At 41.1% G+C, this 144,179-nt stretch overlaps 4 protein-coding genes across 8 annotated transcripts; 3 read left to right on the top strand and 1 right to left on the bottom strand.

Annotated features, from left to right (window-relative positions):
• Window positions 1–53,417: 53,417 nt before the first annotated feature.
• Window positions 53,418–95,038, top strand: dmxl2 (Dmx-like 2). Of its 5 annotated transcripts, XM_012916968.3 has the most exons (56): window positions 53,418–53,799; window positions 62,281–62,406; window positions 62,671–62,742; window positions 62,864–62,942; window positions 63,119–63,263; window positions 65,201–65,267; window positions 65,368–65,540; window positions 65,913–66,093; window positions 66,216–66,396; window positions 66,514–66,732; window positions 66,833–67,104; window positions 67,852–68,115; window positions 68,318–68,547; window positions 68,645–68,847; window positions 69,369–69,490; window positions 71,263–71,352; window positions 71,486–71,594; window positions 71,693–71,812; window positions 71,931–72,158; window positions 72,623–72,909; window positions 73,374–73,546; window positions 73,633–74,284; window positions 74,422–74,751; window positions 74,841–74,960; window positions 75,073–75,208; window positions 75,790–75,900; window positions 76,038–76,207; window positions 76,563–76,660; window positions 76,788–76,953; window positions 77,353–77,617; window positions 77,737–77,939; window positions 78,938–79,330; window positions 79,878–80,060; window positions 80,197–80,493; window positions 80,597–80,788; window positions 80,900–80,976; window positions 81,248–81,378; window positions 81,864–82,109; window positions 82,832–82,909; window positions 84,785–84,811; window positions 85,153–85,343; window positions 85,466–85,599; window positions 85,690–85,775; window positions 85,964–86,165; window positions 86,633–86,750; window positions 87,749–87,814; window positions 88,503–88,589; window positions 88,827–88,948; window positions 89,068–89,206; window positions 90,643–90,703; window positions 90,855–90,982; window positions 91,058–91,135; window positions 91,245–91,336; window positions 91,427–91,479; window positions 91,579–91,796; window positions 93,244–95,038. In XM_012916968.3, the coding sequence occupies exons 1-56, from the start codon at window positions 53,713–53,715 to the stop codon at window positions 93,451–93,453; spliced, it is 9,288 nt and encodes a 3,095-aa protein (XP_012772422.2). In that variant the 5' UTR covers window positions 53,418–53,712; the 3' UTR covers window positions 93,454–95,038. The 5 variants fall into 5 exon arrangements, with proteins under 5 accessions (XP_012772422.2, XP_012772423.2, XP_004543533.2 ...); XM_012916969.3 differs by lacking the exon at window positions 84,785–84,811; XM_004543476.3 differs by lacking the exon at window positions 87,749–87,814 and having other exon boundaries at window positions 53,419–53,799.
• Window positions 95,039–95,229: 191 nt separating this feature from the next.
• On the bottom strand, window positions 95,230–100,985 carry gldn (gliomedin). Its single transcript, XM_004543475.5, has 10 exons — window positions 100,204–100,985; window positions 98,594–98,645; window positions 98,489–98,506; window positions 98,239–98,337; window positions 97,633–97,734; window positions 97,418–97,534; window positions 97,104–97,184; window positions 96,894–97,019; window positions 96,647–96,797; window positions 95,230–96,555 (listed from the first exon to the last, which is right to left on the bottom strand). The coding sequence occupies exons 1-10, from the start codon at window positions 100,744–100,746 to the stop codon at window positions 96,090–96,092; spliced, it is 1,755 nt and encodes a 584-aa protein (XP_004543532.2). The 5' UTR covers window positions 100,747–100,985; the 3' UTR covers window positions 95,230–96,089.
• Window positions 100,986–104,502: 3,517 nt separating this feature from the next.
• Window positions 104,503–107,521, top strand: cyp19a1a (cytochrome P450, family 19, subfamily A, polypeptide 1a). Its single transcript, XM_024802810.2, has 9 exons — window positions 104,503–104,731; window positions 104,826–104,976; window positions 105,091–105,245; window positions 105,358–105,522; window positions 105,660–105,774; window positions 105,851–105,962; window positions 106,152–106,314; window positions 106,585–106,826; window positions 107,089–107,521. The coding sequence occupies exons 1-9, from the start codon at window positions 104,575–104,577 to the stop codon at window positions 107,347–107,349; spliced, it is 1,521 nt and encodes a 506-aa protein (XP_024658578.2). The 5' UTR covers window positions 104,503–104,574; the 3' UTR covers window positions 107,350–107,521.
• Window positions 107,522–120,699: 13,178 nt separating this feature from the next.
• Window positions 120,700–140,721, top strand: tnfaip8l3 (tumor necrosis factor, alpha-induced protein 8-like 3). Its single transcript, XM_004543470.3, has 2 exons — window positions 120,700–121,050; window positions 139,617–140,721. Exons 1-2 carry the CDS (start codon window positions 121,005–121,007, stop codon window positions 140,177–140,179), a joined length of 609 nt encoding a protein of 202 aa, XP_004543527.1. The 5' UTR covers window positions 120,700–121,004; the 3' UTR covers window positions 140,180–140,721.
• Window positions 140,722–144,179: the final 3,458 nt, after the last annotated feature.

The following is a 144,179-nucleotide window of genomic DNA, read 5'->3' as shown; positions in this document are numbered from 1 at the left end:
GCTTCTATCACTTCGATATGTATGGCACGAGTGCTCATACACGTAAAGATCACTGCCCATCTCTTGGCCTCTGCTTGACCTCCTCGTGTCTTTCTGACTGTAACAGGCCACGGACCAAAAACATCTAGGCCCACACACGTGAAAGGAGGGTCTGTACACATTCTGTCTTCTGGTAGATCTGACATGATCTGCTCTTGTTGCTTGCCCCTTAATCTGCGGCATATGACACAGTTGAAGATGACACTACTGACGGCTCTTTTCCCACCCACAATCCAAAAACCTGCAGCTCTGATTGCACCTTCGGTGAAGTGTCTGCCCTGATGACATACTTGTGCGTGAAAGTGTCTGATTATGAGCTGGGTTATGTGGTGTTTACTGGGAATGAGCATGGGGTGTGTCTCATCTGTTGACAGTTGAGCTCTTGCGAGCCGGCCACCGACCCTAAGGACTGCATCAGCGTCTATGTAAGGACTCAGCTTGCTAAGTGGACTTTGTGTGCGAATGGACTCACTCTGCTCCATGCGCTTGATGTCATCCGCATACACCTCTTTTTGAACTGCACGAATGATAGTAACCTTGGCCTGCTGGAGCTGTTCTTCTGTAGCATAGTTGTTGCACTTGTGCCATCCACGACATGTGCTCTCTGTTTCACCTTTAAACGACTCGGCAATGTGCAGCAGTCTGGCAATAGTTTTTAGCAGACGACTCCAATTTGAGAATCTCTCGAACCTTGTGGTCCCGAGCTCTTTTTTTGACAGAAAGGTGGCACAGGATACGATATCTGGGCGCAGCTCAGTGTCGTTTTCAGGGCAAACAAGGTCAAAAGGTTCTTTCTGTATTTGTCGTTGGCCTGAATCTGTAAGGAAGGCAGGTCCGCTAAGCCATGTAGAGTGAGACAGATGCTCAGCGGGCAGTGCTCGTGTGGCATGGTCAGCTGGGTTTAGCTGTGTGGGTACGTAATGCCATTGGTGGGTCTGGGTAGAACGCCTAATGCGCTCCACACGGTTATGCACATACACATAAAAGCGTCTTTTTTCATTGAAAATATATCCAAGGACCACCTTCGAGTCGGTGTAGAAGTTCACCTCATCGATAGTAGTGTGAAGCTCCTGCTGGACCATTTCCGCCACTTCTACAGCCAGCACAGCAGCACAAAGTTCCAGTCTTGGAATTGTGATGTCTGGTTTTGGAGCCAGCCTGGCCTTTCCAAGAAGAAACCCAACTTCACTGAGCCCATTGCCTGCTGTGAGTTTCAGGTAAGCGACGGCTCCAACAGCTTTTGTGGATGCATGATGCTTGAAATGACAATTGGTCTGTCGACAGGTCCCAGCCTAACCCAAGGCTGCGTTGCATGAGTGGGGCGTGTTGTCCACGTTGGAGTTCCTGCGGGCCTGTGGCTAGATCTTCACTTGGGAAGGCACTGACGACTACAGGGCTGTTGGATGAGATCTTGTGAAGGCGGATGTTAGACTGAGCCAGCATCCTTTGTGTTCTGTGAAGGACGTCAATCGCCTGGGTCTCAGAGGGAAATGACTTTAGCCCATCATCTACATAAAAATGGCGCTCAATAAATTCCCTTACATCACTGCCATATTCTTTCTCTCCTTCCACAGCAGTCTTCTTGAGTCCATAGATGGCAACTGAGGGGGACGGGCAATTCCCAAAAACATAGACTGTCATGTGAAACTCGTCCACTTCTCCATCGAGGTCGTGATCGCGGAACCACAGGAAACGCAGATAATCACGATGGTCCTCTCTGACCGTGAAGTTGTGAAACATCTGCTCCACGTCAGCCATCACAGCATGTGGGTCACCTCGGAATCTGAGAAGCACGCCCACAAGGCTGTTATTGAGATCTGGGCCTTTACACAGTACTTGATTCAGAGACACATTTTCGAACTGGGCGCTTGAATCGAAGACTATTCTGATTTTTGCTGGCTTTTGGGGGTGGTAAACACCAAAGTGTGGGAGATACCAGCATTCTTGGTGGGGTTTGAGAGGGGGTGCCCTTTCTGCATGACCTTTGTCGAAGATCCTTTTCATAAACTCCACATAATGATCTTTCATCTCCGTCTTTCTCTTTAATGTCTTCCGTAGGGACATGAGGCGGTTGAGAGCCTGCTCTCTGTTGTTGGGTAAGCGACGTCGGGGATGACGAAAGGGCAGGGGGGCGACCCAGTTATTTGCATCATCTTTAGCAAACTCTTTGTGCATAATGTTCAGAAACGTCTTATCTTCTGCAGAGAGTGCCATTTTGTCATCATCAGTAGTTTGTTGAAAGATGTGTTTGCCCAGTTCATCTTTGACCTGTGTGCTCTCAAAAAGGGGGCATTCTTCTGTGATCTTCACTTTTGTGTAGATTCTGTTGCCACAGGGAGAGAGAAAACTGGGGCGGCCATTATCCAGTATGTTAGTCTTGTAGGAGTTCAATGTGGGTCTGTGAGCTCCCGAGAGGCAAACATCCCCAACAATTACCCATCCAAGATCAAGCTTTTGGGCATAAGGTGCTTCATTGGGCCCATTTGCCTGGCGTCGAACCTTGTGAGCCTGAATTACATCACGGCCTAAGAGGAGGAGAATATCTGCCTCTGGATCAAGAGGGGGTATTTGTGCAGCTATGTGAGCTAGGTGATGATGAGCAGCTGCAGCTTCTGGGGTGGGTATCTCACTCCTGTTGTCAGGAATCTGATTACACTCTGTCAGTGTTGGTAGTGGTATGGACACTTTTCCGTCCACACCCTCAATGACAAAGCCGTGAGCTCTACGGCCTGTTTTGTTCGTTGTGCCAGAGCATGTTTTCATTGTGTATGGAAAGGCTTCACCATGTACATTAAACATGTCAAAGAAGGGAGAACGAGCCAGTGACACATTACTTTGGTCGTCTAAAATTGCGTACATTTTCGTTTTCATTTGAGGGGCTGTGCTGTGATATACTTTCACCATGCAAATTTTAGAACAAGACCGTCCTTGTTGTCCCTGTCCACATACCTCAGTGCAGTTAGATGTAGTCACTGTGGAGCTCGGGATGTCTGGCTCCCCGCCGTGTGCCTCTGGTGTAGAATCAAAGCTTCCACTTCTCCAAGGGGGTGGCCCGGCATGCATGGCGGAGATGTGGGTATCGCTTTTGCACTCCAGACAACGAATATCAGCTTTACAGTCTTTGGCCCTGTGTTCTGTTGATGAGAGACACTTGTAACAGATCGAAAGCCCTTTGAGCAGACTTTTCCGCTCATCCAGTGTTTTCATCCTAAACCCTCTACATTTTGCAAGTGAATGGGGCTTCATGTGTACTGGACACCGTTTGTCGGGATCAAGAGAGTGAGTGTTAGATTTGTTGCTGGGTGTGCCAACCTGTGTTTTGTTTGCTGTTAGCGGGGCTCTAAAATGTGATTGTCTCACCAGCGGCCTTTCTATCCTCATGTGCCCAGTGCTGTAATTTTGTAGGATAAAGCTGGGGTCAGTTTTCATTTCAGCATTGCTATTTACGAACTGGACAAAGTAGGAGAAAGGCGGATAGTGCACTCTGTGTTCTTTCTTATACTTGGACCCCTGTTTGATCCATGACTCTTGCAGGGTATGTGGGAGTTTTTCCACAATTGGGTTTATGCCTCTTGGAGTGTCAAGAAAGCTGAGGCCTGGCAGATATCCTTCGTTTTTTGCTGCTTCAAGTTCCAGGAGGAGATCTGCAAGTTCCTGTAGAAGGTGATTGTCTCTCGGAGTAACTCTGGGAAAGCTCTCTAGGCGTTTGAACAGAGAAGCTTCAATAACTTCTGATGAGCCATAAATCCTGTCTAGCCTTTGCCATAAACGCTGAAGACCTGTTTCTGGATTGTTAACATGGACAGCCCTGATTCTCAGAGCATGCTGGAGAGACTCCCCACTAAGCCACTTAGTGAGCAGATCGAGTTCTTCACTGCACTTTAGGTTTAAATCTTCAGTGGCATTGTGAAACGTAGATCTCCATGCTAGATAAGTCTCTGGCTTGTTATCAAACACTGTCAGTCCTGCTGTCAGTAGGTCACGACGCGAGAGGAGGGCAGCGAGGTCTGATACATCTGCTTGTCGTTGTGGTTTGGCTGCTCCAACATAGTTGGACCAATGGGGAGGTGGAAGTTTGGGCTGCCAAACAGGTGGAGAGCTGGGGGGGTACCCACGCGCAGCTGCTGCTGATATGTCCGGCCCTGTAGTGTGGGTGTTGTCTAAGTCACATTTTTGCTCTCTACTGTGTTTTGACTCACCTTCCATATTAGTGTTATTGTGGAAGTGGGTATCTACATACTCTTGAGTGCGGCTGACAGCCGCAGCTATTGTGGCAGGAATGTCTGGTGGCTTCACAGACTCTGCTTGGTCCAGAACTGCAGCCTCTAGGACCCTTGCAGCTGCAAGTGCTGCTTCTGCTTCTCCCTCCTGCTTCAGAGCATTTAGCGCTGCCTCCATCCGGGCCTTTTCGACCTCCATGTCTATTTGGCGTTTGGCATATTCTGCTCTTGCTCGAGCAGCTTCGGCTTCAGCTCGTGCTCGTGCTGCAGCAAGGCTTGCTGCTGAGCTGTTTGACCGGCGTGAAGCTGCTGAGCTGTTTGACCGGCGTGAAGCTGCTGATCTGCATTCCGACCTGACTTCCAGCTGTGAAAGCTGCGAGGTGTCCCCGTGGTTGGACATGATTGCTGTCGCTGGAGTGTCTCAGGATCCTGGCAGTGCACTTGATGCGTGGACAATCTTTTTACTCTTCTGCCCTCAGCTGAATGTCTCTATCCAGCTTATGCAGTGAGCTAAACATAAAATGGCTTCAGTAAACACTCAGGAGACCGCATGCCATTCTTCGGAGCTTTACTGATCCTTATTTTCCTTTTTTGTAAAACTGTAATAACAGAAACAGAATACAGTGTATTCACTCTCCATACAAATACACAAAGATTACATTAAATATTGTTGACTTATGTAAACAGTCACTACACAATCAAGAGATACAGAGATGGTAAGAGATACAGCTAACACCACATGCTGGTATGCTTCATGTTAGCAGGCTAAACAAAGGGCTAACAGCTAGCTTGTGCTAGTAATGTAACAAACTCGCTAAACACACAAGAAGCTCATTACTTTGCTGAACAAGGTACTAATAAGTGGGAACAATAAACCGTTTTGCCACACTTACAGATTATGCCTTTTCAAGGGCGTCAGATGCAGGAATTTACAGAGACACAGCCAAATGGACCTTCCCTGTCGAGCGCTGGGAGAAAACCACTGCTTGCGCTCTAACATGGTGCTACCCTGTCAACCCACTAGATGGCAGGCTTTGCCCAGACAAGATCAGGAATAAACATATTTTCTGACATGTTGCAACAGTTAATTACAGAACGAATGATTATGACCCGCCATATAACAAACTTATAAAAAACATGCCTTAGAAATAACAGGAGGGACAGAATAAAGACAAATCCTAATGCTGATTAGCTCTTTTCAATGTCTATATTTTACAGACATGTTGTCATTTAGCCAGAGGTGGGAAGTAACAAAGTACAAATACCTTGTTACAGTACTTAAGTAGAAATTTCAGGTATCTGTACTTTACTTGAGTAATTTATTTTTCTGACTGCTTTTTGCTTTCACTCCCTGCATGTTTGAACAAATTTCTCTATTTTCTTCTCCTTACATTTTTAAAACAGACTCATTACTTTTGGTTTGATACATTTGAAAGAAGTTGTTATTTCATGTCACTGCTAACCTCCAAACATCAAACCGACTTGAAGCTGTAACTCATGAAAGGCATTTTTGTTCATGTATTAATGAGCAGGAGATGAGAAAAGGAGATGCAAGAGGCAAAACTGTAAGGGGTTAAAATTATTTGTTCCTATTTTTTGTTTTCTTTTTCTTGCATAACATCGGAACAACTTCAAATGTCCATAAATTGTGGTTGTGGAACTTATCTAAAATCTAGCTAGCCCTACAGAAGACAAGCGGAGTAACGTGTTGTGGCAGGTAATTTCAAATGCAACGTTTCTATCAGCTTAATAAACATTAGCAATCACACAAATTGTTTGTGTGCAGTTTGTGTGATTCTAACTGAAGGTCCCGCTGCTGTATTTGACAGGGAGAGAAAAGAAAGCGAGTTAACTTCACTTCATAAACACGGGACAGGCGGGGAAGAAGAGAGGTCATATTTAAAGATAATAACTTTAAAGCATACATGTAAGTCCTTGTGTTTTTAAATCAGATATTGAGTCTGTAGATGTGACACTTTATATTTTCATATTGTGAAAAGTCCTGCAAATCAAACTGAGGTACACTAACTGTGTTATTTAGAGGCTGCATGAAAATTATCTGCAGGTTAGTGCAGGATAAACAGGTTAGTTTGCTGCACTGTGATGGATTTAAAGCAAAGAACAGTGTGTGACTGGTTCAGAGCGGCTGTGGTTTCATGGTCAGTGTGTAGCAGAGATTCATATGAAGTTAAACTAATAATGCTGAGATACATTCGCTGAATTCAACCTTCATACCAACTTTATACTATCTAGAAAATAAGACAGCATAAACAGTGTGTACTGTCAGTGTAGAGGATGGAAATCAGCCAGGACAACTCATTAAACATCTGCTGACATCTGGTTAAATTCAGGTGTGCAAATCCACAAAGAGCAGCAGGTCAGCTGATCACAGCCTGTACACTAAGGAAATCTATCGGAGCTCTCGATAGAAATTATTGTTGTCATTCTTTTCCCCACACTGAGCCACTACAAGTGATTTCCCCACCTGCTGAATCCCACTTCAACCATTCATTCATTTTCCTGTTTAGAGACAAAGCCACCCTCTACAATGTAGGCAACAGAAACAAGCTATTTTTCATTTTCCTATTTTTCATTTTATATTTTGCTTAACTAGTTCAAGCTGAGTACGTTTATTAGAATTAACATTTACACAAAAATAAAGTTTGTATTTCTGTCTACTAATATTATTTTATTATTACATTAATGTAGCACAAGCTTTAGTTAGCTTTGCACAAAATTAGGTGTTAGAAATGTTCTTTAAGGAGTTCAGAGCCGGTACTTTTTCACTTTTACTTGAGTAAATTGGTTGACTCAGTACTTCAACTTTTATCTGAGTATTTTTAATACTAGTATGTTTACTTCTACCAAAGTACAGCATGTCTGTACTTTTGTCACCTTTGCATTTAACATTGATTGATTTCTTCACTCAATTGCAGCTGCCGATACTTGCTCATCAGCCACTGAATTTTTTGATAGTAACAATTTTATTCAACTTCACTGAATCCACGATTAGATTGGGTTTTGCTTTAATTCAAAATGTTTTTACCGCTGCTTGTATGCATAAAGGCAGTGTTGGCGTTTTTAAGTTCAACTGAACTGAAGTGTACAGTTGACACTACAGCACAGCCTCATGGGAGTGAATGAAAAATGAATCTATTTTTTTGTGTCAGTGAACATGAATTTTCAAGCAAAGCATTTCAGTAGAAAACATATTTCATGTCAGAAGCACATAAATTATTTATAGAGAAAATGTGTCACCATGGCAAACGAATATAAAAAAAACAACTTGTATCGGTTGTATTTTAACCTAAATTATTATATTTTCTAAACCTAATTGATTCATTTTTAAAGGCCTACATTAAACTAAAGCTAACCAAGCAACATATTTGTAATTAATATAATATTAATATAATCAAACAGTGTGTGAAAAAATTGCAATGTGTATCACACTAGCTTGTTTTTTTAGGAAAGTGAGGACAACTTAAAAATGCTGTCTTTTTTTTACCATTTTATCAGCACACATGCGAGCAGACTGATGAAAAGTCATGCTGAGGAACATAAAACCTGAAAATTCATGTCCATCATTGATAATGGGCTGGTACTTATGTACTGCTTTTCTACTCTATTTAAACACTCAGAACACTTTTCATACTACAAGCCTCATTTTAACCCAACAGACTCACACTCACTCGCACTCCAATGGATGCATCTGGGGCAACTCAGGGTTCGGTATCTTGCCTAAGGTCTCAAACCACCAACCATTGATTAGTAGATGACAGAGTATAAGAGTATAATACAAACTGGGATGAAGACTATTAGAACTCCCATTCACAAGCATTTTGTCACTGATTAAGTTATTTTGCAGTGTTAAATGTTCTTGTGACGATGGCAATAGATGAAAAATTCATCGCTACGTTGATGCCATAAACTTTCAACCTATCCAATATATTTCCATAATAGAGATATTTCTTTCACCACCAATGTGAACCTAAATGTGATAATGAATGAAAAACAATAGAATTACTAAAATCATTTGATTTGTCCTGGAACTAGAAATGTGTTTACGAAGTTTTGTGGCAATTTTTATGGAACATGGAATACAATTTTAGACGTCAAAGCAAAAACCCTCTGGTGGTACCAGAGTTAATGGGGATCACCAACATCAATAGGATTCATCATTTTGGTGAGTAAAGACATCTGTACCAAACTTAATGGGTATCCATTAGTTAGTTACGATATTTCACTCTGAAGCGAAGCGATGGACCAACTGTCAGATGGCCCAAATGAGAAACATTGTTATCCACAAAGCTTTGGAACTTCCATGGCTGAAAATAAACCAGTTTTAAACCCTCACAACAACAAAAAATGTTTGTTTGCTTTATAGTCCAGGTTCGTATCCTCTTCTGTAGATTATTTAAATTGTTAATTTTCCCCATTTCAGAGCTGCATATATTTCATTTCATTACTTTTTGCCAGGAAAAGTCACATGTCCATTCAGTGAAACCAATCAGACCATTTGATGCAATTAATGAAGTAAGACTTTCACTGATGTCTCACAATTGTTACTATTTTTTTTTTCTTTTTTAAACCTTCTGGTCTCCAGCCAATCTCAGCCACACAATACTTGCATATTAACACACACTGTTTGGATAAGGAATTGATTCTTTTGGGTCTGGCAAACAATATTTTTTTACATCCCGATCATTGAGTGATCTGCTCAGGATATTAGAAAGTCTCTTTTCAGCAGTGAATAGAGAGAGAGAGAGAGAGGACGGGTGGCCTTTTACTGGACTCCAATTGTCTAGACTTCACACACCAAAACCAGGTAAATGTCAGGTATTTCTGAAGAACGTCAGAAGCTACATTTCACTCCTCTTTATTCCATCTTTTTCCCGTCCTCCTTCTCCTTTCATGGACTTCACCTCTTTTCGATGCTTGTGTCTCCCAGATAATGTCAGCACCTCTGGGGTGAGCTGCAAAGTGTGATCCTCCCACCTTTTTCTGTGCCTCCACCCCTTCTTCCACTTCATGTCTCTTCTCATCCTCTCCCCTGCACCTCGTTTCTCAGATGTGCTTCTCCTTCCTTTTGATAAGCCCAACAGTGCCTCCTTTCTCTCTCTCTCTGGCTCTCTCTTAGAATTTAGAGGGGGATAAAAATCTCTAAGCTCTGAATTATCTGACTCTGCTAAAGGTCACAGTCCTAATCACCCCAGATGATTGTGAATGGAACCAGCAGCAGTCATTAGCAGCTTTCTGTCTGGAACCAAACTAAAAAAAAAAAAAAAAAGTATGACAAGAACACAGTTTTTACTCCAATTCAAAAAGCGACAGCTAGGGTGTCTGCTAAAAGGCAAGAGTGTGTATATTTTAAAAATACCACCCCTACCAATATATTCTAGGTGCATAGTTAATATCCCCTCTAACACATCTTTGTTTTGTGAAAATAACAAGGGGTGTAAAAATATGACTGAACAGATAGAAATTGTAAATAACAGTGACAGGAAAGGGTGTAAACAATGAGTGAGCAGTAGACAAAAACACAAAGGGTGCCTAAACACATCTCACCAGAAACAGCAGTCAGACAACACAACAACAAGGCAACAAGCTGAGACACACCTGCAAGTATAATACCATTCACACCATAACTGGAATCAGCATGATGAAAAACTCGGTAACAACTATGAGATATTAAAAATTATCACAGGAAATAAAGTCAAACAGTTCTAATGCTAAAAAGACAAAGCATTGGACTCTGTGTGTGCGGACGTCAGAGAAAAAGGTTCATGAAACAAAAGATAAACGTGTTCAAAGGACAAAGGCTATAAAGGTTGTAAAGAATGCAGATTTACTGTTTTATCTACCCCAGGTTTAGGTTTTTCTGGTTACCAACTTAATTTTAACTGCCAGTAAGAACTTGCATATCATAAGAGATAAGAGATTTCTGCTGAAATTCCTATTCAGGCGTCTACTTGCACCCTTAGATTCATTGCTGTTTTGCTTCTGATTTTCCACAGTAGTCTTTGCAGTGTCTCAGTACTGAATGACACCATAGAAATTTACCACACCTGAACAATTGGGTTTAGGCATATATGCAAATCCACAGACTCGGTAACAACTATTAATTATTTAACAAAAACTAAAATGTAGAAGCAGTGTGTGGAAAACTAAGCACACCCCTACTGCTTCCATAGGAATTCATAGGGTAAGAAGCAGCCAGGTGTTGGAAATCAATGCAAACATTTTAGCAGTTTGCTGATCTGGAGCATTCGGTTGGGTGTTGACATAATGTCAAAGAGGAAAAATATCAGTCTGGGAAGATTCGGAGACCCTTTCCAAACAGTTTAGGGTTCATCATTCTTCAGTGAGAAAGATTATTCACAAGTGGAAGACATTTATGTCACTCAGCACATGACGGTCATCAATCTTCCCTGGACTGGCCGCCCCAGCAAATTCCCAGCAAGGTCATACTGTTCAGTGCTCAAAAAACACTGGCGCCACCGGGCCCTCTGACCACCACAAGTAGGCAACGGGTGAAGTGTCTTGCCCAAGGACACAACAACCGATACTGTCGGAGCCAGGGCTCGAACCGGCAACCTTCCAATTACAAGACAAACGCCCAACTCTTGAGGCACGATCGCCCCAAGGAGAAAGCCTTGTCCTTCTAAAAGAACAAGACAGCATGGCTTGTGTTTGCAAAAGTGCATTTTAAAGAAACACAAGAACAATTTCCTTTGGAAAAAGAGACCAAATAGAGACGTTTGGAAAAACAACACAGCCCCAAATGCCTCATGTCAACTGTCAAACAGTGGAGTTGGAGGAGTGATGATTTGGGGGATTTTGCAGTCAGAGGACCTGGGCACCTTACAGTCATTGTGTTGACCATGTGCTCTTCTGCCTACTGCCCCAGGCACCAGGCAGTTCTCTGGTGTCAAGAACAGGGCCCTTGGGGATGGCTGAGGTTTGCAGTGCATTGTTATGGTTCTCTGGGGCTCTTGCCCTTTGGCCTTGATGCGCCATCTGGGGCCTTCTTTCTCCTGCTGCTGGGGTTGGCATGCAGTTGTCATTGAGATGTGTGGCACTGAAGCTTCAGTACACATAGGGAGCTATGCAGAGTCTGGGTCTCCTGGGTCTTTCGCTCTCTGCCTCTTGGGGGGGCTTCTTTCAGTGTCAAAGGCACACACACACAGACAGTCATGCAAGACTGTAGTTGTGTATCTGATTTTTTGTTTCGTTTTTTTTGAGGGGGGGGGGGGGGGATGCATTGTACTTTTTACATTTACATTTTCTTACACAGGCTTTTGGCTTAATTTTTGCTGACATTGTGAAATATGTTGCATTTTGTTTATCCTCAGAATTGGTAATTGATTGTGTTCTTGTTTTTTTCTTGTTTTCTTTTCTGTATTTGAACCATTGAGGAACAAAAAGGAGGGCAGACGATGGTTATATGTTTAAATTGGCCACACATGGAAATCAAGGCAAAAACAGTCTTGTTTTTGTGTCAGTGAAAATCAACAATTCAATTCAAAACTGTTTGCAATAAACAGGCAAATGAGCAAAGGATGACTGAAGAACAGTACAGCAAACCATGTAAATGTCATAGGGTGGAAGTAATTTTTATGTTTTATTCTCTGTGTGTGTGTGTTTTTTTAAAAGTTTGTTTTCATAGTTAGCATGTTTTTTATTTGTTGTTTCGTATGCTTTTATTTTAAAAAGTCTGTTTTAATTTCCTACCCACAGCTTCCCAATCAAGGAAATGATCAACACCTGTTCAGTCATCTGCTATAAAAGATGGGAGGTCAACACAGTCAGGAGAGCCGACACACAGCAGGGTTGCAAAAGACATGCCACATGGGTATCAAGGAAACCTGGGCCTCCACTGTCTGTGGAGGCGGAGGTGGACCCAGTAAAAGGCAGTTTCCAGTGGGACACTGAGTTTGTTCTAGAACATTTGTAACTGTTGCACCCATGCACATAATATACAACAGGACTGCTATGTTGCTCTGATTTAGTTTTTTGTTTGGTTTGCTTTTAAATGCCCTGCACCCTTTATTGTAAATAAAATAATTGTTGGGTTTTTTACTACTTGGTTGTCATCCCTGTTTTTGCTGCTCACTGCCTGATGGAAAAGGGGCCTCTCTTTTTCCTTTTTTACAAAAATACTAACAGTTTTAAAAGATTTTAAAAATGGAATTATGATGACATTATACCACATGACAGAACAGAGCCGACTCCATCTAGGCATCGAGATTGTATCTCAGTGGTATCTCATTTCAAATGGCTTGTGTGGCACTTCCAAATAGACCTGTGTTCAGACTGTCATTATGTATTATAGCAGTATTTTGAAAGAGTAGTGTTTCATTTAAAAAAAACAAAAAACAAAACTTAAGTTGTTTTATATGAGCAGAAATGATGAGTCAGCTATATTTGTAACTCTAGTTTCTGCATTTTTGAGTATTTACAAATGAAGTTTCTGATAACACATATATTTCCACCAGTGGTGTGGGGTGAGTTTTACAGATAGTCAATCAGAGGGACACAAAAAAGTTTTGTTCTAATGTTTAACAAGGCAAATCAAACCAGATTTAAAAACCATTTGTGCTGCCTATCTTTTACCTTTAAATATGCTGATTGCAAAGAATTATTTACTATTATTTGATAATGAGGAGTGGTGGAGGATTTTTAGAAACATTCTTGTAGTAAAAGAAGCAATAAAATACCATGAAAACACCTAATGACGACAAAACTGTGTTATCGACAAATCATAAAAGTAAAAGTAATTATTCTGCAGAAAAATGTTCTCTATCAGTATTTTATGGATTAATATTTCTGATGATGAGATTTAAGGCTGAGCTAATTTCAAACATTGTATTTTCTGTTCATTTACAGTAATGCAACATATTCTATATCTATCTATCTATCTGGAGAGAGAGAGAGAGAGAGAGAGAGAGAGAGAGAGATGTTATGTATATTTATATGTGCATGTGCAAACTGTCAGTTTTTGCAGGAGTTCTTAAAAATAAGGTGCCGTTTTGGCAAAACAGTTGGTTAAATATAGTAGGGATTTCTCAGAGATACTAAGTGCTGGCTGAGCCTGAGCCTCTTTTTTTATTTGCCTTTTTTAATAAACCAGATAAGATGTCATCTCTCCATCATCAAAGGCTTCCCTTGCTAATGTGCTAAAGGAGTTATTTCAAACTTTTTAAACTGCACTCTGTGATGGCATGCCACACATGGTAAGCTCCACACCTCATCACCCGTTGATTCACTTTAGTTTAATTTACAGTCACTACTTTAAAATATTCTATTTATTGTTCAATATCGTTTCTTTATTAAATGTATTCATTTTTCCATCACACCTTCCAATGTTTATATGGCGTGCACACATATTAACCTTGCAAGGTCAAAGTTCTGTTTTATGTTATATTAATACATCTTTCTTTGTTTGAGTTACCTGGGGGTTGGTGTCTCCTCCTGTCTGGCAAAAGGTGTGGCAAAGGGCTGGGAGACCTGAAGTACTGCTGACAGCCTAATTGGATTGCACCACATGCTTCATTGCCTGGGGGGTGTTTCATGTTTGTTTAAATGTTTTGTATTAGTTGGTTATATGGCAGCCATCTTGTTTTCCCCCGTGTGTGTCATTTGGTTTAGCTAAACCAGTATTTAAGTCCCCCTGTGTGTCATTTCAGCAGGTCAGTTTACCATATGTTTGTTTGAGGTTTTGTTAATTATTAGCTTGAGTTTAGTCTATTGAGTTGACCTCTTTTATTGGTCTGCCTGTTTAAGTTTTGGCTTTGTTAAATATATTTTCATATTTTTGGGTCAATAAAACCCGTTTTTTGAATTAAAACCACCTGTGTCCTTTATGCTTTACTGCTTGGTCCCTGACAATTGGTGGCAGCAGTGGGATCATCCAGTATTGGACACAGGTCTTTTTTCTTTTTCTTTTTTTTCTTTCTTCTGTTTTTCCCCATGAGGAGGAAGAATGCATCGTGGTGGCAAGAATGAAAAGAAAAAGGGATCTGCTCAGCAAACCTGCGAAGAGGAGGAAAATGGAGCCTCAGGAGTCACTGAAGTTGTGGAGAGAGTTGAAAAGGAGCCTACTTTGTCTGATCTAGTCAATATGCTACATGCTCACATGGAACAACAGGACATCCGGGATGCAAAACAGAGTGAGTTAAATGCACGACAAGAACAGCGATTTAAAGCCTTTCAACATCAGTTTAGACTTTTGCAGTCAGGAATCCAAGTCAGAACATCACCATCAGATTCTGCAGAAGCTCGCTCTGAATCATTAGAGTTTGATATTCATCCTTCTTCCTCTGTTCAGCAGGCCCAGGCTGAACCAGTTATGACTAATTCCAATCCAGCCATTTCACCAGCATTTCAGTTTCCCCTACAAATAGAGGGCAGATTGGAAAGATTAACTGAAGCTGATGATATTGAACATTTCCTGATCACATTTGAACGTATGGCTACAGCTTATCGACGGCAGAAGTCAGATTGGGTTTTTCATTTGATACCCTTGCTTACTGGTAAAGCTAGAGGTGCCTATGTTCACATGGACATTGATGATTCATTAGACTATGATAAAGTGAAATCAGCTATTCTGTCAAAATATGACATTAACCCTGAAACATATAGGCAAAGATTCAGATCCCTGGACGTTCAACCAGATGAAAGCCCTCGTGAGCTATATGCGAGACTGAAGGAGCTTTATGGGAAATGGATCCAGCCAAAGGGTAAAACTATTCATGACATTGGTGAAACTATAATCTTGGAGCAGTTTCTCAGAATGTTATCTCCTGAGCTTCAGGTTTGGATCAGAGAACACAACCCTGGTTCAGCAATGGAAGCGGCTCGGTTAGCTGATGTTTTTGTTGCTGCCAGAAAGAAGGGGCAAGCATGGAGCCATAATGCATGGAAGGTATCGAGGGACACCCGGAAGATACCTCAGCAAAACCATCTGGATTCAGCAAATACAAGCACCAGTAAGAGCTCTCAGTCTACCACTAGACCACCAAAGGCCTCTGGTAAGAAGCTCATTTGTTATCTTTGTGGATTAGAGGGCCATACAAAACCTATGTGCCCAAGAAATTCTGCTAAAATGGTGCAAATGTGTTTTGCTCCTCGTTCTAATGCTGATCCTGAGCAGGAGAGTGACAAATCCATCAAAATGAGCCAGATTGAAGTGAATGGGGTTCTACTCAATGCCCTTCTTGACTCTGGCAGTTCTCGGTCTCTTATTCACTCAGATTTTGCCCCACCTAATATTGTTCGCACCAGTGATACAATTTCAATCTGTGTCCATGGAGATGAGAAAAGATATCTGACAGCTGACATCTACATTAAAGTTCAGGACCAGATGTATCTGCTGAATGTGGGTGTTGTGAACAGTTTGCCTTACTCTGCCGTGTTAGGGCGTGACCTTCCTGTGCTTTTTGATTTGTTGGAGTCTGAGCAGACTGAGGAGTGCAATGTAGCTGTTACCAGAGCTCAGGCTAAGCAAGTCAGTACCCACTCTGAGACCCTGAGTGCCCTGCCTTTTTTTTTAATGAGGAGTTTGAGACAACTGTGGTGAAGCCACGGAAGACCCGCAGACAAAGAAGGCAGGAGAAATTCAAATTTTCACCTGTGGATACACTAACAGACGCTGAGCCAACACCGTCACCCCTAGGGTTTAATATTCCAACTGAAATTGATCAGATTTTTGGAGTTCAGCAATCTTTAATATCTCTTTTCTGGAAGGCCAAAGAAAAGGAACCTGGAGTGGAGCAGGTTAACAGTGAGTACATCTTGCAAAATGACATTCTCTATCGTCAGCAGGGGTCGGTGCTGCAGCTGGTGGTTCCCCAGAAGGTTAGAAACGCCATTCTCACCTTAGGGCATTCTATTCCGTGGGCTGGCCACCTTGGTAAACACAAGACCACAGCTCGCATCAAACATCATTTCTACTGGCCTGGTCTTAGCAAAGATGTGGCTCAGTTTTGTAAAAGTTGCCCACAGTGTCAGATAACATCTGCTAAAATCCCCCATAGAGCTCCACTCCAACCTCTCCCTGTCATCGGCACTCCTTTTGAGCATCTTGGAATGGATATTGTAGGGCCTGTTGAGAGGAGCAAAGCAGGAAATCGTTACATGCTTGTTGTAACAGATTATGCCACAAAATATCCTGAGGTGTTCCCTTTAAAATCTATAAAGGCCAAGCCCATTGCATTTTGTTTAGTGAAGTTCTTTGCAAGAGTTGGGTTTCCACGAGAAATACTAACTGATCAAGGCACTAACTTCATGTCTACTCTGTTAAAGCAAGTTTATCAGTTGTTGGGCATCCGGAGTCTGAGAACTTCACCATACCACCCTCAAACTGATGGGCTGACAGAACGGTTTAACCAGACATTGAAACAGATGCTCAGGAAGTTTGTCAATGACAGTGGTAACGATTGGGATCAATGGCTGCCATATCTACTCTTTGCTTATAGAGAAGTCCCCCAAGCCTCCACAGGTTTTTCACCTTTTGAGCTGTTGTATGGTTATGAGGTTCGTGGCCCTCTAACTCTGTTAAAGGAGATTTGGGAGGGAGACAAGGTGGAGGGGGGATCCAAGAACATTTTGTCTTATGTCATTCAGATGAGAGAACGGTTGGAGAAAATGGGTGAACTTGCTCAATCACATATGGTGGAGGCCCAGCAGCAGCAGAAGTCTTGGTATGATAAATCTGCTCGTCAGCGTGCGTTTGAGCCAGGACAAAAGGTGCTCGTGCTCCTCCCCAGTGACAACAACAAATTGTTGGCAAAGTGGCAGGGGCCATTTGAAGTCATGAGGAAGCTGGGACCCACCACATATGAGGTGTCCACCCCAGGGCAGTTGCGCTCCAGCAAGGTCTTGCATATAAACCTTCTGAAGGAGTGGGTAGAGCGTATTGAACACAAGGCGGATGCAATGCTCATACGGCGAGTGCCTGAAGAAGATGAAGCAGATGAGCAATATCTACCACCTGCTGGCTCTCTAGATTATGATCTCAGCCATCTCCCAGAGGACAAGCAGCAGCAGGTGAGAGAAATGTGTAAATCAGCAGTCTTTCAAGAGAATCCAGGGAGAACTGATATTGTCGAACATGATATTGTGGTACGAGAAGGTGCCTCTGTGAGACGATTAAGTTACAGGATCCCAGAACGTCTGCTGCCTTCATTGAAGAAGGAAATCGATTTGATGCTATCTCTAGGGATCATTGAAAGATCTAAGAGTGAATGGTGCAACCCTGTGGTCTTGGTACCCAAAAAGGATGAGAGTATGAGGTTCTGCATTGATTTCAGGTACCTGAACTCCATATCCATGTTTGACTCCTACCCGACACCAAGAATTGATGATCTACTTGAACGTCTGGGAAAAGCAAGGTACCTGACCACAATAGATCTGTGTAAGGGTTACTGGCAGGTCCCACTCACTCAACGGTCCATGTCATCGGCAAGGGGGTTATCAGGCCACAAGTCAGCAAAATCGAGGCCATGGAATCATCCCTCCTGCCCCAAACAAGGAAGCAGCTGAGATCCTTTTTGGGCATGGCAGGTTTCTACCGTCGTTTCATCCCTCAGTTCTCCAACAGGGCAGCTCTGCTCACAGACCTGACGGGATCACGTTCCCCCAATTACATCCAGTGGACAGAGGAGGCAGTGGCAGCGTTTCATGACATACAACAGTCACTAAGTAAGCAACCGGTTTTGTACAGTCCCAACTTTGATGAACCATTCATATTACAGACTGATGCTTCAGATCGGGGCCTGGGAGCTGTCCTCCTTCAGGAAACCATGGAAGGCCGCCATCCAGTGGCTTACATCAGCCGGAAACTGTTTCCACGGGAAGTTCGGTATTCCACAGTAGAGAAGGAGACCTTAGCGATCAAGTGGGCCCTGGACTCCTTCCGCTACTATCTACTGGGAAGAGACTTCACCTTGGAAACTGATCACAAAGCACTACAGTGGCTTGAGCAGATGAAGGACACAAATGGGCGAATTACCCGCTGGTACCTGGCCTTACAGCCATTCCGATTCACTGTCCACCACGTACCAGGCAAGGAGAACCTTACTGCTGACTATCTCTCTCGCTGTTCCAGCGGGAGCTCTGAAGAGGGGAGGTGTGTGATGGCATGCCACACATGGTAAGCTCCACACCTCATCACCCGTTGATTCACTTTAGTTTAATTTACAGTCACTACTTTAAAATATTCTATTTATTGTTCAATATCGTTTCTTTATTAAATGTATTCATTTTTCCATCACACCTTTCAATGTTTATATGGCGTGCACACATATTAACCTTGCAAGGTCAAAGTTCTGTTTTATGTTATATTAATACATCTATCTTTGTTTGAGTTACCTGGGGGTTGGTGTCTCCTCCTGTCTGGCAAAAGGTGTGGCAAAGGGCTGGGAGACCTGAAGTACTGCTGACAGCCTAATTGGATTGCACCACATGCTTCATTGCCTGGGGGGTGTTTCATGTTTGTTTAAATGTTTTGTATTAGTTGGTTATATGGCAGCCATCTTGTTTTCCCCCGTGTGTGTCATTTGGTTTAGCTAAACCAGTATTTAAGTCCCCCTGTGTGTCATTTCAGCAGGTCAGTTTACCATATGTTTGTTTGAGGTTTTGTTAATTATTATCTTGAGTTTAGTCTATTGAGTTGACCTCTTTTATTGGTCTGCCTGTTTAAGTTTTGGCTTTGTTAAATATATTTTCATATTTTTGGGTCAATAAAACCCGTTTTTTGAATTAAAACCACCTGTGTCCTTTATGCTTTACTGCTTGGTCCCTGACACACTCTAACTTGCACGTTACCGAAGGTGGTTTATAAAAGAAAACTTATCTTGTTAAGTCAGCAGCAGCTTGTCTTGTCATTGTTGCCATTGTTTATGGGAGACTGACACACTGCTGAAATGGAGACACACTAGTTTCCTATGGCATCCAAGCCAAGCGACGCTTCAGCGTCAATAGCCAGTTGCAGTCACAAACTGACAGTGTCAAGGACGGATACAACCAGGTGAAAAGCTTTATGACAGAATGCTGCAGCACTGACATTGCCATCAGTATTGATAATATATCTTTAAAATTCCACCATGCAGCTAAGATGGTAACCACTGTAGGTGACAAATACACACCTTCAGCAATATAATTTAGTCCATTACAAGTACCTACATCTCATGTAGTCAAATTTTGTCATTATGAATGCACTTCTCTCAAATCAGCATTTGTAAATGTGCACGTAAAGGATTTGAGACACTGCATGTAGTTCCTGGCGTCCAAATACTGAAGAATGTACAGTGTTCATTTTACTCAGAAATACTCTCTGTATAAACAAAGCTAAGCTTCTTTACAACCTTCACATTTCAAATCCTATTCAGTCTAACTTAGACAGCACCTCAGAGATTTGCATGCCAACACACAGTGCAGACCAAAGACAAAAGGCATCACCAAGATTTGAAACCAAACCATTTCAGAGTATCCAGTAGTTCTCAGTACTCCAATAAACTGTGGGTTCAGAGCTGACAGAGTTTCTGTCAGCCCAGTGGCAGGATATCCCACTTTCATCAGTCTATCAGTCAGCTTTCCAGCACCTCTTACCCCCTACTCTATTTCTGAGCTCTTTATCAACTGATGCTATCTATTGCGACAACTAGATATCATTCCATCAACCCTGCCCTGTATCCTCTCCCTCCTCCACAAGCTCCTCAGCTTCTCTCCCTTCACCCCAAGTCTCTCTCTCTCTCTCTCTCTCTCTCTCTCTCTCCCCCTCTCTCTCTCTCTCTCCGGTTGTATGTGGATCAATGACTTACTGCTGTGCTGAATGTCAGGCTGTCCGGCTCCAGAAGCCAGTGAGGACACACCAGCTTCTGGAGGTACGCCAGAGGATAAGGGCTGACTTCATGTCCCCTTGACATCAGGATGATGATCATGGCAGCAAGTGTGTGCGTGCAGGCTTCTCTGTCAATGTGTGTCTGTGCGCGCTGAGAGGACACCATTGATTCTCACCAGTCACTCTTACTCTACAACAGCAGACTGGGCCAAGTAAAGGTTAGGGGAGAGTCAGCTCCAGCTGCAGCAGCACAGATACTGTATTTAGACATGCTATCAGAGGCCATTCATGGTAAAAATACAATAGAGACTGCAAATCATCTCGCAAACAAACAAGGGATCTGAGTGAACTTCCAAAGTGTCTCTAAAGGTGTGTGTGCATTTGACTGCCTGTGTGTTATTGTTCAGAGGAGAACCTAGGGGAGCATTTACAGCAAAGTTACTGTACCTTACTAAAAATCACCCTGTAGAGAAACTGATCTTCCATTTGTGTCTTTTTTCCTTTCTTCCTATTCCCTCTATTTCTACAAGCACAACATAATGACCACCCTTTTCCACCCCCCTCAACAGTCTCAGACACACATAGAGACTCCTTGATTACGTGAGAGCCATTTCTGGCCCAGACGCAGCGTGTTCAAAGTACTTTCTCTCTGATGGAAAAGAATGTCATTCAGACATTCTCCGAGTGGGATCCAAGCCGAAACTCCATTACCTGTTCCCAAAATAGACTCACTTTCTCCATCGTCTGTGGTGTTTATGGAGAAAAGTGGAAAAGGTAGAAAAATCAATTTAAAAGTAAAGTAGTGAAGGTGGCAACCAGTGTAATAACGACACGAACGCAGTGTTTCTCACAGAGGCTAACACAAATGATGACTATGTCTTCCATTACTTCATTATTTGTTCAAAGCTGTTTAAAACAGGCTGTTTACAGTAGAGAGGAGGACATGCTTTAAGTTGATTCCATAGAAAATTAACAACTTTTAGCTTTTAGCTATTTTTATGTAGAGGCACACGCACATGTGCACACACAAGTTTGGTTCCAGCTTTTCTGGACACATGTTTTCACATCAATAAAATAGCTTCGACAAATCCTCTGTTTTGCTTTTGCCATTTGGAGGCTTTTCCTGTTTAGTTTTGTTTGGTTTTGATAGATAAAACAGAGCAGGATTTTGTCCTATTCAGGTAAAATTTAGGTAACTAGCCTAAATCAGGATATTTGTATCCTTAGATGATAATCAGACTAAGCATTCCCACAATGGTGTATCATCAGCTTGATATAACAAGCTGATCTAGCAACAGTTGTGTTAACATGAAAGAGGTGGTATTTGCAGCATATGGCCAATCACAAATATGGACTTGTCTACCCTCTTTTACATTTCTGAAACCCTTTTTTTCAGTTTCCATCTTGTTATTGTCTTTTTTCTCCCCAACATCAGTGTCAACATAAAATCTTCATCTACCCTGCATCTGTCTCACACATACCCACAAACACTCACAAACACACATGCACACTCACAAACCCATGCTCCACTTGAAGTCACCAAAGGTCAATCTCTTTAATCTCAACTGACACAACCGTTATTGGATTCTCTTCAGCACTTCTAATGAATATGGATACACATAAGCTAGCTTGTCCACACTTGCATACACCCACACGCGCTCGCACGCACACATCGACTCAGCCGTCATTTCTTTCTGTCGACATCGCCTACAGTACACGTAGATGCATCTTGTTGCCATTACAGTACCCTTGTGACTTGCAGGCCATCAAACAAGAAAATGTGTCCTCACTGATACTTCTGCGGCTAAAATGTTTTATCAAGAGAAATAGCATTCTCAGTCAGATGTAAGGTCGGGATAGGTTTAATTTCACACATGTGTGGGCACAGTGGATGTGAGCGTGGTGGTGTGCACCACTGGGAATATGAAATGTATTTGTTTCTTTCTTTCTGAGCAGAGCAGAGCAGAGCAGAGCAGAACCTCGAGAGCTACATATCACTCATAGTCTTCTGTGAGTGATTGTGGTCATAATACCAGTCCCGTGAGATGCTAACAAAGCTGAGGAACATTTTTCCTGCTAATTACTCATGTTTAGTGATTAAACAACACAAGTTGTACATCTAATGGAAAAATAACAGCATGTGCAGTGTGCTCAGGAGTTTGGTATATCCATTTTGTGATGTCTTTTTGGGGGGGCAAAAAAGTCTGCTCTCGTTAAGCAGCAGAAGTTTAAGTGTCACAGTGTTATTATACCACCGTGTCTTTAAGCTGTCTTATGAACTGATGGTATGTAACATTATGAATACAGGCAAGCCAAAAAATGGAATTGAGTTTGGATAGTCTTGTACTCCTAATTTCCCTGGTGGTAAGGTAGGAACATAAAATGCCCACTTTAGAAAAAGTATGATGGTGGATTGGTTTAAAATCAAGATTTTCTCTGAGGGGACTGAAATTCATCTGAGACCTGACTCATTTTTATTACTGTTGCTTTGAGTTGTTTTACATTTAGGTTTACGTTACTAAAAATGTTTGTAAAATCAGCATGCATGAATGGGTGCTAGATTGTACAGGATGGGCCATTTATATGGATACACCATAATAACATGGGAATGGTTGGTGATATTAAAGTCCTGTTTGTGGCACATTAGTATATGTGAGGGGGCAAACTCCTCAAGATGGGTGGTGACCATGGTGGCCATTTAGAAGTCGGCCATCTTGGATACAACTTTTGTTTTTTCAATCAGAAGAGGGCCATGTGACACATCAAACTTATTGGTAATGTCACAAGAAAAACAATGGTGTGCTTGGTTTCAACGTAACTTTATTCGTTCATGAGTTATTTACAAGTTTCTGACCACTTATAAAATGTGTTCAATGTGCTGCTCATTGTGTTGGATTATCAATGCAACCCTCTTCTCCCACTCTTCACACACTGATAGCAACACCGCAGGAGAAATGCCAGCACAGGCATCCAGTATCCGTAGTTTCAGGTGCTGCACAGCTCGTATCTTCACACCATAGACAATTGCCTTCAGATGACTCCAAAGGTAAAAGTCTAAGGGGGTCAGATCGGGAGACCTTGGGGCCCATTCAACTGGCCCACGATGACCAATCCACTTTCCAGGAAACTCTTCATCTAGGAATGCTCAGACCTGGCACCCATAATGTGGCGGTGCACCATCTTGCTGGAAAAACTCAGGGAACGTGCCAGCTTCAGTGCACAAAGAGGGAAACACATCATCATGTAGCAATTTCAAATATCCAGTGGCCTTGAGGTTTCCATTGATGAAGAATGGACCCACTATCGTTGTATCCCATATACCACACCAAACCATCACTTTTGTTGTTCCAACAGTCTTGGAGGGATCCATGTGGGTTAGTGTCAGACCAATAGCGCTGGTTTTGTTTGTTAACTTCACCATTCACATAAAAGTTTGCCTCATCACTGAACAAAATCTTCTGGGTGAACTGAGGATCCTGTTCCAATTTTTGTTTTGCCTACTCTGCAAATTCTGTGCATCGATCTGGGTCATCCTCGCTGAGATGCTGCAGTAGCTGGAGTTTGTAAGGGTGCCATTTGTTAGTAGCTAATATCAGCCGAAGGGATGTTCGACTAATGCCACTCTCCAGTGACATGCGGCGAGTGCTACGCTGTGGGCTCTTGCTGAATGAAGCTAGGACAGCCACTGATTTTTCTTCATCAGTGACAGTTTTCTTGCGTCCACATTTTGGCAAATCCAACACTGAACCAGTTTCACGAAACTTAGCAAGCACTTTGCTGACTGTAGCATGGGAGATGGGTGGTCTCGTAGGGTGTCTTGCATTGGAATCTGCTGCAATGACCCGGTTGCTGCGTTCACTAGATATCAACACAATTTCGATCTGCTCCTCACGTGTTAACCTCTTCGACATGTCAATGGCTGTGAACCAAGAGAAACTTGTAAATAACTCATGAAAGAATAAAGTTACGTTGAAACCAAGCACACCATTGTTTTTCTTGTGACGTTACCAATAAGTTTGATGTGTCACATGGCCCTCTTCCTATTGAAAAAACAAAAGTTGATACAACTGACAAGATGGCCGACTTCTAAATGGCCACCATAAATAATAATAATGATAATATAAAATGCACATTATTTTATCAGTGAGGGTAGATGAGGTGCTTTCTGTAATCAGACTCACATATATATAAAGTAACGTAACTAACTACCTTGTGACCCTCAAGAATTTTTAGAACTGGGATTTGTTTCTACTTTGATTTGAAAATATTCAATAACTTATTACTGAGTTAAAACTGATCTTTAAAAGAATCTGCAAAATCTAATGAACCTACAGTTAAAACCTTTCTTAGATTCTTAGAGATCACTCTCTGCACTAAACGGTTGTTAGCTTGATTCCTAAAACTGCATCACAACATTTGTATCAATGCTTCTGCGTTTCTAAGATGCGGTTCAGAAGTGAAGGCAGATCTTAATTTCCATCAAAGTGTAATACTCCAGCTCTCATGGGCATATTGTTATGGACGGTTCTTTAAATAAAAGAAGCCTGAAAAAATACGACTAAAAGTTTCTTTGCAGCAGACGCAGTAACGGCAGCCAAATCATAGGATACCACCATCTTTATCTGCCTTTCGCTTTCTTTTTCCACAGTGAGTCATGATGGCGTTTCCTAATGAGGTTTGGCTGTTTAGAAACATCCCATTTACAGTGCAAATTATAGGGAGCTAAAATTAAACCTCTGCATCATCAGCCCCATTTTCAAGACACTCAGCCTGGTAAATAATTGAGTTTGATGCTTACGCCATCACATGTCTTATTTATGATGCAGCCTATTGTAAAATGAAGGCCTTATTAGTGTTTTACTGACAACGCAAGCCTTTTTACCTGTGCTTTCTTTCCATCACTATGTAAACACACATGCATGTGTTTCATTTGGAAAGGCAGAGTAGAAAACTTTCATATGTCTTTACCATACTTTGTAAGCTTAAAAGGGGTTGAGTCCAGTTTTTATAAAGATAGTACAGTTTTAGAAAGCAGACTTCTGTTTTCCACAGAGACAGAGTGAAATTTGTGCCATTCGTCCTCACGTAGTGCATCTGGAGGGAAAAGACCTTTAAGATATATGACTCTGCATTTAGCCTGTCAGCACACAGCTGGGAGCACATCTCAGCAGGACAAAAAATGCTCTCGGCACATGGCAGAAGAACCAGGTAACTATTAGAATCCAAGATAATAAAGAAATAAGCCAAAAGGCTTATATGCAGCTGTAAGTCTCTCCCCCTTTACATGTACAAGACACGTTAAGGATTTCTCCAAAACAGTTGAAACTCTTATGAGGAGGGCGAAAAAGAAACAGTTCCTTACATTGCAAATGCTACAACTTTTATCAGCACAAGCTGTGATGAAACAAGTGATTTTCCTTGAATGTGGGAAAAAAGTGCAAACGCAGTGTGATATTTCACATTTAAATATTTTGAAATAAGTCTGCTAAGTGTGAGTACAAGATAAAATATCTTCTAAAGCTTATCTCTCTTTAGATGTGTCCACGACGTCGGGGGAAATAAAACAAGGTTGTGTAGATATTTTATCCTGTATTCTCGCGGCTTAATTTTGGCTGATTAAACAGTTCTCGACTCTCTCTGTGAAACTACTTGCAATATTTTGCTCTGAGTTCTGATTGCATCAAAATTTATGTTAAGGCCGGGTCGACTCGTTTTTATTAGCGAAGAGGGAAGAAGGGTTAAGGGGCAATAGATAATGTGTTGAGGAAAATAATTGGAATGTGTGTGTGTGTGTGTGTGTACCTGTACAGTGAACACAGAGCACATGAGCTACTGCATTAACATGTTCACACTCTTGGCAAAGACTAATTGAGACAAATACACCAACTAAATGCTGATCTTCATAACCATCTCCCCCAGATATCATCTGCTCCACAGAAACTTCAAAGTATTTGGGAAAAATTGAAGATGCAGAGATACTGACCGAAGGCAAAGACAGTATTTATTTATTTTTTTACTCTTTCATAAATCTAAAATCCCCCCTGGGGATTTTATAATGTAATATCCAGAGTGACTGTGATAAACAGGCAGAAGGTAAGTTAGTAAACATCTAAAAATACTCTTAATACATCCATGGATTAGGGGTGTAGAGGAAAAGCCAAAGGAGCCCCTTAGAAATTAACTCGGAGTTCTCCTAAATTGGTGGTTTTATGGTTTCCTATTTGTAGCCAGGGAGGTTATGCTCCCTGCTCTGTTTCTTTTCTCTCGCTCCTCCTCTGTCTTGTTGTTGTGCAGAGTGGAAGCACACCTGCAATTTAATTGCGGGGTTGTGTCTCCGTCAGCATAAATTCACCCGGGCTTCACGTCTCGCTCAAAACTCCTTCGCCTTCTCCACGCCATGATTTTGGCTCTCCGCAATTTGTGAGGTTAATCCAGATAGTTCGGTCGTGTTGTACAACAGCTAAAGTGTGGCCGCCCATTTATTTCCAGCCATCGTGGACGGAACAGCAATAACTGCCACTAGTTGCTGGGATCTGCTGCTCTCTGGAATCTGTCTCCAGCCTTTGTTGATGCCTTCTGCCATTCTGGTCACACTTAAAATTATGACAACTTAATCTTCCGCCACCACTGTCATGGCAGCCTATTCTGAGAACGGCTGCCTTGCCTGTGTTTCGCCTGCGTCTTTCCTGCCGTGCCAATAAAATAACTCAAAGAGTGTTGTTTGTGGGGTTTCTCTGGATTATCTTACAATGTTTTCTTCACACTGGTTGCCAGCAGTGGTGTGGAAGCTGGTAAACTGTTGCCCAAATCAGGAGTCACTGATTTGGGTCACTGTATTAGAGCACAGTGTTGTTTTGTTTTTTGTTGTTGTTTTATTTATTTTCTGTATCAGTAACTGGATTATAAGATATAAGATTATAAGATTTCAGCTGGCACTGAAAAATAACAAAACCAAAACAGTGCTATTGTATACTAAAATTTTGCAGTTTCCATAGTTTACAGTGCAATTAAACAAATCTATACAGATGTTCAAAGGTACGCTCTCTGATTGCCTCCTGTGAGTCTTTAAAGCTGGATTTTGCTTCTGTTCTGTTGTGTCATACTGTGTTCCAGACTCGTTTGCTTGCAGTGTGTTTCCGTGCAGTGTTCTCTTGTTGTTTTGGACTTGCCTTTTGTTCGTTTCAAGTCTGTCTCGGCAGGCTGCATTTGGTTCTTCTTCTATTGCATTTCAAGACAGTGTTGTTAAAATAATGGAAAATGAACTTGGACAGGATTCTGGATCCAGAAGTCAGTAAATTCATGGTCACACAATCAGACAAAGTTGGTCTCTGAACCTGAGCACATATATACAGGGTGGGCCATTTATATGGATACACCATAATAACATGGGAATGGTTGGTGATATTAAAGTCCTGTTTGTGGCACATTAGTATATGTGAGGGGGCAAACTCCTCAAGATGGGTGGTGACCATGGTGGCTGCACATCTCGTATCTTCACACCATAGACAATTGCCTTCAGATGATCCCAAAGATAAAAGTCTAAGGGGGTCAGATCGGGAGACCTTGGGGGCCATTCAATTGGCCCACGATGACCAATCCACTTTCCAGGAAACTCTTCATCTAGGAATGCTCGGACCTGGAACCCATAATGTGGTGGTGCACCATCTTGCTGGAAAAACTCAGGGAACGTGCAGCTTCAGTGCACAAAGAGGGAAACACATCATCATGTAGCAATTTCAAATATCCAGTGGCCTTGAGGTTTCCATTGATGAAGAATGGACCCTCTATCGCTGTACCCCATATACCACACCAAACCATCACTTTTGTTGTTCCAACAGTCTTGGAGGGATCCATCCAATGTGGGTTAGTGTCAGACCAATAGCGGTGGTTTTGTTTGTTAACGTCATCATTCACATAAAAGTTTGCCTCATCACTGAACAAAATCTTCTGGGTGAACTGAGGATCCTGTTCCAATTTTTGTTTTGCCTACTCTGCAAATTCTGTGCACCGATCTGGGTCATCCTCGCTGAGATGCTGCAGTAGCTGGAGTTTGTAAGGGTGCCATTTGTTAGTAGCTAATATCCGCCGAAGGGATGTTCGACTAATGCCACTCTCCAGTGACATGCGGCGAGTGCTACGCTGTGGGCTCTTGCTGAATGAAGCCAGGACAGCCACTGATTTTTCTTCATTAGTGACAGTTTTCTTGCGTCCACATTTTGGCAAATCCAACACTGAACCAGTTTCACGAAACTTAGCAAGCACTTTGCTGACTGTAGCATGGGAGATGGGTCTCATAGGGTGTCTTGCATTGAAATCTGCTGCAATGACCCGGTTACTGCGTTCACCAGAAATCAACACAATTTCGATCCGCTCCTCACATGTTAACCTCTTCGACATGTCAATTGCTGTGAACATAGAGAAACTTGTAAATAACTCATGAAAGAATAAAGTTACGTTGAAACCAAGCACACCATTGTTTTTCTTGTGACATTACCAATAAGTTTGATGTGTCACATGGCCCTCTTCTGATTGAAAAAACAAAAGTTGTATCCAAGATGGCCGACTTCTAAATGGCCACCATGGTCACCACCTATCTTGAGGAGTTTGCCCCCTCACATATACTAATGTGCCACAAACAGGACTTTAATATCACCAACCATTCCCATGTTATTATGATGTATCCATATAAATGGCCCACCCTGTAGAATGCTCTGGGGATTATTATATCTCCACCCTCTCAACTACAATTAACATCAAAGTGTCTAGACTAACACCAAACAGGATTCCTTCTTATGGTCTGGGGGCTGTTTTGTTATTGGAGGAAATTGTACAGTGGGTTGATATCCCCCCTGTCAGGTCTGAGGCTGACTCAGAGCATGATAATACCAGTCCAACTTGGACAGCAGCCATGTTGAATAAGAAAACAGGCCTCTCCTTGCACCAGCTGATGGCACACTATGTTAACTAGGGGTAGACACATAGATATCTTGGTAGTGCCCTTCTAATATCTTTACTGTTGCTGCTATTTATATTACTGTCAGTATTTCCTTGATATGGGGGTTTGTGTATGTACTGTAATGGTTTTTCCTTTTTTCTAAACCACTCTTCCAACATGTTCCTTGTTCTTCACAAATCCATCACTCCTGCACAAACATATTATGCACAAGAAGAAATGTACACTTAATTTAATATTTAAGAGTTGCTCTTGTAGTTCAAAACTAAGTTTCAAACCTGCTTTTTCATTTAATATATTTATGATTAGCATATGAAATAGAAGCCATTTGTTTTTGATCTAGGATTCCTAAATTAAGGCACAGTGGTTAGCACTGTTGCCAGGGTTGGACTCAGCCCCTGCATTTTTGGTCCAGGCATCCCACTATGATCGCTCAAAAAAATAAAATAAAATAAAATAAATGGTTTCTTTTCATTGTTTTCTATCAGCTTTTCAGCTCCACCTTTTTCACCACTTTTTCTATGCTAAACTTTTTCTACAAGCTGCGTGTTTTGCAGAGCAAAGGTAGGGGAGGGGCCAGTCGTATTAAGACATTTGATTGGGAAATCTAGTGTCTGTAATGAAAATGAACCAATCGATTGCCGTCAGTGCTTGTACGCCTGGTGTGCAGCAGGCTTCAAGCCGGTCCATCAGCCCAACAGGAAAATGCCCAGTATGCCATATTACCAGTCCACTCGTGACTGTTGCCTCACAGGAAGAATGTACTGGGCTTACATACACCATCTGGCTGTATGGAGTTTTCATGTTATCACCATGTCTGTGTTTGTTCTTTCTGGGTACTCCGACTTCTTCTCACAGCTAGTGGGGTTACATTAATTGGTGATTTTAAATTGTACATGTAAATGTGAATGGTTGTCTATCTTTCTGTGTTAGCCCTGCGACAGACTGGTGACCTGTCCAGGACTTGTCCAGGCCCCATGCAACCCTGAACAGAATAAGAGATTATTAATTAATTTTTTTATTTATTTATTTTTTGCTTTTAGTACCTGTTTTTTTTTTTCAGTAGAAGATATCTGATCTTGTTATGTCAATTTTTTTTAGATTGATCTAATATTTATTAAGTACACATTTTAATGCAGTCCAAAAAAGCTGAACTTTAAACACACTTGCTAATGAAGTCTAAGCATTTGCTATAATATTATTACCTCTTTCAATTACTGTATTCTCCATACTGTATATTCAAATGCTATCTCCAACTGCGAGTTCATTTTCCAGTCTATTAAAGCTGCTATAATATGAGGAACAAAATGTAATAGCAAACTCTTTGGTAAGGGTAAGGCATACACAAGCAAATAACAATGGAAAACGGATGTCTGATCTTTAATGTGTGGACTACACTGATGTCCATTCTCCCTTTGACAGGGGTCACTCCTTCCCCATTTCCATTGTGCCCATTTCCCAGTAGTATCAGTGTAGTGTTTCATTATTGATTACATGACTTTCTGTTTAATTTAGTTGCTGACTTGGTCAGTTCAATTTCAGTGTTTTGCAATCCAGTTGTTCAGGGATGACACGACGAATCCTACTTCCGGGTCTAAAGTAGTCTGCGTTTAATATGGCTTTTGTGTTGTTAGCATGTTTAATGTTATGTATTTTCTTCTATTTGATCTCAAAAAGCTCCTAAAACAGTCAGTGATCACTGTTGACCTCCCTCGGCTTTTATTACCACTAATCATTTATTTAAGGTCAGTTTTTAAAACCTTAGGATGTAACTACAGCCCAGCCCATGCAGCAGTATATGAATGACTAACCTCGTATTGTGGATGGATTATCTCAGTTGTTCTCCTGGCTGAAGTTTGGTCCTTTTACAGCATCCTGCCATACGATTACATTTGTTCCTGACCACCGAGAACACTCACGTTAACGTTTATCGAGTGGAAAAAAAGTTAGCTTGTTTATATTATGCTAACATAGCTGTGTTGCTAGTGGTCACGTAGCACATCATTATATACCAGCTAGCCAAACTTCAGTAACCCTACAAACGGCACTGCTGTTTAGCTTTCTGTCTTCATTTATGTTGGAAGTGATAACAGAGCTGTACGTTTTAATTTGTTTCCAAAACCCCACAGTCAGGACATGCTATATTGTATTTAGATAGAAGCTAGCGAGCTAACTCCCTGCTAACTTCTAACTCCGTTAAATGTCATAAATTCCGTTTTCATGGATGCCTGGATGTTAAACTCAATTGTTACACCTGGTAGAGCAGAACGCTGATCATTTTATTAAAGATGAAAGACTTTAGACAGTTTTTCAACTCTCAGTAATGCCATAGTGATCGTTTGATATATGGACCTGCAGCGGAGTTTAGGTCCAGACACGGCTAGTGACGACAGACTGAACAACCAGATTTTTCACAATTGTTTATGGGTCATCTGTATTCCTGGGAATCAAGTGGGTGGGTCCTATTCCAAAAAACATGTTCAACAACATCTGAGATTTTAGCTAAAAGAAGCATGTGGAGTGTTTATGTAGCTGACATTCCTTTAACATATATACGTGCATTAGAATATCTAATATATCTATCAGTACTCATATGTAAAGGTGTTAGCAGAAACCAGGATTATTGCTAGTAATATGTGTATGTATACTTTGGTTCTTTGTTTTTATGGCACCTTCCTTACCTTGATAAGTGGTACGGTCCATACAGGTGAGGCTGGAAATGCCTAATTACAGGAGAAGAGAGAATGAGACTGAATTTTCATTTATCCATCCATCCATTCGCTTCCGCTTATCCTTTTCAGGGTCGCGGGGGGCGCTGGAGCCTATCCCAGCTGTCATAGGGCGAAAGGCGGGGTACACCCTGGACAGGTCGCCAGTCTGTCGCAGGGCCAACACATAGGGACAGACAACCATTCACACTCACATTCACACCTAGTGGCAATTTGGATTATCCAATTAACCTATCCCCACAAGAATTTTCATTTAGTTATATATATATATATATCCTTGAATTTGGCCAAAATGTTGAAACTAGGGTCCTGCAGTGTTTCCAGCCATCCAAGAATATTAGCAAGCAGTAAGCCACTCACATCCAGACTGTGGAGTATTTAACCATATCTGATGCATAAAGCTTTAAATTTTCTCCAAGCAACTTCTCTATGTTACAATTATGGCCTGTGTAGATTACAGAGAAAAACACAACAGAATCCTTGTGTGTTTTCCAGTTGAAGATAAGGATGTATGGCAGAGAGGATAGTAAAGAAGAATAAATGGATGGTGTAATAAAAAAGGTCCTTACACTTAATGTTGCACAGTGTTTAGATGCTCATGAGACATTAAAAATGAAACAAAACAGGACACAATAGTCTCACAGATTCAGGGGTGGGCAATTAATTTTCCCAAGGGGCCACATACTTAACAGCGACTCTTGTAGAGGGCAGCACCAGTAAGTTTAACTCAGTTTATTAATCTTGTGTCTTTACGAGCTTTTTGGTGCAGCCTTCCATGGCACTCCCAGTTTCTCATGTGGCCTCTTGGGAAAATTAATTGGCCATCCTTGTTTAGAACCTCTTCCATCTATAATCGGTGGAAGGTGAGAGCCATATAGCAGTGAAATTGCAGAATAAAGCCAAATAGTTCTTAGAATGGGCCAGTCAGTAACTGGAATAGATGTTTGGCTAATGAGGCAAAACACCAGGGACATGCTATGGTACCAAGTGAAGAATGGAGCCCTTGTGGTCACTGTGATTATGCAGGTTTGACTCACCGCTCATTAATAGCTTTGCTAAAAAAGAAAAAAGGTTTAAATGCATATGTTTAAAACAGCTCATACAGTAGAGCCCCGGGTCCTTGTATTGCTAAAAGTGAGTTTAAAAACAAAATGTCATCTATAATTCACATGTGGTGTGTGGGTGTATTTGAAGTGAAAACATGTAAATGGAGCATTGCAGTAAACAAATTGTAAATAATGGTTTTTAAGTACTTTTGCCAAAAGCGAATGTGTATGAAGCAATTCAAACAATGCAAATGATTGAAAATTGCATAAATTACTCTCACTTTTTGCCAAAGGGCAGCTCATAAACATCATTTAGAATCAGAAAAAGGGGGTCTAGAAGGTTTCTTTCCTTTATGTTTTCCTCTGTTTATCATTGCACTCACACATTCCATTATCCTTATACCCCCCCCCCCCCCCCCCCCCCCCCCCCTTTCAAATCATAGTTTAAAGAATATGAATTGTAAACTAAAGTGAGGTCATGGGTTATACAGGAGAAAGGAAAAAGAGCTGATTAGTTAGGAAAAGCTCCTAAATCTGTCATGACACCAAATCTTAATGAGCCAGGGGTTCCTCAAATCCAAAGTGTTTGTCCTGTCTTGCATCACGTTGTACCCACATGGAGTGTGTGTTGTAATTACGGCTTTAACAATGACTTCTCTTCCCTTCGTTTTCCCCCTGACACCACATCAAAGACAATGTCACTGCAGAAACAATACATGAATCAATATGAATGAAGGGAGTGTGACAGGAGTTCTGTGGCAAAGACTCATTATACTCATTAGAGGGCCTTGGTGGCTGTTGAGCCAGCAGATGCCAAGGGGACCTCTCCGGCCCTTCTGTGCTCTTTAGACTCTCCTGAACACTCACATACACATACAGAGAGAAAGAGAGAGATTACAGGAATTTGCCTGCCTCACCTCAAGCTGTCAGCTTGATGTGTCAAACACCAATTCACTCCCCTTTATTTGGAGGAGAGCTACTAGCAGCACTTTGCGATGCAAATTCCTCCATGTCCTTTTATGTGGAACCTTGCTAACATGCCAGTCATGCCATGCTTTCCTGAAGGGCTGCTTTAAATGCTGCACACTCAAAGCTGTGGTCAGAATCAATGGTTTTGCTGCTGTTAACCTGGAGTTAATATTTCATCAGTGGAGAAGCTCTAAGATGATTAAGATGGGTTCTCCCAAAGCAACCCATCCTCACCCAGGTGCACTCATGATAGAGAATTATTTAGATCTGAATAGAAAGTAATGTCAGCGTGCGAGAAGGAGGAGGATCTAGTACCTCTGCTCCTTTGTTTGGTTTTGTTGCTGAGTTATGGTCAGATATTTCATCATGTGTTTTCTCTCGAGTCTTATAATTTTACGTGAAGTTCAGCAAGTGCCAGACGAAGAACATTTAGCTTTTGGCCTGTTTTCCGTGCATATTACTCTTGTCTTGTGCAATCCAGTTTATGCAAGGCTGGTTTATACGCAGCCATCTCGCACCTTTATTATTTATGATAAGAGAAACAGCTCGTGTTGGTAGATGGTGGCAATTTTGTTACTGCACTCTTCACTTAGAATGAAACATTGCACGATGATAAGGGTCTGCGAGAACGCTGTGATGTCCTCTGATGTCCTTTACGTTCTCCCGGCTCTGAGAACACAAGTATATCTCCTCATCACACGCAATTAGAGCAGAGCCCGAGTATAAGCGTAGGAATATAAGCTCATGCACCCACACAAATACACACACCAGGAATTGTTCCAACATCAAATCAATAAGCCCATCCAGCTATGATTACAACACCAAGAAAGCACTTATTCTTTTTTTTTTCCTTTTTTTTTACTGGTTGGGTGCTTCTGTTTTGTGTACATTACTTTCAGACCTCACAGGTTGTAATGAAAAACCACATCTTTGTGCCCAGTGTATGAGTGTCAGATTACAGCCATCACCTTAGGAAATATGTAAGTTGTCCAGCACATTCTCCAGAGTCTTTTACTTTACTTTTTTCTAAGTGATGCATCTGAATATCTTTCAGAGCAATTTCAATTTTAGATGTTTTTCCATCATATTGACAAGGGGGACAATCATAATCTTATATTTCTCACTTGAACCTTTGTTACCCACACTTTGCTATCATTATGGTTTGTTTTGTTTTTGTTTTTTTTATCTTTAAATCAAAGTAAACACACAACAGAATGTGGGATGTACGTAGTGTGAATGACATGACTGATGAAAGCAAAGATACAGTTCTGTATTAAGTTGTTGTATGATGAATGTTTTATATTGACTACTGAGGTAGAGCTTGGTGTGATGCTTGTGAGTTATAAGTTTACTTTTGTAACATCCAGTCAGGTTGGGGGGGTATTTATGCATCAGTCACCTTCTTATGAACTTTAGATAGACTCCTAGATTTTTACTTTATTATACCCAGGACCAGCCTCACAGCCTACAGTCATATCTTTTATCACTGTGATATATGTAGGCTATTCTGCACTCATGTTATCCAGAAGAATGCGACAGAATGTGAAATACATATTTAATCTTCTATAATTTTCAGCTTCAGTAGTTTGTCATCGTGTACTGTGAAATGAACTGGGGACAAACTGTTCAGATATTCTTTTTTTGTACCTTGTCCTTGAGTCCTTTCCAGATGGGAAATAGTGCACAAGCTCTGCTTACAATGCATCCAGGTGATTGCTTGTGAGAGGTAACAGGTGTTTGCACTCCACTCTAACCTCATCTGTACTATGCTTGACCTGCAGACACCTAGACCTTTTCTAAGACTGGCATAATTTTAGTGGTTACTCTTTAAAAGACCAGAAACAGTGCCAGCTGATTATTTGGATGGCAAAAATGATTTTGTAAAAAACCTTTTTGGTGTACTTTGAAAAGATTAATTTGACATCTCAGCTCACGAGAGTGTGTATGCCATTTTATACAGTACTCTGCAAATGACTTATGTGAACCCTAATTTCTTTATATTTTGCTGGGAAAAGTTGTAGCAATTGATTAAAACATGAAAACATAAATGGAAATGCAGTATATAATTCAAATACTGAGTTTATACAATTCTAACAACCTATTTTGGTATGACCACCTATATCCTTCAACACAGCCTGAGCTCTCTTAACTGAACTAACTTAAACTAAGTTTTCTTGGCATTTCTTTAAGTAGTCTTCAGAATAGCTTTTATGTGGATGTTGGCTGCTTTTTCTTCTATTCTCTGTAAAGATGATCCCACACTGCTTCTATAATGTTGAGGTCCAGGTCATCCATGACTGATAGTTTCCTATTATGTGTTTTTCAATCCAGGTATGGTTTTTAGTGCATTGATTGTGTGTTTGGGGCAACTGTTATGCTGGAAAATTAAGTTGTTGCCAATCATGAAGGTACTTTTGTGCATTCATAATTCCATCAGTTTTGTCAAAACCTCCAACACCCCGTCCTTGAAATCAGTGGCGACTCGTCAGTAGAGGGTGCTAGGGTGCCGCCCTCATAAAAATATGGGAAGAGAAAAATCCATCATAAACAATTAATTACAGAAATATGGCATACATTAAAATTATACATTACATTACAAGTACAGTTTGCTCATACACTATGTGTGATTGCCAGAACCCACCTGCCAGAATGCATTTTGTGTTCGAACTTTACGTTACATTATCCATGAGGTCCTTGTGAAATATATAATTATTTTTCGACTTCCTTATATGGACACTGGCCAAATAGTAGTGTATGGAAAGTTTTTTTTTTAACTCATGAGGGTCTGAGGCTGAGTTTCAATTGGATCTTGGAATTCGCCTCTTGGGGCACAATTTTGTTCCCTGACCAATTAGCATAGATTACCTGGCTTGTTTAAAAAATTGATTGGACAATTTTATGTCATTCACACATTCACATTTATTTAGACTTTCCTCAAAAAAAATTCTTTTGTATTTTTCTTGTTCAGTTTCTGTAAAGATACTATTTTATGGCTCTCAAATTTTTCATAGTTTCAACTAAAGAAATGGGAACAAATATATGTTTTTATGACAGGCTGCTAGTAATAAACCACCAAAAGATAAAATTTTAAATTGTCTGTTTATTATTATTAATTTATTATTTATGTAATATTTATTAAAGGTTTATTGGAAATGCAGCAGAATTGTGGCATCTTAAAAAAAATATTAGGTTCCTTTGAATTGTGGATTTGGGAACCGTAACATATTTGGGGGTTTATCCGGGATATAACATAAGTGGCTTGTAGAGCTTCCCTTCCACAGTTCAGATTTATTCAAATTTAAATTACTTATACTGCACATAACCAAATACACAAATTTGTAAAAGCATTAAAAAACTAATTATATTCAACTTAATTATATTCAACTGACCCATAAAGCTGCCTCGCACTATTTTCACTTGCTTGTTGCATCATCAATTACTTGGTAGTAAAAAGAGAGAGGCATGTAATCAACAACATTAAAAACAATATCAGTTCTCTGTGTGAGTTCATGTAGAAGCCATGAACTTAGACAGCATATCTTGGAATGTCTTTTTTTGGTCCCCTAACTCCGTCACCATTAAGCTACTTTCATGTGAAAGAACGAGGTATCACTTTCCAATCCAGTATCAAGTTCTCTCTCATTTCCATGATGCACACAAAAATTATAACAGTTTGAAACTTTTTAAATAAATACTTTGGTGTCTATTTTTCTTCTTCAAAAAAAGCTCAATGAAGTTTCAGCTCTCATGATGCAAGATTGAGTGTTAAAGCATTGACACTACAGTGAACTATAGCCTTCAATTCTTTGTTAAAAACCTGTCTAAAGATATTCCCTTGCTGTGTTAAGACTTTCCCTCAAAGTATAATTTAAATCTATGATTGCTTGTTGGTCGAACTCCATTATTTCACTCAGAGAGCGAGATAGAAGCCCTCTGCAAAAGTTTTTCAATAAAAGTTTTACGATGAAAGATGAGTCCAATAAAAAGCAATAACACTAGCACATCCTCATTAAAAAGAACTTTGTCATATTTCAACTCCAAAGGCAACCTAGGACCAGGAGACTTTTATTAACCCATTAGCATACTAATTACTTCGGATGAATAACAATACAGAAAGAAGAGTTTTCAACCCCCAAAAGGTCATTGTAGTGTCAAGGAATGCATTTTGAATAGTTGAGACATATTTTGATGTCATATTTCTCACTTAAACAAATTCTGGCAAGCCTTGTTCAACTTACTGCTGAAAAATGATACAGTCGGTGTAATAAAGGCACCACATTTAGCAATCCTGGCTTTACTGTTTGCAAACAAGCATCATTCATGATCAATATCCACAACTATGAAAAGTGATCCTCCCGGCTTTTCTCCGAAGCTCAATTGATTTTTATTTTGTCTTTGTCTTAGTTTTATGAGTATGGTTGAGTGCCATAAAAAGCCTCTCTCTCTTTTAACATTTTCTTTGTGTTTAGCTCCTTGGCAATTTCATGTGATTTGACCCACAATAATCTAAAATAGCCAACGGCTGTTTCTTACCATATTATGCAGTCGGATCTTTTTAAAAGCCTATATTGCTGCCTGAGAGACGCTTATGTGAAGACACAGGAGGCTAAGGAAAGAGCAATAAGGATGGAGTAACGCTGGTGGGGAAGGAAGAAGATGGTGCTGCAAAGACCATTGGCCAGGTGATGGCTTATCCTATAAAGCAAGATTGAAGACATGGCTTTTGGTCATGTACAAGAACACACGGGAGAGCCACTGGAGCTGTGTGCGTGTGTGTTACTCTGTGTTTTCATATTATCCAAAGACAGAAAGACAAAGAGGGGGAGTTTAATGGAGTGTCCCAGGGCGAGGCTCCGTTGTTCCCCCTCATCAAGCACGCTGGCAGTGCTTTAGCCCCATAATGGCTATCGTGCGCCCTGAGCCAATAGGCGCTCAACGGTTTCCTTTCACTCATTGCTCATTATTATAGGCCAAGTGCAACCACTGGGGGCAGGAGGTTGAGAAGATGCACTACATTAAGAGACATGAGGCAAACACGTTGTGCGATGAGGATGAAAAGAGACACGAGGACCAAAAGGGGAAGGAAAGAGTGACGAGGTGGAGCCAAAGGAAGGGTGACTGGTGAAGACGGGAGGGGATTATGAGTTGATTATGGAAGAAATCACATAATGGCACAATCTAATCACAGAAATAAACTGCTGCCAGAGGGCAATGCTTGCTCTTGTTAACATGTCCATCTGGATCAAGTCACACACATTGTCAAGCACACACATGCAGGCATTCGTGTTCTTTCATGTGTGCACTCATACACTCAAGAGCATCTCTGACAGCTGCCATTTACAGGAAAGGAGTGATACTCGGAGTGGAGAAAAGTCCGGGACAGCTGAATCCCTCTCCCATGTATCACTAGCACAAACTATTACAGACAATCTTAAGAGAGTCATTCAATACACACAAAGAGGAAATAAAAAACATCTGAAAGGGCTGCAAATCATATCGATCACATGTGAGCATGTTTCTATTCATGAACACATTTTTTTTCTCGATCTTTAGTGGAGTCACAGAGCAATTTGTATGCTTTATTCTGCGTGCTTTTGAAGATTAAATCCTCATAGCAGCAGCTGCTCTTATTATCTCTATAATGACATATTTTTCAATAGCATAGGTTGATCTCAGGTGCAAGAATGATCAAGAATTGTCAAGCCTAGAACAACGGTTCAAGTTATTTGCAGATGAGCATTTTTCTTGGTCTCTATTGCCCCCTACTGACTGTAAAGAACTATATCAGTGTAGCAGCAAAATGTGAACTCAGTATGGAATGTCATTAAAAACCACTGGCCTTTTTATGACGGTTACATAAAGGCAGTGTCATTCTAGATAAATTTAAAAAAGGAGTGCTGCAAACTATATTTATGCTCAAGAGCATCTCACAGATGTCTGCAAAGAAAACATGTTTAGCACTGGTATAACACATAGATGTGTAGAGGACAGAAGAACTGTTCCCCAACTCTTAAATATGATATACTTGAATCAGCTAAACAGCAGAATCTGTGCCACCGTGCTTGCTGGGTGACCTCATTTCATATCACCCACTGTCAGGGGAAATTATCTGACTAAGCCTGGTGCTTTCAACTAACAGCCCCACAGTCACAACGTGTCATGCAGAATGAGTAAGGTGATAATGAAGGATGTCTGACAAAGGGATGTTTTTTCATCCTGGAGTCATTAATCATTTATTATTATTTAATCATGCAGTATTTAATAACAAATAACCTTTAACTTGCATTTATTCCTGCTTTCTTTTCCTGTCATATTGGCAAATGACACACTCGCATTCTCTCCAGTCTCTCCAATATGTAAATTAATATGAAATATAATACGCAAATATAATAGGCAGGATTTTAATACATTAGTTCATTGACTTAAAAGTCTTAACCAAACAATTCTCACGTTTAAGTTTTATCCTTTTTTTTCTCTTTAACTTAGGAATGAACAACTAAAAATAAGGCAGGTGTCATCTTAACATTTCTAGATGTGCATGTGAGTCTGAATGTCATCTGACCAGACCTTGCTAATTCTTCTGCCAATGCCTGTAGGTGCTCATTTGAATACTCTTTCTCCACCTCACAGACTGATTCGTTTTATTTTGTTCTCCCTTGATAGGCTTCATTGTCTCCTGTGCAGATAAGGAGTCTATTATGAGCTTCCTGTAAGATTTACAAGGGCTGCAGCTGCAGTATGACCATCGTCAAACTCAAGGTCCTTTAAACTATACCTTTCTGTCTGTCTTTCTGTCTCCACACACATATACACATACACACACACACACACACAAACCTATCACTCTGAAAGTGATCTTTCAGTTGCTTCTCTCTTTAGAAACATCTTATCAGACCTGATAGTTCAGATTAATGATCAGCCAGAGTACAAAGACACACACAGACAGGACCATTTACAAAAGTACACTTTTAAATCAGCCACTGTTCAAAGACACATTTTCTTTCTTTCTTTCTTTTTTCCCCTCTCTTTTTTTTCTTTCTTTCTTTCTTTTTGCTTCATTTTCTGTCGTATCTAATTTTCATTGGGGAATAGCACCTTTTCAAACCCGATTACAAGTCCCAACTCTAAAGTAGTTTCGTCAAAATAGTGTCATTCCTACAATGGTAGAAATGACACTATGATATCCTTTGAAACAGGTAATGTGATTGGATTAGTGCCAAGTTCCCTCTTAATGAATCAGAATGTCCAACAGTAGGAGGTCATGTCTGGGTAATTTGGACAAAATCAAAACCTAAATGTTATCTAGTTTTTATATTTTCTTTTACTTTATAGTAAACAAGCATGAAATATGTGCAAAATTTTGTGATTCTGAATTCTAAGCTACACTTTTTGTTGGGTGGGGTAGCTTTCCTAATCTTATTGTCTACCGTGTGTTCATTTTTTATTTACCATACTGGTCTGTGTCTTGATACAGTTCTGATAATCTCACTGTAGGTTGCTGAGCCAACAGAGCCCTGCATAAGCTGGGGGGAAGGGAGGGGTTGAGCTGCCCAGCCGCAATAGTGGAACCATGTGGCATAATCATTTCCTCTCACTCTATAGGCTTCTGTTCCTGGGGTTCACCCGTCTGCCAATAGTACACGTGTAAATCTATGTCACATATATACATGCAAGGAAGTATGATGCACATACACACTGCAAATGTATTGCAAACAAACACAGATGGCTGTGCACTTTATGCACTAATTTGGTAGCAGTAACATTTTTTTATGCGCATATGGACACACCGACATCTTTCCGTTACTACAGATAGAACTGCTGGTGTTTGCCAAGACCCACCAACTGAGATAAGGGAAATAGTGTAGTGTGTTCAGGCAATGTATTCCCCAAGAAGCTGCTTCAGTTCTGAGGGTCATCTAGATTTGTTCTCTCCAGTCAACACTGCCCTCTTCTGGTTAATATTTGTAATTACAGTATGACAAACCGCTTATTTCTGTGCGATGAAAAGCTTAGAAGTTGAATAACCATTTAGATGGATGGATAGATTCCAAAATACCACATTCTTTGCTACAGTTATTTTTTATTAAGCACCCAAAACCTTCAGGTGTCATACCAGATACTTCTCTATTCTATTAGATGTTGGTAGGCATATAATAAATGTTGTTTTTTTTGCTAGACTAAAATAAGAGATCAAAATTTCAAGAAATCAAGTATTAATTAAAATATTGTGAGACATGTAACAACCACATATTTAAAATACACATTGCAATATAAACCTTCTCTAGTCTTTGTTTTGACATCAATACTATAAATAGTCTCACAGTAAAGCAAAATACTTTAGAAAACAAATATTTTATACAATTACTGAGTGAAACACATTAAAACTGTGAGATGACCAATGCTGCAAATTCATTAGGTTATCACTGTGGCTCAGAAGAACAGCAAGGTGACTGTTAATTGAAAGGCTGGTGGCAAAATCCCAGCAAACCTGCATGTCAAACAAGATACTGAATGTGAGTGTGAGTGTGAGCAGAGACAACAGAGCATATAAAATAATCACTTGTGTGTTTGTGAATGATGCTCGTATGGAGTATAAAGGCACCATATACAAGTACCAGTCCATTGACATAATCTCATCTAAACATGACAGAAACAACAAATAAAAATGATTTTGATTTCTACAGAGGCAAAAGGTTTAAAGTCCATTTTCACTGGATTTTATAGGTTTTCATTTGATTGCAACAACATTGGCTGGAAGACTAGAATGCCTCTGCTTCTGACCCATCCTGTTACATTAACACTTTAGCGTATATGAATGATACTTGTTGGGTGACATCCAATAAGCATCTTTTTAAAACTAACAAAATGTTTCCCTTTGTAAAGGGGAGAGTACACTATTTACAGAAATGGAAAATAATCTTTTATATGCACAGTAGGCCATTAATGCCACTGACCCTTTTTTATGAAACCCAATTTGAAAGTATTTCGAGCGATCTAACAAAACTGAATAAAATTCTGATTGCTGCACAGTGTACTTCTCTTTGGTGTTTAACAAAAACAGCTCTGTTAAAGGACACTTACAGATCGCACGTATGCACATTTCCCATTCTGTGATTCAATCATGCTTGCTGATAGGTAGCCAGCTTCATGACTCCAACCTTTGACCCTGCTATGCAAACTGAATACCAATAAGTGACTACACACTGATTTTGTCAACATCCCAGACATGCATGCCACTCTTTTTTATGATCTAGTCAGGGATTTAGAACAGTTTTGAAATATAGAGACCATTCTGAATACATGTAATAAATTATAATATGCAAGCTTCCAAATGCAAAAAATAAGGTATGATGGGCAGCTTAGCAGATTGGCATGTACCAGTATATTCCAGTAAAACCAATCTCAAGCACATGCATTAATTAAGTAAAATGGACAGTGTAAACAAATAGTAATGAAGACATTCTCCACATACCCTCTCTCCTCCTCACTAATCAGTGTTTATCACAGTCATTTGCAAACCTGTTGCGACTCTGTTGAGATTACACACATTAGTATGGTCTGCTATTGTGTGGGTTTGTGTGCACATGGGTGTTTGTGTGCCAAGCCCTTGATCTTCTCCTCACACTCAAGAGTGACCTCACAAAGCTGCTCACACCCACCATCTGCTCTAGTCCGGTCTGCTCTGGTCATATGCTGTGCGTCGCATAGAAGAACATGTCTGAAAAACGAATGCATTCTGAAATCTATCATATAAGTAGCTGTAAAATAAGATAATTAAGTGTATAATTAATTAATTGCTTGCTTGCTGAGAATAGAATGGAACGGCAGACAGTCAGACATGAATGAAAGAGAAAGACATAGCAAGACCAAGTAAAGCTCATTGACATTAAAATGAAGGAACAGATAATCCTGTTAGAGAAAAAAGGTTAGTTCATAACACAAATGCTCTGATGAGTGTACCCACACGTACACACATTTACTTATACTACTGAACACAGGAGGACCTCGACAGAATTTCAAACCAGTGAATAGGAAAGGAAATAATTAATTTTATGTCTATACACACACACACACACACACACACACACACACACACACACACACACTGGCACAGACAGTGATTCATCCCTGAAACAACTGCAATTGCGAGAGATCCATCAGTTGGCTCAAGGCTGCCTGGACAGGAATGCAGGAGAGACAGATGGACTAGTTTAACCACAGTAAGAGAGGCTGACCTTCTAAAGAGTGGGAAGAGGAGGGGAGAGTGAGACAAGTGTGGAGAGAAAGCGCGAGAGAGAATCAGGGATGGTGTCAAAGACATAGACGATACTCTGAAATAGCTGTCATCAATCTTCAGTATCGCTACAGACACAGAAATCTCAGAGAGCCGAAGACGTGTGTGAGAAAGAGATAGAGGAGGAGCAGAAGATAGAAAGCAATGACACTTACAGTGTAGCTGCGTAACTCCAAAATCAAATATGGAGTACAAAATTACTGAGGCTAGGGGCATGAGGAAGCACTAATACAAAACCACATTACACTGTTGTGTGTGGTTTTAATTTGTCCCTAAAGAAAGAAAATAAATTGTCATCTATTCACCCAGAATCCATGGCTGCTGTGGCAGTTTTGCCTTATTGAGTGGTGCTGTTACCAAACACTGAGATTAAGGAGGATCCGTCAGGATTTTCCACCTTTCTGTGGCAGTGCATATTTCTGTTTTTTAAGAAACATTAACAATCTAAGCTATCCTGTCATTACAAGGTCCAACACAAACCAAACACATTTCACAAGAATAAAATGAAAACAGCATAGAAATGAATACAGATGTTGCTGCTATAGGAGGGCAGCATTTATCTTATATAACACTCAATTCAGCATCTACAAAGGTATGCAGAGTAATAAGTGTAGTATTACAGTAGTTTTATTTTTCTATCTTATTTTTTATTGTTTTTCAGCAACCAAATCATTTGTTTCCAGTTTTCATAAAATTCAGAATTTCCTGAAAAAAACCCAAAGTTTTTGTACCACGTTGATTGATATGATATCTTACATGTCAACGTGGGATTCAAAATCTACTGAATGTGTGTGTGGGTGCGTGTTACCCATGCACCCACACACACATGAAAGGTTCTGAAAAAGTGGACAAAAAAGGCTCCGACCCCATCAGGAGTCCAGGTTTCAAGAAAACTGTACTTAACATCAAGGTTTAACGTGTTTTTCTTAGTTAGTCTTATGTTGCAGTATGCTGTTTGAACATCTTCTTACAGTGAATAGACTGTCTTACCTCACTGTTTAGTTTTGACTGATGTCAACAAACAAAAATCTGCAATAGGATTAATCCCTCTGACAGATTAAGAACAAAAAGATGTCACTTTGTGTTGTTTTTGCCACTGCTTCAGTTCCTGTGCTATAAATGTTTCCTAGCGTTTCATTTGCTCTTTGAATTTTCTAAAATTCTGTGTTTAATTTCTTTTACCTGACAATTTATCACTAAAAGCTGTTGTCACTGGCAACGTGTTGTGCTGAACACCATCAGCTACAGTAAATGAAACTGTTGAGAAAGCCAGAAATTTAGAGATTGCATGTCTGGATCTGTGACTGCAGGTATGTAGGACATGTCTGTTCATGACTAGCTTAGATATTTGAACTTTTAAGGACCTGATTCCAAATCTTTCCTTTATTCTGTATCCTTTAGCGCTCGTGCTGAGCGGGCTGACAAGAAGCTTGTCCTTTTGAACGCAGCATTGATTTTCAGCCATTAAATCGAATCATTCAATTAGATTTAATCTCAATTTGAAGCAGATATGATGGAGACAATAGTACAAGTTCACCAGGTCTTCTAATGTGAAAAACATAAAGAGCAGACCTGCACACATGTTGCTCATGTACCATATGATTTTATCAATTATTTCTTCAGCTAAAAGAAGTGAGTCTTGTGCTACTTTCAAACATTGTTTACTTTTTTTACAGTACTCTTTCCTCTTGAGTGTTCTTTTGTTTCCTTGTGTTTCCATTTTCTCCTGTGAATGTATTTGTGTGTATAGGTCTGGGCGTGGCAGTCAACCTTGATCTGCTGTGTATTTGGTCTACACATGTAAAACCCATCCACAATTAAGGTCTGCAGCACTTGAACCCAAGCTGGTTGTCCACCCCTTGCCAGTTTGTCATATCTGTGTGGAAATTTGTGTACAGCTAAGGATGGTGACCTTCTACTCTCTGGTCTTCAGTAATTTTTGCATAAATCCAAAGTAATTTTCTTCTTTGTGTTTCAGGACAACAATCCATTGGCTCACCTGCCAGCTCACTACAGCAGAGCTCTGCATCTTCCAGCCTACTCAACTCACTCCAGTGTCAGACAGCCTGACTTTCAGCCTTCAGTCTCAAGCTCAAACAATCTGTCACCACCAACTAAGGACAAAAATACTAAATATTAACAGATAATAGATCAATAGATGATTTAAAAAAAATCTTTTTCACAATGCAGGCTGGAAAACAAATATGGTGTAATGGGTTTGTGACTATTATACTTTTTATTCCCCAAAAAAAGAAGAACAATAAATAAAAGTAGGAGAGTTTTTCGACACTTCTCTTCTTGGAGAGAAAAAATACTTTCTGCTCAACATTTGAGCATGTTTGAGCTGGGACCTTCAGTTTTTTCACATCAAATATGTGGCCCTTGTGCTCTGTCAATATGCACTCTAAGACGCGGAGCTCAAGTTAAGATAGAATGATGGATGCTTTAAGTTCCTCGAATATTTGCATGTTTGATCTTTGAAAACAGACTTGGAGGCCTGTAGAACCCACAGTTTTACAGGGAACTGATATTTTATTTAAAGCTCCTCATATACCAGACACATAATAGTCTTTTTAAAAGTCCAAAGCAGGTGAATTTCTTTACAAATACTAAAACTTGAGTAAGGGAAACAATTTTATCAACTTACAATATTCCCCAGGTATGACACCATGTACCAAATACAAGTTAGCTTTACATGGAGCACTAACCTGCTGAAAACAGCCATCAGAAGATGGCTTACATTGTGGTCATAAAGGGATGGACAGGTGTGACAAAGTGGATGAGCAGTTGCAAGGCTCTCCGTTTGTCCCATGTGTTGACCTTTTTTTTTTTTTTTTGCACATTATACACATTATTTTGTTTCTATTTATTTGCTGTGATTTACTATTTGTGGAGTAACATTGTTGCACTCACTGTCTCGGGTTTGTAAGCGTTCTGTTGCCGGCAAATCAAACATTCTGCAAATTCAGGCAAATACTCAGTTACATGTTTCTTTATATTTTATTATGTTACAGATTAAGTCATTTGTTCATATTTACTTTGTTCTGTCTTTTCAGTCTTCATGTGGGTCAGGTGTGGGGAAACGCCTGCCTAGCATTTACTCATTTTAAAGTCCTGATGAAGTCACACATGACATCAGCAGGTCGAACCAAGTGGAGGGGTTTCTTTGTCTATAGAAATGCTTCCTTTTGTTTGTGTCACGTACTAAAGGGGTTTGTTGAATCTTCCAGCCATTTAGTTGTGTAAATGTGCATTCAAAGCATTTTACCTGGAGAACAGTCTTCATTAACAAATTTCCCACACGTGGGACTAACAAAGGTTATCTTATCTTATGAATAAATGCACTGAGTTTCTGCCATGCGATGCCACCTGATTGGCTATTTAAGTTTAAAAAGCAGTTAAACAGGTTGATCTAATGACTGTTTTCTTTTCTTTTTTTTAATCCATATTCGGGAGAACACCATCACTTATTTTGAGTGTAATATTAATTCATTTTCAGGACTCTTAAGTACTCTAAAAGAGAGCTTAATCAAACTTTTGACAAATTATCTAAAAATAGGGTATTAATATGGTGGGCGCACATCAGAAGATGAATCCAAAGGCAGCCTTAATGAGGTTAAAGTAACATTTAAAGGCTTAAAGTAACCACTGGAGCATATTGAATGAGTCTGCTATGTTTTTACCAATTATATGTCATATGCATGCTCTGTTACATATATGCTCATACACACGTGGTTTCTAATAATCCGTCAATGAGTGCCAAGCAATTCCTGTGAGCCAAAAAGTCATAGTTCAGAAATCTCTGATCTGTCTCTGACTCAGTTTTTTTCTTCTTTTTTATATTTATCTGGCCTTGGCTCTGTGTGATGTCAGTGATAGCAGATGTATGGTCACCTCACAGCCAGATCAGAATAAAATACAAAAGCCAAACCTGACTGCTGTCCAAATCTATTCTAGTGAGGTGAGAAAATCAGAAGAAACAGACATAAAGGGAAGCGGAAGGTGGCTGAAATGAATAGCTTGTCTCAGGCAGATGATGAACTGAGAGGCTGTGCCGAGGCCTAGTAAAAGGTGAATAAGGATCATTTCTGAACTGTGAATCATGAAAAGCTGCTTTAGCAGAGTTCAAGAATAAACATTGTAAAAGAAGTTGTAAATTAGTATAGGTATCCTCTGTGACATCTTCATGAGAGTTCCATATTACGGTTTGCAGTTGTAAAGCATATGATATTCATGGCCAGTACACCATGGATGAGGTCACTGCCCTCCAAAAAAAAAAGTTTAAAGCTTGCCAATGGATATGTTGTAAATGTATAACAGGTTCAATAAAGAAAAATTATAACTTTGTGCGGTCATGTAAACACACTATATTTGTCTCATTGCAGCACAGATGAAGCTCAGACTATAGAACCAAAGGATGCAGAAGGTTGACTGGCTCAGCGTCCAGGCTTGGCTGCTTTTTTATATCTTGTATCTTGAAGTTTTATTCAGAATTAACACAATTTCCGAGATCCAGTGAATCTTTATTTCTGTAACCATTTACTACCTGCTAGTTCTTCACAACTACACAGAGTGTTATTATTTGCACACCTCTTGATGCAATGCTGAGACATTCACATGCTATTTTAACAGTATGTATCGAACACTCTTTCTTTATTACTTCCCATCACATATAATGGTGATGAAACCCCATTACATGTTTGTGCTGGGAAGCAGAATGTCTTGCACCTCAGACCCAGATTGGAACTCCCTCCAGCTAGCAGCCATCCATGAAATGAGAAAATCTATAATGCACTTAATTTTCATCTCTGTAGATCAAGGTAGTGTCTCTTAGTGGTACTGGAGGGACTAGAAACACTGCATCAACCTTCATCAAACCCTCCTGCAATATTCAGACATACAGTACCTATTACTCACCCTGTCAAACACCTACTATACACATTCTTGCACAATTCCTTCTTTTTTGCTCTAAATACATTCTTATCTTCACACATAGTGTGCTGCAGCAGTGGAGTCTCAGAGACCTCAGTATTCTTGGCCTGCAAACCAAAGTCACTGAACAACATATCTGGTACCAATTCCCTTTTTCCTAATAATCTAAAGCAGATATCTTCCATTATCTCAAAATAAGATGCAAACACGTGCATTAGTATAAACAGGTTAGACTGCTTTTTCAGTCACTCATCGAGACTTCATCCTGAAGGAATGCACTCAAGGTTTTAGTCACACTTCCTCTCTGCAATCTTAAAAAATTTCAAAAACAAACAAAAGAGAGCATTTTTGGTAAAGTCTCACAGGATTTAAAGCTCGTGGATGGCACTCTGGGTTATGTAATTGGTGAATTTGTTTCTAATTTACACAAGATTACGACAGCGTAAATTATAACCTGATGTTGAAGGTTAAACTGTAAATGTAACTCTTTTGATGGAGGACTTATGTTCTTTGTAGGACCTATTGCTAATCATCAGTCATTATGACCAGTCCATGAACGCAGAACAGCTGTAAAGTCTGACACTTGAAGTTTAAAAAATGGTAGTCACCAAATGCTAAATGGATAGACACATACGACACGATGAGTGTGCCCCGCCATTGTTGTTGACACTGTTTATGCGTATGTGTCACATTCTCTCTGGGCTTCTGCCTCACAATATTCTGTTCTGATGTCCTGTGTGTCATGGTGGCTGGCAGGCAGGCCGTGCTTGATGATGTCAGTGTGGCTTAAATAACTAGGCCAGTGCCATGATGGTAGGTTGCATATCATCCCCCACAGATCGTTCACATCATTTTTCTACAAACAATGAAGGAGAGTGTTACAGCCGATATGTAAAAGGGAGTTTAAGGGGGAAAGAGGATAAACAGGATTGTGCTGATGCGTTCTGTTAAATCTCATCAGTGAGATGAATTAGAGCAGATAAACAGATGTGGAACAGTTACACTGAAGCTCAGTCAGGTCTTGCTCACCTCCCTTTGTTCTCTGTTAAATGGTGCCTGAGTGAGTCTCAAAATCCAAAAAGTACAAACAAGAGGCAGGACAGTTGCATGTGATCTTTTTATTCATTAGAACATTTCTTCACTGATTTTATATTATGCTTCCACAGTGTTATTGGACCACCTTTATTTTTCAGCACAGCCTGAACTCTCTCAGGCGAGCCTTTGTGTCATTTCTTTAGTGTTCAGGAGTAGTTCTCCAGGCTTTTTGAAGGACATTCAAATCTCTTCTTTGCAGGGACGTGCAGGGGGGGGGGGGGGGGGGGGGGGGGGCTAGAGGGGCTTGAGCACCCGCCCCTTTCCTGATGAGTGCCCAAAGTGCCCTTTTGTTGAGGCAACTTTTAAATTTTTTTTATTTATTTATTTATTTTTTTATGTGTGTGTGCGTGCGGAGTCCTGTCTGTGCCCCTCAACAATAATATTTAACTATTAATCATAGTTTTGCTAAATAAAAGGATCTGGCTTGCATCAGTCACATGATCACATTTAACCAATGATCGCCCTCGACGGCAGAACGCGCTGGTTACGAGCCGGGAACGAGCTCACAAAGAGCACGCGCATTTTTTGCGGTCCGGAGCTGTAGGAGAAACACAAGTTAACTCAGAGACACAGACTGATGCGACAAAACCAGTAAGTAGGTGTACAGCGTACACTGTAGTGTATAGCACCCAGGAGTATTAGCTTATTACGTACACGTTGGTAAGCTGTCTTGTGGCAATTTGACGAACTGAAACAAACGAGCGTGCTGTGTGTGCAACAGCGCGACAAACATTACCTGTCCTTTTATTAACTGCACAAATAGTGCTGGTCATAGCTGCTGGCTACCTGTGTAAGGCTGTCATGGGTCTGTAGCTCTGTCACCGTTTTAGGGAACATATTTAGTTTTAAAGTATTTAGAACATATTTAGTTTTAAAGTAAGTTTCTGGGCATTTCCTGCCTTTCTGGAGGGGATATATTTCACTAAAAAACGATCTAATATGCATGTCCATATAATAATTATTATAATTATAATATATTAAAAAACACATGCTGTATTTTAAAGAACATACATTAAGAAGCAGATTATATTAGATTTATATTTTAAATAAGACAAAATTAGGATTTTACAGCAGTAAAATGATTGTATCTCTACAGTTTAAAAATGTAATAAGCTTTGCCCTGCACAGAGTGGATAGTGAAACAAATGGAATCATCATAAATACATTATTTCATATTTATTACTTCCCCCTCCTCATTGCTTTATTATTGTAGCTCTGGTAATGAATAATAATGTAAGGATGCCCATAGTATATACAGTATTCTGAAGAAGGTCTAAAATGTCACTGTGTGTGCATGTGTGTGTTTTATTTAGCTGGATTTAAAAAAAATTTACTCATGATATAACATTGTGCAGACATGGCTGGTAAGGACATGAGGAGGAAACAGTAGGAGCTGTATGAGGCTACTAAAGGCAGGGCTATAACATTTTTCTGTCATCATTTTATTAAAGATTAAGTGCAAGAGTTGTTAGGTGTGGATAATTAGATTATAGTTTATTGCAATAGCAAGTTGTGCCTTGTTCTCAGATAGACAGCAAGTGGAGAGTGATATATGAAATGATGGGAAGGAAGGAAGAAGAGAAGCAAAGAGTGATTCACAGGCAGAGCCGAGTTTGTCACAGTTTTTCGTTGCCTTATGGTTCCAAGCGCTGTCACCAATCTTTGCATTTTGTTATTATCTCATGACACTTGTTTAATCAGCTACCATCTCTCCTATGGACTTTTTAATGTCTACAGTCTCAGATCAACACAGCCCTGCCCTTCCCATATTAGATTCTTGATGAATGTGTGTTGTTGTTATTCAGCCTGGTTCAATGTGCCCCTTTTTAACTTTGAGCACCCGCCCCCTTAAACCTCTCTGCACGTCCCTGCTTCTTTGGATGTTGGCTGCCTTTTGTTTTGTTCTCTGTCAAGATGATCCCACACTGCTTCATAATGTTGATGTCTGCGCTCTGGGAAGGCAAATCCATAACCGATAGTGTTTCTCTGTGTGTGCATGATTTTAATGCACCAGCGGTGTGTTTGGGATCATTGATATGCTGAAAAAGGAAGGTGCTGCCAATCAGATGCCTACAGATGGCATTGAATGGCAGCTCAAATTTTATTCTGTTTTTTCTTCGTTCATATACATACTATCAGCTTTTCAGTTAATATCACCTTGTTGGTGCAAAATAATATCAAACTGTTGTATTTTTCATAGCTTTAACTAAAAAATTGGAAGCTTTTGCAACAGGCTGCTAGTAACAAATTGCTTAAATATACAATTTAAAATGGGTTCTTAACAAACACAAAAGTGGTTCATCCCGTGGGTTATGTGCTTCTTTTATGCTTGAATGATCCATTGGTCAGTGGCTTAACAAACAAACAAACAAACATGCGTTTAACACCCCAGGTACAAAAACTGGACTGAAAATGCATGAAAAGGCAGTCTAAAGAAAAAAATTGAAAGGCCTTGAGAAAACGTGAAGAACTATTGCTCAAAACCACTTTGAAAATTGCAAGATGTGTGCTCATTGGAAGCAAAATATCATGAAATAAAGTGTGACTCAAGACTTTTGTACAACACTGGAAATTCTAATGTTAAAGAAATTGTTTGTGACATTGAGACCAAAAGACAAATACATTATTTTACAAAACTGAAGTGAAATTAAACAGGGAAAGTCTCCGTTTGGATCATCTCTAGATTTATTAGCTTTTCTCTAAAGAAAAAGCAGGAGTTTCACTGAAACATTGTGCCACATGCATCCTAAAAGAAACTAACTAACTAACTAACTAACTAACCGTAACCAGTATGTCTGCAATCTTAGCCACCTTCTTTCAGCTGGCAGTGGCGAACCACAAAGGAGAAGAGCCACAGAGCTCTATGAATGTGTGTCTGATCAGTTATAAAATGCCCTCACTGTTGTATTTTAAATGTTTTCTGTCCGCAGTATACACATCATATTGTCTAAATTAAAACCCACCCTTTACCACTTTTGATTTAACCCGTTCAATTAGACCCCGGACCCTACATTTACAAGCAATAAATTGAAATCCACAAAGATGGAGTCCCTTAAATACAGAAGAGTGCTACTAGAACAGCTGAACAACATGACAGATAAAAGTACAGTTGATTACTGATATGAACTTTATGTCATTCTATAACATAGATAGGAGGGCTTAAGCACACACCTTTCTCAGTGAGAAATACGCCCAGTGATGCCTCGCACACATATCCAGCAGTAAAGATTTCCAGTCTAGGTTGAGCTATCTAGGGCTTTTCAGTCGTGCCTGGACAACGCTGTGAATGCGCATGTCAGGATCGCTGCAGAGATCCCGCTGCCTCGGCTCTCACGATTAATCGTCGGGATGGTGTTGACAGCGAGAGGCAGCAGGCGGCCGTTTTTACACGTTTAAATAAATGTCAGGACCTGATAAAATTTATTTATTCAAGTCCAAGTCAGGTTCTCCGCAACAACACCGTTTGTGGAGGACGAAGTTAATGTTAATGATGGAATTCCCAGTCTCTGCTGCTAGATGGAGAAACCGAAAGGGTGGACTCGTTATAAATAATTAGAAAAAAGAGAGCCCGTCTGCTGCTAAAATAAAAGGAAAATGCATCTGCACCAGGTGCTGACGGGAGCTGTGAACCCAGGAGATTGCTGCTATTCGGTGGGAAGTGTGAACGACATTCAGTTCACGGTAAGATTTTATTTTGATATTGTTTGCTCAAAGATGACACCCATTGAAGCTAGCGACTAAGTTAGCTAGCTGGGTAGTTAGCTAACCAGCGTTATATTGGCTGTAAACGGGCTGGCTAGCGAGCTAAAGCACTGGCTAGCCGGGTAGTGTGCTAGCCAAACTGCCGCACCGAGTGATTCACAAACAGTGGGTTGAGACTACGCGGGGCATCCGTGTCACGAGCTCCTTTTTTAATTTACCGTGACAGTCAGTCACCGATAAGCAGGACCCCACGAGTACATGATCCGCTGCGGTGTTTGCATTAGCTATTTACGTGAAGGTTTTTGACATTATTCTCCCCAAGAAATTTTAAAACAACCACTCAAATGACCTTTAGCTGCATCTCGTAACATTAGAATTACTGCAAGGGAATCCCTTTGCGCAGCCATAACATTTATTGGCAAATATTTGCAGTGGGATACGCGCCGGTGAAATTCGTTTGCAGTGCAGATTAGGGGCGACTTGTGTGTCAGGGTTTGACGACGTTGCGCACCTTCACAGAAGGAAAACGCTGTGTTTGGTGTGTTTGCAGAACTAGCTTAGCTTGCTCCCATTTGGCGTTAAATCCTCCTCACAGATCGTTAGCTCGCTGTCATCCTGGCATCAGCTGCGCCAGCCGTGACGTAGAGAGCCTTATATGGATACATGAGTTAGGCAGCTGAATGGCCGTGTTTTGTCACTGGGGAAGAGCATAATCAGAAGACATTTGCCATTGCTTTGACTTATAAATGAGTTACATTTTTCATGACCAAGTGTTTGATGTTCTTTAGAGGTTTACAGTTTTAGATGGGGCAGTCGGACATCAGTCACATAGACTTGATGGGTTTTTAGGCATCTTGATCAAACGCTATTATCTTGAGCTGAGTCTGCCTCTGTTGCGTGTTGTGTGTTAAAGATATGTTAAGATCTATCTCAAGTCGACCCCGAATACATAGACAAGTCAATATTTCGCTTTGTGCTACAGGACATGGCAAGAATCTGTAATGTCACAGTACACAGTCATCTTTCACCCCCAACAAATTGACAGGCTGAAGTAAACGTGCAGCAGAATCCAAAACTGTTGCTCTCTGTGTTGGTGTTGAATCGATAGCAGAAGAGGAATGATGACTTTACTGATAGCCTGATGAATGTACTTTATTTTGGCTTATTACAGCTGCCAGATCTGGGCTTGTTCCTGTTGCCTATTAATGAGGTGGTGTTTTGTCATTGCGTCTTTCAGTATCCTCAAATATGCGCTACAGCAAAGGACAAAGATGATTTTGAAGCTAAAGCATTGCATATCGCTTTGCCGAAAGGGCCCAGTTTCTGTGCCTGGTGTTTTCTTTCAGTGTCTGAGAGGGTATTTGAAGAGCACTGGGCTTCATGTCCAGCAAACACATTTACACTCCCACTGACCCTTAGGGCTCGGAGGCCAGATCCTGACAAAACGCACGAACACATACGTACATATCTAATCTAGAGCAGCCATGAGGGCACCAGCTTCAGCGTGGCGTCTGCAGTGTTTCATTCTAAACTATCAGCATTGACATATTGACAGAAATCAGAAGAGATATTTTTAAATAGAGTTGGAAAGTGAAAAACAGAGATGTTGCCTTCTCTCTGTGCAGTGGCCTGATAGATGGTGGTTATGTGCTGAGAAACCAGAACAGTTTGATCTATAAGTCGGAATTAAAGGGAACAGTACATATTTAAAAATATAATATTGGCAGATTTTTAATAATCACGTGTTGTTTTTTCTGTCGTTAACTGTGGCTAACACACAGCTGTAAAGTTTGGTTAGAAAGATCATTTTCATGTCTATTAAAGTGATTCTTAAGCCTTAGTCGGTGTCTTAATATCTGTAAAAAGCCTAGTGGGTTTGATATGCAGATCTGCAGATGTGTGATCTGCTAAAAATAGAATACATCTGTAAACTAAGCACAAGGAGAGGAGGAGCACGTACTCCCTCCCAAAGCTCCATATTTCTGAAAATGTTCTTATAGTTACTGCAATAGAAGAAGGTGCTGCACATTGATCAAAGATGGATAGGATTGTCTAAGATTACATAAATCTTGGCCAAAAAATGTTTGTTAATTATGTATCTATGAAGAAAAAGTGTCACTAAAACAGGTCCCCTGTTGTTCTAAAAGCAACCTGCCTGGCTGGCTACATTGATTCAGTTGAATATGCTATGACTACCTGAGAGAATGAAGAATGATTGAATCTAGATGTTGTATTTGGCATTAAAACATTCATTGTTTTCTTGCAATCTTGCTGCAGAGAACAGTAAAGACCATGCCATGTGACTATAAGTGGAAGAGTCAAAGTACAGGTCTGTGCCATACAATTCGCAAGGGTTAACATCTTACAGACTGATAGACTTACCAGGTTACTGCAAGTCAGAATTGATCAATCCTTTAAAGAAAACAATGCACCAAAAGCTTTTTATGTTTACTGTAAGTCCTGCTAGCTTGCACAAATATGCCACAGATGGTAGCAGCTGGGGCTTTGGAACATGATCACGTGATTATGTAAAAGTGGCATTTGATGTAATGAAGGCAGAAGTGATCTCTCACTTTGTTCCTCATATCTACTTTCATTACCACAGAACACAATTACATTCACTCCTTTATTTTAAAAGACATTAACAAATACCTCTCTGTCATTATGCAAATAGCATTTAAAATGAGACTGGCAAAATGTCCCTCGTTTCTTTAGCTCTTATCAGTAATAACACATGTTATAGATACCTGCGCTGTCTTTCATGAGAATCACGATTTTTTGGCTTAGAATTGAGATCACGATTCTCTCACGATTTTCTTTTCCAGTATAAATATTTATTGCACTTATTAAATGCACATCAACTTCGTAACAGTTGAAAGTGAACATAAAAACAATAAATAAACATAAAAACAACAAATGTCTCACGTTTTGTTGTTGCCGCAAAATGTTGTACTGCTTGAAATTCCGTCTCCACCGTTGCTCGACACTGCGTGTATAGAGCAGGTAGTGCAACAATAGAAAAATAGTTGCGGGACAGCACTGTGTAGCGTTTGTCTAGGGTGTTGATCATTTTCCTAAATCCCTCGTTTTGCACAGTGTTGATGGGAGCCATATCTTTGGTCAGGTGATAAGTGATAGCCTCTGTAATTTCTTTGTGCCTGCGGGAGTTCGACGGGTATAGGGAAGCACTGTATAAGGGTCCCGTTATTGATGTTTGGGTGGTTGACCGGGACGGATTTTCTCCTGTCACTTTCTCGTCATCCCTGACGTGCTCTCCGTTATTTTTTTCCCTGCTAATTTTAGCATCACATGGCACAGCTTCTGTATCACGTGGTATAAGGCTCCGCCCTTGTCATTTGTTGAGCAGGAAGAGTGAGCGCTTGTTTTCATGCAGATTACGTCCCGGATCAAAATTCGGTACAATCGGCATCTTTGTCATTTTTTTTTCTTTTTTTTTTCTTTTTTAAATCGTTGTCATTTGGAAATGAGATCGCACATAAGTATGAATCGACATCGCGATTTTCTAACGATTAATCGTGCAGCCCTACTCTCAAGTAGATAGTGCTCAAAAATACATAGTTTGTATTAGAGCTGGGCGATAGAACGATAACGATATGTATCGCGGTATAACTTTTTCTCGATAGAAAAATTAAACTATCGCGATAGACCTCGCTGCTCTTGTCCTCTTTAAAAAAAAAACAAACAAAAAAAAAAAAAACAACCAATCCAAATTAAGTAGCGCAGAGCCGAACCAATCACAGCCGCAGCGTCACGTCACGTGACTTGTTACGTACAGCACAAGTGCCAAGCCGCACATGTGTATTTGTTTGGGAAGCAGCCAGCCACCGTACCGCCCGGGTAATGGAGGAAATGAGTGTGCCGACTAGAAAAATCAACCGAGTGTGACCGAAGAGAAAACAGATGATGGTTCCAATGCCGGAGAGATTGTCGAACGGAAGAGCCATAGAAGTTCCGTAGTGTGAAGGTATTTCGGCTATTTCAAGTCTGACAAAAAACAGAGTAGCGTGCACTGTAAATTGTGCCGAAAGCAAGTCTGGAAATACAATAAACTGGTGCATGCGCTACGTCCACACGTACCCGGGTATTTTTGAAAACGCAGATTTTTCTATGCGTTTGCACCTTTCGTCCACACGTAAACGGCGTTTTTCCGTCACTGAAAACGAAGATTTTTAAAAACTCAGTTTTTGCATTTACGTGTGGACTAGAAAAACGGAGAAAATGCAGCGTCAAAGGTGTGCGCATTTTTTGACGTCACACTGTGCGCCACGTTATTGTTTCGGTGAAATGAATTTCTACAATACTGTTACTGTTAATTGTACTCTCTGCAGTGTTTAAATGCTTACATATACACACAGTTACTGTCCCTCCACACATACGACTCGGTTCTGCTTCTATGCCCCAGCTTTGTTTACTTTTTCCCACCGAGGCTTCTAGACTTCTGATTGGCCAACCTTTCTGCACGGTTAGGAATCTAGCGCCACCTGCTGCTTTGGCATGTTCATAGCAGCGTTTTCCTTCATTTCTGCCTTTATGTGTGGACGGGATTATTTTTTAAAACGGAAACGGAAAATCTCCGTTTTCAAAAATACCCGTGTACATGTGGACGTAGCCTCAGTCTCTGACTGGAAGCGCTAATTCGTCATTCGGCTTTTGTCAGACTAAAGTAACTGTTAAAACTGTTTGAAAAGCTCAGCTATACAACAAGGAGAGATTGAGAATTTCCTTTTAGTTCTCAGTTTATTTGATATTGACAAAAGTTAGTCAGTTTTGTCTGTTCTTCTGTAAAACAAACTAAGATTTATTTTTAGAATTAATATTTTGTTTCTAAGTGGAATTGACAATTTAGTCTGTTTCGTTTGTTCTATTTTGAAACTTAAACGCTTTAGCGGCTGCCTTTTGTGTAGTTTGCAATATTTGCCTTTATTTATCTGAAAAAGTCTCATGTTCCTTAAGTACATCTACCCTGTTGAACGTATTATGGGAAATAAATATTTAAATAAAAACAAGCTGCTGATTATTTCACATTTTACTTGTGAGCAACGGCACATTTAAATCTTACAAATATAGTTATTTGGCTTATATCGTGATAGATATCGTTATCGCCTGAAATGAAAAAAAAAAAAACATATCGTGATATGAAAAAATCTTATATCGCCCAGCTCTAGTTTGTATTTAACAGAAAACTGACAGTTTATTGTTTCTTTGCTTGATTGCAGCTCTTTCGACAGTAGACAGACGATATTTATCCATTGGCGGCAACATTCTTCATATAAGCAGCTTATATGTCTGACAGGGAAGAAATGCAGCTCCATCAGGGTCACACTCGTTAAGTCGGTGGATTTAGAAGCTGTAGATACTTGAGTGTGATGATCCAAATATATTCAGACACAATCAGTGGCCGCCTAATTTAATCTTTTACTGAATCAAATTACTATCCTAAAAGTTAGCTGGGCATTACATTGATTAGACTTTTCAGCAAACGGTGGTGTTTGCAATAGACTGCCATTTAAATAAATGTACTGTTGACTAAGTCATAGTGTTTCACGTCTCTTAGTTGATCTACTTTAATCTTAGAATCTGTCTCCCTGCCTCTCTAATATCCTTTCCCTTCTGCACACGAATAATGCCGTGCAGACAGATCAGAGGTAATGCTTGTCAGAGGCCAAAGATGCTATAGACAGGAGACGTGATTGTCTAGATGTGACCGTGGAATATCTCAGTCTTTAAAAACACCAAAATAAAAGACAAACCTGAGGTATAATTTGACCGAGAATCTCTTACCTGATGATGGTGACACTGTTGTATTTTTATGTTTTTTATCCATTTAAATCTTCTCTCTGTTTGTTACACGGTGCCAGTCTTTGTCATAGGGTAACGATACATGTATTTGTCCCAAACCAGTGTGGGACATTCAATTCAGAATGATTCCTTTGTTTGGTACACCATCTATTTGGCTCTATATACTCTAGAGCCAAGTTCCACCTGGATCATATTTGGCAGTGCATCAGTTGTCAGTTAGCAATAGCATGTGGATAAGCTTTGAAAGCTGAGCACACACTGCGATGATTATTAATCTTGTATGATGTGCTAACGCCATGTTTTAATAGTGTCTTTCCACACAGACTATCACACTACACAATCACAAAGCAGTACAAAGCACCATATATAACAAAAATATTATTTGCTTAGTACTCTATATTAAAATGCATCAAGTGTTGGCTTTTTTACCATGAATATCAGAATTAAATTTCTATTACTAAAAAATGCAGTCCTTTGTATGCCAACCCTCTATGTGGATTTGAGGATGATTTAAAAAAACAACAACGATGGGTCACCCTCAATTAACTTGGGTATATTTAAGCTCACTAGCTCCAGGTCCTGTTGTGTCTAAATGTGAATGTGAGGGTGCAAAGCAGTCCTAGACAGCGCGTGACGGTGACCGCTTTTAATTCCAGCTGTAATGTTCAGAGGGAAGTGTCGCAGTAAGAATGAAGTACACACTGCACCTCCCTTATTCCTTTCTACGTGTCACTCACATTTTAAATTATAGTATTTCAAGTATGGTCCTATGACAGTTTTCACTATAACTTCATCCCCTGATCGTCACTCAGTGTTATATAACTAGCTATAGCGTGTTTTGTGTGACCTAGTGGTTCTCAGCGTCTCCTCCTGTTCTCCTGAATAATGAAAGACACAAGCCGTCATCCTGACTGTACTGCTGCTGTGAGACCAGTTTGCTGGTGTCCTAGGTGCCGCTGTCATTCTGCTCATGTATGCCAGCTGCTGGCAATCAGCATCATATCAATTTACCTTCCAGTCGATGTTCCAAATCTTTATATTGTAGGTATTACACCGGGTCTGCACAAGTGTATAAAAATCCTTGCTGCTAGACTGTTGCTCATGCACTGTCTAAAACACAAAATGTAAATATTTTGAACATTTAATTTAACTTTTTAAGCTCCTCTTTGGTTTTATTTATGAATGAGACTGAAAGTGTGACAGTTACAATGTAATATTACTTAGTTTTGTGGCTCGCCCTTGTTCATCTGCCAAGATGAGAGCGAAAGCAGAAGTTTTGTTTATGAACGTTTGTCTGTTCAGCAAAACTGAAAAGGAAACAAAAAATGCACACTGTATGGACTTTACACCATGGATATCCTCCCATGGTTAAGTATTGCAGGTGGAAAGGAACTTGTCTGGAATTGGTTTTATTTGATTTGTATGAGAAGTAACTAAAACTAGTCTTACAGCAGTTATTCGGCAGTGCGATAGCATGCATATAATGGTGAATGTGATCAGTGAAATTTTTGTCTCATCAATGTTTATCAGTTTTCTTTAAATATTGTGTGAAATATGATCCACAAAATGTGTCTTAGACTATCTTAGATGCTGGGGATATGTGCCTCATATGCTTTTCTGTTTTAGAGCCTGATTGATTTATTGGCGGGATGATATTAGCTACTTTCAGTTCAATCAGTATTGGCATTTATAGCTGCTGACAAATGAAAATTAAATGAGAGATGGGAGAAACACCCTTCGAATATGTGGAGATTTGTCCACCAGAGGGCACTCTGCAACCTTCCTGTTTGCAACAGCGCTGAATGCAACAAAAACAACAAGCAGCTGTTCTAAGCGCAGTCAGGCAGAGCATAAACTAGTAAATAACTAGCCAACAAATGTCGGGAATATGTTTCATGTATCTAAAAAGGAAAACAAAATGTTGACCAGTACCAAAATATTAGCTTTTTAAATCCCCAAACATTGGTCTTAAAAATCCTGCATTGGCAAGGCTCAGGTCGTTCAGATGCAGTGTCACATGTGCTGTTAAAGGCTCAGTTTTTCATTCAGTGCCACATGAGAATGATGTTCACAAATGCTGTTTTCAATAAATCATGTGAAATCATGCTATAGTGCTATAAAATCACCACATATGTGCATTAAATGATATTATGATTGCAGTGGCTGATCAGTCCTGTGTATGCACTTTATTTTCAGGAAAATAATTTTTTTTCAGTGTGATAAATGGTAAAACCAAAAATGACCAATATCGGCGTGTAATAGAAACAGATCAGGAGGTTGTTTCAGCGACTGCAGAGTCACGCTGTTGTTATTCTTTCTCCCCACCATTCAGCTACGAATGTAATTTCCTGTAGATGCCTCTTTCCAATTGTTGAGCTGTTCTTTCATGCCTCATGTGATTGACACAGCTTTTGCAGATATTGTATATGCTTGGCTATATATTGTCCATGTAGTTAAAATCAAGTCATATAAATATTTGAAGTAGTAAAAATAGCATAGTGAAAAGATTTGCATATAGAATGATCTCCAGCTTCCAGACACATTTTGCAATTATTGTAATTTTAAATCTCAGTGTCTTGATTACATTTGTTGAATGACTTAAAATGTGATTTTGTTTTTCCTATACTCTGGTATTTTCAGGCCTATGGCTCAGGATGCGACGTAGTGATCTTGGCTAGTGACTTTGAGTGTGTTCAGATTATCCCGGGAGCTCAAAATGGAAACATACAGGTGGGCTGTGTGGAGTGCTCCCACCAGCTTGGCAGGGTAAGTGTTAAATGCTCACAGAGACACACTCCCACACACAGCTTTAGTTTTTTTTGTCCTGTGGCTAAAAGATTTTATCAATTATGCTGAGCGGAAAGAGGTAAATTTTTCCTCGTTTGCATTTGTCTTCAACTTCTCGTCTTCCTTTGCCATTTCGCTCTCCTGCACCACACCACACCTTCCTTTTTCCTGTGGGAGTGACTGTGCAAAAGCACTGATGGGGTGAGTAATGTTGTGATGATGAACACAGCTCTTTATTTTTAGATTGCTGCATCCTACGGAAACACAGTCTGCATCTTTGAACCTCTTTCTATCAACCCAAATAAACGCCACAAGGTGAGTACCAGAGCCAGCTTTTTAGGCAGATTTAAGGATTTAAATCAGTTTGTAGCAGATTTAATTACACCTTTGTTCCACTAACACTGCATGGTGTGTGTCGCTCTCCCACCACTAACAGCAGCTTAACTATCAGTGGCAAAAGACAGGACAGTTCTTCCTTGATGCCATCACCTACAACCTGGCCTGGGACCCACAAGGTACACAAATGCTTTCTATGATTACCAGATAAAGGCAGCTCCTTCTCCTACCACCCTTTGATTTGGCTGAAACAGCATGTGCATTATGTAAGAGTCACAGTTTGTATGTGGCTCTGCGTAGTGTAGTAGTCAACGTGGGACATGAGGTGTGTAACACAGTGCTTTTGTGTCCTCAGGGAACCGTATCCTAGCAGCAACCGAGCGACTCCAGCTGTGGGAACCTCCACTGACGGATGCCCTGATTGAGGAGGAGGATGGGCAGATGATTGACGACAAGCCCCACCCTGTCCTCAGTGACTGGAACTGTGTCTGGCAGTGCAAGTGCGTTTTGGCTTACATTCTATATACTGTTTTATTAAAAAACAAAACTCGCTGCGTCAGGGTGATGCGCCTTACAAAGCTACCGTTTTAGGATAAATACCTTGACATTTAACTAACCAGTAAATTAAGTGTTGAACAGACCAGATACTTTTTCCCCACCTCCTCTTATCTCTTTTTGTGGAATTGAAGATGTTTTCTTCAGCCAAGTTTGTCTAATTTTAAGTGGAATCTAGAAATTATTTAAAATCCGTTTTGAGAAAGTTGAGGTGGATTTTTAGACCTCTGCACTGAAAAGGTATTATATTTTTGGGTTCTGTGTCTGTCTACCTGCCCCATCCTTTTAAACATGATAACACTCAAATGCAGAAAGGGATTTTCTTCAAATTTGGCACCAATCTAAACAGGAAGGAACTGATTAGATTTTGTTTGTCAAAGGTCACAAAAAAAACCCTTTCTGGTCGTAACTGAATTAAATCATCATCGATGATAACATTAAACAGAAATAAAATTTAAAAAAAAAAAAAAAAAAAAAAAAAATATATATATATATATATATATATATATATATATATATATATATATATATATATATATATATATATATATATATATATATATATATATATATATAAATAAATAAAACACACAAATGTTCACAGACCATCATGTTCTTCAAAAACACTTTACAACACACAGTGTAATATGATGAGCATGCCCAGACATGGATGTCGGCTGCAACAAGGCAGTTATTCTAGTTTGTGTACCTTTGAGGCAACAGCTGAATATTTTGCATACATTATTTTTTCACTATTACTTTGGAAGTAAACGTTTTTTGGTCATTTTCTCTTATGCAGTGAAGAGTTAATCACTTCATTGTGCAGAATACATTCTGTAATCTTCCCTTTCCCTCATAAAACCTACAGTCAGTTACTGATTATCAAACACATCTGGCCTTACACGAAGACTAGTCTTCTGAGTCAGCAGGCAGTGCCGCTCTCACGCCTTAAGCTGTGTGAGTAGACACAGACATATGAAACCACATCTGTTACTGTCATATGATGACTAACAGAAAACTACGAAATGGTTGCGACCAACAGTACCTTGTGCACAAAGAAACAGACTGTTTCCATGGAGAAGTGGATGTTAAGGGTTTTGCTGACGCTTGACCACTAACCATGTGAGGTTAACTTTTTGCTGCGTTGAACGTGTGAAAATTATGGTGACAGTGTAGGAGCAGGTGAATAAAACCCCACTCACACAGGAATAGAGATCGATCCTTGACCATCTGGCAAACACCTGTGCAAAGGGGGGGAAACGAGTATTTCCCAGAAGGTTGGAAGTGGTTGCTGGGGAAAATAATGGCTGAAGCTCTCAGTTACAGTTGCAGTCCTATAGACCAGCGGTCCCCCAACCCCCGGGCCTCGGACCGGTACCGGTCTGTGAGTCGTTTGGTACCGGGCCGCGAGAGTTGAGGCTCAGGTTTTCAGGGTTTTTATCGGTTTTCAGCATTATTTTGTTATCGTTTTCATCGTTAACTCTGTTTTCCTGGGTCTTTTCACGTGTGTTATGAATAAATATTTTTTTTGGTACTGGTATTAGTTTTATTTTGTTGTATTTATCCACAACACCTTAAAGGCAAGTCCGTGAAAATATTTTCGGGCATAAACCGGCCCGTGGCGCAAAAAAGGTTGGGGACCGCTGCTATAGACTGCTCAGTGACGTTTTGCTATAGCACTTTCTTTGTGACGGATTTCACTCAACGAGAGCTTTCAATCTGATGGAGCTTCCATTTCCTGCCAGTTGAGAATCTTATTGCCTAACAACCATTGATTGCATTATGTCCAACGTGGTGAACAGCTCTTGAGGAATGTGTTTGGCATCACATGAGAAACCTTAATAGCTGATATTGTTTTTGTTTCTTTTTCCTTTTCTTTTAGGACCGCTGCGTCTGTCCACGCAGCCAAGTGGTCTCCTGATGGAGAGTATTTTGCCACAATTGGAAAGGTTGAAGATTCATGTTAACATTTTTTTATAAATGGCAAATTGTTGAAACATTTTTTTGTACCTCAGTTTGCCTATATAATGATTTTCTGCACATGTACAGGATGACTGTTTACTCAAGGTTTGGTATCCCACTACTGGCTGGAGATCCGCAGTGGTGGTCCAGGACCCGTCTGATAAAAAGCCTCTTCCTGTTCACTTCTCCTTTGTTTACTTGGCTCATCCTCGCTCGGTCACTGGTGTGTCCTGGAGGAAGACCAGCAAGTACATGCCCAAGTAAGAAAGCACACATGATCACACACATAATATGCTGTAAACGTGTTTATTTGTCCACTTTTGTTGTGCGTGCTTGTTGTCTTTTAAAGCCAGACATAATGTTTTGGCTATAAAATGAGGTTTTGCCTCCTTTGAGTGATGTGTTACTAGGCCAGAACGATATTCAGCGCACTTGGTTAAAAACGTGGTTCAATAACTGGGCATCCAGCAATAATTTTATTTTAGTCATGGGGTATGCATACTTAACTCTTGTTCTAAGAAATTGTTGTTGTGTCCCTAAAATGTGTTTTGACTGAACATTTTTAATAAAGGCAAAATGAATAAAAAAAAAGAACTACTGAAGGACGATTACATTCTTGTGTTATTTTCTAGGGGTTCAGTGTGCAATGTGTTGCTGACATCTTGTGAGGATGGAGTGTGTAGATTATGGTCGGAGACCCTGTTACCTGAAGACAGTCTGCTTGGTGGACAGATCACTGAGAACACACAGTCCTTCAGCTCTAGCCTGCCAGGCCTGGCAGGCAATAAGGACAAGATCCAACATGCTTTGGAGGTACACTTAGTTCAATCTCAGCAGAAATAATTCATAAATGACCAAAAAATTGAATATTTCTCAGAAAGGAATAACACAGACCTGTTCTCTTGCCTTTATTCCTGTGCTCCCTCTCTAATTAGTCAATCCACCACCTAAAACATCTGCGCCGTGGCCGGCGACGGTCCTCTGCTTTAGTGGCACACAGTGAGCTGCTGCCCTCTCAGCTGGGCACACAGGATGCACACACTCACCGCCACATCACTCATCATGCCAATGCCCTGTGTCACTTCCATATCTCGGCCAGTATTAATCCCAACACAGGTAGTGTTTTTTGTTGGACTGGGTTTTAAAATGAATCAATGTGCACATTGAATGGAGCTGTAAACTTAATCTAAGCTTGTGTAATATTTGTGCTCCTGCCATGTTTCTGTCTGTCAGATATCCCATCAGTGCTAGCTGACTCTGCAGTGTTTAACCCAGACGATGGCACAGGTGGCGGAGGCTTTGTGGTTCACTGGCTCAATAATAAGGATCTTAGCTTCACTTCATCCATGGACCTTTTTATGCTGCAACTCCGTAAATTCTCTGAACAACAGCTGGACCAAACTACTGAGGACCCCTTGGATCCTGAAGGATCCCCTATGAAGTTTGACTTTGGTATGACCAGGCTAACAATATATAAGGCTGCTTAAAACCTACCATGTTAAAGGGCATGTGTAAGACTAAATAATTTTTTGTTTTTGTTTGTTTTTTCCAGACCTGGATGAGATGTCTGACAAAGCATCCTCAGAGCAAGGAGAAGAGGGTGAGTCAGGGGAGCAGGGAAGCACCAAGGCATCCTCCCCAGGATCCAGCTCTAGCATGCCTCTGCCTTCCATGCTGCTAGAGAGGAAGATGGAGACTCTGATCACAGAGTGGAACAAGAGCCCAGACATGCTGTTTACCATCCATCCATTGGATGGATCTTTCCTGGTTTGGCATGTAAAATACTTGGACGAATTCAACCAGGGCATCTTCAGACAGGTTCAGGTGTGCGCAAAAATTCAGAATATGAAAAACATTTTTCAAGCAAATCATAATCTCTTTTCCTAAATTGTAACTTTTCTGTTTTAAATTGAATTCAGTCGTTTACTTGCTCGTACACACCTTGCTCACAGCACAAACTGTGTGACTGTTTTTTCTCAAATATAAATTGACTCAGCATTCCTCCAGCTGTATTTGACATTCAGAATATATTTTTTTCATTTTCTCCAATAGAGAATTATGGAGAGTACTCTGCACTTTATCAAGTTACCCACAGAATTAATGTTAATTAGCAAAAGCTGTTATAACTTACTGAAGGAAGTCTTTGTCATTTTAATAAAGTTAGAGCCCAAGTAATTTTTCACCTAATTTTCACTTTGATATGCAGCGAGAAGCTTGCACTGTAGCATCTGGCTGTCCTAGAAAGAGCAGCACTTCAGCACTCCTCTAAGGAGGACCAAACAGGATATTAAATTTAAAAGGACTGAATTTTGGGCTTCAGCTGCACAGATGTTTACATTTGTTCGAAAATATCCCTTTTGCATTGACTGCAAAAATACAGTAGAGTATGAAAAGACTTTAATGCTCTAATATTAAAACATATCTACACAATACAAGTTAAATACGTGTTTGAGTTGGTTTAGCACAGATGAGTAATCCAAAAGGAATATCATTAGGAAGCTGAATTATTATGTTGATTTAAGGGTTAAGACACTAAGAAAATATTCGCAACTGTTTTTTATTTTCCTCCAGGTGTCCTTCTCCTCCCGTATTCCGGTGGCGTTTCCCACAGGAGATGCCAACTCACTGAGTAAAAACATCCTCATGTATGCCTGCACTTTGACTGAGGGTGTAAGCGCTGGAGTAGGCAAGCAGGGAAGGATAGTCCAACATGTGTCCCACTCTGCTTCAGCCTCAGCTGGCCTTAGTTCTGCTGCTGTGACCTCCCCTCCCAACCCTCACATTAGTCCAGCTGTCATGATGGTCTCCAAGCATGTTGATGGATCTCTTAACCAGGTACGAGGTTGAGGTTAACCTCGCTCTTCTTTCTGAGGGCTTTGCTCACATGTTTTGATAAATTGCCACTTTAGCCCAAGATGTTTCCACAGGCTTGACGCAATTCTCAGACAATCTATCATTTTGCAGTTCACACTATAATTTGATGTTTTTTTGCATATTCTGTTTCCCTCACAAAAAGCTTTGATTCCTCTGTCTGCAGTGGGCTGTGACATTTGCAGAGCGTTCTGACTTCTCCAATGTACTGACAGTATCTCATAAGTTTCGGTACTGCGGCCATCGTTTCCATCTGAATGACCAAGCTTGTCACACAGTGCTGCCGCTGCTGCTGACCTCCTCTCACCACAATGCCCTGCTCACCCCTCCCTCAGCCCCTGGAAGTTTGGAAGGAGAGCAGCCTCCTACCTTTCCCCTACCAAAGGGTCTTCCCAGGTATAGCATGAAGTAGAGGTAGAGAACTGAAGCCGTCAATAATGGGTTTAGTTTGCTGGTGATAGGCTAGTAATTGTAACTGTTATCCATTATTAAGGAAGCAGCTTCGTAATGCAGCTACAAGGACCTTCCATGACCCCAACGCCATCTACAGTGAGCTGATTTTGTGGCGAGTGGACCACATTGGACCCCTGTCCTGCACTGGAGGCGTCTCAGAATTGGCCCGTATCAACTCTCTGCACACCTCTGCCTTCAGCAATGTTGCTTGGCTACCCACGCTAGTACCCAGCACTGTACTTGGTAAATATACCGTACATTTTTATATAAAGCTGATTTTTGAGTTGTTGTTGTTGTGGTGGTGGTGGTGGTGGTGGTGGTGGTGGTGGTGGTGGTGGTGGTGGCGGCGGCGGCTTAATAACAAGAATTTTGATTAAGAGGGACATTTTCACTCTTGCTGAGACTCTTGCTGCACTTAGTTATTTTTTTTGTCCAGGTGGCAGGAGGATATTCTCTCGGAATTTCTCAGGAAATACTGAACAACTGTCACAGCTACTCAGTTCCAGCAGTAGCAAACGAATCAGGAGTATGTTCCAGCTTTGCGGTCAAAATGCAGTGTTCTTCTGTCTTATTGATACTGATGCCATAAGTCTTGAAAGGAAAAAAAAATATACCCTTTCTAATTCAAACCCATTCTCAATCTAGTTTGTCCCGATTATTGCTCTTTGAAGAAGTTTTCTTGGATGGCTCCATTTATGAGTGTCCTTCAGAGTTATGTGCATTGCCCAATATTAAGCCTGCAATCTTTGTGTTGTGTCTAACAGGAACTTACTGTAACAGTGCCAGTGCCTGTTTCGTGGCATCAGATGGTAAAAACCTGCGTCTCTATCAAGCTGTTGTGGATGCCAGGAAACTACTGGATGAGCTGTCAGATCCTGAAACATCTGTGAGTATATATGCACTGTTTTGTTATTGCTCACTGCAATGTGATAGTTTTCGTTTAAGGTTTATGTGAATGTATCTGGGTTTTCAAAGGAGCTTGCAAAGAAAAGCGTCTGGACTTCTTTAAGTTGCTTGAAGACGTTTCACCTCTCATCCGAGAAGCTTCTTCAGTTCTAAGGTCAAATGGTGGAGAGTCCCAGATATAAACCTAGTGGGAGTGTCCCCCCACAGAGGGACAAAGGATCCCCTTATGATCCTCTAATCGCCTGAGCCAAGGTGTGAAAACGGGTGTGGGTCCCAATCAGCCAGAGTTTCGGGTGAGCTCATTGTGAAATCTGGCCCCACCCTATCATGCGATTTCCTGAGGTCAGATGGCCCAGGATGTGAGTGGGCGTTAAGGCGTCTGGGAAGGGATCTCAAAACTGGATTATAGATGGCAGACGGTGTCGTAAACCACCGCCTCTGTTCAAAGATGGTCGCTCACAGTGGACATAAATGGCTTCTTTCACTCCTCTTTCAAACCATCTGTCCTCTCTGTCCAAAATGTGAACCAGTTTTTCTCCAAGCATAACATCCTTGGATGCATTTCAGACCCAGCAACACGCTCAGACAAAAACTGGTTCACCCGAAAGACAAAACGCCAAAACACAGACTTAACAATGTGGTGTATGCTGTACAGTGCAGCGAGGAATGCCCAGACCTCTACATTGGAGAGACCAAACAGCCACTTCACAAGCGCATGGCACAACACAGAAGAGCCACCTCCACAGGACAAGACTCAGCAGTCCATCTGCATCTTAAGGATAAAGGTCACTCTTTTGAGGATGCCAATGTTCACATTTTGGACAGAGAGGACAGATGGTTTGAAAGAGGAGTGAAAGAAGCCATTTATGTCCACTGTGAGCGACCATCTTTGAACAGAGGCGGTGGTTTACGACACCAACCGTCTGCCATCTATAATCCAGTTTTGAGTTCCCTTCCCAGACACCTTAACGCCCAGTCACATCCTGGGCCATCTGACCTCAGGAATTCGCATGATAAGGTGGGGCCAGATTTCACAATGAGCTCACCCGAAACCCTGGCTGATTGGGACCCACAGCCGTTTTCACACCTTGGCTCATCAGGGGGTCCTTTTGTCCCTCTGTGGGGGGAAACTCCCACTAGGTTTATATCTGGGACTCTCCACCATTTGACCTTAGAACTGAAGAAGCTTCTCGGATGAGAGGTGAAACGTCTTCAAGTAACTTAAAGAAGTCCAGATGCTTTTCTTTGCAAGCTCCTTTGACTACGATGACCTGGATGACTGAGAACCTTCACAGACCTATCTGGGTTTTCATTACTCACACTGCGGAACTTTAGAATTTGTCATGAGGGACCAAGAACTGAGTTAAAATCAGGCTTATGTGTTGCTTTGTTGGCTTTGTTTGGCTTAAAGGTGTACACCAACCATAAAACAGCAGCTGTCAAATACGCACATTATTCACAGATGTTAACTTTTGCTATAGGCCAGCTTTTAAATAACCTAACAACTATTACATCAGTCACACAGATCCTGAATTTATAGGACATGTGGCCATGTTGTTTTTGAAGCAAAATATGTGTTTTCCTCATGCCCTTATAACAATTTCCAGACTTCATTCCTCTGTACAATATAAAAAATATTATGCAACACTTTCTACCACTCCAATGGTTTTAAATGAAATGCAGTATGATGAAATACAAAGTAGATTATGTGTTTTTTGTGTTTTTAGTTTTTCCTTGTATATCTCTTCTTAGAAACTCGTGGGCGAAGTGTTCAATATCGTCAGCCAGCAGTCCACAGCCAGACCCGGCTGTATCATAGAGTTGGATGCTATTACAAACCAGGTTAGCAGCTGCTCTGTATTTTTTCTCACCCACTTCAGATCAATGACAGACCAAAATTCTTGGCATGAACTACTGAAACCTCCTGATCAATAGATATAGTAAACTGTGTGATGCTATGTCCATGTGCCTCCAGTGTGGAGCCAGTACACAGCTGCTACATGTCTTCCAAGAGGACTTCATTCTAGGTTACAAGCCCCAGAAAGAACCAGAAGCAAACACACCAGCCTTTCCACCTGGGGGAGGTATAGCACTCTGTTAAACTCTGTGTCGGTCTGTTTATTCCTATTTTACAGCCCAGTTGTCATTAGATGACGATAATACTGCATTTTACTCTATCCAGATTACCAACCTCCTCCCTTCTCTGAGAAGTTTTTCCTGGTGGTGATCGAAAAGGATCTCAACAGGAACTCTGTTCTGCAGATGTGGCATCTACATCTTAAGTCTGTGCAGGCCTGTGTGGGTAAGTGTTTTGGTGCGTGAAGCAAAGCATTTATAGGTGAAAATGAAAAATAATGTGAAGTCTGCTTTTTTAAATTTAGATTAACTTGTCTCTTCTGATGTGTTGCCTCTGTGTGCAGATGAGCCAAGCCCAGATTACAGCTTCCAGAGCCAGCTGATGGTTCCCAATCAAGTTGTGAATGCTGACTCATCTCCAGAGACGTCTCCTGTCAGACCCTTGCCACGGTCAACTTCAACAGCTAACTTGCAATCTGCTAGCAAACTGATCCTCAGCTCGAAGCTGGTTTACAGCAAACGCCTTGACCTTCCTCATGGGGTGGAGGTTACTAGGGCGACCCCATCTGCAGGTTGGAATATAAACTTATGAGTATAACCATGCTGTTGTTGCTGATGTGTAAAAACTAGTGCTGTCAGCGTTAATCTCGTTAAAATGACGTTAACGCCATAACCGCATTAACGCGGTAAATCTCCGTTAGCGAGTTAGCGCGGGTCGCCCTATGCGTGGGGCTGCACAGCGCTAACGCATTAACGAGCTAACCTCGCTAACGCGTTGACGCCGTGCAGCTGACAGATTAACGCTGACAGCACTAATAAAAACTCTTTCTTTTTTCTTTTTACACATAAATTAATGCATCATTTCACCTGTCCTTACTTACTGTAATAATTCAATGCCTGTCGACACAGTATATTCAATAGGTTGTGTGTCTTTATCATTCAGTTTTGAGGAAATTAGTTTCCTGGTGGGTTTAAATGAAAGAATATGCTAAAGAAAAATCTTCCTAAATTTCATTTTGTCTCCTCTTTCTATCAGGACATCTGAGTTCCTCCTCTATTTACCCCGTGTGCCTGGCTCCATACTTGATTGTTACAACCTGCTCTGATTCCCGAGTGCGGTTCTGGCACTGTGCTGTGGAGGGTGATGATGGGAATGGTATGGATGGCGAGGACAACCGGGTGTACCGCTGGGAGCCCTGGGCTCTGATGAATGAAGAGGAGGACAACAACAGTGCTGTGTGTGTGTCAGGCCGGCCTGTAGCTGTGTCGTGTTCTTACATTGGCAGGCTGGCTGTGGCTTTCAAACAGCCACGACAAGGACAGGTAGGAAATTAGAATTTGGCTTTGTATTTGTATTGTGAATGTATTATACCACAAAAAAAACTAGCAGCATAGAAATTGTGTAAATTACCTTGAAGTGTAAGAAAAATGCAATAAAAATGTAAATTGGGCAAAGAAACATCATTTGGCTGGACCCTGGACTCTCCCATTAATGCATACTAATGCCCTGTGTCAGCATATTATTTTACTTTTATGTAAAGTGGAGAATGATCAAGTTTTGCATTTGGGCTGCATCTACAAATGATAAGCATTAGTGAGAAGGGATTAAAAACTAGCTAGATGTCACTGAAGTGAAAATAAGTTCAGGTTTAACATCAGCAGTCTGGCTTATAAGCAAGTCCGTGTATTTAGTGTTAAGGTGCATGTAAAAAGTATTAAGAGCCTTACTGTCTTACTGATTTGTCACAGCAGTCATGTTAAATCAAACGGTCTTCTGTTGTCCTCAGAGTCTAAGTTCCATAGAAGACTTCTCTATGCATGTGTCCATCTACGAGTGTGAGTCTACTGGTGGCTCAGAGTGGGTTTTAGAGCAAACTGTCCACCTGGATGATTTCGCCAGACCCTCTTCCACCCTGGATCCAAGAGTCAGTGTGGACTCAAATCTCTTTGTCTACAGCAGGTCAGGAACTATTACGTTTATCATATTCTGTCAGAGTAAGTGTTTTGCTTGTATGTCTGATAGGTTATTCATTTTCTTCACCTCAGGTCTGACTTGTACATGAGCAGAGACCATAGCTCACCCAACATTAAGCACTACGTGCACTTGGACTGGCTGTCAAAGGAGGATGGATCGCACATCCTCACTGTGGGAGTGGGCTCCAACATTCTTATGTATGGCCGTATCTCTGGTGTGGTCAATGAGCAGACGAGCAGCAAGGAGGGTGTGGCTGTTATCACCCTTCCTCTAGGGGGCAGTATCAAACAGGGGATCCGCTCACGCTGGATTTTGCTTCGGACCATTGACCTCCTGTCATCTGTGGATGGCACCCCATCGCTGCCGGTCTCCCTTTCCTGGGTAAGGGATGGCATCCTAGTGGTGGGCATGGACTGTGAAATGCATGTGTATGCACAGTGGCATCAGGACAAGAAGCCCGGTGAGGGAGAAGAAGGCAACCTTTCATCAGCAGACATAGCCGGAGGTCAAAGCACAGTGTCCTCCTCGATCTTTGAAGGGAGGGCCAGGTCAAAGAGTGTGTTTGAGGGGAGTACTGCAGTAGATGAGGCCCTTCGTGCCCCGGCAGGACTTCAAGAAGGAGGACTCTTTGAAGCAGCTCACTCGCTGTCCCCAACTCTTCCTCAGTACCATCCAACCCAGCTGCTGGAACTCATGGACCTGGGCAGAGTTCGGCGTGCCAAGGTGAGTCCATTTCTACCTCATTCAGTAGTGAAAACATCCAAGTGAAATCTAGTGAGTTTTTATTCAGTGTTTTTTACACGATTTGATGCGGATTAGCTGATTTTAATAAAGTCTTGGTCTTTTTTTGTGTGTGTCAGGCCATCCTCGCCCACCTGGTAAAATGTATTGCTGGAGAAGTCGCTGTGGTTAGGGATGTGGAGGCAGGTGAGGGCGGAGCCAGGAGACATCTGTCTCGGACAATCAGCGTTACTGGCAGCACAGCAAAAGACACCATAGTGTCGGGCCGTGACGGAGGCAGGGACTACACAGAGATCAACTCCATCCCTCCCTTGCCTCTGTACTCCCTCATGTTGGCTGATCTAGACACCTCTTATAAAGGACCTGAAGAGAATGCTAAGGGAACTAAAGGGACTGATGGTGAGGCAGCCCAAAAGTCCACAGAGGACCAGTATGCTGACCTCTTCCAGGTAGGAAGAGTTGAGACTTGAACAGATTTTGTTGTTAAAGGTTTACCTGCACGTAAGGACTTTAAACTCTTCTCTTCCTGCATTAACAGGTGCCAACAGTTACCACGGATGACTTTGTAAACTTTGCCACAGATAAACCAGAGAAAAAATCCCGAGTTATTAACCTCTCTCAATATGGGCCTACCTATTTTGGACCAGAACATGCTCAGGTAAAAATGAAATAAAAAATAGGCTTCCCTTTACATAAAAATCTACTTATGGAGAAGTAATATTTGTTTATCAGTTCTCTGCTTCACTTGCTTTCTTCTCAATTGTGTCCAGGTGCTGTCCAGTCACCTCATGCACTCCAGCCTTCCAGGCCTGACCCGCCTAGAGCAGATGTTCTTGGTGGCCTTGGCTGATACTGTTGCAACCACAAGTGCTGAGGTCGCAAGCTCCACTGATCAACAGTACACAGGTCTGTCTAGTTTGTGTGTGTTCCAGTCGTACTTATGATATGTACAGGAGACTGTGTACAATATAATACATCTGACATTTGGCATAAACACTGTATTCCTTAAAAAGAAGTCATAACAGCATCCTTACTGATATTGCACTCCTGCAGTAAAGGTTGATTACATATTTTTAGCAAGCAGATTGGTTCTAAGTCTTGGTATTTAATTGAAACCTAGCAAATCGGTCCAATATTGCATTAAAGTTAAATAAATGTTTTTAACAAACAGGAAAGGAATACTTTTCTTGAGTCATTCGCCAGCTATCAAATCTTGGTGGTTAAACTGCTCCTTTCTCTTTTTCAGTATCTTTTGCCTTTTTTTACTTCGGTTTTTCGTTCTTTTTATTTAGTCTTTTGTGAGGAAGACATTAGCAGGTTGTTCCTGTGCTAAGTAAGCAGAGAAGAGGGTAAGAAGGTTCAAGGACTGGAGACCTATTGTGTGACAGGATCACATGAACTCAAGTGATACTTGAGTTTAAAGGTCTTTGCCCTCTTGTTGAGTGGTCTTTGGGGGGAAAACTGATCAACTGCTGGTATTTGTGTAGGTGGCGAGGCTCTTGATGAGTGTGGACTAAGGTACCTGCTCGCCATGCGTCTTCATACCTGCCTGCTCACCTCTCTGCCCCCACTCTACCGCATGCAGCTGCTCCACCAAGGTAAAGTACTCTGCTCATGGTGCTGCTGCTGTGAGACGAGTATACAAAACGTTTTGTATGACAGTTATGGGGTATATTGCTCCTTTCACTATCCCTATTATTCACTATCCCGATCCAACTATCTGCTTCTATTGCAGGCCTCTCAACGTGTCACTTTGCATGGGCGTTCCACTCAGAGGCAGAGGAAGAGATGCTGAACATGATCCCAGCAATGCAGAGAGGCGACCCACAGTGGTCTGAGCTCCGGGCCGTGGGTGTGGGTTGGTGGATAAGAAACATCAACACTCTGAGGAAAATGGTGGAGAAGGTACCAGAATAAATATGCGTATTTATATACATAAAAATCAAAATGTAATGCTGATTACAATGCTGATTGTTGTAAACCTGCTCAACATTTGGCAATAAACCCATTCTGATTCTGATTCTGATTATGGCAATATCTGCCTCAGTTTCTAGGTGAGTATATGAACTAGAAAAGGAAACTTACCATCCAGTTTACTCTGTAATGTAATTAATTTCCTACAGGAGTTTTCCATTTCTAGTAAATAGGAGCTAGGAACAGCTAGGAGTTACTGTAAAGACTTTATGAATCAAAGCAATTGGTAAATATTGATAACTCTTTAGAAATAACTAAATAACGACTATTGCTTGTTTATAATCAGTTGGGAAAAGCTGCATTCCAGAGGCAAAATGACCCTTTAGATGCTGCCCTGTTCTACTTGGCCATGAAGAAGAAAGCTGTCCTGTGGGGACTCTTCAGGTTGGACATTTTCTCTAAACACATAATTAATTTGAATAATTTTTCCAATGTTCAGAACAAGAGGTTTTAAGTGAATTTTCTTGCTAAAGCAGAATGGATACCAAACTCTGTGGCTTTGTTCTTTCAGGTCTCAGCATGACGAGAAGATGACTCAGTTCTTCAAAAACAACTTCAGTGAAGACCGCTGGCGAAAGGCAGCTCTCAAAAATGCTTTCTCCCTACTGGGAAAGCAGCGCTTTGAACAGTCGGCTGCCTTCTTCCTGTTGGCTGGTTCCCTCAAAGATGCCATAGAGGTTTGAGGACTTTTAATAGTGCACAGACAACTTACTGACGCTGTGTTTACTCCAGTAGCATATTTCAGCGTAACTTGCAGCAGCAATATCATAAAGTCGTCTCTCTTTAAGGTGATATTGGTACAGAAATATGTTGATGACAGAGTGGGTCTTCAGCCTTTAAATCACAAAAGAGAAGCCTAAATTATATAAATAATAAGATGCATAACAGTAGCACATAGTCTTTGTTGGCCTAGATTTTTCTCAACACACAGTCAAAATATACAGATGGGCAGAAAAGGAAGTGTGAGTTTCTGTTTGTACCTTGCAGAAATCTTTAACTTTTTGCACTTGGCTTGTTATTTCTTTAAAGAAAAAAACCTGCACCGTTAACTCATCACGCTGTTTCATGGTGTTTAGGTATTGCTGGAGAAGATGGAGGATCTCCAGTTAGCCATGATAGTAGCAAGGCTGTATGAGGCTGATTTTGAGAATTCATCCACCTGCCAAGGCCTCCTTTATGAGAAGGTCTTGGGCTGCAATAGGGACGGGAGTGGTTACCACTGTTCCAGGTTGCACCCCGATCCGTTCCTCCGCAGCATAGCCTACTGGATCATGAAAGACTACACGCGAGCCTTGGACACATTATTGGAGCGAATCCCAAAAGAGGACGATGAGAACCCTGGTTAGTTGGTTGAAGACATTTTAGTGATTTTTAAACAGCACGTTCCATTGTGCATTATTCATGTTGTTTTCACCTGAAATAAATATTTTCTCCCTTTTCTTTCCATTTTTGTGCATCAGATGTGATGGTTAAGGCTTGCAACCCTGTGGTGTTTAGCTTCTATAACTACTTAAGGACACACCCTTTGATCATTCGCCGCCACTTTGCAAATCCAGCGGGCACAGCAACAACAGTAGGCCTCACTGCTGAAAAGAGCAGCGCAGATGAGATCAACCTCATAGAGCGCAAACTGTTCTTCACTACGGCCAATGCACACTTCAAGGTGAGTCCATACTAATCTAGCTATTTACTCCAATCCAGTTCTCTTGATGGAGTTGGGAACTTGTACATTATATGTGTAAGTATAAATATGTAGTATAAAGTGAGGCAGTTACAATTGAAGTAAACATTAAAATGGTAAGGACAAGAGTAAAAGATTAGTGAAATCATCGCCTTCTGACACAACTAGCAAAGAACATTTTTAGCCTATAAATTCAAGTGCACTTTGTTGCTTGTGCCTGTAACTGATGATCAATTTTTAATGTCCAGACTGCTTCCTCTGAAATCGCAGGACTAGGGTAAACAGGATAGGGTGAAACCGTGATGTTCATGAGCTTCATAAATAAATCACAAACACAGCAAACAGCTTTACACAAGAATCAACTTCCACTATCAAAGGATGCAAAATTTGTTACACGCAGTTTACTGCAGTCGCATACAATTTTGCAGGGAAAGAGAAAGAATATTTTTGCCTTGTAGTTTAGCAGAAATGCAGTAATAAGTCATGATATTGTTGTTGGGCTCGATCACAGAACATTATTGTATTTTTGCTCCATGAAGATCTGCTGAATTTGCTCTCTTTCTACTCCTCTAAAGGGAAATGAAATGTAGCATTGTTATAACAGGAAAAAATAGACTGGAATAAAAACTATACTTGGAGGCTCTCAATTACATGTTGCATTAACCCAGCCAGGATGTCATTGAGTGTGAAATGAAGGAAATTAGATAAGCTGTAACTAAGAAACTAACATTTTTGCTTGACCCACCAGAGTTTGTGAATTTAGGATTCAGATTTAGGCCTTAGCTGTTGCTGTTTGATGTCATACCTTTTACATAATCATCATTGTAGACAAAAAAATCCACTTTGTTACAATAAGAAAGATAATTGTAATTTATCACTTCCATCCCCCTATGTATCATTCTGATAACTACAAAAGCATGCATGCCGAGATTATATAACAAAAGTTCATATACATATTATATAATCTCTGAATCTTGTAGGTGGGCTGCCCAGTTTTAGCTCTGGAAGTACTTTCCAAGATCCCCAAGGTTTGCAAGAAGTCTGGCTCATCGCCTCTCAGCAAGGCTTCATCCAAGGCCAATTTAAACACAAGCCAACCCTTGGAAAATGGCACTCAGGGAGGTTTGGACTGGGGCTTTCCAGCAGCACCGACACAGGCCTGGGGAGGAAATGATGGCACTGGTGGGTTGGACTGGAGCCAGCCTATGGTGAAGGTAGAGGAAGATGAGCTGAAGCTGGACTGGGGAGATGTCAAGGAAGATGATGAGGATGAGGACGATGGTGGTCTGACCATGAAGAAACCAGAGCTGGAAACCGAAGGAGAGGAAGGTTCAGGAAAAGGCAGCCAGAAACTGCAAAGAGAGGACTCACAGGTAGCAATAATATCTAGAATCTCCTTGAGTAATTGTGGAGATCTCAGATTTTATTTTATTGTGTTTTTTTCCTTTGGTTGCACAGTTAAAATACCAAAACAGGAAAAAAAAACAACTTCATTTTGATGTTGTATGAAGGCACATCCTTGTCTAGTTTCTTTACTGTCTTATCTGGCATATAGGAGACGACAGATACAAACCAAAATGTTACATTTAAAGGATTTTTATTTGGAGTTAACACATCAAAGAAGACCTGCCTGAACACTCAGCAGGGAGAGAATAATGTTTATTAGGATATGTAATTTAATCGTTATTATAATAAAAAACAATTGTGAGGGTTCGACTCTCATTCAGATGTAGTGTTCTTGAATGAGAAAAGAAAAACATGGTTTTTTTTGGTGGGGTCTTCTCCAAAAGGTGGAAACTTGCAGCAAAGGTGTCAGAGAGTGTTTTTGGGCTTGATTTGCAAATTGGGTCGGCCCCAAATATAAAATTCAAGGCTACAAAGCACGGTCTTTGTCCTTTAAGTCACTCGCATGTATTTCAGGGCGAGTCGGAGGTCGACGTGATAGCAGAGCAGCTGAAGTTCCGTGCCTGTCTGAAGATCCTCATGACAGAGCTGCGTACATTGGCTACAGGCTTTGAGGTGGATGGAGGGAAGCTCCGCTTTCAGCTCTACAACTGGCTGGAGAAGGAGATAGCAGCCATGCATAAAATCTGCAACTACAAGGTCGACTTTAATATTATTTGATGTTGTTTTAGCCTATTTTAAAAACTGCTGAATGTTTCTATAAATGTTTTTCAGTTCTGGTTCATTGTAATTTATTTTATTTTTTTTTTTTTTACCATAAACGTTATCAACTCAGGTGGAAGGAAAGGAGGAAGAGTCAGAGGTGGAGCGTTGGGGAGAACGCTCAACATCGGTGGACATATCAGATGACGTATTGGAGCGAACAGACGCCGGAGCCTATGAGCGTCATCAGATGGAGCGCCGCCGGCTTCAGGCCAAACAGCAGCACTCTGAGAGGCGCAAGGCATGGCTGAGGAAGAACCAGGCCCTGCTCAGAGTGTTTCTATCCTACTGCAGCCTTCATGGAGCCAAGGGAGGCGGAGTCACCTCTGTTCGCATGGAGCTTCTGTTCCTCCTGCAGGAGAGCCAGCAGGTATGCATGCACCTTTATACATATGTCATTATATATGTTTGTTTTTTATTAGTACAAAACAGTTTACAGAGAAGGCAAATTCACTTTTTGTCATACTCTGTAGGAGACCACAGTGAAGCAGCTGCAGTCCCCTTTGCCTCTGCCTACTACACTGCCCCTGTTATCTGCTTACATTGCCCCCACCAAGACAGTCATAGCCAACCCTGTTCTCCACCTCAGCAATCACATACACGACATCCTCTACACCATCACACTCATGGAGACCCCACCACATCCGGACATCATGGACGATCGGGTCAGTACTTTAAAAACAAATCTCTAACTTCATTTTAAGATGACTGAAAGTCTTACTGTCTGGTTGTTCAGTTTGGGGATGAATAATGAAAAGTGATGTTCATGTTTTTAGGTGAACGCTCTGCACACGCTAGCAGCATCTCTGTCTGCTTGCATCTATCAAGCACTCTGTGACAGTCACAGCTACAGGTAAACACGTGCATTGCAACAGATCCAGAAACCAAAACTGGCTTCACATTACCCTTGTGCTCAAAGTATGCGCTCATTGCTATTTAGTAGTTGAGAACTATTGTTTTTGATGCTGTGCTTGTGTAGCTTAGTCTGACTCCAGGTCTGTTCAGACATTTGTATCTTTGAGTTTCACACTATGAAAGAAGAATAAATATATTTAACAAAATGTTGAACATGCATGTTTTGGGCTGTTGTGACTTTATCGTTTAATGTTTTGGTTGCGTTGCAGCAGTCAAACAGAGGCCAACCAGTTTACAGGGATGGTTTACCAGGGCCTTTTGCTCAGTGAGAGGAAACGACTCCGCACAGAAAGCATTGAAGAGCATATTACTCCCACCTCTGCACCTGCACAGTGGCCAGGTAATAAGACCTCTTACTTTGCTACCCAGTGGTGTATTTGGGGAGTTGGTTTGATTCTGACTGAAGAGAGGATTTGGATTAGAATATAATAACACATTTGCTCTAATTTGTAGTTTTACAAAATGAAACTGAAGTCATATTTGAGGATCCTCACAGATGCATAGGATGGGGAAAATGGCTTTCTGTGTAAACATCAAGGACAGTATTTTGTGAAAATGTGAAGAGCAGGACGAGAGAGAGCAGAGCAAAGCAGGCAGTCTGTGTTTATGCAGAGAGGCAGATGGTGTTCTATAATAGGAGCTCAGTGGCCTCTGGGAAGGAAATGGAAAGAAAGAGACTGATCACGCCATCCTGAAAAGGTTTCATAAATGGGTTCTCGATGGTGCTGAGATGGTGTTTTTGTTTGCCTGTGGAAGTTATTTGTGTAAATTAGGGGGTAATCTGTTGCACGTTTATCACGTTGGATGTGCTTCCCCTCTATGCAGGTGTGTCGTCCCTGATTTCATTGTTGACATCTGCGAGGGACGAGGACCAGCCAAAGCTCAGTGTGCTCCTGTGTGAAGCTGTTGTGGCAGTTTATCTTTCCCTGCTAATCCATGGCCTGGGCACTCACAGCAGCAATGAACTCTTCCGCCTGGCAGCACATCCCCTCAATAACCGGGTGTGGGCCGCAGTCTTCGGAGGAGGGGCCAAAGTCGTCATTAAGCCAAAGAGGCCTGAGGCTCCACCAGGTAAAAGGACAATTTGGTAGTTGGCGATCTAAAACCTTTATCTTTACCATGTCAACATTGTTCATGGTTGTAATTATTTGCCTTTATCCCTTGATTCAGCACATGAAGTTGACCTTTTTCCTCCCACGTCTGTTTTCCCTTTAACATCTCTGATCACTTCCACTTTTGGTATTATCGCATAGATATTTACTTAGCACTGTCCTGTTGATGCTCCTAACATGCTGCTGCTACTCGTGTGTAGCGTCTTGTGTGAGTGTGCCCTCTGCCCTGTGTCCCAGCGCCAGCTGATTTTGAGGCAGCCAGGCCAGAGGAGTCTCAAGAGACAGGAAGACCAGAGCAGAGCAACTTCACCTCAAACCCCACTGTCACCCCTACTGAAACCCAGCGCCCTAAACGTCCCCCTCCTCCTGTTTTAAGGGACGAGGGGGTGGGCACTGTGGTATCTGCAGCTAACACCAGCTGTGAGTAACTGGGCTGGTGGATTGCAGTGCTGGTTTGCAGAATTGCAGTGCATGGTAATTGTAAAGGTTTGCATTGTTGCAGCTGCTTGAATGACCCACCACTCTATCGTGAAGCTACTGCTGAATGAGCATTACAAACAAAAAAAAAAAAATCCACTACTGTTATGACAAGCCAACAGCTGTGTGTGTGTTTGTGTGTGTGTATACTGCATTGCATGTACATGTTGTAACGTCCTCTGTGCTCATTTTGTGTCACTGAAGCACCAGCTGGGCCTAGCAACGAGTATTCAGAGGCCAATGCTGAGCAGCCCACTATATGTGAATCTGAGACTAAACCAGGTACACTTTCAGAGGCTTCCTGTAGCGTTCAGGCTAAATATCTACTTGTGTGTTGTCCAGATTTTAGAATGAAATACAACCACAATTCAAGAAAACCACTACGGTGCTGTGTTAAATCTAAACAAAAACAGAATGTAATAATTTACACATTTCTTAAACCTATATTTTATTTACAATAAAACACAAAAACCCTACCAGATGTTTAAATTGAGATATTTTACTCTTTCATGAAAAATATTTGCTCACTTTGAATTTGATGACAGCAACAAATACCAAAAGTTGAAACAGGGTGACAAAAGGCCTGAAAAGTAACATTTTGCAATTAATCAGGTTCATTTACAACATGTCACTAACATGATTGCTTTGTAAAAAAAAAAAAAAAAAGAGCATCTCCAAGAGCTGAAGATCATCGGTCCTCTTCAGTGTAAAACTTTTAAAATCTCATCATCTACTGTCCATAAATTCAAGAAAATTCATAGATTCAAGGAACCTGGAGAAATCTTCCCTGTGCACAAAGGACAAGGCCGTTGCCAGAGAATGCAACACCATTGTCTTCTCTGGATCAAACTTAATTTCAAATGGACTCAGACAAACTAGAAAAACTGATCTGTGGTCAGATGAAATTCTTTTTTTTGTTAAAACATGGACGCACCATCCTCCAGACTAAAGAGGAGAGCGCTCCGTTCAGAAATGATATGGAACTGTATTAGTACCTATGGAACTAGCAGCTTGCACATCTGGAATTACACCATCAGTGCTGACTGGTATGTACAGGTTTTAGAGGAACATGTGCTCCCATTCAGATTAGTTTTTCAGGGAAAGCTTTGCAGATTTCAGCAGCTGCATTCCCATATCAGATAAGAATGGGACAGCATTCCTCTCCCAAAAGTCCAGCAGCTGCTCTGCTCAGACAGTCCTGACTGTACAGATTAAAATAAGGTTGGATCCTGCACAGTGGGTAAACATGGCCCTGCCCCAACTGTTTTGAGACATGTTGCTGCTATCAAATTGGGAACGAGTTAATATCCTTCTTAAAATGGTACTTTCTATGATCTACTGTGATGAAAACAGATTAGCAAAAATTGCATTTTGTTTTTAATTTGCATTTTACACGGCATCCCAACTCTCTTGAAACTGGGATTGTATTTTGAAGTAATGCAAATGGAGTTGGTGTACGTAAGTAATTTGCAGTTGAGTTAGTTACTGCATTATAGATTTATACTAGCGCTTGTGTGACATGATTCAGGTGTTTGTCTGTTTATTTCAAAAACTAAGCCATTCCCAAAGTGCTCACAGCTCTACTGTGTCACTGTTGGCTGAAATTGACACTGTTCATCCATATTCATCAGGCCAGAGTATACCGTGCTCACATTGTGTTTGTGAGGGAGGAAGATGGGGACTGGCATTTAGACTCCACATCTCTAGAGCTTGAGGCAGCTCTGAGCAAGGCCAGGGGCCTTTTGAAGAGCTCCTTTAGAGGACAGGCCATCTTAAATGCCAGCCTGTTGATAAAAATCACTTGTTAAAATTGTCCTTTTGAGGGCCGCGGCAAACCTGCATGCATGCCACAGTCACACAGCTTTAGAGAAAAGGTACATGCTGATGCCCAACTGTCATGTTCTAATTAACTCATTTTAACCTTAACATACTGTAGTTGCCAGTCTCATCCTGTTTGCCTATTAAGTGCTGTGGATATGAGGAAATGCTTAGCACATGATCGCTGAAGAAATTTGCCATCGTTTGATGTGTTCTTTGTGCCCACACATGAAATATTCACTGATTCTATTATGTAATGGACTGTGCAGTATCTGTGTGTCTAACTGCACTGTCTACTCTGGTTTGTGTCTTGTCTTGTTTTGTCTGGTGCGATACCAGAGATGGTCATCCTGGATAATGGTGCAGGTTTGTGTACTAGCGAGTGTTTCTTGCCCTGTGCTTACATCCCAAACGTGTGCTTTTTGTGCCTTTTTGTATTTCTCCTTTCCAAAAGTGTATGACGTGTCATTTGTGACTGAAGTTAGGTGCAGACAGGAGCCTCCTTTCTCAGGTATTATGTGTTTTATGTAGGATGTGGATGCAGTACTTTTCCTCCGGATCTATTTCTTTCTTCTTTTTTGGATTTAAAGTGATGCTGAGTTTCAGCTGATCTTCAGCCTTTGTATAAAATGCAGCACACTGCAGACCTCTTTTCAAATTGTCTTGTGTTTGAAATATACCATTTCTTCATTCTTCTTCTGCTACAGTGGCTCCCCCTCAGCCCCCAGCAGAGGATGTGGACCGATACAGACGCAGATTCAACATGAGGATGCTGGTTCCTGGACGCCCTGTAAAGGAGACACCTGCCACGCCACCTCCTGTTCCCGTTGAAAGACCCACCTACAGGGAGAAGTTCATTCCCCCAGAGCTGAGCATGTGGGACTATTTTGTGGCCAAAGTAAGAGAGTAAAGCTGTCAAACTGAATCTTTGCTTCAGATTTAAGGTTTAAAAAAACAAAACAAAACAATATACATATTTAAGCCTTTCATTTACTCTTTGCTGATCATTTCCCCTCTCAGCCTTTCCTGCCGCTGTCAGACAGCAACGCCCTGTATGACTCAGACGAAAGCGGTGCCGAGGATGACGAAGATGATGATGACGCCTTCCTATCTGACACACAGATGACTGAGCACTCTGACCCCAACTCTTACAGGTACAGCCAGCCATGCTTCTTTCTCTTTATTTCCTCTGAGACTCATTGAGGTTCATATTTTAATTATTTGTGTGTTTGTGGGTTATGTAGCTGGTTTCTGATCCGCCTGGTCATGGTGAAACTGGCTTATCACAATGTCAAGAACTTCATTCCTCTCACTGGCCTGGACTTTACAGGTACATGCTCGCCAAAAGACCGATCCTAAACGCCTCTCTAAACGTAAGCGATGCATTCTTTATGAAGGTGCATGGAAATATTTTAGGACATTTCAACAATAATTTGTTAATCATATGGAATCCACAGATAAACGCTTCATAGCTTTTTGCTTCTGAATATCAAATTTGTATATGTGTTTGTGTCACAGAGCTGCCAGTCACGTCCCCTCTGAGCAATGCTGCCTTGAAGACTTTGGAGACCTGGGAGCAGCTTCTGTTGGAGCGAATGAATACGTTTGATGGCCCACCTCCCAACTACATCAACACTTACCCTACTGACCTCAGCACAGGAGGTGGCCCTGCAATACTGCGACATAAGGCCATGCTGGAGCCTGACAACACACCCTTCAAGTGAGTATTACATCATCTATATGTAATTTTTGTCTTTGTACTTACAGCAGATAAATAGATAAGGCCTCAGTAGCACAGATGTAGACACCAGTTAGTGACCAAAGGTTGCTGGGGGGAAAAAACAGTATTCTCTCCGAACAACTCGCTAACTGCTCACAAGTGGTAGTGAAATAAGTGTAAATCGACTGGAAATGGAAAACAAGTTCCACCCTTAGAAACATATTGGTTTCAGCCAGAAGGCATAACTTGAATTTTGAAAATGGCTGTTCTTTCTTTCCAGATTCACATCACATTTCTTCAAGCTTTCGTGTTTTTTCAGGCTTTACTTGCTAAAGATTGCTGGCAAGTGTTTGCAGACAAGACAGTTTTCTTCCATGCAGACTACAGGAATTTGTGTTACTCTGTTAGTTTCTTTGCTTCTGATTTTTCAAAGTGACCTTGTTTTCATCCACTTTTTTTTTCTTTAGGACAAGGAACCACCAGTCCTTTCCAGCCCGACGTCTGTGGCATTTCCTGGTCAAACAGGAAGTTCTTCAGGAGACATTAATCCGTTACATCTTCACAAAGAAAAGGAAGCAGAGCGAGGTCGGCACATGGCATTTAATTTTTGTTTTTTCCTTAGATGAAGTTTATAATTTCTTTTATGAATTTTAAGTACTTGAACATCACATTAGTCAGCAACTATATTATGTTGGTTTTTTCTTTTATTCTTTTTTTTCCTCCTCATCTTAGTGTAACACATGATTGTCATAGAAAATTTCTGAAGTGGATTTGCTGACATTAGCCCAGGTTAACCACACGTAAAGACACGACGCCTATAAACAGAGATTTATGATCCTTGTAGGCATCAAACAACTAGCCCTACCAAAGTGAAGTATCCGAACAGTTTTTACAAAAATAACATATTTTATATGCCTTTTAATTTAACTTTAGTTCTTAGTGTGCCGCATGTCCACAGTAGGTTTTCCCTTAAAAATGGAAAACGGTATCCAGATGCTCGGTTGTCCAGATATTTTTTATTTTTTTCCCAGATCTTTTCTTTGGAATATTTTTGCAGTCTATTAGTTGGAAATGGCAATTTGGTAATTTTTTTTAGTCATGTATCTAAATTCATCCCTTGATTTTTTTTAATTTTTTTTAAAGCACCGAGTGAGCATTTTTATCACTATTAATATTTTTCTTATCTTTGCTTTGACTCCTTTAACATATAATCAAGTATAAGATGGTTCACTGCCTTCTGTGATGTCTGAATCAGTCACTTTTATGACAGACTGCCAATGCAGCTCGAACTTAAAAAAAAAAACCTCCTATAGATTCTTGTCCTCATGCCTAGTTAATAATTAAAACCTTTTTCGCTAACTGGAATAACATCATGTCAAATTCAGCTGTAATAGTAAGATGTCTCCATACCTGCTGCAACATGTCTGACTTACTCCCATTTTATCACCAAGTATACAATATCCTGTCAGCTTTGTTAATTTTTTTCATTTTCATTTCATGATTTATTTTTCTGTTTGTGCATGTGTGTTGTGTCGTGCTGTGTTGGTGTGTCCTGTGTCTATATTGCCTCTGTGTGTGTGTAGTCTGTAGAGAACCATACGGACCGTATAAGCCCACACTGCAAAGCAGGAGCTAGCAGTTCCTATAAGGTAGTATCATTTACTGTACCAGCCCAGGCCCTGGCTCTGTCTGAGCATCTGTCTATCTTTTCTGTCTGGGAGAGTCATTGCGAAGCCAAGCTTGAAGGAGCAAGTGCATTAAACACTAAAAGAAATCTTGCAACAGTTGCACAGGGTTTGGTTTGCAGTTTGTTTTGAGATCCCGCCATGCTGGGGTAAAGCACTGCATGTCTCCTCTCTAGCTTGGCCTGATAGTGACTGCTCTGGTAATTTTTTGGCATAAAATCTACTCGAAGCTCGATGGCTTAGATCTAATGTCTAATCTCTTCCTCTCACTGGGACACTTATCCACTCACATAACCTCATATCCAAACCTATCAATAACTCATCTCCCTGTGTAGCTCACATCCTTTCTAGCTGGACTGATTCTGCAGGACTCAAAATCACATAAATGAGATGGCACACACTTTAAACCTACTAACTTGCATGCTCACTGTCAGGGTGTGGTGGCGAGGCTTTCTAACTGGAGGGTGTCAGCCCAGAAGCTCAGTAGTCATACTTGTCAATATTTTCTGTTTTCTATCCTACTAGAGGGAAATTAAAGTCTATTTATTTTTTAAAAAATCTCCTTCATACCATTAATCTGACCCAGGAGAACCTTATTTTAGTGTTTCTCTCTTCAGCTTTGATGTTTTCCTTTTCTTTTTGCCTTTTCCAGGTGGAGGCTGATTTGGGCTACCCTGGAGGAAAAGCTAAAATCATCCACAAGGAGTCTGATATAATCATGGCATTTGCCATAAATAAGGTCAGTTGTGGGTGTTAACTTGTGTAAAATACTGGGGAAAACTTGTGGTTCATAATTTCCTTTGATTCTGAGGACACTGTACATGGAGACAGGATTATTAGATAGATTTATATTGAATGAAGGTTTCTAGAAATCTTTTTTAAGTAGCAAATACATGGCAGTTACTTTCTGGGAATTCAGAGAAGCTAGTGATATGTGTTGTCTCGCCTTATCCACCGTGCTTCCTTACTTTCCTAGGCTAACTCTAATGAAATAGTGTTGGCTTCCACCCATGATGTCCAAGAGGTTGATGTGTCCAGTCTAGTAGCTGTCCAGCCCTACACGTGGATTGGGGAGGACTTTGATAAGGAGTCTCGCAGGTCAGACTAGCAGCAGATCATATGATTTCCTTCAAATCTCACCGAGCCTGGACTGCACACTCCCTGTGTCCTCTCCGATTAAATGATAGCTTGTGTTTTTTTGTTTGTTTGTTTTACAGCTCTGATGATGTAGATCATCGTTCTTCGCACACCAATATTGCCCAGGCTAGCTCCGTCCCCTTTGCACCACCGCAGATGCCAGTCTCTGCATCCATGCCGTGGCTCGGTAGTGGTCAGACCAGTATGGGAGCCAGTGTGGTACGCGATTCTTCACTGCAAATCTACACAGCTGTGCAACCTGAATCCAGCAAAACCAGGCAGCAGTACATATGCAGTATTTAGCGATAACCAGTAGGGGGTGATTAAGTTCTGTTTCAGGGCTCATAGAAAGGGTGGCATGACTCTGCAGTCGTTTCATTTCATAATATTCATTAGTAAAGATTTAGATGTATTTTTACAAAATGAAAACGCTTCATTTAAAACTTCTGCTTCTGGAAAAAAATCAATTTAATTTGGGGATTTTATTCAGCAGTCTGCCGGGCTTGCACGTTTTCAGGCAAAGTTTGTTTTTTATTGTTATCTCTGCTGAACCACGCCGACTAAACAGCTGGCCTGCTGAGTCTGTAGATGCAGATACAGACTGGGGGTGTGTCTGCATGGCAGTGATGGCCAAATATAAACACAGATATCAGAAGCCCTTTCAGACGGCTAGCCAAGGTACAGATTTGCGTCAGACTAACACGCAGATAGGTTCTCAGTGTCCCAGCCACGGTGATAAATGTTTAGTGTGATACACAAAGGAGGACAAGACCGAGGGTGTCATAGAGGTTCAAACGACTGTGGAAGGGGTTTTGTTAAATGTGAAGGTTGAGGAGGGCTCTCTTAACATATTCAATTATCATATTCTGATGTGCAGCAAAATTAGTTGCACTTGTATTTCATGTAAATTAGTTTGCTGTTTCATCTGTCTAAAAGCTACTATCTGTCCAGTTTTAGAATTAGTCTTTACAGCAGTGGTCAGAAAAAAAGTTTTTTCATGACCAAAATGTGAAATTACATGCATGTAAAATACTTTAAAGATATTGTTGATGCTGAAGAAGTCATGAAAGTGCAGGAATGAGTTTTAACTAAAAGAGCTGGAATATTGAGGCGATCTGCAGAAATTTGCTTGATGTTTGAAGTGATGTGTAATTTACCATAGTCACGTATAAGTCTGAACGAGTGCACACCTGAACGAGTGTCATGTGTGTCTGAGAAGAAGATTCGATAAAAGTGATTTAAACTCTTGCGCACATAGACGGTGCCTCAGTCAGCCCATCATCCAATCACGTTACTGCTTAGGTTAGCCCAAGGCTCCACTTAAAAATGCCTAAAGACTGCTTGATGACCACTGATGATCGGCGCTGCACTGAATAGCTGTTTGCGATTGCTTTGGCTGGTAGCAGATTGATATGGTCGCCTTTGATTAATGTGTAAACCAATTTGTCTGCAAAAACTTGCTAAATGCACGCTAAGTGGTAGTGACACTGTGAAGAGTGGAACCCAAACGGGCAACAGTTATTGCTCAGGGGGTCGTCAACCACTCACTAGGCTGATCTTCAGGCCTGACGTTTTCAGATAGTTAACTTAATTGTTTGCCCAATTAATTTAAGCTAATTACAAGATAAATGTATGTTTATATTGATGTCTTTCAGATTATGAAGAGGAATCTAAACAATGTGAAGAGAATGACATCCCATCCCATATATCAGTACTGTGAGTGCTACTTTGAGAGGATTCACCAGTATACATGTTTAACACGTATAAGTAAATTATATAGCTTCTCCTGCTTTGTATTCCTGTTCTTTCCCCAACATCTCTCTCCCTTTCTTTTCCTGGTTTGTGTGTGTGTGGGGCTGTGTATCAGACATGACTGGGGCTCAGGATGGTAGCGTGAGGATGTTTGAATGGAACAGACCTCAGCAACTCATTTGCTTCAGACAAGCAGGCAACGCTCGAGTCACCCGTCTCTATTTCAACTCCCAGGGCAACAAGGTACACACACAAAGTAGCAACTGTGTTTTGTGTGTACGGTGCCATTGTTCTGATTCCTCTGAAACATTCTTGTAGTGTGGAGTCGCTGATGGAGAGGGCTTCCTCAGTCTCTGGCAGGTTAACCAGACATCGTCCAACCCTAAACCGTACCTGGTAAGGTTCCCTCCCACCTCCTTATTCACAGTCGCAGCACACACACAATATGAGTGGTCTGTATAATTCAAATGAAAATGTGCTTTTATTTTCCTGTTCTTGCTCTCAGAGTTGGCAATGCCACACTAAGACCTGCGGGGATTTTGCTTTCATCACATCCTCCAGTCTCATCGCCACGGCCGGACAGTCCAATGATAACAGGTCAGATTTGGACGACTAATCAAACACTGCTCTCTTTCTTTTTGTTTATTTTTTCCAGCTGCATAATATTTTGCTTTATGTTATTTATAGAAATGTTTGCCTGTGGGACACTCTGATTTCACCTAACAATACTATGGTGCATGGTGAGAAATCCATATTTATTCTAATAAGTGAGTTTCAGTGATTTTCTTTTTCCCTATATTTCAAGTTTATCCACTTTTACTTCCTACCTCCCCCTTCAGCTTTTCCCTGCCATGAGAACGGGGCCACTGTGCTTCAGTATGCTCCTAAACAGCAGCTGCTGATTACTGGAGGCAGAAAAGGCTTTGTGTGCGTGTTTGACATCCGACAGCGGCAGCTGCTCCACACTTTCCAGGCCCATGATTCAGCCATCAAGGCCCTCGCATTGGATGCCTTTGAGGACTTCTTCGTCACTGGCTCTGCAGAGGGCAACATGAAGGTGACGCATGCTCTTTCTCTCACTCACTTCCTTGCTGATACACGCTCACATTGTGTGCTGAGGAATAATATCCTTTTGTGTCAGTGAATGTTATTAAACATAAGCACTGTATAAAGCATTCAGCATCAGAACTACTGAGAATTATTTTATATTCATTCCAAGTTTGTTTTTTTTAATCCATAAACTGGAGGAGTATTTGGTGCAGCTCTCTAGCCTTCAAACAACACTTTTGTCCCTGGATTTAAGATTCCAGGTCTAGTTTTTCAGGCTTTGCTGTTGTGGTTTGTTTATTAAGTATTCCAGTATAAGGTGATGAGATCAAAGACTTAAAACACAGAGGTGATACGGTCTAAAGGTCAACACTGCACTGCCGGGATGACTGCGTTCTTGTTTTAGATGTTATAAGCAGGAACAAGAAAATGTTAAAGGCAAAAGATTTAGAGAAGTGAGTCTTTCATGCTGCTTTTAATCAACTCAGATTCTTTTATCTTTTAATGTAAACTCAGACTGATTTGATGATAAAGCCTCTGTGGGTGCCATACTGTCTGCTGCAGGAAGCCTTGTTCTTCTTGTCACTAAAAATAGTTTGTTATGACTTTGGCTGAACTAACTAAAACACAGACTACTGTATGTTATATATTCAAATCTGACTTCGGATTTATCAGTGACAGTCAAAGCAGCAGTGTGTTAATGTTTGGCACAATCACATGGAGTACTGGTTGAAATTACTGTCCTGAAATATTTGAGAATTATTTTTATTACTGATAAATGTGTTCTCTGTATTCTGACTTAGTTGATTGGCTAATAAAAATTGCTGTGATCACCTGTAGTTTTCATGGAAGACACCAACTTGTCTGGAAATACTCGCCATTTACTCTACATGTTGTGAAATGTAAAAACATTTAAGGAAACCAGAAATTAAGGCTGCTCACCTTCAAAGTAAAATTTGTGCCTGATCGCTGTAACTGACACATTTGAAAGGGTGCAGACTGTGTCTGTTTTCTGTTTTTTGTTTGCATCAGACTTTCAATCATTTCACTTCTGCTTGGCGAGTGTTTACAGACAAGTCAAGGTATGCAAACTACCGGCAACTGCGTCAACCTGCTAGAAACAAAAGCAAACACAGATTAGCACTCTATACCCATGTCCAACCTCTTTCTCTTTTCCTGCTACTGCCATCAACCTCCAGCAACCACCTTTTTGGGGGGGTTGTCTGGATCCTTAAAGCACATTTGTCTCTTTGTAGAAACAACATGGAAAAATGCTAATTGATCACAAATGCCAAACAAGTGGTGTCCCCAGCCAAATAGTTTTTAATTTCTCCAGTTTCATTATTTAAAAAATGATCTGTTTGGGTTTTTTTTTTTTTTTTTTTTCCATCCAGAAAACCCTGGGAAGAGAAACTAATTATATACTCTGTTCTCGCTCTCTCTTCCTTTGTACCCAGGTGTGGAAGCTAGCCGGCCACGGGCTCATGCACTCTTTTAGCATAGAGCACGCCAAGCAGTCCATCTTCCGGAACATCGGCGCAGGTGTCATGCAGGTGGAGACGCGACCCGGAAACCGAATCTTCACCTGCGGAGCAGACGGCACCCTAAAGATGAGGGTCCTCCCAGACCGCTACAATATCCCCAGCAGCTTGGTTGACGCCCTGTAATGCTTTTTGTAATTCTGAGGGTCCTAAGAGGAAAGGGTCAGAAAGTGGAGGAAAAAACCGAAATGCTTCTGTAACACTCTGTAGGCATTAATAGAAACGCTGCTGGGGGAAGAGTTAGTCAAAAGATTACCACGCTGTTGGCAACTTTCAGCATGAACGGTGTTCATGAGTTTACTGTTGGCCATATCCAGAAGATTAAAAACGGAGCTGCAAACATTTTATTTTCCCAAAGGCTGAAAACAAAGTTACAAGCAAATGGTATCATACTTGATTTTAAAGCTAGTTTTATTGTAATTTTATCGAAGAATCTCTACTCTTAGAGTGTGTCCATAGGGAAGCTATGCATGTCCTGTTCTCGTTATGCGGTGCAATCACAGGTCTATTGATAGTGCTCTGTAAAAGTGCTCAAGCAAAAATTTTAAAAGTGTGTAACTGTTGTCATTTTGTGCCCACAGCTGAAATCTCTTAGCATCTACTGTAACCAGCACCGTGGTTTGTTATTAAGTCAGTGGTTTCCAGTGTGAATCGAGTTGTTGGAATCTGCATTTTGTTTCGATGGTTTTTGCCCCCCACCCTCCTGCCTTTTATTTGCCCAGCTTTCTCAGCTCCGTGGAAGAGTTGATGGTGCATTTGGTCCTGATAGTGACACCTGTCTGTATCCCCCCCCCTTCTCTTTTTCCACTGGCTGCCCATCACTCACTTGGCCTATAATGGTTTGGGTTCAGCCCGCTCCAGTTTGGCCCTCTGCGTGCGTGTTCACTCTGCTGTGTCTGCCATCTGTACGTCTGCGCGCCCACCTGCCCTCAAATGCCTGTTTGTGTGGCAGACTCACTGCTAGAACATTCCTGTTTGGAAGACGGTGTGTTTTACTCCTGTGACTGTGATTTCAGTGTTTCCATCTGTCTGGTACAACGCTAAAGATCCACCCACCCACTCACCCCAGAGCAGAAACACAAAGGTTCACTTCTGGTTTTATCACAAAGATTTTATTTTATTTGTTGTTTTTTTTAATTGAGTTGATTTTCTTATTTAAGTTATTTATGTTTGTGTTCATTTGGTTGACCATTCCTTTCTAAAACTATTTATCTTATTGCCTTTTATTTTAGGAATGTAAGGGGTTTTACTGTAATCTGACTGGGAGATGTGCAACAGTCTACTGTAAGTGTTTACCTCACTAGTTGTTTTTACTGTTTCATCCATAAGGAATAGATATTTGCACTCAAATTCTGGAGACACTAAAAGTTTATTTCAAATAAATAGGTTATTAAAGAGGAAACGATTATATACAAATGAATGTCTGGCTTTATTTGGCCTACTAGTACAACATTTGAAATTGTTTTATTATTTAAATTATATATATATATATATATATATATATATATATATATATATATATATATATATATATATATATATATATATATATATATATATAAATAAAAATAATGAACTATCACAACAACCTTGTACAAACATGAAGGCATTTCTTTATTTTTGGTTTGTATCATACCAGTTGGATTAGTTGTAACTTTTGTTAAGTGTATGTATGGTATTTATTAAAGAGATTTGTGTTTCTCTCCCTCTCTTTCTGCCCTCTGTGTGTACTGTATGCATCTTAAGTGTTTCCCCAATGGTCCCACTGGTGTCGTGTGTGTGTGTGCGCGTTCGTGTGCGTACGTGCACATCAAACAGTCGAAAAGAAGCCATTATTATGAGTAGAGGCCTATTAGGGTACTTGAGCCTGAAGGTGTGTAAGAGAACAGGTCATGGTCAGTTTTACCTTTTGTAAAGTGAATAAATTCTTTTTATTTCATCAGGATGATTTGGCGCTTTTTTTTTTCTTCTTTTTTTTTAATTTTTATTTTTATTATCCTTTGCAGCCAGACAGCTGTGCTGCTTCCTTACAAAGGCAGGTTTGTCTATATGTACAAAAAGAGGGGGAAGGGACATCACGAGTTACATCTGTATAAAAATCAAGCAGTGGTGACCCACCATGCAAAAACGCAAATGGCAACAAAAGTTGAGTTATAGGTTTGATTGGCATAAACTGCCAGCTTATACAAAATGATAACTTTTCACACTATTAGTAAATCTTGTGTCCTTTGAAAACTCCATGTACAGTAAATACAGCACTTCCTTCATCCATCCATTCATACATTTTCTTCGCGAAAGGATGGATACACCCTGGACAGGTCAGCAGTCGCTGCAGGGCTAACAGATAGTCAGACAAACATTCACACCTATGGGCAATTTATAATTGCCAGTTGAGCTCACCCCACTAACTGGATGTCTTTGGACTGTGGGAGGAAGCTGGACTACACGGGGGAAACATGCAAATTCCATACAGAAAGGCCCTGGCCAGGTGGCGGATTCAAACCCAGGACCTTCTAGCTGTGAGGCAACAGCGCAAACGTCTTGTTAACCAAAACCATATTTACTTTAGTGAAATAGTTTGACGGTCAATTACAATTTCACTTAACACAAAAGTAACACGGGACAATATATTTAAAACAGCGACACACACAGTGTATGTCACTCTTGTGTTATCAGTTTTCAGATGCAGTGAATAGATGAAAGTCTGCAGGCGTTTTGCTCTCAGTATTTACTGTAACGGTCGTGTTCGGACATCATGTTTCTCACTCATCAGAGATGAAGTGGACCACATACAGCCTGACGTAGCTGTGGTCCCAAACATACAGGTGTCTGTCCTTTGGGCTGTAGGAGAGCATTGCCAGCACTTCACCAGCAGACCTCAGGTCAAAGGTCACATTGACCGGCTTTCCCTTCAGCAGGTCAAACGCAAAGGTGACTCTGGTGTCTTTGGTGTCGGTGACATACAGGACGCCACAGGCGATGAAGGCGTTGCCGGCTTTGATGCGAGGATAGGTGGTGTTCACGTAGGATGTGACGGAGAAGGTCTTCTGGTCCAGCTGGGCCACCATGATGCTCTCGTCAACATTGGATGCAAAGATCAGCCACAGGCCGTTCTCATCTGCTGCCAGCTTGAAGTAGGTCTTAGAGTTGGGGAGCAGGTAGGCGAGGTTGTTGTACAAAGAGTTTTCAATAGTGAGAGTCTGAAGTCTTTTGGTGCTGAAGTCAAATCTGTGAACACACAAGCAGGAAGCTGCTAAATGAAGGATGTGGAAGTCATAAAAAATCACCTTGATGTGCATCGAGTGGCTTTAAGGCTTACTTGGCAATGCTGGGAGTGCCAGCAGCATGATAATAAAAGAAGCCATTGTGAACGATGTGGCCGCAGCCTTGATAGTACTTTATAACGTCTATGGTGTCGCTGCTGTTCTTCTGGAAAAAGGAAATGCTTTTGTACTCCTTCAGCATGCGACCTGGGGAAGAACAAGCAAAATCTTTACTGCTAAAAGACGTGGAGATTATAAAAGTGGGGACAGGAGCACATGCGCGACACTCTGTAACCAGCCTACCAGAAAAGTGATCCGCCACCCATATTCGCTCATCGTTCAGCTGAGCGGTGTCCTTCATCCATGTGCCAAATGTGGTTTTCATCTTTGTCACATTTCTGGGGTTGATCAGAGACTTAATCAGGCAGTCTGTGGGGAAAAACAAAAAATCTCAGGGGATTTACTCACAGGTCACATGACTGCACATGAACACAACCTCCTCTGGAAACGTACCGTTCCTTTTGGCAGTCTTCTCGTGTAGTTTTTCTGTCTCCTTTACAGGTGAGGTTTCATCATTTGGAATGGCATGTAGCCCTGTTAGAAGCAGTTTCATCCTGTTTTAGTCATGTCATTGATGGACTAGTTTGTCAGAAGGTTTCAATTAGACACTTTATGGGGAGGGGGGGGGGGGGGGTGTCTTTGAATTTAAAAAGAGAGAGAGAATTTGAACCTTCTTCCCGAGAGCTTTGATTGCATTGAAAATTATTTTGTCAACAACTGTTTTTAGGAACACAAATGTCACCTGCAAACTATGACTGATCTCTCACCCTGATTATGAGAAGCTTGGAGGTGAGCTCTGCGGTGCCCTGTTCTGGGAGGCCCCTGAGGCCCCGGCGGGCCAGGAGGACCCATAGGCCCAGGTGGTCCTGGAGGCCCAGGTGGACCTGCTCAAATGGAGAGAATGTCTAAATGTTATCCATTTAAATTTATTTTTATTTCAGGTCATCTGCAAAATGGTTCAAGTCAATAAAGTTCTACTCACCCTCAATAATGGCATCATTGGATGGTTGGATCTTCTCTCCGGGTGGGCCCAGCTCTCCTCGCTCCCCTCTTTCTCCTGGTTCTCCTTTCTCACCTGGTGGCCCTGCGGAGAACACCGTGCAAAATAGCTAGAACATTGTATTCGTAACCTCAATACACTTTGCCCCATTGTTGAAATGAATTGTCCCATTGAATTGCTGGCATGAATCATGCCATCCACTGTGGAGGAGAGCAGAGTGAAGTGGGAGAATACTGGAAGACAGTTTTCCAGTTCATTCAGCTGAAGCCCAAAACCACAGAGATGAATAATATCGGCAAGGGAAGAAAGCTGTTTCAAACTCTTCACTCATTCATGAAGCAAAAATGTGAATAAATTCTGCTTGCATTGTGATACATGGACAGAAAGAAGTCTGTGCGTGTGTGTGTGTGTGCATGCCAAGGAGTTTAAGTGGCTGTTTCTTCTTTTTTGCTATTTTAATACTTTTCTCTGCAGGTTATACTCAACCTTTTGACTTTTACATTGTGCCAGTACTTCTATGCTTAAATGGCCAAGATTGCCTGAGGACAAAATAAGGATGGATGCCGAGTGAAAGCACTAATTCCTTACCTTTTCTTCCTCTTTTCCCATCAGCCCCAGCAAGTCCATTCAGTCCTGGGATGCCATCAGTCCCATTGTGTCCAGGCAGGCCATCTGCACCAGGCAAACCTAGAGTAACACAAAAAAATCTTTACTGTGGACTCAACGAAAGAATAAACATTAAAAAAAGACTTATCAAGAATATGGGTCACTAAACCACAAAGGAGACATACCCTACAGCAGGTTTTAAATTTGGATTAGGAATTGTGGGTTGACTTACCCGGCGGACCTGGAGGGCCTGTAAACGAAAGTTTAGAAATGTTAGAGAATTTTTTAAAAGTAATATTCTGAACATGATCACATGATTCATACGAGTAAAACATACCAGCTATGCAGACTCCCCTGGTGCTGTTGCAAATATCAATCAGCACTTTGATCTGAAGTAAAAGAGGAAATAGAAAAAATATTAATGCAGTAAATTTAGCAGCATACTTTACCTAAAATTACTCTATTAAAAATAAAAACCCTGCACCTTTTAACGTGCCAGTTAAAGATGATCTGTGTAGACTTCAGAAACCCCTTCATGTTAAAAGACACCAGCGGCCATTAAGGAAACTGCAGTTAGCATCGTGTTAATTGTGTGGTGTTCACACTCAGTAGGTATGAGTCAGCATTCTGTGCACAGGCCAGAACATGAGCCTGACATACACATTAAACTGACTGATCATTTTGGTAGATGAGAAATGTTACTACAGTCTGAGTATTAATTGTTTTACATTTGACTCTGAGCTTGGTTATTATAGAGAAAAGAGCAAGAGGAGATTAAGAGCTTGTTGATGCTGACCCTAGTTCATGCAAGGCAGGCATCACCTTTTTAAAGTGCAGGTAGAATAACTCTGACTGCTGCACACTTTTGCTCTGTAGGGAAGTGGAGAAAAAGAAGCACTGAGGCAAGGTGCTCTAAAGGAAGATTAAATGTCGCTTTCTTTGGATGTATGGGGTAAATCTAACTCCAGTCTTTTTATATGATAGTCTCTAGAATAGAACATCCAGTTTCTGTTTTGTAGTTCAAAAACTACTGACTAGTTTTACTCGTCTAGGCTTTGATTGCAGAAGGGTAAAGGGTTCATGTTCAGAGCAAAAGGGGACTGCACTGACTGAAGTGCTAGCTTGAAATCTGATTTGCTGTTGTCTCACAGTTGAATTTGTGGCTCTAACTTCATCCATTATGCATCTTGAAATCCGCCAGCTACACATAACGCCCCCAAACCCTTACCGTTACCCTCTGAGTCATCAGAAGCTAGTTAATGAGTTTCACAGAGTGTTTCCAAAGAAATCAGACTGTTCAATGTTACTGAGAATGTCAGGAATGTTTCCTTTTTAAAGTTACATTAACATTCATTGGCTCAAATTCAGTCATTCACATTGGTTGAAATTCTTTTGTATAGTGCTTTTAAGTCAGTATCTATAGAATAATATTTAAGATATATACATAATTATCTGCGAGGAATATTATTATTATTATTATTATTATTATTTGATATGTAATAATATTTACTTTGTGGCAGTGACTAGAGTAAGTCATATTCAATAAGACGAGCATGATTTGAATGCAGAATCTCAGTATGTTAAATAACTACAGTTTTTCTGTGAAATGTAGCTGAGTAGAAGCTTAAAATGGTACAAAATTAAACTTCAAGTGTGTTTACAAAAAAGTAGTTTGATAAATGGAAATATTCTGTTGGAGTTTGATTAGGACATCTAAACTAAAATTCCTGTAATCATATTACCACAAACAGGATCTGGAGCCTTCGGCGCTGCCAGCTCGTCAGGCTCCATGAGCGTTACGACTTTCAGCCATTAGTCCAGTGAACCATTAGCGACAGCATTATTAAGCAATCACAAAACAAGGAAGCAGGCTGAGCTGCTCTAAATGTCCTGGCTTGCCTTCTCTCTCTCTCTCTCTCTCTCTCTCATTCAAGGATCTAGACTCACCGGGACCATGGAGTATGTCATCATCATCATCATGTCGTCCTGCACCTGCGCCTTGTGGTAGTGCTGGCTGTGCCGCTGCTTGTGCTTCTCGTGCTTCGTCCTCTTGTCGGTTTCCTCTCCGACCTCCTGGCTGGCCTCCTGCTCACTGATCTCCTTTCCCTCCTCCTGGCGAATCTCCTGCAGCTCCTGCTGTAGCTCCTTTTCCTCTTCTTTGCTCCTCTTGTTCCTGGAGTATTGGTACTGATATTGTGGCTGTTCCCCCACGCTCGCCCGCAGCCCTGCTGCTCCTCTGGGCACCTCTTGAAGAAACTCCACCACAGAGCTCTGCTCCACCTCCATCAGCCGTGCCTCTGTCTGCTCCAGCCTGGCACACTGCTGATTCTGCTGGACCAAGAGCACCAGAAGGCCTATAGAGTTCATCAGTGCCACGACACACGTCCCGTACAGCACCATCCGCTGAGGGAGAGTCATGCTGGGTGTGGGAATCCACATTGTCACCACTTCACCTCCTCTCTTCTGGGGGTCAACCACTGACCTCAGCATTCAAAGAGAATGAAAGAACAGTGAAACAGCACAGAGGATGTGTTAGCTCTATGACCTTATGGAACAAGGTGCTCCCAACAAAAATCAAAACATCTAAAATTCAAAGTAATCCAAGAGACAGGAAGACTTTAGCGGAAATTTAAGCTCTCGTTCAGCTTGTTTGAAATCTCTAAATAAAATCTAGTCAGCTTCAGTATCTGAGCTCAACACTGGTGGTCTGTCTGAAGGCAGACTGGTAAATACAGTGGCTGTTCACCAAGTGGAGATGGGGTTATGTATGTGTGTGAGTGTGTGTGTGTGTGTGTGTGTGTGTGTGTGTGTGTGTGTACATGCAAACCAGTGATGTAGGAGTGGGCATTACACAATCTTCTGAGCTTGTCTGGGGAGAAACCCCCGCCTGTTCAGTCACCTGATTTATATTCATCTGAACCCATTCTACTGCACCGCCGTGGGCAGACTGACATCTCTCTCACACACACACATGCACGCGCACATATATGATGAACACACAAGAGGACTCAAACACATTACAAGAAAGCACGAATACACCAGAAAAAAAAACAGCTGTTCACTGGTACATTTACATTATTACACAATTACATTATTATTATTATTGTTGTTGTTGTTGTTGTTGTTGTTAGGCCTATATGGCATTAAAAGAAAATACATTACATCATTACATATTACCACTATAGCTCCACTGAGTTCTCTCCTTTTTCCCACCTCCTGTATCCTTGAATTTCTCCCCCCGGCTCTCGTCCTTGTCACATCCTCACAGCTTCCATTCACCAGGCGCAACAATGGCCCATTTCCACAGCTTTGATTTAGAACTGAAAAATGACATTTAACTGGAAAGGTGACAATTCAGCAGAAAAGAAATTAAGGCATTTGAAGCTTTTCTCCCTGCAAAAGGTAGCTGGTACAGCCTGCTTTGGCTTAAACAAAGATGTGACTACCTTAATAGTGCTTTAATGAGTAAGTTAATTGGCATCTGTGGTGTTTTAGAGCACTGCTCACTTCATGTCGCTGACCTACATGCTCTTGCAGCCGCGTTAAAGCCCTTTTACACAAACACACACACATGGGTTCAGCATAGGAGGAGGTAGAGGAAGAAATCAGCCAAGCAACATAGATTCAAGCCCTGAGCTCACCCTGTAGTGTGGGTCACTGATGGCCAGTGGTTGGACAGCTTGAACTGCTCCAGCCAGACATGTACATATGAGTTTTTATAATAATTTTCTTTTCTTTTCTTTTCTTTTCTTTTCTTTGCATTCCAGATATATATTTTTTTGCAAAGGCTTATCAATTATTTCATACTAAATCTATATTTTGACATTCCCACCTGTAGCCTTTTCTCCTTCCTAAGCTGCAGCTGCTGGGAAAGCAGCTTTATCTCTGTTCTTCCCACAGGTTCATGTTCGAATTCGGACTCCTGCCCAAGGACAGACAGATGGCCAGCCTTCCTGAAGACTTCATCCACCCTCCCACTTCTTCCTGCTCAGAAATTTAAAATTTATTAGGACTACTACAGAAATAAAAGTGAGGGATTACTTGTACTGCAGGTAAGTCCTCTCATAGTGTCAACAGAAAAGAATAAAGTGGAGTTCAGCGTGTAATGTCAAACAGTAAAGGCAACACTTTCTGTTGCATGTAGCTTGTAATGTGCAGCGGCGGAGCTGGTGGGGAAGGCAAGTTCAGCTTCACAGTGTTATCATATCTCACGACCAACTCTCCAGTGCTGCTTTAAATGTGAATCATGTGATAAATTCCCCAAGGTTGCTCGGGCAGCACAAAGCTGAGAGTCTGCTTTCTTTCGCTGCTGGTCAAAATCATCAGTCTCTCCTTCTGTTCTGTTAGTTTGAAAGTGAAACTTCACCCTCTTTAACTTCTGAGGTTTTACACGTGATTAAAAATATATATATGATTTTAGCAGGCTATTTAAATATAACCTCAGAAGAACAACAACACGTGGTATAAATCAGCACACTCTTTTTTTTAAAGCAGTGTTTGAGTTCATTGAGGTTTGAGGACATCTCTCTTTCAGGGAGACTGTTCTAGATGTGCCAGTGATCTTTCAGAGAGAACAGCCTTTCACCTGTGGACAAAACAACTAGCCATACCTTTTCAGTCTATTTCTAATTGTACTGTCTTGAACTTTGATGTTTAAGATGCTAGCTGAGGTTTTCAGTTTTTCTGAGCACTGCACAGTCTGAATTTGCTGGGACGTCCACTCCTGCAATGACTGTGGATGGTGATAAATTATAGGTTGTGTAAATTGTGTGTAACCCTTGTGCAGTATGTAAAGCATTAGAGCTGAAAGAGGGTGTACTTAATTTTTTATGTTTATCTAAATATGTGATGTAATAATATAATCCTACATATAACACATATTCTGACATTTCAAAAACCTTTTCAACAGCTCGTTTCTGAATAACTCCCTAAACATATACTAGTGATAAAGATGCGGTTGACCACAACTCAAAGCCCAGAGACGAGGTTACGCACACTTCTACTTTTTAGGAGAAACAAAGGGGGCTGTCGTCGCTTAATCATGCAGAACAATCTAGGTCTACGCCATCACACAGGGCATCGTTATCGAGGCAGGGGCACAGCACACAGTCAGTCATTTGAAGTGTGCGCATTCTTGGACTGGAGTGTGGGCGGTGAGTTTGCAGGGTTCTTTATGCAGAATGAGCCAAGGAAACAAAGGCAGGCACAAGAGCAGACAGCATGGGTTATGTTGAGGATTTTTAGAATTTATAATGCTCAGCGGAGAACTGAAAGTGGCTAAAAGTCACAGATAATGTCAATATTCACCGAGTTGTTCCATGTTTTTAGTTCACAGACCAGCTTTAATACTGATGACCTTTTTTTTTTTCTCCACTTTGTTTTCTGGCGAGGAAAATTCTTCCACCAGTCTCTCCATTAGCTACAGCTATCCACTCTTTCTTCAAACTGTCTGGGGGCTGGAGATGAACAGATCAGTCTAGCTTTACTGTAGTACATAGAGCATATCATCTTCATTTATTCATCTGATAAACAAATAAACAAATACAGTATGGTATCTGCATTTAACACTGGTATTATGTGTAACTTATTTCCTGGCTTCACTGGATCTGAGAGCAACGCCAAATAAATTAAAACACAGGAAGCCAGGATTAAATGGATAGCATTTTCCTATTTTTTAGACTTTACTGTAATATGATCACATGTGTGAGTACAATATGAATACATAGCAGCTCTGATTAAAACAAATAGCTCTGATTTTGAATGAAAATGTATCACCTAAAATCCAAGTCAGCTTTTGAACATAAATCTAGAATCAATGTAATGAAGAATATAATTCAAATGCAATTACATATGTCAATATTAACATTTAATCCATTCCCTTGTCTCGCTTGTTTAATAAAAACAGATGAAAAATGTGCATTTATTGAAAAGCTGATTTTTAATAGGCAGCTAGAGCAAATAACACTGATGTTCTCAAGTTCTCACAGGCAAAGCAACTTCTTTTAAAGTTTAAAGGAGGTGAAAACCTTCTCATCAACAAAATGCCAAATATGAGCTCATATTTGCCAACATGCAACCGCTGAACTAGGTCCTGTAAACCCAAGGGCACAAGCACAAACCCAATCCCTCAAGGTTGCCACAGTATTGTTTACCTTTTTCCTGCAGTGTTGTGGCTTTTGCATTACCCTGACCTGGCACGTAACCAGCTCAGACCGCCTATAAAAAGGCAGATGTGAGCATTCGGACCCTTCAGGTCTGTGCAGGCTGCTCTACATCATCACCCTTCTCGTGGATCTGATCTCTACTTGTGAACAGGCGATGGGTCCTGTAGGCTTAGACGCCGTGGTGGCAGATCTGTCCGTGACCTCAAATGCCATCGAATCGCATGGAATATCAATGGCAACCAGAACGCTGATACTGCTCGTCTGTCTGCTGTTGGTTGCCTGGAGTCACACGGACAAGAAAATTGCGCCAGGTTGGTTCAGGTTGCTCTAATTAGGAGTTTGTTTGTTTTTACAACAGAATGTTGTGAGAGCTGAAATATATTTTCTGCTTTTTTAATACAACAGGTCCTTCTTTCTGTTTGGGTTTGGGCCCACTTCTGTCATATCTGAGATTTATCTGGACTGGCATAGGCAGAGCCAGCAACTACTACAATAACAAGTATGGAGACATTGTTAGAGTCTGGATCAACGGAGAAGAGACGCTCATACTAAGCAGGTTAGTTGCATTCAATCTGTCAGTGCTGATGCTACCAAACAAGCCAGTCAAGAAGTAAAATGAAAAGCTTCAGTGGATTTTTTGTTATTGTTTTTTTTTTTTTTTTTAAACCAGAGCTTCAGCAGTGCAGCATGTGCTGAAGAACGGAAACTACAATTCACGTTTTGGGAGCATTCAGGGACTCAGCTGCATCGGCATGAACGAGAGAGGCATCATATTCAACAACAACGTAACTCTGTGGAAAAAGATACGCACCTATTTTGCTAAAGGTAAAACTGGAACTCTTTCATGAACTTCAAAACAAAGTCAGCTATTCAAATGTGATTTTTAAACAGCAAATATTTGTCTAAACTAAATCATAAAACCATCTCATGTTGTCAGCTCTGTCAGGCCCAAATTTGCAGCAGACGGTGGATGTTTGCATCTCTTCCACAAAGGCTCACCTGGACCACCTGGACACCCTGGGACTCGTTGATATCCTCGGTTTGATACGCTGCACCGTGGTGGACATCTCTAACAGACTCTTCCTGGGCGTACCTCTCAATGGTGAATAGGATGCATGAATATGTTACTTGCGTTATCATGCAAGCTGTACATAAAGAATTTCTTGTCTCCAGAAGTGGATCAAAAAGATATGGGAACGATTTTAGCATGCTAATATATTTATGTTACCTTGCATCCAGAGAAAGAGCTGCTGCTGAAGATTCTAAAGTATTTTCACACATGGCAGGATGTGCTTATCAAACCTGACATCTACTTCAAGTTCGGCTGGATTCACCACAGGCACAAGACAGCAGCGTGAGTCACTCAGTCTCATACATAAGCCCACCTTTAGTTTCATCTTTTTAAATATGTGTTATCTGTTATCTCACAGCCAGGAGTTACACGATGCCATTAAACATCTTGTAGATCAAAAGAGGAAAAATATGGAGCAGGCAGATAAGCTGGACGACATCAACTTCACGGCAGAGCTCATATTTGCACAAGTCAGTCTACGAAGTATTCTCCTTCTGCAAATATACTTTCATTTAAAGTAAAACCTTTCACTTGTGGTACTTGTGTTTTTTCATTTTCAAGCTGTCTCAGCAGTTCCTCTTTGCATGTGAAATGCTGGATTTCTTTTCCGCCTACCAAGTAAGGTCAGACAGCATATTTGCATTCAACTGTGTTTTCAGAACCACGGCGAGCTGTCTGCTGACGATGTGACGCAGTGCGTGCTGGAGATGGTGATCGCAGCTCCGGACACTCTGTCCCTCAGTCTCTTCTTCATGCTTCTGCTCCTCAAACAAAACCCACACGTGGAGCTGCAGCTGCTACAGGAGATAGACGCTGTTGTGGGTAAGAGGCTGCAGCAGTTAAGAAAAAATGCAATTATAACTGATTTGCTGCACATCAAAGATACATTTTGACACTTGGCACTGTTTCACTCTACACTGACAGCTCTTACTATTACGCTTACACACCCCATTTAAAAGAATAAGTCCAACTATATCACCAAAACCACAAAACCTGGCCACAATAACCTTCATTAACTCAGGAGTATTGCATTTCACTGCATTTGCTCCAGGCTGAAAAACTTGAATTCACAACAGTCTGTTGCTGCTACAGGTGAGAGACAGCTTCAGAACCAGGATCTTCACAAGCTGCAGGTGCTTGAGAGCTTCATCAATGAATCCTTGCGCTTCCACCCAGTGGTGGAATGCACCATGCGTCGAGCCCTGTCTGATGACATCATAGAAGGCTACAGGATACCGAAGGGCACAAACATCATTCTGAACATAGGCCGAATGCACCGCACCGAGTTTTTCCTCAAAGGCAATCAATTTAATCTGGAAAACTTTGAAAAGAATGTGAGTAGTGCTTTCATTGCTTTACTTTTTCTCCTGGTTAGAAAGAGGTGGAACTTGGTTGAAAAAGATGATGTCACACTTATTTGTTCTTGTTTGGCACTTGTTCCAGTTGCACCAGTCAGCAATTAGAAACACGTCAATCAGAATCTTTCAGTCCAGCCCGATGAAGCCACACCCACACAGATCATCTGAGCTTCGTGTTCTTGAAAATACATCTTTCCTTTTACTTTTTTTCTCATCGGTCCTCTTGTTCTGCCTCCAGGTTCCTCGGCGCTACTTTCAGCCGTTCGGTTCAGGCCCTCGCTCGTGCATTGGCAAGCACATCGCCATACTGATGATGAAATCCATTTTGGTGACACTGCTGTCTCAGTACTCTGTTTGTACTCACGAGGGCCCGACCCTGGACTGCCTCACACAAACCAACAACCTTTCCCAGCAGCCTGTAGAGGCTGATCATCTCCACATGAGGTTCTTACCCAGGCAGAGAAGCAGCTGTCAAACCCTCCGAGACCCGAACCTTTAGCTGTACCTGTACTTTTGTATACTTAATTTGTATAATCTTATAACGACACAAAGCTAGCCTTTATATTTTGATATACGCAAAGATTGTAATTGTACTCAAACTGTATGCATGATGTGAAATGTACATTTAAACCTGCTAACACTGAAATAAATGTAGATTATTGTGTCACAAATGTGTGTTGTCGTCTCATCATTTTGTCTGCATGTCATACATATTTAGTTCACAGTTTTTTGTTTTTGTATTTTTTTTATTTGACCCCACATTTTTCTCATTCTCCTTTTTTAAATATCTTACACCTAAATTGAACTAATCACACGATTAATAATTTATTAAATGTGGTATAAATGTGCGTTTGTCATTTAAGAACACAGAAAATGAAAAAGGATTTCAAATTTGTCCTTTTATTACAAAAAAACAAAAGCAAAAGCAAAGGCAAAGTCCAATGGAAGCAAAGGGGAATGTAAATACAAGTTATTACACAGAGAATAAGTAGAAGAAAGCGATGCATTCTAAGTCTACTCCAACTCTGAGAAGTAAGTTCATTTAAATTTTTATTGCACATGAAAAAAAGCGAGAGAAAACCAGGCATTTTCCCAGAGTTCCTCTGCACCCACACACTTTAATTCAAAACAATGACACAACAGCTAACTCCCCTACTGTTCTGTGCAAAAGTCTTCAGCGAGCCTTTATTTCTTTAAATATTATTTCTTCCAAAAAGCCAAATTTTTTGTAATTTTTAAAGTGCTCTTGAGGAATAGTTTTCCAGACCTTCTGAAAGTCTTTGAATGCTTTTCTTTGGACACTTCTTTTTCACTCATTGTTCTCTTTTCTTTTGTGAATCTCTGAAAAATGCAAACGATAACACAGTTTGACAGGCATGAAATAGTATTTTTGCACCAACAAGGTGATTCCCAAAGAGCTATAAGGCAAAGACTTGTCATATTTCAGCACGCTGTGTCAGGCTTGAAAAAAAAAACAACAACTATGTACAGCAGATAAACAGTATCAGGACGTCATGTCGTCACAAACAGTGCCATTTTATAATCCACAGACAACCAATGCAAGTCTGATAACACCAAAGTAACCAGATCTCTTTTGTCTAATTGCAAAACAAGCAAGAGATGATTCACTTACTCCAGTAAACGGTGCATTATGGTGCTTTTCAATAGATCTAACATGTGTGACTTTATGATCTATAAGGCATCGTTAGTCTCGAGATTGTTCTGAGTGGGTGATAAAACTGCCCTTCGACAGCCACAAAAAGAAAAAAAAAGGCATCTCTTGTTGCAATTATGTAACACTAACATTGGTCAGGAGAGGGCGCAGTAACACCTAATACAGTGATTTGATCTTTATCTTCAGCGTCTAGTCTTTTCATTATGTTCAGTTGCTCTGCCTTTGGGCAAAAGTGGCTAATACATTTCATACTGAGATGCTTCAGCTTGTATTGCTTTGCTAGAAGCAATCAACAAACACGCTGAACAATCACTGTTCAATGTTTGAAAGAAAAAGGGCTGAGAAAGAAACTGTGTTCAAACAGGCAGTGTGTGCAGAGTTTCAGCTGCGCAGTGCAGTTTCTGCATGTCAACAGTCAGCTGTGTGTCAGTGATACAAGAGAGTGACACGATCAAAATAAGAGTATCTGTCTCAGCTTGACTGATGCGACCTCTTGGGGCCTTATGGTGCTGATCACAGTGAGATGGGAGGGTATTAAAGGAAGGGTAGCACGCACACAGCTGCTTGGTAGGCTAATCAGTACCTGCAACAAATCATTTCGGCACCTCTGCAAGAAGCAAAGTCACTGTCTGTGTGACTGTGTGTGTGTTTGTTACTGTAGAGAGACTGTGTCTTTCTCTCTGTAATATTGTTTTCAGTGCGTGTGTGTGTGTGTGTGTGTGTGCATCACAGATCACAGGCTGTTCCTTGCAGGTGTTGTGGGATATAGCAAATGAATCATAATAGTCTCATCAACCCCAATCTCATTTCTGCCCTCGATCAGGATGGAAAACATTTTACATGCAGCCCAGACAGATCTTTATGAGATCTTGCAAATTTGCGAGGAAAAAATGTTTCGTCATAATAATCTCCATGACATCTGTGAGCTTAATAACATTAAGAAGAGCTAGAGAGAATTAAGTTATTAAGATGGATGTAAATGAGTGAATACTGACAAACATCAAGCTAAAAATACACTGAAGCTGCTGTTCTTGAGGTTTTTTCACATGCAACCTGCTGCTCATCTGTCAATTTTTTTTCACAGTTCAAAAACCCTTAAGGCGAGCCGTGTTTATCTATCTTAGATTTATGTTAAAAGAGAACAAAGCCTGAACAGACAGATTATCGAGCAGCATGCAAGAATTTAAATTATAATTTAAAATAAAGATCTGTATACATTCAATTTCCAGCAGCTTTTGACAAATGTGTTAACAGCCAGTGTAAAGTAGCCTCAGGGTGTAATGGTGTTTTAATTATCACATCCTCATGCACGGGCCTAGTTGAGTCATTGTACATCACCATCAGCAGGAACTGCAAAAACTTTTTTATAGTACTGATAACTTTTAGAGAAATCCCCCCTCAATTGTTTTTCTTTAAGAAGTTATTAAAATTTTTATTTATAGGGTCTATTTTTTACTTCCCTCTTAAGGGTAGCTAGTCTTTAGAAATGAGAATTAGCTCTTAAAAACTAAACAAAACAATAATTAAAGAAATCAGCTACTCTGTGTGTCGAAGGAAATGCAACGTGACTCTAAGTCATCAAAGTAAAATATCAAAAAACTGCAATAGCATGACCTTTGACATCTGCACCCATCATAGCAGTGGAGCAGCTCACGTAGGGTTACAGGAAAGTAAAAGTCAACAACCAAAGCAGATCTATGTTGTTATGGTTTTCTGGCTACTGTACTGGTCATGCTACAGTCACAGTAGGAAAAACAGTGGTTGGAGACGACGACACGCCCAAAACTAACAGCGTGCTCTGAACATGGGTTCTCGCTGCCTTTGAAATGTTACTTCAAAGGCGGGGACCCGGCCTGTCACCACTCACTGTAAGTTGCTGTCCTCAAAGCAACTGCAAAGAAACAGAGTCAGTCTGCTATAACTTTGCATTTGGATGGGGTCAGGCTGGCAACTATGTGCAATCTGTAATAAAATGGTGATTCACTGTGATAAATCAGGGAAAATCATAAATCTGTTTCCTTTGATCGCAAATCTATTGCTGCGTACATACAAAAACACTGATATTAAACAGAAATTTGCTTACATATAGAGTCCAGCTAGAACCTCGTAGATCTGAAAAAGATCAGAAATAGTGACGGTGTTGCTGCAGGACAGCAATTTTATACAGGAATATAAGCAGAATATGAGCAACCAACAGCTGAGTCAAGTTCTCTATTGCAGAGAGACACACTGTAGACATGTTACACTCATCAGCACACAGATTAACTATGATGTGTTGGCAATCTGTCTGCATTTATAAATTAGATGGCAATTATTTGCAAACCTTCGCCAAACTGTCTGAGAGTAACTGCAGTCAGAGCAGGATTGTTCCACCAGGCAGCTTGTGCAATCCCCTTGTAATAGAAAGTGGTCTTCCAGAGGCCGAACAACTACCACAACTACTTGCTATTGGTCACTGAATGTGAAAAAATTCAGTGCAAACACCAGGGAACCTCTGCTTTTTCCTAGTCACAAAGAGGTTACTCAAGTGTGCTGAGCCATAATGATTCATTCATAAGTTTTTGGTGGCTTTTATTAGCACTAGACACTGTAGTCTATCAAACCTTAGCAGCTCCTAAGGTACTTACTGTAGTATACCAATGGCATAGTCTAAAATCTCCTTTTAAATTCAATGAACCTGAAATCATGATGTCCCCCATCTTGTTGGCTTGCTTATAGTTGTTGCTATTCCAGCTACAGATGGGCTATGTCATGTTACTGACTGTGGAAGTATAATCTGAAAAAAGCACTAAGGGTGGAGCCAGTGAGTCCCCAAAACACTTTGGTTTGACAGGCCAGATGGGACAGAGATACAGAGATATATACTTCATGAATCTGTCTGTGAAGGTTCTCAGTCATCCAGGTCATTGTAGTCAAAGGAGCTTGCAAAGAAAAGCGTCTGGACTTCTTTAAGTAACTTGAAGACGTTTCACCTCTCATCCGAGAAGCTTCTTCAGTTCTAAGGTCAAATGGTGGAGAGTCCCAGATATAAACCTAGTGGGAGTATCCCCCCACAGAGGGACAAAAGGACCCCCTGATGATCCTCTAATCGCCTGAGCCAAGGTGTGAAACTGGGTGTGGGTCCCAATCAGCCAGAGTTTCGGGTGAGTTCATTGTGAAACCTGGCCCCACCTTATCATGCGAATTCCGGAATTCTGGTGGTGAGCAAACTCTTAGCCGATGGTGCTCCTAGAGAGGAATTCAACTGAATAGATTACAGTTCCAAATGAATCATGCATCACTGAAGAGTCATCATCTCCAGACGTTGTCTATTCCAACACCAGACTTCTTAGCAATAACCAGAAATCTACAGCTAATAGCCAGAGATACTTGACTGTGAACCAAAGTGGCAGGCTGATCAAACAAACAAACCAACTCTGCCATCTCTTAAGCAACAGTAAGCCCTGGAAAAAAAAACCTAATGTGTACCATGAGTGTGGTTGCACGGTAACTATTAAGGCAATAATAGGAGAAAGTAATAAGAGAAAATGTGGCCCCAAAGCAGATGCCTGTTATACCACGCATCTGCTATATCAGTTTGTGATGGCTGTGTGTGTGTGTGTGTGTGTGTGTGTGTGTGTGTGTGTGTGTGTGTGTGTGTGTGTGTGTGTGTGTGTGTCCGTATGAGAAATATTTTTCAAGAAGAATTGAAAAATACTTGTGGTTTCAGATTGTGTCAGCATTGTCTGCTTGAAGCACAAAGATGATCCACAGTAATGTGTTTTGAGATTTTACACTTTGTAACTTTTTTGTGATTTCATTTAGGATGAAATCAGAGCACTTAAATGAAAACATGCATATCGCAAATCCACCACACTGGACTGTATTACACTTGAGCTAACTGTAATCTTATGTTCTTTCTCTTTAGGAAGTCCATGTTTCTTCATTTGTGGTTTTCATTTGTCACATGAGGTACATTTTCCATACCCATCCATTTATTTTAATTCTTCCATGACAGGTTTACAGAGGCAGACAGCCAGACAGCTTTAAAATAACTCTGACGCAACAGCCTAGCACCAACTTGAGACTGTCCTGCCTCGAGCTCTGATTGACCATCTGATTGATTACATATTATTTACTGCCAAGAAACGCACACACACACACACACACACACACACACACACACACACACACACACACACACACACACATTATTTCTTGCTAAAATTTTCAAATGCCAGTGGCCATATTGTCTCTCCGTTTCAGTCCCCTGCTGGATTCGTGTTTCATTAAAAGAGAGCCATGGTTGCCATGGAAACATCTACCAGAAAGGGTAAACTGGCAATGTACTCGTGTCTCTACATTGTCAGAATTCTGTCAATATGAACGGTACCTCCTACAGTCAGTTATGACACTGTTTAACATGATGCTCGGAGTAATTTGCCCTCGTGAGTGTTTCTCAGCCTCGCTGGCACTGTGCTCATATGAGCAGTGTATTTCGGGCCTTTTGATAGTCACAGGAAAATTTGTGCAAAAGAGGATATGCAGCGCGACTCTCTTTGAAACAGGAGAGACTCTCTCTCGTCAGACTGGTCTGTCTGAAGAAGCCCAGACTGGGAGGCTTTCTGCCAGTAGAGGCACTGGATCAAAGGCAGACTCTCACTTCATGGCCTTTTCATGGAAGCCCATTTTGCAAAGTCAGCCCATTTGTTTCCCATTGAACATCAGAAGAGAGTGGTGGCACTCATCATTGAGGGAAGCTTTTCACCCTCTTCTTCTTCCTATTATTATTTTTGTATTCACCCCTCCCTTTCCTGCTTACTTTCTAAATAAGCCTGGAGATTTCAGAGTTAGCTCACTCGACAAAACCTAAAGCCCCAGTCAGAGATAAAGGATATCACGACGCTGGTTATCATCTCTCTTTGTTAAATCTGGCTTCAGGCTCAGAAAATGCTAATAGAAAAAGGGGAGTTTCACAGGTCATATGACTCTTCTCCTACACAAAATGATCCCCATGAGTGACGCTTACTTCAGAGATCTTATCAGATGATGATGATGATTAAAATTCAATATCTATATATAAGAACATAAGAAGTGCAACGCTGCAGAAAATCATTAATCTTGGTATTTATCACGCAGAGCAGTAAAACGATCATATTAATTCAAGTTAATGATTTAAAGCTGAATGCGTTCTCTGTTCTGCTGTTTATATGTCTCATTAAAAGTTACTGTCCCACAGCGTAAAGGAGACTTGGAAATATCTTCAGTTTGTTTGCAGAAAAAAGATCACAGTACACGTTCTGTGTTCTGGTGTAAAATATTTGAATCACCATTTATACATTTTTCGCATGACCACAGTGCATTTATGTGGCAATGCAAAACAGTTTGTGCTTCAGGCAGTGGTTTTTAGTAAGGTATGGCTAAACATTTACACATATGAATTTCCCCGGCAGACAATCTATAATGCACTTAAAGGAATTAATCAAAATGCGGTGATCCAGGCAATTTTGAGCGGAAACTCAAAACACAGCCTGCTCCAGAGTAGGTTATGTGTTCAGCAAATTACCATGGTGATTTATCCAGGTAAAAAGAGAGACGGTTTTGTGATACAGGAAACTGACTTTAAAGGCTTTCACACACAAAGCAAGATGCAAAAAAATGATATGAAATTCAAATTTTTCCGGATGCAGACACTTAACGTATGTAAATACTTGACGTATTGCATTTTTGTGCAACATTCATCCCCAAAAAGAAAATTGTAAACAAAATTGTCGACACCAAGCCACGATAAGCTGGTGTTTCCAAACAAGAAGAAAGGGAGGAAACTGAGATTTCACGGTTTGATCCCACAGTTGAAGCTGTATCGCAACTGCTTTCATTCATATTTCAGGATGTCAGTGGGGCAGTTTGAGAGTTGCTAGCAGAGTTGGAAATGCATCTGAGAAGTCAGGAAAATAATTTCAGACCCAGAGCAGTGTCTAGCTCTGTGTCTGGGGTAAAGCAGTGTTATTTTACTATTTACTTTTTGAGCTACAGTGCACTTGTTGCCAAATACATTGGTCTGGTTGGTCAGATCTGTTTGGAACTGAAAAATTGAGCTTAGATTGAAAAAATATTTGTCTGGCAAATTATGCAGTCAGAGTGAATAGCTGAATTAAGAACAGGTGAGTCTGAAAAACATTTTAAAAGCATGAAATATTCACTAAGCCATTCATCTGGCTTTGTAGTACACCTCTGGTACCACTCATCTTTTATGAATCTCTGACCATGCACATAATAGAATTTGTGGTACACTGAAGAAGACAAGTTAAAATGCATAATCAACAACTAATGTCATAACATGTAACAATGCCTGATCAAAATTCACTACTGTAAGCTAGCTTGCTAACATTGGTATTGACCAGTGTTGGCACTGGTGCAAGAAAACTGGAAGGTTGATGATATGAGGGGGCATTTAGCTCATGTCACACTTGTGTTTTATAAAAAGAAATACTGTGATTGTCTTTAGACGACTGTTTTATTTCCCGTTTTCAGCTGTGGAAAAAAAGAGTAAGATTAAGTAGTGGGAGGAAGTCATATCAAAACAAGCCCTGATGCTTTAAGAGAGAGAAAGTGCTGTAGTTTCCACTGCATCATTACCAAAAAAAGAATAAGAAAATAAAATAGAAAAAAAGACTTCTTTTACAGTTAGGTACAGTAGGACATATGATTTTGTGTTTCCACCAAAATGCTCTAGATTCAGGGTACTAACACCACTTTCATGTTCAAGAGGGCCAGTTCAGTGACTTGGATTACCCGAGGCAGTACCTAGCATCTAGTTAGCAGCCTAGCTAGCACCCACAGGTCCCTAAACGTGGCCACAAACTTAACACAGCATAACTTTAAACTTTTAACCTATTTGAATTCTTCCTACCGGGCTGTGAACATGTTAGCTTGGTTGGGTTTAGCTGCACAACGGCAGAATACAGAAATTTCAAAAACATTTTCATTGCCAAGCTTAGCATTTTAGCATTTGTTGAATCTCTGACCATGCACCTAATAGAATTTGTGGTACACTGAAGAAGACAAGTTAAAATGCATAATCAACAACTAATGTTATAACATGTAACAATGCCTGATCAAAATTCACTACTGTAAGCTAGCTTGCTAACATTGGTGTTGACCAGTGTTGGCACTGGTGCAAGAAAACTGGAAGGTTGATGGTATGAGGGGGCATTTAGCTCATGTCACACTTGTGTTTTATAAAAAGAAATACTGTGATTGTCTTTAGACGACTGTTTTATTTCCCGTTTTCAGCTGTGGAAAAAAAGAGTAAGATTAAGTAGTGGGAGGAAGTCATATCAAAACAAGCCCTGATGCTTTAAGAGAGAGAAAGTGCTGTAGTTTCCACTGCATCATTACCAAAAAAAGAATAAGAAAATAAAATAGAAAAAAAGACTTCTTTTACAGTTAGGTACAGTAGGACATATGATTTTGTGTTTCCACCAAAATGCTCTAGATTCAGGGTACTAACACCACTTTCATGTTCAAGAGGGCCAGTTCAGTGACTTGGATTACCCGAGGCAGTACCTAGCATCTAGTTAGCAGCCTAGCTAGCACCCACAGGTCCCTAAACGTGGCCACAAACTTAACACAGCATAACTTTAAACTTTTAACCTATTTGAATTCTTCCTACCGGGCTGTGAACATGTTAGCTTGGTTGGGTTTAGCTGCACAACGGCAGAATACAGAAATTTCAAAAACATTTTCATTGCCAAGCTTAGCATTTTAGCATTTGTTGAATCTCTGACCATGCACCTAATAGAATTTGTGGTACACTGAAGAAGACAAGTTAAAATGCATAATCAACAACTAATGTTATAACATGTAACAATGCCTGATCAAAATTCACTACTGTAAGCTAGCTTGCTAACATTGGTGTTGACCAGTGTTGGCACTGGTGCAAGAAAACTGGAAGGTTGATGGTATGAGGGGGCATTTAACTCATGTCACACTTGTGTTTTATAAAAAGAAATACTGTGACAGAGAGGTGTACATCCTTAGCATCACTGTGTCCATAAAACAAAGGTTGGCATAGCATGCAAAAAGCTAGCCAAAAAAAATACTGAGCTAACCGGACACCAAGCAATGCACAGTCAAAAACATCCTATAATTCCGGTGTTTGTTATCTTAATCTGAATGTCTGCACATATCAGTTTCATACGGAGCCCCGCAGGGGACATGGGAGAAAAAAAATTAGGGAGGAAAAAAAAAAAATTAAGATGGACTTTTGCAAGATCTCAGAAAACAAACTCGGGATCTCGCAAAACTTTTGCGAGATCTCGCAAAACAAACTCGGGATCTCGCAAAACTAACTCGGGATCTCGCAAAACTTTCTCGCGAAAGTTGAATTCCAACAATGGCGGCAGCTACTTAGTTGTAATATTACTCTTTCTGGGTCACAAAATACACTTTTAAGATATTTTGAGGCGTGAATGTAGTTGTGTAAACGTCAGATACCTGCTCGGTTTACAAGACATCACATATTTGCAAAAGTGCTCCGACGTTTTTGGAGATCTGACACCCACTAGCTCGAAGCTAACGGGAGGTCGAGACCTACTACAGCCGGGAGGAACACCGCTTTCCCGGCACATCGTGCCTCGACCTCCCGGTCGGCTTCGAGCTGGCGGCCTCCGAAGAATGCGGCTAAAACTTTTGCGAGATCTCGCAATACTTTTGCGAGATCCCGAGTTTGTTTTGCAAGATCTCGCAAAAGTCCGTCTTAATTTTTTTTTTCTCCCTAATTTTTTTTTTCTCCCATGTCCCCTGCGGGGCTCCGTAGTTTCGGATTTATAAAATGATTCAAATTTACATTTAACATTTACATTTAAAGCATATTTGAAATAGTTTAAAAGCAGCAAAATGGAATAAAAACTGCAGGCTAGAAAACATATTCTCTGATATTCATATTCTATCATCACAAAATTTTTAAAAAGTAGAATTAGCTTGAACTGCTTATTACAGCAGTGTGTTTTTATCAAAACCAAACTGTGTGATTTCATTTTAATTATAGTTGTAAGAGTATGTCAGCTGCCTGTTTGGACAGGAATGGATCCCCAAGGCCGACACATAGCACCAACGCTGCCGTTGCCATCAGCCCTCATTACACTAATAGTGTAAATACAGAAGAATTAAGTTGTATCGCCAAGATTTCAACAATAAAATCTGTATAACTGTAGGGTCTTTACCTTACAATATAAAGCGCCTTTTGCCATTATTGTTGTGATTTGGTGCTATATAAGTAAAACTGAATTAACAAAACCTTGCTTTAAATCTCAGAGCTTTACAGTACAGCTATTCTATTTGTTAAAACTTACCAAAATTACCTCTACTACTTTAAAAATTAGACACTTTTGCACAGTTATTACTAGAAATTTTGGATTAAGGTCTGCTTTTTTCCACACTCACAAGTCACAGGCTGGATAAACTTGCACTGTTTTGTTTCCTACAGGCAACTATAATTTTAGATATATGGATTACTTTGTTAGCTCTGTAAACAAAGTATCTTATTAGAAGGTCCAAAAGCCCATTTAGTTTGTTTTTCCTGAAAATAAATTTGAATACTAACTTAGTAATGACGTGCATTTAAAATCGTTGCTAGAGTGCATTATCTCATATCAGTGGTTCGTTTGTCCTGTCCAAAGAAACTCAGATGAATTTATAGTAGTGTATAGTTATAATACTAAAATACCTAATAACTAGATGGCCCCACATTACCAAGATCAAATGTGTGCCAAAGCTGATGAGGTATTCAACATTCCTGAAGCTTAACCAGTGCACACATGCAAAGTCCAGAGAGACAGACCTGTGCTCCAGACTGATCTTTAATTTTTATGTTTTGGTTTCTTGTAAAAGCCAGTTCACTCCTGTAAGCAAGCAATGATAGTGCAGACTCTCTGCTATGCTTTTCAGTCTCAGGGCATGAGAATTGTATGTTTCTATTCACGCTCACACAGCCTACACAGACACTCTCCATTTCACATCGGGTCAAAGGAGTACATAGCTTCAAAGTAGTTCAGCTTGTTGTTGTTACCGGCATTATGTTTTTTCACTGGAATATTGCACAAGAGAGTTGCAATTGCTCTCACACACACACACACAAATGCAAATGCACACAGGGTCAGAGATAATTGAGCCCTTGGCTTTGGAAAGACAGGCTTAATGCCATCTGGTGCCCAGAGTTCATGCTGAGAAACCGTGAGCTCCACACCTGGGAAACGCTAATGCCTGCAACTGTTGTCGGACCACCAACTGCACACCCACCTGCCTCCACACCAACCGCTTTAACTCATTTCACAAAAATTCATTCAAACACGAGGCCCACATTTTACACATTTAACATCAGTGGTCTGTCGGGTTTAGAGACACTTTGTTATCACGTGTATCTCAGATGAGGATTGTCTTTAGATGACTGTTTTATTTCCCGTTTTCAGCTGTGGAAAAAAAGAGTAAGATTAAGTAGTGGGAGGAAGTCATATCAAAACAAGCCCTGATGCTTTAAGAGAGAGAAAGTGCTGTAGTTTCCACTGCATCATTACCAAAAAAAGAATAAGAAAATAAAATAGAAAAAAAGACTTCTTTTACAGTTAGGTACAGTAGGACATATGATTTTGTGTTTCCACCAAAATGCTCTAGATTCAGGGTACTAACACCACTTTCATGTTCAAGAGGGCCAGTTCAGTGACTTGGATTACCCGAGGCAGTACCTAGCATCTAGTTAGCAGCCTAGCTAGCACCCACAGGTCCCTAAACGTGGCCACAAACTTAACACTGCATAACTTTAAACGTTTAACCTATTTGAATGTTTCCTACCAGCCTGTGAACATGTTATCTCTGTGGTTAAGGTGGACATTGAAATATGGAAATCTACAGGGACTGACGTTTGGTGCCAACCTCCATTGGAAAAACGTCAATTTTCTGTACTTTGTGTTGGCATCCTATTTCAGCTCCACATGTTACAGAGCGGTGTACATCCTGGACAGGTTGCAGTCCATCACAGCAGTGACATTATATCACATGAGGACGGTGAGAGTGAACCAGTACAGAAACAAATCCACTGTCTTAAACACATTTCCAGAGATGATTTGTGGGACACCATGAAACCACAACAGTAGGCCTATGCCACATTCCACTTTGTGGGTTGAAACTGCATAGAGTGCTGACATTTTACTTTTCTTTCAGTTTACTACAGGTTTGAAGCGTCCACCAGCTTTGCAAGCGTACAGCGAATGCTACTTTATAAAGATGGTATAACTATAAACTATTTTCAAGAAAGTTTACTTAAGTTTCTCGATCGAGTTCTTGCCTTTCAGCCTTCCACCGTCTATCTGAAGACAATTATGTGATCTGCTCTTCAAGTGTTATATTGCTGGAATGTTCATGCATTTCAAAGCAGGGAGCACTCTTTAGTGTGTTGCTCAAGGACACACCACATTCAGAACTTCAGAATTAGAGATCAGGAAGTTAAGATGAAAAAAATAAAAAGACAAACAAGGGCAATATGAAAAGGAAGCTGTGAATCCGATTTCTGTCAGAGTGCTTTCAAAAATAACAAGAGCATTGGAAAAAAAAAGCTCTCTGCAGCAAATTGAAAACCAAATAAATTACAGTAAGGAAAGGCGGCAAATAATATTATTCTTTTGATAATGATGGTGAAGTGATTGACACTGAAGTGTGAATCATTGTGGGATCCACAGAAAAATCAGCTTTCCTATTGCACAGAAATGATCCACAACTTTTCACGACTAATCAGTCATTACCTGGTCTGTGACAGTCACAAACCAAAGCCAGTTTAGTTTTGTTGTTGTTTTTTACAACAGCCAGTAACAAGAGGTCATGGGATTTTTACTGCTGGAGATGAATTTCAAGTCGCCGTGAATGAGTCTCTCCCATTGCTCTGCTAAAACACAGGCAGCACTCTTACCCAGAGACAGAGAGAGGGAGGGAGAGAGGAAGAGCGAAAGAGGAAGAGACGGCACTTACAGCATACAGAAAGAGGTAGAGAAAGAGTTTGAGTGGAGAGAGCGTGAAGAGGCTGAGTGTGACAGCACCGAATGAGAGAAGGAAGAGAAGGAGGAGGGACCGAGCGGCAGGGAAAGGGTGGGAGACGCTGAGAGGGGGACGGACTCAGCGAGTGAGGGGAGGGAGCACCAGAGGAGGGGAAAGTAGATGAGAGGGAGAAGTAAAGAGGGAAACTGAGGGAGTCAGGAGAAGAGAGGAGACTAAAAGGAAAGGAGCGCAAAAAAAGGAGGACAGATCAGCAAATAAGCCTAGTAGCATTCCTCTCACAGCTGCAGTGATCCAGGCTGGGAGGGGAACTTTAGCTCACTGGGAGAAATAATAAAAACCAACCAAGAATTTGTGTATATTTTCTCTGAGCTAAGAAACCAGAAGCTACTGTAAAAAAGGAAAGGGAGCAAGAAGAGAGCTTCTGCAGACTCCGAGTGTCCCTGCAGGGAAAGATGGATTCAGATTCTGGAGAGCAGAGTGACGGAGACCTCTCTCCAGGTAAGGCCTCAAGACTCTTACAGGTCACCACAGCACTGGTTTCTGGCATGCCCTGCTAACTAGACTTTAAGCAGACCAATCCAGGAGGTCTACAAGCTCTTTCTTCCTTTGTGTTCCAGTAAATTTTCAGCATTTTCCAGCCTTTCTTTACTCTCAACTAAACACATTTAGTGCGTCTCAATCCTCTCTGAACCATTTCTCTCACGCGCTCAGTCTGTTTCTAGCGATCAACAGCTTGCCTGTAAATCTGAACCCTTCTTTAGTGCACCCAAATGTAAGAATCGAGTACAGTATTTAAAGCTTTCAAAGATGTGTGACAGGCAAGCAGCCGTGAGCTCGAATGCATGTACAGTGATGCTGGTGGCTGGCAGAGGCTCCCTGAGTGCGTGGAGGAAAGCCGGCTCAGTCACCACCAGGAACAGGCAAGCTCCGACACGTGCAGCCAGTTTGTTCATCAACACGTCCAGCTACAGAGCGAGCCGGAGAGACCACAGACTCCCCGGACGCTGAAATCAGCTCCTTTTCCTCATGAAGCTCGCTGCTGTTTGCTGGAAGTTAGAAGAAAAAAAAAAAGATTTATGGTGTCAAAGTACAGGGCAAAGATTTATTGCGCAGATGAGAGTTATACATTAAACACACAGGTAGAGGCACAAATGCTCCTTAAAGTGAACTCGCTTATTGGAGATTTCACAGCATCGCATGCACGTGGGCGACTGATTCTGTGGGAGAAAGGAGGGAGATGAAGCATCCTTGTGGAGATATGTTTGAGTTTAGACAGATTGAAATGTGTCTCCAGGAGGGGTTTCTTTGTTTCACAGCAGTGTCAGAATACAGGAACAGTCAAATAGCAGCGAATAAAAGTAAAACTCACGCTGATGCTTGAACTGACTTTATTGCTCTCCTATCGTGGTTTCCTAAAACTAATACTACTAGTAGATCTGCTTTAGGTGTTGGAGGGTTTTATCATTTAATGTTAGATAACGTTGATGGCGTGGGTGTTTGCAGTTTTATTTGAAGTCACAGAGCTCCGTGTGCCTTAATGATGCTCTGCTGAACTCTGGCCATCTGCCTGTCCATCTGGACCATTGTCTGTCTGTCCTCTCATCCATTTGCAAGTGGAGAGGAACCTCAGTGTGAGGGTTAGAGGACTTTATGCATATAATGAGAAAGTGATGACATATTCATATCATCTGCTGACTTCCATAAAAGTCTTTCATATGAAGCGATGCTTTGTGCGTCACAGTTAAGCCAAACCGTAAAGGAAGAGGCTTTATTTCTGTCACTTTGATGTGAAGTGGTCTACAGTGTTTTCCAGAGACTCCAGGTAAAGCATCCTTCAGCATAACATAACCAGGTCTTTGTTACGTCAGAGTAATAAAATCATATCGATTTATCGACCGGACACCAAAAAAACAAAACGTTGTTGCACATGTTGAATCTTCAGGGTGATGCGAGAGCTATATTTTTCCAAAGTCAAGAGAAAAGAAGAGCCTGACTCACACTCATAATGCATCGTGCTTTGTTGCTGTGCTGCAGTGCCTACTCTACCGTGGAAAAATCTGGTTTGGCTCACTTGATAAGGTCAGTGAAAGCTGAGATAACGTATTTGGGAAAACAGGAGTCTTTTGTAGCTCTGTTGTACACAAACAAAACCCTTTTCCTTGGATATGTCGGTGAGGGATGTGTGATAAATCTACGCTTTACACATACACATGCATATTTTCAGCAGTGTAAATAGCGAGGTATTATGTTTCAGCTGGCCTTGACCTTTCAACCATCTCCTGTGCCCTTGGGCAGTTAATGGTTGAACTTTTTTTTTTCCAAGAGAGTGATGTTCTAAATTTCTGTGCTGCATTAATTTTACCTCAACGTGCCCTTTCCATGAGCAATTAGTGATAGTTTATTTTCTTCAGTGCCTCTCTGGGCTAACCCAAGAGAACTAGCCTGACATGACCTTGGCACAGGTCATGTCAGGATTGTGCATTCAAGTAATATCTGTGTGTGTTTCTAACATGCAAACTCATAAATAAAACCACATAAAGATAATATCATGACTGAACTATGAGTAGCTTTCTAGTAGTTTGAGCCATGGAAACACTGTTGGAAGGTGGCTGCTAGTAAACAGATAGACAGATAAGTTTGTTACTACCCCCAGGAGAGAGCTGTTTGGTCACCTATCTATAAATCAAACTCAAAATAGTGGCCTTGTGATCCCATGTGTTTTGTGTTTTATATTTATGCCAGGAACAAGAAAATAGTGTACAGGAAGGAGAAAGGTGAGGAAAGCCTGCTAGTTAATTTAGGCAGCAGGACTCACCGCAAACAGCACATGGTGAAGGTGTAGCTACCAGGGCTGTGTGTGCCTTTGCACACTGCTTACCCGAAAACGACGCTGCTGCTCCTGCTGCTTGGTGCCACCACAGTCACCGCTGCTGTCAGCATTTTAAAGAAACACCTCCACCTAGGCACCCACCTGTAGGTCCTTAGCTTTCCAAAGGCAGTAAAGCAGAAAACTACTCCAGCTGGAGGGGGGTGTAGCACACGCTACAATATGTAATTGACTGTGGCTGACTTAGATTTGGCTACGTCATTATATATCATCACTCTATGGAAGGTTAGCTGTGAAAAGGTGCTGTTTCTCTTTGTATTAGCTTCTTACACACAATATAATAGCATTCCTCAGCTTTCTTAATGATTCACTTTCCAATGTTGCACATTATCAGATGGGTTAGCCTAAGTTAGCAAAATTTAGAAAGCCTTAAATGATATTTGATATTTTACTTTTAAGTGAAAACATGCTTTAGACCTGCTGCTTAATGCTTTTACCATTCTTCCCAGTGATGGCGCCTCACGTCTTGAGCCTGAATCCCATTTTGTCTCCTTAAAGACTCAGTTTTTCCACCCTGATAAACTTGTATGTTTTTTAACCCGTACGTAGGGCATCCCACCTCAGCTTTTAGGCTCTTTTTTGCCAACTACATCTATAAATCTATGATTTCTGTGGGCTTAAATAATAATCTGTCTCCATGCTTTCTTATGGGAAGCAAGAAGATTTATGCAGCACATTTTTTGCGTTTACTCATAACACACTCCATGTGATAATTTATGGAAATATTTTAAATAAATAGGCTTAAACTTTTTTTTTTCATTAAAAAAGTAAAAGTTTCACACTATTTAAAGTGTTGCAAAAACATTCTCGAAGATTTTCAGGACGCTTACATGAAGCAAATTTAAATAAGTTCTGCTGAGGAAGATATTTTCTAACATGGGAGAGTTAGGACAGAGCTTCATTACAAAAACTAATATTGTGCTTCATTGTGTTTTTCTGGCTTTGCTACAGCGTTCTGCACACAGAGCACACAGAGCTGTGCTGCAACGACTCTGAAAAAAGGCCATAAAAAACCCAGCTCAAACAGAAAGGATCATATTTTCTTACCCATAATCATCCAGTCATGCACTGAGCATGCCTCTGACCATACCAATATCCACAAACTGATTCACCCAGTCATCTTGTCCCTCCTTTCTGTGGTGGAGCGGGGATGACCACACCTAATTATGAGTCAAAGCAAAGCTGACTGTCAGTACACCTGTTCTCCTGTGTATGTTGCACAATAGGTGCAAAATAGAGGCTAGAAATTTCACTAAACTGTAATGCTTCAGGGCTTTCAGACACTCCTGTTTTCCACTTTGAATTATTTTTTTATATATCACTAATACCATAACTCCATCAGCCCTGTATAGATCTATTTCCAGACATTTGTGTTTACCTTCAAATTCACAGGAAAAGCAGACTTGTTGAAAAGGGGAGCTTTTTGGCTGTTGTAACAACAGCTGTGATATCCATAGGGGCGTGAGGGCCGTTTCTGTGCTTCTATTAAAAACACAAAACTGCAGATGTTGTCTGATGACACAACTGAAATGCGATATTGGGCCAGTAGATTATCCCCGCCATTCATTCACATGTTTGCGCATCAACAAACCTGCTTTATTTTTCCTGTTAACCGCCACTATTCCAAGCTTCTACAAACACTTGAGCTATCTCCGACACATCAGAGCAGACCAGATGCACTCGGCAATGAGAGAAAGGCTTCTGCCTCATGATTGCCATGTTGGCAGACTGGCCACATGCTTTGCACATGTGAGCCAGCCCTGGATACACTGCAACACTCCCAAAGATACGCACAGACATACTGAAAAAAAAGCCTGCGCTCTTCTCGCTCATATCCTTGGTCTCCCAGCACGTGCATCCCTAAACTCTGCATTTAATCTGGCCCACAGATGGAGAGTGCTCACTGCACTACACCCAGCCCTCTGTACACACGCGCATACACACAAACACCCACACTCAAGACACCAGGAGCTGGTTCTGGAAAATTGTAACACGAACTGAGAGAAAAAAAAAACACAGGAGCGAAGCCGTAAGTGGAAAAGACGACTCAGGAGAAAATAGTTTTTCCTACAACTGAAGCAAAAGACAAAAAAAAAACCCTTTGGTCACTATCTGTGTGTGAGTGCACTTCCTCTGTATGCACATGCATGCATGCATGCACTGACACAATAATACCGTGGCATTTCACGGTGTTTGTAGGACATTTGGAAAGAGGATTGTCTCCCCACGGCTGAGCCATTACTGAAACACGGAGTCAGACCGCAGAGGCACTCTGACAGACATTCTGGTCAAAGGCCTCATAGACACACATTCATAAGGAGGAGATGGCTGCGGTTTCACAGGAGGGCCATTCGAAGCAAAGCAAACAGTCAGTAGTGGCGCCTGAAGTGAGAGACGATCTCTTTGGGGAGAGCAGTATGCATTAAATGAAGGCTGGACTGGTGTTTGAGAACCACTGAGCCTGTGCAGATGCCGCCTCTGTGAAGGAGCGTGTGTTGGTTTATTTTCTCACTCGCGTTGACCTAAAATCACAATCTCTGATAGAAAGTGTTCTTTACCTTTACTTTGTGGTTACAAGAGTTTTCTACATTAGTGCCAATAGAACATGATGTCTGGGATTTTCTGACAAAAAAACTAACAAAAAAACCCAAAACTTAACATGCAGATGGTAAAAAGCTAAATACACTTTTCCTCTCTCTCCCACTCCAAAAAAAAAAAAAAAAAGATAGAAAACAATGTGGAGTGGGAGGCAATTACACACACAGCTTTTCACACTTAACTCTAGGAGAACTGAACAAACTGTGCTGATTATAGCATTATAGAGTTGTGGTAGGGAAAAGCACCCGCGTTCATCATATTTCATAACAGTTTAACAGTGTGTCATGTTGATCCTGCTTTCAGAAAACCTTTAAAAACTATTTCTAGTGAGATAGGAGACAGCCGCGCAGACAGAAGTAGCCCTGGCAGCTATGTTGTGGGCGTAGACATTTCACGAGCCTTAATGGTAGCTAAAACTTTACTCTGTGTTATCCCTGGAGGCTGGGATTCGAATTAACTCATGGAATGATTCGGTTTAGGCTCGTAATAAGGAGTCGAAAGAAAAATGCAGTCAATAAAAGTCAGAAACATACGAATGTGAGAAAGAGAGGGAGCGTTGTGAGTCTGCGTGAACCACAGTTATTTCCTGGTCATTAGTTAGTGGTGTGTTGGCAGCCAGGACGGCAGAGGCCCTTTGGCTTCACACTAATGCGCGTCGTGCGCAGAGAGGGAGGGCCCGCAAGGTCAAAGCTCAAAGCATATGCAGTTTCATCACTTCAATCAAAGCAGGAGCAATCTGAAAACTTGAAATCCTGATCTTAATATTCTTTTCTTGACTATTTATGACTCTGTAATAGTTTATTATTATTGATGCTTTATTTCATCTGTCCTCTGGCTGTCCTGTCAGTAGAATGTGTGTGAATATTAGATAGAAAGAGCATTAAAAAAAATCCCCCCTGCGAAGGGGTGTTAATGGGTCAATGAGACAAGTTGTGTAAAGTGCTTTGAGTGCTCAGATAGAGTAGAAAAGCGCTACATAAGAACCAGTCCATTTACAAATTGTCAGAGTCAGTGTTCACAGCATGTCGAGCTGGTCATGTTTGAATCTTGGGCTTGCATTCGCTAAAGGTCGCTAATTGAAGTGGACAGCATACGTCACAATTTTCCAAATTACAAACATCCCTGCGAGGTGACAAAATCAGTGAGGTCATCACATTTTACCAGCAAGTACAGGAAAAGCCTGTGAATAGAAGGATACTGGAGGCCTAGCAGAATTATGTAGTGTTTTTGTAATGAAGAGAGAATAACTGGGAAGGGGGGGGCCTAAGCACTGTATAACGGCAGTGACAGACTGAGCTCCTCTGTGAGTGAATCGAAGCTTCTCAGTGCCTCATTTTTATTTTATTTTTTTTACGTGAACTCGAAGTGAGTGAACTAGTAAACAAACCAGGAGGCCAAAGTTCTGGGAAGGGGGGAATTTGGGTGGGCTGTCATGGTCTGGATGATTTTGCATGCGAGTATCTGTGTGTGCGCGCATCTTCTCGAGCACCCGTGTGTCCCTTTGTGAACGATGCCACGGCATGCTGAGACTTGGCCGAGGTCTATGAGAGGAGCGACTCACCCAGGGCCGGAAAACGCTTACTTCCTCGACACTGTAGATGCGCTGAGAAATGGAGAGAGGAGCAGATGAGAAAGACACAAGAGCTTCGTGTGTGTGTGTGTGTGTGTGTGTGTGTGTGTGTGTGTGTGTGTGTGTGTGTGAGACAAAGACACTGCAGCCAGTTCTTAACACAGCTGTACATGGTAGAAGGTGGAAAAGAGAATGAGAGGGGGAGAGGTGTTGTTTCTTTTTTTTGTTTAGCTTTTTTTGGTGTTGTGCGCGGCTATGTCTGACGTTAAGGGATTTTGACAGGAGTTAGGCAGTCAAACTGTGGACATATGATCTCACCTCTTTTTCTTCAACACCCCCGCCTCCTCCATCCTTGCTTCCATCACTCCTCCACACTCCTTTATTTAAGTGACCTGACACATCTGCAGACGGTATAGATTGCTGCGACAGTCTATTTGTTTTGATTTTCTTCTTTCATCCGCAATAATTCAGAGCATTTCTCAAGCAAAGATAGTCAATTTTTCTCTCTTTTTTCGACCATCTTTACCTTAGACTGAAAGGCCTGAAAGGTGCATTCCTCTTTTTCTTGCCCTTTGATTCTGTAAAAGGCATAACTTCTTTATTTTAGACGGAAAATGGGAAACTGGGTAACAGAGAGGCTGAATACATCATACTCCCCTGTATTTTATTAGGCCTCAGCCCCACAGTCTATCATTATAGTTAACGCACAAGCCCGCACACACACATTTGTAGCCAGCTGTCGCTGTCAGATTATTCGGTGCACAGAAGCAAATTTGTCATTTCGTTGCGTAGAAATGTGGAGTCTTTTTCTCCATTCAGTCAACATCATCATAATGAGATTTGTCAGCTGGTGATGGTGGCTGAGTACTTTTCCACAGAGGTTACCAGAAAAGGGAAGTGGAGAGGGGAGACAGCCTGCAGTTCCCATACCCAGCTAGCCAGATACCCAGTTCACTGTGGTCTGGTGCTTTACTGTAGTTAAACAATGGCACAAACATGGAAACCATAGCTGGTGGAGAAATTTGCTTTGCAGCAGAGGAAAGGTCAAATGGTTGCAATCTCACAGGACCCCGCAGTCCACGCTGGGTCCTAACAGGATGTCTTGGATGCCACTTCTGATCCTCAGCGGACCAGGAGCTCCTTTGGTCTTCATAACAAGGAGTGACTGTGATGAAAGCCAAGGGCAGAGTAGAAGGTGGGGGTCAAATAGCTGCTATCTCTCACCCTCCCTCTTTTGGGCCACCCATTTTTTTGGGGGGTTTTTTTGTGACAGGACATCAAGCGGCGCATTAATCAATCAGACATCTTCTGCAAATGCTTCATTTCGCCCAATCTCTTTGGTTCAGCTCTACAGGGACGTGGCCATTAAAACTAAGAGACAGAGAGAGACAAAGAAAGAGATGAAGAATGGAGCATTAAATAAGGCTGCACGGCTGCCAAAGGCAATCTGTTCTTGTGTCCCTCATGAATCAGAGAGCCCTCCTAAGTGCTTTTCCCTGGACCCTTCATCACAGTGGACATTTAAACCAGTCCCAGGATAAACACACTTATAGTCTCAAACTCTTGCAAGCCTCTTCATTACAGCTACATTAACATCAGTCCACCCCCCCCCCCCCCCCCCTCCACCCCCTTTTATTTAGAAATGGCCTTTAAAGCTTTTCCTGGTTGATATTCATCCATTATGCTGTGAGTAACGCTGAGTGAAACCATTTCTGAATAACGCACAGAGGACTCCTAACTTCAGAGGCCAATTAGCTTCTATTTTCCAGCTTCATTAAGAGCGTTTTTATGCCTCGTTTCTTTTTTTTTCATTCCACAATTTCCTTTGACTTAAAACTATTTGATTGCAAAGCCACCAAAGAAAAAGTCTGAGAATGGTTTATTTTTAAGCTCCTCAGAGCACAAAATAATTTGATAATGATCTCACCGATCTTATAGTTTCTGTATGCTCTGAAACAAACTATTGATCCAACCTGCTGTTCAGCCACACTGAAGGAAAAACGTGGTTTTTTTTCTTTTTCTGTAGCTGTACAACTGAATATACAAAATGCTTTGGAGCACACACACTAAAAATATAATAATCATGCACATATGCAGCGTGACGTCAGCTGATTTTTCTTTTCTAACATAAATATATCACAAAGCAGCTGTGATTCAGCGGTTTCTGATTATTGATTATTTTCCTGCAGCACTTGAAATGCGATAAAATGAGATTCCTATTTCATCTCCCCACCCTTCCACACATATATTATATATATATGTTAAGCCTGAGGCAGCAAGATCCCTTCCAATACAGAAGCCAACACAGATCAGTGATACCAGACATGATATTTATTAGGTCAGAATTAGCATGACAAACATTAGCTTGCATGGAGGTGGGTCGGCAAAGAGGCTTGCAGGGGCAGAAGCAACTGTGTGAGCAGGCTAAAGCCAGTTTTTATAAAGTGCACCCCACGTGTTATCTGTTGAGCCATCAGATGAGCTGTTATGAGTCGCTGTACGGGCATACCAGGCTGAGCTTGATTCCATGACCTGCCTCGGCTAATGCTAAATGCTCAGATACTGGCTCACACTCATACGCTGTTATCTGCACTGAGAATATATGCTGATCATCAAGTTGAGTCAAAATCAATCCATCAAAGGAAAGCACATAATAAGTGTGCTGTGGCATCAGACCATATATTTTTACTTTTGTTAATACAGGCTGACTGAATATGTACTTTTTCTTTACACTTAACTGAAAATGCTTATCAGAAATCACACACTGCAGGCTATATTTATTAATATTGCAGGCTCGGTGAAAACAGTCACAGGATCAGTTTGTTTGCTTTCTTAGTCAGTTCTCCAATTTGTGATGTTTCCATCACATGCACTGACCTTTATCTCACTAGTACTCGTGTGTAACCTTTGTGGTGATGCAGTCACTTTTGTGCCTCGTATTATCCATAGCATCCATAAAAAGCGGAGACAGGTAACATCTGCACAAAGCATTAACAAAGAGCAGCTTTTCATTTGTCTTGTTTGTCATATTTTTGCACAATGTTAGCAGTATTAAAAGCCTAAATCCGGACGTATTTTTTGCCATTACGCTCATTAAAGCGTGAGCTGTAACCTACAGCATACCCTTCGGTTTCAGCCACACACACTACATTTATACTTTAAGCTCCATAACCCTACTTTGCACAAATGAAAGTCATTAAAGTATTAAAGCTGAGTTATTTATTAACCATAAACTTCTGAATGCCACTCTACATCCTGAGCAGCTGTTAAAGGCACAGTGACTGACCTCTTTCAGCACCAGACTGCCCTTTGGAAACTGGCTCAGAGTCAGATTTTACATGTCATGAATAATGCACATCATTGTGCTTCACTCCACTGAATCGCACTGTTTTTCTCTCTGTGCAGAAATCATAGCTTTCTCAAGTTTTATCAGATGAGAAACAAACACATACATTGCAACAGACAGAGTGTGCAGGGGCGCTATGTTTGAGTCATCTTCTGAGGAGCGTTGTGGGAGTCCAAAAAACGCCTATGCAGAGACTTTTGCAGGTCCAGGGCGAGTGGAGGAGGAACATGAAATGACAAAAATTGGTTCCCATTCGACAACTCCTTCCTTATGTACAAAGGCATCGTGATGTGTCTTTATGCAGCCGTTATCTACACGGCAGTATATTAGTGCAACAGCGAGTCTGACAAACAGCAGCTCAACAAGTCAGAAGCCTCGAGACTGACAGTGGAAAATAAATATGTCCCGCCTCCAGCTCCTCTGTCGAGGTACCAGCTGGCACAGTCCACCGGCCTCTTGGGCTCGCTTAACATCAACCCTGTAGGCTATTAAAACCCCCTTTAAGATCACTGAATGACCCACTCCTTTGTTTTCCTAAAGCCTTGTAAATGCAGCCAGAGAGAGTCTCACTGCAAATCCTTATTGGGAACCAAAAGCAAACGAAAAGGCCAAGGCAAAAGAAGTGGAAGTCAAGCTGCCACCCTTGTTTACTTCTGCTGCGTGAGGAGCGTTCTCCCTGACATTTTCCTGGTATTGATACATCGTTGGTGCCTTTTTTGTGCTCCGAAATGGCATCGCTGATGGATGGCAGACTTTATTACCGAAGGCTTTCCCCAGATATTTTACAGCAGAAAGAAATGATGTAACTTTTTCCAGTGAAATTCATTTTATTTATGTGCATTTGTCACATAAATAGAAAATAGAAACCATATACAGCTACTATATGTCATATATGTGAATCATCATATATAGCACAGTAATGTGCAATTGGTCTTATAATGTGTCCAGGGAGCATATGAGTCGTTTAGATGTGGTAGCTAGGAATGTGTGTGTCAGTCTCTTTCCATCTAGCTGTAAAGCTATCATCACCCCAGTTAATTAGTGGTCAAAGTTGGTCTGCACATATACATATCCATTCCATTTTTATTTGTTGGCATTCAGAGTGCAGTCTATCAAATTTGGGCTTTTTTCCCCTTCTCAGTATTTTATATATGCTACGTAAACCCATTCTGTAGACAGTTTTTGTGATATTGGTCATAAAAAAATGCATCCACATTTTCATTCATCACATGTATCTTACTCCTGAAATCCAGACACCTTCCTATATCCTTTCTCAGATATTGGTTGATCCGATTGCGTTTGGCACCATATGCCACTGATATTGCTTTGCTATTTGATTAACTTTGAATCTCACTGAACAGGCTTGGTCTTTCCTGCAGGCACATATTTGAAGAGGAAAGTTTGAACACTTAGATTCTGCACAGTAACTCAGTTTCTCTGTGATTCTCATCATCCTTAAAAGGAGGCATCTAAATCCATAAAATACATCATCGTGTCATCCGTGCAAGGGCTAATTCTATGATCCCTGTTCCTTACAGCTACTCCCCTCAGCTCCCCGTCCTGGCAGATAGCTTGGGCCAGTGGTTTGATATAAATAGGACTAACAAAACATTCCCATCTCCTTCCTGTTTGTAACACATATCTCTGATAAGGAGCCACTTACCTTTACCTTTGCAATATGATCCTGATACATTGCTTTGATGCAACATTATATATTCAGTAAAACCAGATGTTTTATATAAAAAGAATCTCAATTAATTCTGACACTGGTCAGTAGCTGTCTTATTAAAAAAAAGTCATATAAAGTAAAATTTGACTTTGTGCAACTCCTGCAGAAGTCCATTTTTATATAACACATGAGGCAAAAGGGTATTTACACTGTACTTCTGTTCTCCTATAAAGAAAATACCTGAAAAGGAAAAATGTCTGGAAAATTATTGCACTTGCAGAGTGCCAAGAATGTCCTGGAAACCACTCATTTCAAAGAGGCATACAATACATAGCTGCTGGTGAATAGAAAATTGGTTGCAGATGGAAAGTCACCGTATACCAGGAGGTTTTTGGTGATGCTGTAAACAGGCAACAAGGAAGCTTTGCAGAGCTAAACTGTGTTTTTGTTTGCTTTGGACCTTTTTTGCATCTCAGAGCTAGGTTGTGTGTCAGTAGTATTTACTGTTTGCAACAGGTGCTATACACACATTTATATAGTGCTTTTCCAGTGTTATTTACATATATATACACACACACACACACACACATACAGGACTTTATTCTATGTTATCTAATTGAAATTCATCTATTTCTCTGAATGTTTTTCATTCCTATTCTTTTGCTTTTTTGTTGTCACATGTTCATCATATGCTGATATCCATCTTCACTGGAAATAATTTGTATGCTCACCTGTGTCTGTTGCATAAACACTAAGTCATGTGCTGTTAGTGTATCAGTGGCTAGCTGGCTTTAAAAAAAAACCCCAAAAAAAACCTGCACCTGTGCTGAGAATGTGACCTGGTTTGTTGTCGTTAGTAACCCCGCACGGGGATGCGCTTATCAAGTATTATGTTTCCTTGTGTGAGCGGGTCTGTGCGCCTGTATCACTCACATTGTGGGTACATTAATGTCACGTTATAGAGCCCTGCCTGCAAGTACTCCGTGCATCAGTTATCGCAGTTTAGACCAAAGACGAAGTTAATGTTGGGGTTAGAAAAATAGTTTAGTAAGGCTAAGACCCCAAGGAAATGATTTTAGGTCATTATAATGTTTTTGGAAGAGGAAATAGAATTATTGTGTGTGTGTGAGTGTGCATGTAGTCACCTGACAGGATCAAGATCCTGAGTATTCAGAAACTCTGAATGTTTCAGACTAATAACACTCTAATGGCTGCACCAAATGACTCATAGCTCTCTGAAAACAGTCCAGACAATATAAAAAAAAGCAAAACTACTAAGACAGCTCCACTTAGGAAGCCTTTATTTAGAACAACCTCTTTCCCTTTAGGTCAGTTACATCTTCGATTATGTCTGTAAACAGGAAGTATTTCTTCAGATTGTCATGAAGCTTTTTTTCCTGGTCAAAGGACAGACACAAAATATACACGTACTGTATCCAGACTCACACAGAGGCGCCTCATATTTGTGTGTTCCACACTTCCGGATGTAAAGTGCCTCCAGTGTTGACTTGGTAAAGGCCAGCCAGCTATTGTCAGTCTTAGTTGCTGGCTCTGCTAATGGCTCATTCTTCTGATTAGTCTGGAACAAGACCAACACAAGCCTTTTCCATCCCCACCGCCTCACAGCTGGGTGTGCTACAGAAAATGTCCAGATTAGCAAATCTTGCATCCAGTGTTGAGCTTTAGCACGTTACACAAATAGAAGCAGCTCACTTTTCATCCAAAGAAAACATATATTTTCTTGGATTGTCAGCATTCAATGAGCAGTGATTCCCTTTAAAGTGGGACAGTTTAAAGAATGCAACAGCTGAAACAAAGTTGACTGCACATTTTTATAAGAATGCACTGTTTGGTATTAACCATCCTTTCACTATTGCTGACTCATTCCTAGTCTGTATAATGTCTGCTTATTATATCCTCACGCTGGAGCAGCATCTCAATCCATCACTCCAGCCTCCTTCATTTAAAAAGCTTCAGGGTCAGTATGGAGAGAAGGACTAACTCATGCTCATTATATATGGACATATCTGTTCACTAGAGCCAGTGGCTCCATTGTGTGGTGGTTTAAACATGTGCTTAACAAGCAAAAGATTGCCCACTTGGTCCTGAGAGGATACACAGATCCCTTAGGGGTTGCACCAGGAAGGCGATCTGTCATAAAAATCTGCAGAATTAAATATTACAGCGCTACCTGCTGCAGTCACCTCTTCCTCGGACTGCCCGAAAGCAGCTAGCTGTTTGCAAGAGCCATGACATTTGCCCTTTTCAGGTTGTGAAACATAAGGCTACAGCTTCACTTCACACAGGGACCGTTAAACTGACAAATAAATATTTTTCCATCTCGGTTGCTTGATGTAAGTGTCTCTGGCTGCAATCAAAATAATTTCGTCCAGATGGATCTTTTTTTTTTTTTTTCACTCCAACACCTTGAGCAGGGCAGGTTTGGCCGGTCTCCATGATCCACAGTGGATGTATATTCTGATGCAGTGCAGCTGAAACTGTTGACTCAGGCCTCGGAAAACACCAGGCGGAACAAAGAGAGACTGTCTAGTCAACAGCCGTGGCCAGAGAGCAGCAAGCACCTTACTAATCCTGATGTTAAAAGTAAACTTCACCAGCTCCCAAAACATGCTTATGTAACCTCTCTGATGGGCTTCTGCGACTGGCCCCGCGTTAGCGGTTTAGCTCCGCTCCCTGTTTGTGTTCAGCAGCAAATTCAGAGCAACCGCTTTGCTTAGTAAAAACTTTTACAGCAGAGAGTGATGCAAAGGAAATAATGAGCAGGTAGGAGAAGAAGTGCCAGTGCTGGAGAAAGTTAGCATGCAGTTTTTTTTCTGGCCATGTCTCCTCTGACAGCTTGCACTATTCCTTAACTTATTCTGACACTGTGGTTCATGCATGTCACTCAGCACAGCCTCTGGGTGACAGGCTGTACGTGTGTGTGTGTGTGTGTGTGTGTGTGTGTGTGTGTGTGTGTGTGTGTGTGTGTGTGTGTGTGTGTGTGTGTGTGTGTGTGTGTGTGTGTGTGTGTGAGAGAAAGAGAGAGAGAGAGAAGGAAAGCTTGGACTTCTCACTGTCTTCTTGTTCACTCCCATAATGATCCACCCTCACTTACTCTCTATGTGCTAAAATCTCCAGTCAGTATCTGAACCACCCACCTCCTTTACCAGCACTCTGACTCACACCTCAAGCGGCCTCATGTCCAGTCTTCTCAGTAATTTCCCCCCGCCCCTTCCACCACACTCCTTCATTTTTGCTTACATTCTTCATCACTGCGGGATGCGCAACCAGACTTGAGACAGGGGTCAAGGCGAGTGAGTCGATAGCCACCTGCTGTTGCTCAAAAAAGAGGCTCCAGCCTGCGTGTTGAGGATTGGCAGGAGAATAATTAGTCTGCTTTTAGCTCTGCAGAGAAAAAAAAGAAAAGAAAAAAGAAAGTGAGAAAGTGTCCAGTCAATTCCAGCTCAATAAATCTTTTGGCATAATCACAGCAGATGTTTTTTTTTATTTTTGTTTGCATCTTTTTTTAAATTTAATTTAGAAATGGAGTCACTCGCACATACTGGTGGGATCCAAATCCAAGTCGCCCGCACCGCCATCGGTCTGACAAGGCCGGCTTTATGGAGCAAGCTGTCACCTTTATCAGTGTGCCAGGGTTTCAGAAATCTATCCAGTTGGGTTTCTGAATATCAGAGGCTCGCTGGAACAAAGAGCTGCTTCAGAGGAACAGGAAATGACTGTGACAAAGAGAGTCTGTTGATGAGAGGCACAGACACAGATCTGCCTAATCACAACCAGTCATATGTATATTATGGTGTGACTATTCAAATATCATGGAAACTATCGTGCAGCTGCTCAAATGTTTGTGTCCATGATACTCAGTTATTTCCTAGGTGGTTTCTTGGAAGTCTTTTAAGTGGGTTGTTTATGAAGTTGTTGGAGTTCTATTGTCGCTTGTCTGTGGCCTCTATGGTAAAGAGAGGGTAGATGGCCATCTTTAATAAATGGAAAATGTAGCAGCCCTTTTTTTTTGACAAGCAAATGTTTAGGAATTTTGCTCTGTACACACAGTGTGGTCCCACCACAAGCAAGGAAAACGACATACAGTACATTTATCAGTAGGAAAAGCTGTGAAACTTGTGAAAGCACAGTGAAAAGTCAAAAAATTAATGTCCTGCTTTACAGGCCCATCCAACTGGTCTGATTGGAGTCCTCGCCTCTTCTGGCCCCCAGGCCTTATGTTTGACACCCCTGCTTTAACACCCATAAAGCAAAGCAGCTGTGATTTTTATGATAAGTGATTTTTTTTAGGCTTTACTCTCACCACACTCCTCTTTAGTTATTGTTTCAATATTGTAGTCCATCTTAGGTTAAAAGCTTAGGTAAACCTGCTGTTAGCTGTGCAGCACCAAACAGCAGGCAAACATACTGGAAAGCAACGTGGAGCATTTAGCTGCTAACAAGCCATGTGTTTCCCCGAGCAAATGGTAGGAAGCAAACGGCAATATTAAATTTGCTAAATTGCCAGAAACCAATCTTGACGTTGTCCCACAAACAACTGTTAGTTTACCAGCACCTCCATACTGTCAGGTTTATGTGGGGATAATTCATCAAAGCTATGTTCACAGCTTATTTATGCCACGCCAAACTGGACAAAAAAAGAAAAGAAAAGAAAATCGGGACATATCAATCCATCATGAAATATTGCACGCTTCCAAAATCTGAAAGAGTAGGATATATGCCATGCGACTCACTTCCTCGGAGACCACAAGTGAAACGAGTGTTTTCATAGTAATTACAGTCAGGATGACACACTTATCCCTGTTCCCAGTAAAAATCTGCCTTCGTGCTGAACTGAACTCATAGAAATACCAGAAATATTGACACCTCGTGATTTAAATAGCACTGGGAACTTCTGTGTCCTCATGCTCACCCACCACACGTTTGTCAAATGCACAATAGGTCTCGCCCCCGCTCTTCTGAGGCTCTACAAAGAAGAGGTGAAAAGAGACATCAGATTTATTTTTTTTTAATGCGATGGGGGAAAGGACTGTAGACAAAGACATCTGCTGTTAAATGTCATGGTGGGCTAATTATATATACATGAAATGTCATTTAGCTGCAGACCAACACAGGAAATGTCACTTCTGTACATTCACATGAAATGCCACTGATTAGGTTTTCCCAATTGTTGCCCACCCCACCCCCACTTCCCCCAAATTCAAACACCTCCTTTGTATTGAAATAACAAACAACCGGATGATGTGACAATGCTGTGAATTCTAAACAGTCACATACAGGAGCTGTGTGCTTAAATAAAATTATAATGACAACTAAGCAGGTGTTCCTCTTCGAATATGGGCTCATCTGTTGCTCTGCGCTAAGCCCACTGGGCAATGGCACACTCATCCTCACTTTTTTTACCCTCTCTCTCCCACTCTGGACGTAGATGTGGAGGAGGGAGCGGTTGACAACGTGCCCAGGGAACAGGGGGTGGGGTGGGGGGTAGTGAAGCCTCTTTGCTTGGCTTTAATCATAATAGGAGTTATCTGGTGTGTAATTTGAAGCTGGGTGGCACCTAAATAAAACCCCTTTCCATCCTCCCACTCCTCACATTCACACACAGACACGTGTTTGGCTGCTCGCATTGCTTCATGAGGACACAAGGAGCCTTTGATGTTCGCTCTGAGATAAACTGTGGCTGCAACAGGACGCAGACTAACAAATGTGATCAATCTGGACTTGTAAAAGGAAAGTGTGTGAAAAGGAATCTTATCTATCTTCAGCTGTTTGAAGTTTTCCAGGGAAGACAGTCATTCCTCCCATAGCCAGCTCGCTAAACCACTGCCAGCTCCAGGAAAGCCACCGCCCTGCTGCAGAATGTAGATGCATCTCAATTTATCCCTCGTTCACTTCTTCAGACTGTCGTCTGTACCTTTTTTTTTTGCCCATGACACAAAATACAATCTTGTTTATAAAAAAAAAACAGAGTCGTATATCTGAATAGACTGATTTATTCGACTTGACCTTTCATCCCAAGAGGAACTTTCAGCATTGCCATGTCATCATATCTACTCACATAAAACTGTTACCAGTTTTCTTGTAACAAAAAAAGGAAAAATAAAACCTACGAAATTTCTGCAGTGTCATGTCATGAAACGAGCAACTTGCAAAAGCCCGCTCGTCCAGATGGATTTCAGCTGTTATGTACATGTAAACATGTAAGAGTGTGTAAACAATGACTAATGTGTGCATCATTTATTTATTTTATTTCTCTTTCATCTCCCACCTTCCCACCTGGTCATGGCAGATGACCGCCCCTCCCTTAGCCTAGTTCTCCTGGAGGTTTCTTCCTGTCAAAAGGGAGTTTTTCCTTCCCACTGTCGCACACTGCATCTTCATAAGAGGTCTTTTGATTTTCAGAATATTGATGTTGATGTGTTAAGGAATAAACATATATTCTTAGTGCTTATTTGCTGATTATATTGTTTTATGTATTTTAATAAGAGAGGGCCAACTTTGAGTGTAAACTAGGCTGACAGGAAACTGCATTTGCAGAGCATATGAGGTACAGACAGAAAGTGAAACTAAGCAGAGTGTTCGAAACTTAGAGTGTGTGACGTGCTACAGAAGTATATAAACAACCATGCGGCTATTGCTGCTTTCAGACCTGAGCTTGTGTGTTCGTGTAAAATAAAGATAATTTTTTGAGTTAGACCACTTTGAGCCTTGAGTTTTTCTTGGCCGCCAAAAGAATACAAAGAACTGAATTTAATAGCTGTTATCCTATATTCTAAAGAGCTTTGAGTCGACTCTTGTTGTGATTTTGCGCAACAAATATTTCTCACCTCTGAAAGGTGCAGCACACATTAAAGTTTTTAACTCATTTGTAAACCTTCTTATTTTGGATTGGTCATCACGAAGTGCAATATATGCTGCAGATTAAACTCACATGTCTTTTCTTTTCTTCTCCTTTTCGTTTCTCTTCCTTCAGGGCAGGAGAGCTTCAACTCCCGTTCCCTGGCTCTGCAGGCCCAGAAGAAGATCCTGAGTAAGATGGCCACCATGGTGGTGGCTAACATGCTGACGGATGATACCAGCAGTGAGATCTTGGACGAGCTCTACAAGGCGAGTCGGGAGTTCACCAAGAGCAAGAAGGAGGCCCACAAGATCATCAAGGACGTCATCAAGATTGCTCTGAAGATTGGCATCTTATACCGTAACCACCAGTTCAGCCCAGATGAGCTGGACACAGTGGAGCGCTTCAAGAAGAAGATGAACCAGGCAGCCATGACGGCGGTGTCGTTCTATGAGGTGGAGTACACCTTTGACCGGAATATTCTGTCAGAGCTTCTGCTAGAGTGCAGGGACCTGCTTCACGCCTTGGTCGAGCAGCACCTGACCGCACGTTCACATGCCCGCATCGATCACGTTTTCAACCATTTTGCCCACGGGGAGTTCCTGGCCGAGCTGTACGGAGACGGAGAGGAGTACAGACTCTCTCTGAGGAAGATCTGCAATGGCATCAACAAACTGCTGGACGAAGGAACGCTTTAACCTCTTGCACTTGACCCCTTTCACCTCAAGCTCTTTCTCCCTTTGCTCCTTTGTATGTCCTTTTCACTTGACTGCCACATCCTCTTATTGCTCTCGTCTTCCTGTTTCTTCCACATTGATTTCCACGGAGGTTGTTGTAACATCCTGCTGTTATGATTCAATGAGGGATTTTTTTTTTGGACTGTCTTTACACTCAGTGGAATCCTTTCTGCACGCTAAGACAGCCTGTTTCACATTGTATGCATTTTACATCCTCTTTGTGTGCAAAAGTGTACTGTACCAATGGCCAAAAAAAAACTTGCAGTAGGTATATTTGGATATGGAAGATAATCAGTTGTAGTAATCAGTCTTTCTATGTGTGGTTGCATGTGTGCGTGTATGAGAGGATGGCTGCGTGTGCTTGTATGGGATCCGCTTGAATAACGTTGTGTAGTGTTTGTACATAAGACCAATAATGACCTGGTATGTATTATGTATCTGTGTCAATCTTCTCAACAAGGGTGTAACACGTGTTCTTTATTAAAGATTTCTTTAAATCATTATTTTGCATTTTTTTCCTGACAACAAAAGCTCCACATGGGCTGGGAAAGCTTTTAGGAAACAAGAGTTTGTTCCTTCGTGTTGGCAGTCATAACGCTAATTTTCTCCCGTGACTCATGTTGTAGTCAACTGAAAAAGGAAAACAATGATTTGCTTAATTGCTAACCAGTTACTCTCTTTTAAACTAGAATAGGTCTTTTAAGGGGAAGTATATGGGGGGACTTTCTTGTCCATTTGACCCAGATGCATGCCAGACATAAATCTGCACATGTTTTGAAATGTCCAGAGAATTCAGTGATTTGTTATTTCTGGTTCATTAGATGCCCTCTGCCTCTGTTCTGCTCCCCAGGCCAGGAAAACATATTACTGGTGGTTTGGTGTGACTCCAGCAGCGTAACTCTGGCAGCCAGTAGAGAAGAAGTCCAGTTTTATGTCTGTGTTCTCTTACAGAAAACACAGAACAAGAAGACCACCCACCCAATGTTCACCCGTTTGCACTCACTCTCAGTCAGATCCAGACGTCGAAATACTCATGCAGCTATTGTTACTGGATACTTAATTTCATGTCATTCACCATAAACTTCCATTACATCTATAAATCTTTGTTCTTCTAATTCCCGACCATTGCACAAAACCTCCAGCTGTTTCCAGATTCTTAAATCAAACAGTCTGGATATGAGACCGGGAAAAAAAAGTGGACGCATAATTTATAATGTTGACTAGTTTGAATTAAAGAACTGCTACAGGAAAAAAAAGACCGCACACACGTACGCGCACGTGCGCCTCTCCTCTACTTTTTTGTGGATTTCCTTCCATTGGCCATAGAGGCCGATTTATAATAATCAGTCATCTCATGTAACTCTCTGTTACTGATTTTCGTTTTAATTCTCAAAATATCTAACTTGTCCTTTAACCTAATTCAAACTTTATCTTAAACTTTATGTAGATCCTGTGGTCAAGACGGACCCGGCTGTAACTGGGTCAGTCTTGACTTTCGACTGACTTTCGGCCTCTTGTGTGGGTCAAGCTTTAAAACATTGAATCTGACATTTCCCAGAATGCCACCAAAATGGTCTTTTCTTTGAACCCGAACCGCCTCCAATGAATTCATATAAACATCTAGGAAAAATGAAGTTTGTAATGCAGTCCCCAAACCCAGGGCAAAAAAAAAAAACCCTTGTAAAGTCATTTCTCAGACTTTGATAAAAACCTTCCAGAACCACAGACATACTACTAACTGCCTCAGAAGAGCACTTGTGTTAAATTATCTAATATGCAGAAGAACAGTAAATGTAAGCAAAACCTCAAAACTAATGAGATATTCTCTCGTTAGAAGGTTAGAAGTTCAAGAAGGACACACATACACAAAACAGAGGAGAAAACACAGAAAGCTCGGTGATGTAAAACGCCCTGCGGCTTAATGAACTTCCTGAGCGCCGTCTTCAAAGGATCAGAGGGTGAAGAAGAAGTCAGCAGCATTATATCTTGTCAGCTGGTTATAAAGAGACCCCACAGCTGATAATTCCACTGGAAATTCACATTTTCGATCTCCACTGAAAAACATATGACCCTTCAAAATGTTTATGAGGAACACATACAGCACATGCAGTGACATTTCACCCACAATTACCTTCCATTAGCAGAGATTGCTTCAGGTTTTCGGTGCCTTTTTCTGTCCGCTCTTGTCGGTCCTCCCCAGCACTCCTGTGGATGGAAGGAAAGCGTAGACCTCTAGTGGTGAAATAACTTCTTACACATGTTAGTACTTTTGCTAAATGCGAGGGCTGCCAGTTACAAAAAGCAGTGCAGCTAATCATCTGTCAAAGCTTTTACTCAAATGGGACAAAGAAATCCCTATTTACACATGTCACAGATGGGAAAGGGAATTAAAAAATTATATTTGAGACATGCAACCAGTTGTTTGTCCCACATAACCACAGGGAGGGGGTTCTCTTAAAAATAAAAAAAAGAAAGAAAGAAAGGAAGAAAGAAAGAAAAGATAAATGAAGTGTTTCCCTGACAGTCTGTCTGAAGGAGGCTGTAAATAGGTGACATATCAAAAGCAGTGCCTCCGTGGATTGGATTGAGCTGAACTGACTTTGAAGTCTCAACAGTTTCCCCCTGAGTCTTACATGAGCAGAGACTTCATGTCTTTCCATCTATTTTGTTCTCCAGAGAATGCCTCTGTTCAGGCCCTCACAAAAGAGAGTCAGATGGCATTTGCAAACAGAGGAAAAAGACAAATAAATACCAGGTCAGCTTGCTCCTCAGAACCTCTTCTCCCCAAACACAGGCTCAAACAACGATGTCAGATCCGGCCTCTAGGCACAAACGTGCAACGCCAACTACTGGCTTTCTTAGAAATGCATTAATAAACAGCGCGTTGAACGTACTCAAGAGGAATCTTTGATTCAAACCACAGACGGTTTAAAGGATGAATATTGCATGGGCTAAGGCCTTTTGAGGCCCTGATAAACTGCGTCACGTGATTTTACTTCTGTCAGAGTAGTTGGCTCAAGGATGCATTAGCAGCTAAACATTTGTGCCTGTAGTCCCAAGGCGAGGAGACGAAATTCTCAGAAAACTCTTTGAATTACGATGTTTTCTGAGAATTTCCCCACAGTGTTGAGAAATATAACAGTTATTTAAAACACATAGCTCATAACAACAAAAGGTGGGAAAACTATCAGGAGCAGAGAAGAGAACTAATAAGACCTTCACTCTTATAATGGTTTTGATGAATTTCTGCAGAGAGGCTCTCACATCTCCCTCACCCAGTGCAATAACACTGCAACGCTAAAAATGGAAGCGATCGCAGCAGTAAGATATTTGGCAATCGGAAAAATATCCTGTGGACTTTCTCATGAGCGGAGTGATTACACAACCAAATACATACCCTTTAACAGTCTCACATTGTCACGCACTTCACTCTACTTCCGCTGGAAGTGCACGCCTTGCACGCTTATAAAAAGAGGTATGTCATGCACCCAGGTCAGAGATGTGATATTTGTTTTTGTTTTGGGTCATTTTTACTTTGAACCTGTGTCTATTATTTCATGTTCTGTTTGGTTTTCAGTGTGTTTATTGTTTTCCATTTGATTTTCATGTTCCTTACTATCTTGAGACGTCAGTTCTTTATTTCAGTTCCTGTTTGTTTCCGTTAGTTTTCTGGTTGGTGTTTGTTTTTTCCTGACCTTCTGTCCATGTCTTTCTGTGTCAAGGTTATGTATGTTAGGGTCTTGCCTCTAGTAGGAGCTTTGCTAGTTTTGCTAGTTTTAACTTTCTCTGCCTTGCTGTCCTTGTGATTAGTTTAAGCTGTTTCTTGTTAATCAGGGGTTTCCAGTTTTCTTACCTTTGTCACTATGTGTGTTAACCTCCCCCTAGTGTGTTCTCTGTTTCTCTTGAAGTGTTTGAATTTATTGTTTGTGTTGTTGTTTTGGACTTTGGAATATTAACTAAT

The sequence above is a fragment of the Maylandia zebra genome, linkage group LG1 (genome assembly GCF_041146795.1).
Source record: "Maylandia zebra isolate NMK-2024a linkage group LG1, Mzebra_GT3a, whole genome shotgun sequence".
NCBI lineage: Eukaryota > Metazoa > Chordata > Actinopteri > Cichliformes > Cichlidae > Maylandia > Maylandia zebra.
This window is presented reverse-complemented; position numbering and strand designations above follow the sequence as displayed.

What these genes read in the sequence shown, in the direction of transcription:
- dmxl2 (XM_012916968.3), top strand. Translation starts at nt 53,713, where the DNA reads ATGCATCTGCACCAGGTGCTGACGGGAGCTGTGAACCCAGGAGATTGC. An exon ending in ACCAGCAAGTACATGCCCAA is followed by an intron (nt 65,541 to 65,912) that starts GTAAGAAAGCAC and finishes GTTATTTTCTAG; the next exon opens with GGGTTCAGTGTGCAATGTGT. An exon ending in AGTATGCTGACCTCTTCCAG is followed by an intron (nt 74,752 to 74,840) that starts GTAGGAAGAGTT and finishes CTGCATTAACAG; the next exon opens with GTGCCAACAGTTACCACGGA.
- gldn (XM_004543475.5), bottom strand. Translation starts at nt 100,746, where the DNA reads ATGCTGAGGTCAGTGGTTGACCCCCAGAAGAGAGGAGGTGAAGTGGTG. An exon ending in TGACATACTCCATGGTCCCG is followed by an intron (nt 98,646 to 100,203) that starts GTGAGTCTAGAT and finishes CTTTTACTTCAG; the next exon opens with ATCAAAGTGCTGATTGATAT. An exon ending in GAAGACTGCCAAAAGGAACG is followed by an intron (nt 97,020 to 97,103) that starts GTACGTTTCCAG and finishes TTTTCCCCACAG; the next exon opens with ACTGCCTGATTAAGTCTCTG.
- cyp19a1a (XM_024802810.2), top strand. Translation starts at nt 104,575, where the DNA reads ATGGGTCCTGTAGGCTTAGACGCCGTGGTGGCAGATCTGTCCGTGACC. An exon ending in GGACAAGAAAATTGCGCCAG is followed by an intron (nt 104,732 to 104,825) that starts GTTGGTTCAGGT and finishes TTAATACAACAG; the next exon opens with GTCCTTCTTTCTGTTTGGGT. An exon ending in ACGCACCTATTTTGCTAAAG is followed by an intron (nt 105,246 to 105,357) that starts GTAAAACTGGAA and finishes TCATGTTGTCAG; the next exon opens with CTCTGTCAGGCCCAAATTTG.
- tnfaip8l3 (XM_004543470.3), top strand. Translation starts at nt 121,005, where the DNA reads ATGGATTCAGATTCTGGAGAGCAGAGTGACGGAGACCTCTCTCCAG. An exon ending in TGACGGAGACCTCTCTCCAG is followed by an intron (nt 121,051 to 139,616) that starts GTAAGGCCTCAA and finishes CTCTTCCTTCAG; the next exon opens with GGCAGGAGAGCTTCAACTCC.